Here is a 110,025-nt window from a genome sequence, read left to right on the forward strand (position 1 = left end):
CACTAACACACCAGTGAAGCAGTGATTTATCGACTGACAAACAAAAACAGCAGCATCTGAATCAATCACAGAGAAAAGAGCTCTGATTTCGGGAATAAATCAACACTAACAACCTACAACGCACTAAAGGCGTCTTTCACTGAACACAATCTGTGGATACGTGTGTGTGTGTTTATAAATTCTTAAACTTCAGCTTCAACAACTGTAAACGTGGTGGAGTTGAAGGTGAAGTTTCAAGGTGAACGTTTTATTGAGCATCACTGTGAGAGTGTTTGTTATATAAACCATGAGTCATGAGTGAAGAAAAGATCCTCTTTTTTTTTGGCAATGCGTTCACCCACACGTCATCATCCACTAATGACTCATCAATAATAATAAAAAAAAAAGTTTAAAGTTCGCTGTCGTCATTCAGCTCCTCCCACAAACTCTGCTGTTAATGCAATAAACACTGTAATGTGTTTTGTATGTCGTTGTAGTATGGCACACATATTACAGGTGGTAATAGGTGGGCAAAAAATGACATCTCCATATTTTTGGGTATTTTGAAAAAAGAAAACGTTTAGTTCAGTTTAGTTTATTTTGTACAGCGCCCCAGGCATGACATGGGAAATATCAATTTGTGGCCACAAATTGATATTTCACGGTAACAAATTAATATTTCGTGCACACGCTTTACCTATTTTGTGGTAACAAGTTAATATTTCACGGTAACAAATTAATATTTCGTGCACACGCTTTACCTATTTTGTGGTAACAAGTTAATATTTCGTGGTAACAAATAAATATTTCATGGTAACACATTTCGTGCACACGTTTTACTTGTGGGAACAAATACATTTTAGTATCGGCTCAGCTCAGAGGACATTTTTCAGAGACGAGAAGGACGATCGCTGCCTCAGCGGGAGAACAATGTCTTTTATAGGCGAGAACAGTTGGTGTGTGAAACCATGACAGACGTGATAATGCTGTGTGTGTGTGTGTGTTACCTCTTTAGGACCTTTTTCTGACCTTGTCAGGACCAGAGGTCCTCATGGAGACCAAAACCTGGGCCTAATGAGGCAGAACCTCATTTCTGAGAAAACTGGTTAATTTTAGGGCTAAGATTTGAATTGTGGTTATGGTTAAGGTTAGTCATTAACTGGTTATGGTCAAAGTTAGTGATTCCTGTTTAGTCTGTTCAGATGAATGGAAATCAATGGAGAGAGTTGTCAAGCAAACCTATCTTTGTGAGGACATTTTGGCTGGTCCACACAACTTGAACAGGCCTTTTGGGGATTAAGACCTGGTTTTGTGTGTGTGTGTGTGTGTGTGTGTGTGTACCTTGGAACACAGTGTACTGATCTGTTGTGCCCATGTTGAGAAAATCACTGAAGACACATCTGCTTTACAAGACCCATGACAGCAATCAGCCAGAGAAGAAGCCGCAGTCTCTGTGCGTGTGTGTGTGCATGTGTGTGTGTGTGTGTGTGTGTGTGTGTGTGCGCTAACCCCCACTCCTACGTCTGTAATAAGTGTCCTCTCTCATTTTCATTGGCTGGAAACATGACTTAACTCAGACTGTCATCTCAATCTCATGAAGATTTAAAACATGTACGATCTTTTTTTCCAGGAAACAAATCACCATAAAAACTCAGTACTGAAGTGATGTCATTTTTATGCAGTTTTATTGTGGGATTACCACTGGTTCAAACCAGTTAAAGGTGTGATTTATTTTATTTATTTAAAAAAAAAAGGTGTGGTTAGTGAGGCACTGACACTTCTTACTCTCACGGTCAGCAACAACACAAGGGAAAAAATGGATCAAAACCACTTCATATCAAAATGTTTGAACCTTCATCTGACCGTTTAATCGATTTTTCCAACAGGAAACTGAAGTTTGTAAACCACTCACTCTCCCACACCAAAGTCTATAGAGAAAATCAGAGATTTTAGCTCACAGGGACACAGGAGCTGCTGGTCTAGTGCTGCCTCGTGTGGTCGGTTTATGTCACTGAGGTCAATCTGAACAAAGGATTTCAAACACAGAATTTTACTAAATGACACATTTAGACTCAGTGATGGAGGCAGCAGTGGATCAACAACTCCTGTGTGCTGTGATGTTAAAATCACTGATTTTCTCTATGGACTTTGGTGTAGGAGAGTTTTATGGTTTACGAAATTCAGTTTCCTGTTGGGAAAAAGTCTGTCTCACAGTGCGATAAAGATGTGAACGCGTTCTAAACTGTTTTCCATGCTTTACGTAAGTCCTTAACGCGTTCATGTGACTCCTGTCCTTCTTTACTGCCTCTGGCCCTGGCTCTCAATTGAGCAACCTGGTAAAATATAAATAAAATAAAGTTAAAAAATGAGGTAAAATAAATAAAATAAAAGTAAAATTAATAAAATAAAGGTAAAATAAACCTCTGTGGACTAACATTAACACGTTAGTGCAGCAAATTATTTCACATAAGTGTCTTGTTGTTGTTGTTTTTTACAGTGTAATCGTCTTGTTAGTTTGTTTCTGGAAACATATGAGTTCATTTCCAGACGAATAATTAATAATTGACAATAAATAAATACCAGTGTGTGTGTGTGTGTGTGTGTGTGTGTGACACCAAAGGATTTTAACACCTCCCACTTGAGTGTGTGCAGCAGCAGAGCTGTTACCTAGTTACAGACGAGGGAGGAGGAGAGACAGAGAGAGAGAGAGAGAGCTGCTGCTGACCGTCAGTGCATCAGCATCAGTCAGAGAGAGAGAGGGGGAGAGTGAGAGAGAGAGAGAGAGAGAGAGCAGACATAGAGGAGAAACTGAGTTGAAGATGATGAAGATAAAGAAAATGAGGACTCATCCTTAACAGGAAAACACGTCCACATGATCTGAACGAGCTGAGGAAAAGTCTCCGCATCACCAGGTAAGTTTGTGTGTGTGTGTGTGTGTGTGTGTGGTGATGGTGATGATTATGTGTGTGTGTGTGTGTGTGAGACGATGATGATAATGTGTGTGTGTGTGTGTGATGATGAAGATGATGATGGTGTGTGTGTGACGATGATGATAATGTGTGTGTGTGTGTGTAACGATGTTGATGATTTACTTTAATGTAAAGCTCTTTGTTGCTGTTAATATTATTATTATTATTATTATTATTGTTATTATTATTATTATTGTTGTTGTTATTATTATTGCTTGTTTTTAATGTTGTGTTTTTGTGAAATAAACTTTTTGGAATCTCCAGCTCACATAAATGAGACAATGACAGAGAGCTGATTATCAACAACACGCATGCTCACACATGAGTATAATAAAATATATATATGTACGTGAATGAATGAATGAATGAATGAACAAACATGTAAGGGGTGCAAATAAAGAGAGAAAATGAAAGATATTTAATTTAAAGAGAAATAAATAACATGAATGAATAAATAAATAAATGAATGAATGAATAGATAAAAAGTTGACCACATAATCCTGTGACGTTTTTTCTCTGTTGTCATAGTAACACATGTTATAACATCGGTGACATTGGGAGGAAAAAGAAAAGAAGAACAAAACAAACCATTTTTTGTGATTTCATTTGTGCATTTCACTTTATTTTGTTCCATTGATGCTACAAATAATAATTCTGTCTGTTTTGTGGTTCGGTGTCATTTTGAATTTTGCTGTTGAAGTATTTCAGTGATTTTTGCTCATTTTGCTTTTATTATGTTTTTATATAAAGCTTATTTTTATGTTCTTTGTTTTAATTCTTTGCACTTTGGGAAACACCAATCAACATTTGTTGTAAAACATGTTGAGTGTTGTTAGGGATGCTATTGCTAACAGTTGCTAGCCCGAGATACACTAACGTTCATGTTTTTTTCCCTGACTTATCAACTGGAACATGAAGATGTCACAATCTGCCCTGCCCTAACAGCCAGACACAAGTGCTGAGAGAACTGTGGAGAAGAAGAAGAAGAAGAAGAAGAAGAAGAAGAAGAAGAAAGCAAGAACTCTGAGGAAAAAAATGGGAACTTTGAAGCAAAAATCCAAACATTTAAACTTTGAAGTAAAAAAAAAAAACAGAACTTTGAAGGAAAAAACCCCAGAAACTTTGAAGGAAAACCAAGAATTTTTAAGAAAAACCAAAGAACTTTGAAGAAAAAACCATGAACTTTGAGCTGTGGAGAGCAGTATTGCCCTTCTCAGATTACAGTCTCTACTGTATTTGTGTGATGTGGTGAAAATCTCTTTTCATCTCCAGTTTGAAATGTAGCTGGAAAAACCTTGACAAGATACAAAAAAGCAAACAAACATCAAAGATGAAATGTAGACGCAGGATTGGTTGCTAGGCAGCGTGAGAATTCTCTGTGTTTATTAAATCACAGTTACTTACTGAGTCAAGGACGGAATAAAAAAACCTCCTTCTCTGAACTCTCATAAAAGCAGCGGCAGCCTTCAGGATGTCCAACCTCCCGCTGAGTCTAGAGGAGAGGAGTCAGGCGGGGGAAGTTAAGGGGCGTCGCCGTTAAATATTCATGGCTTCACACACTGAGCCACGTTTTATTCAAGGCATCTTAATTCAGTGTGGAAAAATATGGAACTGTTCATTCTTCAAGGTTCAAGAAGAAGTGGTGGAAACCAAGAACTTTGAAGGAACCAAGACCTTTGAAGGAAAACCAAAGAACTTTGAAGGAAAACCAAGAACCTTTATGGAAAACCAGGAACTTTGAAGGAAAACCAAAAACCTTGAAGGAAAAGACAAGAACATTGAAGGGAAACCAAGAACCTTGATGGAAAACCAAAAACCTTTAAGGAAAACCAGGAACTTTGAAGGAAAACCAAGAACTTTGAATGAAAACCAGGACCTTTGAAGAAAATATAAGAACTTTTAAGAAAAACTAAGAACTTTGAAGGAAAACCATATAACTTTGAAGGAAAACCAAAGAACTTTGAAGGAACCAAGACCTTTGAAGGAAAACCAAGAACCTTTAAGGAAAACCAGGAACTTTGAAGGAAAACCAAAGAACTTTGAAGGAACCAAGACCTTTGAAGGAAAACCAAGAACTTTGATGGAAAACCAAGAACCTTTAAGGAAAACCAGGAACTTTGAAGGAAAACCAAGACCTTTGAAGGAAAACCAAGACCGTTGAAGGAAAACCAAGAACTTTGAAGGAATAGACAAGAACCTTGAAGGGAAACCAAGAACCTTGATGGAAAACCAATAACCTTTAAAGGGGACATAGTATTATGCAAAATCAACTTTTTAACCATTTCAATACTTATATTTGGGACTCTGGAGGCCCTACCAGTCGCCAAAGTGTGGAAAAAGAATACTCAGTCCTTTTTTCATGGTCCCCCTTAGTGTAAGTATAGGCGATAAAACACGCGATGTTGAATTCCCTGCGCTTATGACGACAGCATGCGCATTTCACCGCGAATGTTACCGCCCACCAGTAAGTTTACCTCGAGAGCTCCACCTTAGCTCCACCTTAGCTCCTCCTTAGCTCCACCTTGTCCCTATAAAATGCCAGAGTGCAGGTGAGGGAGGAAGAGCGGTATTATGTCAACGTGGAGGGACAAGTGTGCTGTTGGTGGCTGCACAGTGGAGCACAGTGTTTTACACAAACTTCCAGCCTCAGAGGATTTTATATATGAAGCTAATGTGCCGGATAAAGTCAGCAAACTTGTGTGTTCGCACCACTTCACGTCAGACTGCGGCCAGCGGTCGCCGTATTTAGTCAGCGACCGTATTTCACCGACGTACAAACACACACATTTTTAAGAAAAGGTCAAATAGAGGTCATAACTGACCATTCTGACACGTCCTAATTAAACATATTTGTTCAGTACGTCCTCCATGACCGGAGCACAGACTCAGTCTGATACAGTCACATACAGCAGCAGTTTATGCAGCGATCAGCGGTGCTGTCCCTAAGTGTTTTTAACTGATTTACAGTTCCGCAGTGTTCGGCTTGATCCTTGTGTCGGACGTCTCTTCCTGTGACGCCACTCTCGCTGTTTTCCGCACACGCTGCCATGTTGATATTGTCAGAGAACTAGTGGAGGGAGGGGGAGAGGAATGGAGCGGAGGGAACAGGAGCTGAGCGAGTGAGCGCAGTAAAAAGGACAAATCAGAAACCCCATGGAAGAAGTGGGCGTGTGTTTGCCTGTGTCTCATTTGCATGTAAAGGGACCATGCACAGGGAACAGTGCTTGGTTTTCCTTTGAAGGAAAACCAAGTACTTTGAAGGAACCAAGAACTTTGAATGAACCAAGAACTTTGAAGGAAAACCAAGAACTTTGAAGGAACCACGAACTTTAAAGGAAAACAAGGCTGAACTTTGGAGGAAAGTTCAGTCAGACTTCAGTGAAAAAAACAGATTGACACGTGTTTCGATTCATGAGACAAGGACAGAGACACAAGGACAAACATCTCTCCTCAGTAAATGTGCTGACTTTATACTAGAATTATAAAAAAGGATCCAATTAATTAAAAAAATTATGTCATTGTGTTTCGTTTGGTGTCAAGGCTTCAATGATAAGTTTAAAAGACTCATTTCTAAAAGGTAATGAAAGATATTGAGGGGAAAAAAGAAAGAAGGAAAGAAGATTTCTGAGGCTTTTATTTTGAAAGTTGAGTCTTTTGCGGTGCATCTGTATTGGTGCAGCTATGTCGTTAATGCAGTAAAAGTGTTGATACTGTTTGTCTCTCTATAATTAAGTTAAGAGTTGAAACCATCCCCACTTAAGCATTTAGAGCTCCATGTAGCTTTTGCTGTTATAATAAATTGAATTATTTGACATCTTTTGATGACATATTTATGTATTTTTACGCATTTGTTAGGTTTACATTAAGCGACAGTCACTTGACATCACCTGTGCCTAGTGTGTTACGGTTGCAACAAAATCGGCTTAGAGACTTTCTATATCAGTCAATCAATCACTCGTCTTGTGTAATCATTGAGAACAACCTCTGGAGAGAGAGAATTACACGCAGAGTCAAATGGTAACCACACCATTTTGAATCTGCAAAACCTTTCAACAACTAAATAAACGGAATAAACTGTAATCTGGATTTATGACACATTTACATTTTAACAAATGTTACAAACTTGATTCAAACTAGAGATAAAATGTCATCATTATCAATTATCAATTATCAATAAAGTGCTTCAAAGAATCAGTGCAGTATTTAAGTGCACTGATATTTTCTTATAAATATCAGGTCATAAATGTGACGTAAATGTCATAAAAACAGCATTAAATCCTGATTCTCGTTTATCGTTGCTGTGGTTTCTCTGCGCTCTGAGTCAGACGCATTGATCTGTCTGATTCTCAGACGTGGAGACGTGTGGACCTCAGTGGGTCTGGCTTCCTCCCGCGTGACGCCGCCGTCACTGGTTCACAACCTCAATTTACAAACTGAATATTCCAAAAGGTTGTGAGAGCGCTGAGCGCTGAGCGCCGCTCGGACTGTTAATGTGAAGATTACTGAGGCTGAAGAGAAACGAGGCAAAAATTCTTCTTCATTCTTTAAGGGACTGAAGGGAATTTGAAAGCAGAGACATGATCGGAGGTAAATTGTTTTCTCCGAGGCGTCGCAGATCAACGAAACCTAAATTGATGTCACAGCTGCTCTTCAGTCGAGGAGGAGATTTATTTAAAGAGGATGAAGAAGCTGCTCTTTGTGGTTTTTTACAAGCACGGGTTCACTTAGAGATGAAGTGGTTAAATTAATAAGTTATTAACATGTCTGTATGTAATGTTTTCACACAGCGTAAATGAACCCTTTAACAACTGTTTTACCAGGTAAAAAAAGGCAGTGTTTATGTGTATGGAATTAGATTTGTGCCAATATTTTAAAACAACACTTTTTAAGAAGTAAAGAAAATATCAATTTAACCGTTCAAAAATATAAAAAGTAATTTAAAGTATTTTATTGTTTGGAAATACATTTGTTCTTTGCGCCGTGGTTTTTTGTTTGTGGGCAGGCCTTAGGAAGCTGCCTGCTGATTGGCTACTGAGTTTTGGAGTGACAGCTCAATGGACCGGAAGTAGTCACTGGCTTGAAGTCGCTGTCCGTCTGGAACTCGTTCGCCAAGTTTTCCCCGTCGACATACGAGAAAGTGAATGTGAGGCAGGATAAACTGCATCTTCTACATGAATCAATGCAAAGGAGAAAAAAGCAGTGTTTTAGAGAAGAGGACACATCTGGTCAATAACTGATATTTAATTAAGGGAGATATTGGTTTCTTGTACTTGGAGGATGTATTATTGTGGTTACACAGTCGTTCTTTATCGTGAGCCTGGAGCAGCAGACTGTGCCTCCAGCTACACTCATGTTATTTTATTGTATTATTGTCATTATTGGTTAGTTTTGTCATCGCAAAATAAGCAGGAGTTTAGTCTCTTTATGTTTCTCTTCTTCTTTCTCTTGGACTCGAAAAAAAAGAAGAAAAATCTCATCTCGTGCGTGCAGTGGTTTCCATGCCGTTTATTTGGTTTGGTTTGATTGACGACCCTGGTCTCCAGCTTCCCCCTCTTCTCTCTGGTTTCCATGGTGACGGAAGCACGACGTGAAATGTCCGTAATCGAGAGGAATAGAGGATATTGAAAAATGATGAACGTAACAATGGCCTGAAAGGAAAAACATTTGTTGTTGTTGTTATTTTGTTCCTCCAGCGTCGCTCAGTGTCTTTTAAATGAAACTGCGGGAGGCAGAAAGTCGCGATGAATTCCCCGATCATGTGACTGAGCAGCTGTCGGCGAAAGGTGACAATTACATTTCAATCATTTTGTTTGATCACCTTCACCAATAAGCTGAAGACACAGCTGTGCTTTTCTCACCGGTGGTTTTTGGAAACCATAATCATTTTTGATCAAATCCTATTAAAAAGGAGTGTATTTTTTCTTTTCCTCTCTAGGGGGCGCCACAGCAGATGACCCGCATATTTGATTTAGCAGAGATTTTTTTTACTTCCTGACACAACGCTCCCATCTATCCGGGCTTGGGATCCCAGTGGCTGTCAATTTAGAGTGGGGATTGGGTGCCTTGCTCAGGGGTAACCCAGACCTTGACGTGGCAGGGACTCCAGAGCATAAATGGAACGCGTAATTCAACTCTGAACCATATCATTTCAGTCAGACTCTTAACGTCTGGTGTTGTTCATGTAAACATGCGAACAGTTTCCCTGATAAAACACTTGGCACAGAATTCCAAGAACATTTTTCAAGGCACTAAATTGTTCTTTCTGAGAATGATGGCGTTAGTTTCCACTGACCAGGTTTGCATGGAGACATTGATCCTGCTTAGTGGGGCTAACAGCGAGCTAACTTGCAGTGCTAACTGCTGTAAATTTGGTTTGCTGTAAAGATCCGGTTTGTTTAACAGAGACTGATCGGATCGTAACGAAACTGTGTATTTAACTAAATTAAAGTGTCCAGAAGGTTCCTGAACTTTCAGTACAAGCTCCTCCTCTGAAGCATGTCCTGTCCCCAGATGCCGCGGTGGAAACAAACCTTCCCTAAGGCGAGATATTTCACTCAGGTTAATATTAACCAGAGGAGTGACTCATTCTTCAGTTTCTCCTTTATTTCAAAATAAAAGTATGAACGTGTGGGTGTGGGTTGAGTGCAGCAGCTGTTACTCTGCTCCAGTCAGTGAACGTTTCCTGAATCCACACACAGTCTCACCCCCGCACTCACACCTCCCCCCCCCCCCACCCCCGTGTCTTCTCGGTTCATGTTAAACCAAAGTGCTGCCGGGCATCAGCGCCACCCGCGTGCGAGTGTGTGTGTGTGTGTTTAGTTTGTCTCAGCTGCCGTGATTGAATGAGTCCACCGGCATTAACGGTTTCATCTCTGACTCCTCACGTCTCCTGTGTGGATCGAGTGTGTGTCGTCTCCGCAGATAAGAATGTGCGAAAAAATCTACGGCTCTAGCTCACAATCGTATTTGAGTGAATTGCTATCAACGTGTTTTTCAAATGCAGTTCACAGTTTCCCTCGTGTCCTTGGAAAATAAATGTTTTCTTTTCACTCTCCTTAGAGATGAAAAAAGAGTCAGCTTTTCAGTTAGATAACAGGTTGTTTTTTTTTCTTCCCACAGAACAGATGGGTGGGAGCTGAGACGGCAGAAGGACGAGGCAACAGGGAGAGCACATCCATGGACGACATCTCGCTTCCCAGGCTGGAGATGACGGGTGAGGTGTGGGAGAATGACAGCTTCACCAGCCCGTCGCCCGGGCTCCCACTGTTTCTGCTCATGTTCAACGGCAGCGACCTGAACGAGACACTGTGCGGCTACAACTGCTCCAACTCCACCAACTCCACCGAGCCAGACGTCCCCTCTGGCCCCAGTGTGGCCGGAGTCCTCGTCCCACTCGTTTATATCGTCGTGTGCATTGTCGGACTGGGCGGGAACACTTTAGTGATCTACATCGTGCTGTACTACTCCAAGATAGAGTCGGTCACCAACATCTACATCCTCAACTTAGCCATCGCCGACGAGCTCTTCATGCTCGGCCTGCCGTTCTTGGCCGTGCAGAACACGCTGCAGTCGTGGCCCTTCGGCACCTTCATGTGCCGCCTGGTCATGACCGTCGACTCCATCAACCAGTTCACCAGCATCTTCTGCCTGACCGTGATGAGCATTGACCGCTACCTCGCCGTCGTTCACCCCATCCTGTCCTCAAAGTGGCGGCGACCTCAAGTGGCCAAAATGGTGAATGGCACCGTGTGGGCGGTGTCGTTTCTGGTTGTTCTGCCCGTGGTCGTCTTTGCCAACGTCCAGAAGACAGGAGGCACCTGTAACATCGCCTGGCCTCAGCCGGCGAACATCTGGAGCGCGGCCTTCATCATCTACACCTCCACCGTTGGATTCTTCTGCCCCCTCCTCATCATCTGCCTCTGTTACCTGCTCATCATTTTCAAGATCCGCAGCTCGGGTAAAAAAGTCCACGCCACTTCCATCAAGCGCAGGAAGTCAGAGCGCAAAGTGACGCGCATGGTTGTGATTGTCGTTGCCATGTTTGTCGTGTGCTGGTTACCTTTCTACGCCGTCAACATCATCAACCTGCTGGTGTCCCTGCCCGCCGAGTACCACGGCCTTTACTATTTTGTTGTGGTGCTCGGTTACGCCAACAGCTGCGCCAACCCCATCATCTACGGATTCTTGTCAGACAACTTCAAGAGGGGTTTCCGGAAAGCTCTGTGCCGCTCCAACAGGAAGGTGGAGAACCACGAGCCCATGGAGTGCCAGCAGCCGCAGGACGAAGGCAGGCGTGCGCTCATGCCCCGAGAGAGCCTGAGACGGGCCATCAGGGACGAAGAGGACGAGGAGGAGGAAGACGTGTCGGAAATGACTGAGATCTACAGAATCGCAGAGAACGGAAACAACAACTTCCAGCCACAGAGCTCACGGCCGATGTTCCTGGAGAGAGAATCGACCCCAGGAGCGACCGAGCTGCTGTCCCCAGACAAGAAGGACAAATACAGGGACGCAAAAGCAAAGGACCCGGTCAACGGTGCCTCTCTGACTGTCCCGTTGCTTCCGAATGGAGCCAAAAATGGAAACATCAAAACTCTGCCAGAGGAAAACATGGGGCAGAGCACGTCACTGGAGATTAGTTATTTATAGTGTAAAATACGGACTCAACGTCTTACAACACAGGCTGGACTGACGCCAACTCACCACACAGCTGTTTGCATTGGAGCAAAAAATAAACAAGTATATAAATAATTTAAAAGGACAGTTTGTGTGGTTGACTGAGGAACTGATCAAGACACAGAGAATCCACAGGGAAACAAGGAATAGATTTTAGATGATAAAATCTACACCTGACTAAATCTGCAATATCATGAGAGCACGTGTGACTCTTTATCTCACTGTTACACAACCTCTTCCAACAGGTAACTGAAGTCTGCTTTGCTTTGTAAAACCACTCACTCTCCCACACCAAAGTCCATAGAGAAAATCAGTGATTCTAACGTCACAGCAAACAGGAGTTGTTGATCCACTGCTGCCTCCATCACTGACTTCAAATGTCATATTTTGTCACTTCAGTGTTTGAAATCTTTATTCAGAATGACCTCAGTGACACAAAGTGACCACACGAGGCAGCAGTAGACCAGCAGCCCCTGTGTCCCTGCAGCTAAAATCACAGATTTTCTCTATGGACTTTGGTGTGGGAGAGTGAGTGGTTTACCAACTCCAGTTTCCTGTTGGAAAAGTCTGTCTCACAGTGAGATAAAGACGTCAACGTTAGGCTGACATAGATTTTATTCGGAGATTTTCTGTAAAGTGGAGTGTGAGCAACAAAAAACACTATCCTTTTAAAAATAATAATAACTACACTTTACAGGACAGATTTGGTAAATGTTTTACCAACACATTGAATGTATCACAGTTTATGTACTTAATGTATAAAGTGTATAAATGCATGACTGAATATACAAATGCGTGCCTTTATTTACTTTATTTCTTATTGTTGTCGTCCATAAAAAAGCATTTCTATTCCTTTTTTTGAACCTTTAAAAGTACAAATAAAACATTCACAGTGTTTTCACTGACAAACTCTGAATAATAACAAAATAAAAACAACATAAAATATGTCTTTCTTTTTGCTGTGTTTGCTGTGTACCAACTTAAAAAATGAGGTTCATCTTTTATTTAACAAATACAAATCCTCTGCCTACAAAACTCTCTTTGTACAGCTGTAATTATTCATTTTAGATTTTAAGGAGACAGTTTTGTTTGACGTCAGGCTAATCCTAATCCTGGTGAAACATAAATAAACACCGTGTCTCGCATCTCAGTCTGTTGTTGTCGTTTTTGTCCATCAAACAAGAGAAAAAATCGTTTTCAAACTGAGTTCTGGAGGTTTAAGGTCCACCATGATGCAATGCTCCAATTTAACCAAATCAGGTTTATTGTTCCTCCAAACTTCTTCCATCGGTGTTGCAGAACTTGGACGACCTTTGTATAGAAGCTCAAAAAAGTCCTCAACCGCAGACATGTCCACTGCATGTTTGTCTCTGGCTCAGACGCTAAAGAAAACCTGGCCATGTTCTCGTCGACGTGACCGGCCTGGTGGGTTTCTGATCAGGGGTCAAAGGTTGGGTACTGGATTTGCACTTCCTCGATTGCGGATTTTAGGAACGATGTCTGCTGCTGGTTTGTTCCACCATCTGCATGGACATGGCTCCACGGCTCGTGTGAGACCGTCCTTCAACAAATCATAAATACAGGACTTGGTAAACTTCTACGTCAGGGTCCTCTTGTATCTCACATCACCATCGGGTGGCAGTACAAGGCTGGACGCAGGGAATAGGACGCTTTCCTACCAAAGAAGAAGAAGAGAACAACGCTGCAGCTTCCTCTGACACGTCTGGCAGAAGTGTAGTTTGCACATGCGGTTCCAAAATCTGGGCTGCACGATGATTTGTGCCATGTGCACGGTGCGCGTTGTGTCTGCGTGTGCTGTGCGCAGAAGTAGACCAGGGCCTTTACGCATGCTTTCAAGACTTTTAAGTCTTTTTAACTCATCTACAGTTGGACACTGTTGGCTTTGATTCTTGTGTCGGACGTTGCGCTCATGACTCTTCAGTGACGACACTTGTTGATTTACCCGAGGGAACCTCCCAAAGGGATTAATAAAGTCGTCCGTCTGTCTGTCTGTCTTTCTGACCAATCAGTGAGTGGCAGTGTGTTCTAAAAAAAACAAAAAAAAACACCAGGTATTCCATCACAGAGTAGTCGAGCCGAGTCGTGCTAGAACTGACGTTCATCAGTCATTGGTGAGTGGACACAAGGGGGAGCTAAAAACAAAAACAACGTCCATATTTGCAAATTACGAATTAAACGGTGAAAAAATTCCATCCACATTTAATATACGGTCTCTTTGTGCGATGGGTGAGGAGGCTGGAATCACATATTGCTGCTGCTGCTGCTGCTGCTGCTGCTGCTGCTGCTGCTGCTCTCGGACAGTGTGTGACCCCCTCGCCCACGCTCCTGTGACGATGCTCTGAGGAGCCCGGCAGGGTCATTAAAGGCGCATTAAAAAGGGATTTGCCTGGCTGATAATTTATTTACCAGACTCCTGAGGCGCACACACACACACACACACACACACACACACACACAGGGTGTGTGTTATGACTCATTGTGATTCTCTGCCCACACAAGGACAAGAGTGAAAACTAATAAGTGATTATTTGATGATTTGGGGGGTTTTTTGTCCTCGAGGACACGAGGACACGAGCCATAAATGTTTTTTTATAAACACTGATAATGAACTCAGGTTTATTTCCACCGTGTATTCAGGATTTATGATGAGCTGTGACGACCACCACTGAGTCTGTATTACTGTGGTTTTATTTATTTATTTAGTTTGAAAGCGGGAAACTATAGTATAATATACTACACCGTGATATAACATAATATGATATCATATATTCTTACTTTTTATATATTTCTGTGTTCTTCTTTACAGTAGATATATATATATAATATGTCTGTTAATATATTACAATACAGAATATATATGTATGATAAGATACACTATCAACATATTTGCTAACTATAATATATATTAGTTTAATTATTGTTAGAATATTTGTAAGTGATTATATTTCTGGGTTAGGTTTTTTTTACAATCGATATCAATTTATACATATATAACTGTTAATTTATACTGTATTATTATAATACTTATTGTTAATATTAAATATAATAATAATATGATTAATAGAATATTTGGTGTAGCTTTTTCTTCTTTTTTTCCCCCTGTTTTTGTGCTGGAAAAATTTGATGCCACTGTTTCGATGCTGGGGCTTTAATTTCCCAGAGGAAACCTAATCTAATCTAATTTAATCTAATTGTCATTATAACTGACATTCATCATTATCTTAAGTTTGTTATCATCTTGTTTTACAGTCGTACATGTTATTATTTATGGAGGATGATATGTGACATAATAATAGATAAATGATTGAATGACAGAGCCCTCACGAGTGCAGCAGTTCCCTCACCTCACTTTTTGCCTTTGATGTGTCTCGCTCATTTACATAGTAAATCACCAAAATGGACACCAAGATTCCAAAATGGCCAACTTCCTGTTGAGTTGAGGGCATGGTTATGGTTGACTTTTTTGTTCGTCTTGGTCTATAACATCTTATTTATCATTTATTTATTCATTCATTTATTTAAAAAAATTATTATTATGTCATTTATCGTCCTCCATAACCATTTGCATCATAAATATGAGACGAGCCGATCAGAAAGACAGTTTAAACTGACCGCAGCCACAGGGGGGCGCCACATCCAGCGTCATCCTTGTGTCAGATGTCCCAGGCGTGGACATGAGGACAGAGGGACATCCAGCATAAAAAATTCACTGTGAAGAAGACAAAAAAAAAGAAAATCATAATCATAAATATGACATAACAAGAATTTATTGTGAAACAAACACCTTTACTAAATTCTGTGAAACATCTTCATGAATGCTTTTATTTTGTGATATCATGATGGATGTTTTTTTGTTTTTTTTAATGCACCTGGTAAAGGGGGTTAAAATTTCATTCACCTTGGACAAAGTTTGTGTTCCTGCCATCTGGTGGTCACAGTGGGTAATCACAGTTAGAGAGAGATATTATTATTATATCAGACATATATATTATTTTTAAAACTGTAGTTGCTCAAAACTGAAACAAAAACAAAATCAGTTGCGTTCTGCACTCAAACTTAAAAAAGCATCAAGAAATAATACCAACATACAAAAGAAAAAGCTAGTTCCTGTGTAAGCAAATCGAGCGGTGTTGTGTTGTTATTGTCGTACCTGCGCCGGTAAAGAAGCCTGCCTCTCAATATTCTGTTTAAATGCCTTTTATTAATAATAATAATAATAATAATAATAATAATAGTTCCTTGCAATGACAGGCTTTTCAGAAAGTCTTTGTAGCTCATTCTCAGCCTAAAATAAAACTCTATCACGCTATCTCTGTCCATCGTGTAGCTTTAGCCACTCTACTAGTGATGTGTTGTTCGTGAACGATTCGTTCAATATGAACTAATCTTTTGTATGACTCGGGAGTAAGTGAGTCGTCTCAGTGAGTGATTCGTTCATTTTCATGCGGTACCTTCCTTCGCCACACAATGGCAGACAGTTGCATAAGTTCAGTCAGCAGGACAGGAAACAGAAAGGATTAGTTCAGGATTCACTCAACTGAGCGTCCGTCCTCAGGTCACGTGACAGCTACCTAGTCACCGTCGTGCTGTTAAACAACAATGGCAGAGAGGATACAGGACACAAGTCACTTTATTGTGGTGTGTATTTGCTTTCCTAGGGTTTCATAATGTTTGAATAGCTTGTGGCATTTTGTTTATTATACTTTGTCAGCTGAAGCAAACCATGTCTTTTTTACAACGCCCACAAGAAAACGCTGTCAAAATGAACAAAATGAACGAAATGACTCAAATAAGATTTGTTCAACTTACTGTCCGAGAGTAAAAGAGAGAACTTCCCATCACTACACTCTACTGCCTCTACCTTTGTCCTTAGAGGAGGTGCGCTTGATTTGCCGACTGTCCAGGAATGATGATATTATTCATTAGTATTTTGTGCGCACATTATAGCTATTTCGTGGGCACAATTTTTTGTTTTTATTTTACCATGTCATGTCCGGGGCTCTGTACTCTCGAACTCTGCTGTTACTTTTGAAAACTGTCCAGAAATGATTTCATCTAGAGTATGAAGGTGTGAATCCTCTGGATAAGAGAATCCCGACCCCCCACTGTTACTGTCTTTGTGGCATAAAACCAACTCCTCATTCCACTTCCTTCTGCAGTCCCCCTCGTTGTTTAAGGTGCTGTGCGTTTACGGGTTTGGATTAAAGTAAAGAGTGAAGCTCTCCCAGCATCTTCACGTGCACCGTTCATATTTACTGAGCTTAAACTCACACATTCTGATATAAAAGCCACAAATCGCCTACAAATTGAGAATCTTAATATCTTAATGGCTGTGTGTTATGTTCTTACATGTTTTTATTTGAATTCATTTAGAAAAACTCATCAACTTTGCCAACCCGATTATCTTCACATATGTTTTCATATTTTTTGACTAAACAATAAAAACTAAATGTATAAAATACAAGATATAAAAAGCTTCCCATTTAAATGACTGATACTAGAAAAGTATAAAAACATGTATAAAATAATGAACACATCTACAAACTAACAGGAAATTGGAGCAAACATGAATAATAAAATAAAAATTGTATCTGTGAAAATGAATGCCTAATTGGGTTTGTTATTTCACATAGATATTTAACTCAGCTTGTTGATATGACAATTAAATAACGTTTATTTTATTATCAATATAATAAAATATAGTGTGTGAACTATGAACCTAGCAAGTTCCCGCCTCCTCAGCACGAGCTGAACGAGAAATCTAACACACCAAGAGGGGCGGGACTTACGGCAGAACAGCCAATCATCAGCCGGTCACACTCAAAGCTGGTGTCACGTCTGAGGCAACCACAGGAGAGGGAGGGGGAGAGGGAGGGGGAGAGGGAGGCAGCCGCCGCAGCGAGCGCAGAACACACGCGCAGAACTGCGGAGAAACTAGAGGAAAAGTGTGGGTGTTGAACCCTCTCACCGGGAAAAGTGTGGGTGCGACGCCCGTGCATTAAAGCCCAACACAGCATGTTTCATCTTACTGCTAATCGTAGCTTTTTGTGCTTAGCTTCTGATGCTAACTTCTCGAGTTTGACTTACTGAGTGTTGTGTCTCCGCCCTGATGTCTACACACTTTTCCTGTCTGGTTTCCCCATGTGCAGGTAACTGTTTGTATTTGATATGTTTATTTTCATTATGTGGAAAACATATAATGTTACTGTAGAAGCTACATACCGATGTCAAAGACACATTATTATTTTCATATACTGTGTTTTAATACAAGAGAAATGTTGCCTTAGAAGCTGAGTTTTTATTTTATTTTATTTTATCTTTATGTGAAAGAGTGTTGTCATACTTTGTTTAGAAATAACAATTTTCACTATATATAGTTTAAGAAACGATTCAATAAAGAGCAGAACGTGTGAGAAGCTGCTGTTTGTGTCTCCGTCTGTGATGTCGACATGTGTACACATACACAATGCAGTAAGACTGTAACATAGACAACCATCACACGAGTCTGAATAAATCACATTAGTAACCAGCAAATAAAGAAATCAAACTCAGCCACACCCACTCCTAACCTTCACTCAGAGAGAGAGAGGGAGGTTTCAAAGCTGTGGCTCGTGTTAAAGTCCAGAGTCCAGTTGTGAGGTTTTTTACTGCCTGACTGATACTGGATCAAACATTGACTTCTTTTCTAGTGTGAATCTGAAGTAACATGGAGCAGATCAGCAAACATTACGGCAGGTACAAGAACTTCAACTTCCTCTGTGAGCTCACGTCTGTCGAGTACCTGGATTCTCTCCAGAGCTTTGAAGTACGAGACTCTGACATTTTCCTGGTCACTTATCCAAAGTCTGGTCAGTGGAACATTTTACTCTCCCAGTTTTTCCTCATCTTAGTTTTCTGTATTTAACAAACCAGAGCGACTCCCTCTACAGGCACGATCTGGACTCAGCAGGTCATCATCTCCATCTGCGAGCTAAGCGGCGGCCTGAATGAATATCCAAACAACTTTGAGCAGATGCCGTGGCTGGAATACACGGAGGGCCGTCCAGATTACGCTCTGAGACCCTCTCCACGACTCTTTGCCACTCACCTCACACCGATTCTCATGCCTCCAGGTCTGAAGGACAAGAAGGCAAAGGTCAGGGTTTTGTTTTTGTGGACGTTCATGTCTGTCTGAGCAATAAAAGTCTGAAAAAAGGATCAATTAAGTGACATAACCACCTGTCATGTGACACTTGTCCTGTGTTGCAACGTATTTAGACAATTTTTGTTGAATCAACCTTTAAAATTTAGAGAGAGAGAGAGACTCTTGCAGGTGGTTGCACAAGCCCCTCCCCCTATCAAACACTTGTTTCTGTCCAAAATGGTGAAGAAAGTTGTTTGAAGAACGGTCGATGTTAAAGATTCAATGTTTGGTTTGTGAGCATTTACACGTTTACATTTGTGAAAAACAGGTGTGAAATTAAAATCACCCTCATCTTGATTTTTATTAAAACATGGGAGTTAAAGGGAGGTTTGAGCAGAACAACACACGGGGTTAGACAACAAACCCTGTGTGTAAAAAGTATCTGTGTAGGTTGGAAATTGTGGGCAGGAGAAGAGTTTGTTTAGAGATTTTTGTGATTATTTTCCTGGACCTCAGCTACGGTGTGCCACTCTAACAGACACAATACACACTCATTATATCTGAAAACGTCCAAAAAAAGTAACAAACTTAAACTGCGATAGTTTAAAAACCATATCAGATATCACAATTTTGATTTAGGTGAGAAAAGGGTCTTGTGACCCGTTTAAAGTATCGACCACGTCTCTGGCCGTGGCCAAGTGGAAAGGGAACTTGGCTTGTAACCGGAAGGTTGCTGGTTCAAGTCCCCACCAGGTCGAAAGGGCTGGGGACCCCTGAGCAAGGTACCCAACCCCTATTGCTCCCTGGGTGCTACTCAGTGTGGCAGCCCACTGCTCCTAATTCTAGGATGGGTCATATGCAGAGAAATAATTTCCCTAATGTGATTAATAAAGTATATGTTCTATTCTATTACGTTAAAGTGTGACAACACTGTGAGGCTCCAAAGTGGGCTGGGCTGTGATCATTTTATCGACCATTTTGCGTACATGTGGAAATTCCTCGAATTTTTTACAATTTTTGTCACCATGATTAATCGAAACGCTTAGAAAAGTCACCATTCCCAATCAAACTGCACATTTTGATACAGGATGTGTTACAGGGGTTCCTGCGTTTGTTGTTTGTGTCGCGTGTAAAACAACGTCATGGCAGTTTGATACCCGACCCATGTTGAGGAGGAACTATAAAGTAATGGAAACATGAATAACGACGTGACTGATACCAAACTGAGAGGAGAAGTTTATACAAAAACGAGCTAAAACATCAGTCAAGTATTCCACACTTACTCAAATACTCACACGTGTGGGTACCAACAGAAGTCCTTGCATGGTTTCCATGGTAACTGTCTTCTTCTAAACTGGACTGGAAGGTGTGGCGTCACAAAGAGAACGAATACGGCCCACGAGAACCCAAAGTGTGGTTGTGTTAGCTTTCGTTCACGTTAGGGACTGTGTGGTGGACGATGGGACATGTGGACATGTCCCAGAGCCAAATCGTCATCACCTCATGTGATTCTTTCTTAACTGTTTGATTATAAAAGTCTGTTCACCAAGTCTCATTTACTTAGAATTAGCTCTGGGACGTTATTGGCTCCTTCCTAAACCTGACCCTGCATCAGATCACTCCCTGATTGCTGGTTGTCTCTTTTTCAGATAATCTATGTGATGAGGAATCCAAAGGACAACATCGTCTCCTATTATGAGTTCAGCAAAATCTTTGCCGACACGGAGGTTCCCGAGGGCTTTGAGAGTTTTTTTGAGAAGTATTTGGCGGGCAACGGTGAGACACTTCCACGCACTCTCGACCGAACACAGTTTCATTCATAGATGGGACTGTAGTAGCTCCAACGCCTTTCTTTCTATCAAGAAGAAGAAGATACATTCACCTCTTCTATTCTGGGCTTTACAAAATATAACACCAAATCATCTGAACTGCCCCCTGGTGGCTGGCTCCTGCCTGCTCAATGGCAAACGTCTTGTCTTGAGAGGTGTAAACACTGCCCTCCCCAGTCTGAAGTTCTGTAACACAGTTGAGCTCAAAACTCTCTGTAGTTCTTCAGCACAGTCCATCAAAGTTCCTCAACGCAGTTCAAAGTCCTTGTTCTTAAAAATTATCTTGTCTGTGGACCTTTAACTCCTGTTATTATACCCTCATACAGTTGGAGCATCGTCGTGGTTTGACCACATCAGGGTGTGGAACTCAGCGAGAGACGAGTACAACATCCTCTTCCTGACCTATGAGGACATGATTCTGGTGAGAATTCGGAAGTGTTTTTAAGTGTTGAGGTTTGAGGACACATCCATGATCCTCTTCATCAAATTCATTGATGTAGTGGTTTCAGCTGAGGGTGTTTCTGCATGGGGAGACCGTGGGTGTTACCCCGCCTTTTGCTCTATGTCGTCTGGGATTGGGCCAAGCTCCCTGTGACCCTCATGTGGAGGATGATTAAGTGTTAGAAAACTGATGGATGTTTGTCACAGTTGAACTTTGTTGCTCAGTTGACCTTGTGTTGCTGTTTAGGACCTGAAGGGGGCAGTAACTAAGATCTGCAGCTTCTTAGGGAGAACCCTCAGCGACAACGCCATCGATCAAGTCGTAGAAAAATCCACATTCAAGACGATGAAGAAGGACTCAAAGGCAAATTACAAGTTTATCCCAAAGGAGAGGCTCAGTGGAGACTTCATGCGCAAAGGTAACGAAACAAACTCACAAATGAAAAGCTTGTGTTGGAGAGCGTGTGAAGAGACGATCAAGTCTTGTTTGTGATTTTCACTGCAGGTCAGATCGGTGACTGGAAGAACTTCCTCACAGCTGCTCAGAGTGAGAGAGTTGATCAACTGGTTCAGGAGAAACTGGGTGATCTGTCTCTGAAGATCATCTATGAATAAAAAAAAAAAAAAATCTATGATCTTATTCCTGTGAAGATCCGAGAGTGACTAACGTGCTGATGGTTTCCAGCTAGGATGCTTCTAATGGTGCTTTTCCATTATACAGTTCTAGTACGACTCGGCTTCCAAGCGAGCTGAGCCGATACTATAATGTGACGTCAGACTGCCGCGAGTGTCGGTCACTAGAAGAGTCATGAGCGCGACGTCCGACACAAGAATCAAAGCCAACAATGTCCAACTGTAAATCAGTTAAAAAGACTTAAACATTCGTAAAACATTGACGTTAACCTCCAACATTTAGCAAAGGAAATGTCTACTATCTCAGTATTTAACAGCGGAGTCTGGTGTAGAGACAGCACTGCTGAAAGCCGACGATCTTGAGCCAAATCACGACCACGTTCAGTCGTCGGGTTGTCTCGAACCAACTGATTCTAATAATTCAGTTACACCCAAAACAACCACTTTACAAGTCACTCATTTGTGCGTTTGTGTCACATACAAAAAACCACGTCACAGCAGTTTCACGCAGCTGTGATATGACGACTCCGCCAACATTGCGTCGAGCAGTAGCGAGAACTGTCGAATGGAAAAGTGCCATCGTAGTTTCTATCGTAGCTGCTGTCAATAAACATGAAACAAGATGTTGGCCAATTTGTTTTCTTTATTGAAAGTCAAAAGGAATCGAGTCGTTTCCATCACAGGTACGATGCAGGTCACACTTCAGTTCTCTTCATCTAAAACAAGAGGAGGAAGAAAAACAACAGCATTATTTACTATGAATGAGATAAATAAGGGGCTAAACTTTATCCCACCCCTTACTGTAAGCACACTTGTCAAAGTCAATAACTGGTGAAACTGACCTTCCTCCTCCTCATCCTCTTCATCCTCTTCTTCCTCCTCGTCCTCATCAGAGCTGAAGGTCCCATCAGGCAGACTGTACACACGAATCACTTGCTGTGGACGATAAAAAAAGCAAAAAAAGAAGGTTGGAGTTTGTGACTTGTTCTCGTGGTGGTTGGATCTTGGACATAAGCAGCAGGTGCTTCTTCTCACCTTGTTGGGGTCCTTGAGGATCAGGTACTTGCCCTCGTCCAGCTTGCGGCAGATATCGATGACGCAGCGGAGGATTCCCCAGGCGTTCTCCATGCTCAGGTTGATCTGGCTGGCAAACTCGTTGGGTTTGAACTGCTGTGTGCCCAGGACGACATGGCGAGCCGAGTCTTTTGCGTGGTACCGAGACACGTACCTGCGGGGCGGGACGTGCGGGGACGAGAGTTCAAACCTCAGGAAGCTCCATTTGAATTTGTAAAGATTAGGCAAGCAAGATATTTTCGGTACGATGTCCGAAACGGCGGACATCGCCATGTGTGCGTGATGCTCACCCCAGTTTCAGGTACTCAGATCCAGCCAACATGGCACAGCAGGTCCAACGGGCCAGTTTGTAGCTGTTGTTCTTCAGCTCTGTAGCCAGGACGGCTCCTCTCTGAGAGTCCAGCTTCTGACGCCAGTCCACGCCGTTACAATGCTGAGGACGAGACAAGAGGAAAAACAAATAAACAAAAAAAAACGTTGATGTCTGGGTTTGTCTTAGATTAACATAGATTTAATACACGAAAAAAAACATTTAACCCTTCTGTTACCATGCATACTTGTCATTACCGTAACTCCTCGACCGTCTGTATCTAGAAAAATTTTAAAACTGTGGACTGGCGATCTGTCCAGGGTCCACCCTTATCTCAGCTGTCATAGGGTGAAAGGCGGGGTCACACACTTCACAGATCGCTAGTCCACAGCTTTTTAATTTTTCTGGAGACAGCTGAGATTGGCACAGCGCCCCCTGCATGGCCCTCATGTGGAGGATAAAGTGGTAGAAGATGGATGTATGGATAGATACAGGAGAGCAGATAAATTGAGATAAAATGGCGGCCTGATTATTATGATGGTCATAAGAGGGTTAATCTCACGACACAGAAGGTTGAACATGTTTATCTTCGTCAGGATTAAGCCCCTCCTCCCCTCTCTCACCCTGGAGTCCCACTCGTTCAGAGTCTTGACGTTGATGAAGGACACTTCTCCGTTAGCTCCGGTCATGACTCCGTCGTGTTCACAGCGCACGATTAGGTCGATGTCCTCCCCGAGTTTCCAGTGACGGTATCTGAGACACAAAGAGACCCGTACATCAGGGCCGAGTCATACTTTCACACATCTATGCTTCACATGGCTTTTAATGGTAAACTGGATTATTCCGGGACTGAAGCAAAAAGTGATCTGGCACAGCATTCAAGTAAATCTGGCCCTTTAAGAGAGGGTGTGGCTTGAGGGACTAATTTTTGCATCACCCTAATTTCAGTAAAACTAAAAATGTTGATCTCTAAGTTATATTATTAACCTTACTTTCATGTTATAAGTTAAACAGATGTTAAATAAAAGCAGAGCAAATTTAAATCTGTAATGGTTTTACAGCAGTTTTTGGAAGTGGCCGTTTTTGTCCATTTGGACTCAAGAGGATAGTAAATTGATGTGACGCCTAAAGAAGATTAAAAAAGCACTTAACACAGAGAAAAGCACAAAGGCATCGACAGATGAACACTTCCAAATGTCAAGTAATAATTCTCAATAGATTCCCAGAAATTCACCAGAAAAACCTTGATTCTCAGGTGAACCGTCAGAGAGTTTCGGTGCATACCTATAGGCCACAGATGCCACCTCGCTCTTGTCCGCGTCCTCCTCCACAAACGGGTTGGAGGTGGGAAACTTGTACCTCTCTTGACCCTGAAAAAAAACAAAAAACATCAGATTTGAGAAGCCTAAGGGGTGCAGTGTTTCCATCACGGTACGGTTGGGTTTCATAAAGTAAGGTAAAGCCCTGGGTCAGGCTTGTTTTTCGACTGAGGACAATACCATTTTACTCTGGTAGGTGAGTAGGGCTCAACGATTTTGAATAAATATCTTATTTGCGGTTGTGTTATGGTCATTTTTACGTCATTCTCATTTTCATTCGAAAAACACATTTAAAATGACGGCTGTGTGATATTTGTGCAGATCTGTGATAAACAAAGACGTTCTGCCTGTAAAGATCAAGACAACAATCGATGTAAAATTATATGATGACACACATTTTAACAAATGTTGTGCCCTCTTGATATGAAAATTGCAGCAGGTTGTGTTGCGATGAATTGTTCAGCCCTAGCACCAAGGGAAGGTTGGGGCAGGTTATTTTGGTACCATTCTTAATGGAAACTCAAAAGAAAGCACATGCCTTACTGAACCAAAAAAAAGCAATTTGTGATTCATTTATCATAAATGTCTATTGGAATGTCATGGGAAGTGAAAGAAATTGGCAGTAAAATAAATGGATAATGGCCCAAATCGTTTAATCCGAAAGTGAACACGCGTGTGCATGGGTCTTCTTACCATTCGCAAACACTGCTGGCTGAAGTTGTGGTTGATGTACGTGGCCTCCATCGCCAGGTTACGGGGGGAGTTGAAGGAGTTGCCCTCGTCCTGCGGCGGCTCGTTAGCCGTCTCGCTCACAGTGAGCAGATCTAAAGAAGGGCAGGCATCGCAGACATTAGCATTTCACTGGGAAAAAAAATTAATTTGTATTTTTGTGATATTTTAACTTTTGTTCCAGTGACATATACAGTGTATGGCAAACATTTACATTTGTTACAGTCATTAATACATAAAATCATGCAGTTCATGTTCATGTTATTATGCTTTAGTTCTGAGGTCTTGACCTCAATTTTCCATGGTGGCCCATACTGAAAATGGATTAATTACTGTGCTTATGATGGGGACTGATGCTGTTTTTTTTTAAATCAGGAATCAAAAAGGTGATACAGTTGAGACATTTTTGGACTAAAGGTGACGAGAGGGTAGTTTTTTTTTAAAAAAACCACAAGAGAATGTGCAAACATTTCAAAATTATTAATCCAAAACAAACAGTTTCTCAAAGGTCAATGCAAAACATGAGCAGTTCCATAAGGTTACAGGTAAGTATGTACGATTACTTTACTCCATTACTTGTAACAAACTCCGTCATTGTCATCACAGACTCAAATGTGACAAACTCTGGTTTGACCAACAGTGATTTCAGGATGTAAAAACATGCGTCGCTTCTCACTAAATCCTCACCAAAGTCAGAGTTGTCCCTCTTATCGAAGAACAGCTTGTTGCCCACTCTCTGCACGATGATGTCCCAGGAGTTCACCGAGCGCGTGCAGCACATCAGGGTGGCCAAGATAGCGTCGGTGGCAAACACGTTACCCTGAGTCTTAGCCAGCTGCAGAGAGAGAAAGGTACAAAGGAATTAAAAATAAACCAGTAAGAGAAGAGAACGTTAAAGAGCTCCGACAGAAATGTTCAAAGATTCTCTCAGACGACAATTGAAACACTGCGGTTACTTTTATAATCCAAGTCATGACTGCTCGACCTCTATGCTAAGACAATAAGACAATAAAGAAGCTTAATAACAACCATAAACTTCCTGTTCTGAGGTAGATCATTTCTGAAGGGCATCTCTTTTCTAGCACGTTACGACTAAATACATGTGCTTTACAGTTACTGGTGAATTTAGAACTCGGCAATCATCATTTTCTACGCGTGAACTAGGGTGCAGTGTCGTTTTTTTTGGGGGGGGGGGGATAAGACATGCAAGCCCACACCTTGGTTGACATCAAATTCAAGGACCAATTCCCTTAACTTCAAACATCGAATATGGAAGGGCAACTTGTAAGAGCTTGTCTTCGTCCATGATGGCATCCACTTTTATTGATTTGCAGCACGCTCTGCATCTGGACAAGTGATTGCCCTCACTATCTAGGTAAATGTCAGTCTTTGTAAATTTGTCTTTGGTGAGACGGAGATGTTGGAATTTTCATCCCAGACATCACGTCGTCATTTTCTTTTTTGTCTTAACATTACTCACTCATTGTTGTGCACGGAATCTCATGTCAACGGCGGAGAGGGACAAAGTCCACGACACCGCTCGTGATTATGACTCCACATTTGTCCTACGTAGGCCTAGTCTATGTTCATCAAGCAATGCAGGAGTCGTAAACAAACAAGGGAGACATTTACCTAAATATCAACTTTGCTTCTAGCACAAAACTCCCAACCGGTTTCTATTTAGGGCAACATTCCCAAACTTTCAATTTTCTGTGACCACCCTGTCGTCCCCACCGGGATTTAGCATATGTACTTCTCATTACCGTAACCCCTAGACCATTTGCGTTATCTAGAAATGGCAATCTGTCCAGGGTGTGACCCGGCCTTTCGTCCCAATGTCGGCTGAGATTGACACAGCACCCCCGCACATCCCTCATGTGGAGGATAAAGCAGTAGAAGATGGATGGATTCCAGAAAGCAGAGAAATTTAGATAAATTTGCACTCATATACTTGTCATTACGGACTTGCACGGGAACGACCGAATCACAGACGAGATTCACCAGCGTATCACATGTTTGTGACGTCAGCTTCTCAGTATCGTTATTCCTAAACAGTTTTGCATCTGTCGGATATCGAAAGTGAAAGATATCTTGGAAAAAAGGGGAAGCAGAACTCAGTCATTGAACATTTTTTTGGCAATTCTACAGCCATAAAATCAAAATAAATCCAGGCAGTGAATCACATTTGACCTTGCGGATGACGGGGTCATCGGTGGTGGTGACCGTGTGAAAGATCCTCTTGATGCTCTTCAGCTGCCTTTCGTTGCGGGTGGTGATTCGGTCGAAAGCTTTATCGTAATACTCCAAGGCACCGCAGCACTCACTGGGAAAAAACAACAAACCACCCTCATAAGCTTCTGCGTGCCGCCTCTGAAACTGGTTTTGAGGAGCGAAAAGGCAACGAGGAACTTACATGTCAGTGGGGTCGGCCACCTCCATGTACCTCATCTTCATCAGTCGGGGGAAGTCCATCTCCTCCTTCACCTCCCAATCACTTCTAACCTCCACTGATGAGTCTCTGGGCTTCAGCTGTGTCAGGGCAAACACGGATTTGAAATGGGGAGAATTGGAGAATTCTTTTTTAGTCTCAACTTATAACACTGCTACATGTATTTAAAAAGAATTTGACAGATTTTCACCACACACTTTTTTTCCATTATTGTAGTCTATAAAATGCTTGGCATAATTTTCGCCCATTTTAAATTTACCAAGACTTAATTTATTTCACCTCAAATTATGACAAAAAGCTGCAAATCTTCACATATAAAATAAAAAAAAAGGTTTTCCCATTATTTCATAATAATATATAACTCAATATAAATCAAATAAATATTTCTGTAAGGCTAAATAATATCTGGATATTTTGAGTCTATATTAAGTCTATATATTATAAAAAAAAAATTTAGATTTCAAATTTGTCTTGCATCCTAAGATGTCCAACCTTTTGAGATGCTTGTGACAATATACTGTAAACAAACTCTAATAAACTCTAAATAAAACATCTAAAAAAATCTGTAGATAAAAATCTACAGTTTATGATCTGAATTACATGATATTTAAAATACACTTATTACCTTTCATTTCAGATAATGCTTGGTTTATTTCTTTGGCTTTTTAATGTTAAATGAATTGACGTGCGTTAGAAACAACAGTGAGTAAAAATGTGGTCAAAGTCTGCTATAACTCAAATAATTAAGTGTTATAAAGTGACGATATATATAATATTTAGTGTATTTCACTCATGTATATAATAAATATGCCTTCAAAAACTAGATCTTGTCTCATGTCACACTTATTAGATTGGAAGAGCTCCCCACCTGAGACTTCTGGTCCCACTTTTGACGGACACCAAACTGCTTCTGGAACTTCTTCTGGAGCCGCAGACGATCGCTGAGTAGAGAAAAAAAACGACGAGGGGTTTTAAAAATCTTGAGTTCAGTCAGTCTTTTTTGTGTCGAGTCCAGAAGATTTTTTTTTTAAAAAGAGAAAAAAACAGAATCTCACCGCTCCTTCTGCTTGGCGCTCTTGGGGAGTGTCTGCATGTTGAACTGGGTCAGGTTCCTGCGGTCCTTGTCCCGACGCAGATTCCTCTGTTGAAACAATGACGGTCGTGTTTAAAGTCTGGATTTAAGGTTTCTGAAACTTTCTTGGAATTCAATTAAAGACAATTTAAGTGCAGAAAACCAGAAAATAGTAGACAATAAAGACAATTACTACTTATACAACAAACACATTTATAGATGTAGGTCTTAAAACTGCAAAACAAATTTAATTTGCTGAGGTAAAAAAGGCTGGTGTTTAGCACCTAAACGACCACTCCAGGGGAGTGTGAGGAGGTGCCACACAGATCTATTACATTTGGACAAACTAAGTTTTGCAGATACTCCATGACACTCAGAGTTTCTGTGGTGTTAACGTTTCATACCTGAGCAAACCTCATGCGGTTCCTCTGGTACGCCGTCTTCTGGGTCTTGGCGGTGTCCACAAGCTGGAAGCTGGTCTCATCCTCCTCGTGGAAGTAAGCATACTGACTGCCTCCTCCGAACTGAGAGGAATATTTATCTGAACACAAAAATACACACAAGCCACATTACAAATCAACTTTTATAAAGAAACTTTAAGCCTCTTTTCCACCGCAGGAATTTTTTGAAGAAGAACCAACTCACGTATGGGGCACTTTTCAGATTAACGCTGATTGGTGGAACACATTTTGCAGCTGTTTAAGTCAGTGCGGCTTTAAAAAAAAAACGTTTAAAAGAAGCTACCGGTCACTTCAAATATATGGAGCCAAAGAAAAGGACGTAGGACAAATGGACAATTGTGTGAGTTTTTGTATCTATCTTCCTATCCACGTGTTGTCCTGCAGCCAGTAAGCTGTGATTTACTTTGTTTGTTTTGGTTTCAAATGGCAGCTCCAGTGAATTTAGAATGTGCCTACTATTCCAAACCTTTATTTTGCTCGGATTATTTTTACTACCATTTTTTTTACTGAAGTCTTTAAATTAGATGACCAAATAAAGTGATGGACAAATTTTCATCTCACAATAATCATGACACTAAAATATGACACTGTGACCTAATCGATATACAAAAAAAAATAAATATATATATAAATATATATATGTATATATATATATATATATATATATATATATATATATATATATATATAAATATATATGGGAATATTTGTTCATCGTTGTCCTGACAGATATAAAATATACAGATGACGTGCAGCTCTCACTCACTTGTGTATCTCTTGTCTTGGTAAGTTGCTCCAGTCCAGTCAGCGACCTGACAACACAACACACCACACATAAGGACAAATGAAACGAAATGGGATAACTGGACTCTTCTGCGTGTCTGATGGGAGAGAACAAACCTTTCCTAGACGGTCTCCTTTGCTGAACGGCTGGTAAGGCATGTCCTTGAACTTCTCGGGGACTGCACACGGACCCCATCCAGACGGGTTGTCCTGGATCACGGGGGCGAGAAACTTGGCCATGTTTCTAAGATCGGAGTGAAAAGACAATCAGGGAAAAAACAAACCAGGAGAGGCACAAAAAGAATTCTCAGAAAGCAAAATAATTGAATGCGGAACAGGGTCTCAGGCAAAGATCAGCACTGATCTCTTCAGCGATGCACTTTTATAAAAAGGCACCGATCAGCTTGCGCAGTGGGCTAGTCATCACTGACCCTGAAACATCCAACAACAACAATCTGGTACAACGTCACGGAAGAGCTAGGATCCACAATTGATCAGTCACGTTCCAGTTGCAGTCGGAATTTGCAATTTCCCAGGTCATGGGGTGTTGAGCTTGGATTTCCAAAAGGGAAACTCGGCGCAACCTCACAACCCGAGATTTGTCATCATACAAACACTAGTACAGTTACCGTGAATAGCTATTTTCCAGGTGCAAAGCTTCCATAAAAAAAAACTGTCCAAATAATCAATGAGTAGGGGTGGGTCAAAAATATCGATTTGGTGATACATCGCCATCCTTCCTCATGTAATGCAAGAACAAATTGCAGTGCTCTAAAGTGAACCCTGTTATTCCCACCCAACAATAATACATTGTTAAAAAATGGCAAATGAAAAAACTTTATCATTATACAAGCAGGTTTTAGGTTGTTTTTTAATTTATCTACCACTTTATCCTCCACACGCAGGGGTTACTGGTGCAAATCCCAGCTGACATAGGGCAAAAGCTGGGGTCACACCCTGGACAGGTCACCAGTCCATCACAGAAGAGACAAAAGGCCCTTTTCCACTATGGTCCCAGCTCACCCCAACTTATCATGGCATGGCACGGTTTATTTCCACAGCACGGTTGGTTTTCCACTACAAAACAGTACCTGCTCAATGTGTCATAACTGTATGGCTGCATGAAACTGCCTTGACTTTGTTTTACACACGACACACACACGAGTGACTTGTAAAGCAGATGTTTTCATTGTAACTGAATCATTAGAATCAGTTAATTAAAAGTCAAACATAGCCTCTGTCTGACACAGTCACTGGTCTGAAATACAGTGGCAGGATTTGTGATGCCACTAGCCAATCAGCAGTGCTGTCGTCAAATACACCAGACTCCTCTGTTGATATTGAGATCGTAGACATTTTCCTGGTAATTGTCACGCATAGTATCGCCTCAGCTCGCTTGGAACCTCACCAGAGCAGGTACTAAAAACAGTATTATGCTAGTGGAAACGCAACTTAGCCGTGCCATGCGGAAACTAAATTATCCCCAAAATAAAATAACATAAACACATAGCCGTAACATATTAACGGGTAAGAGAAAGAACAAGACTTTCTCCGTGAACATTTTTTACGTGAAAAGGTACAGATTTTAGTGACATGGCCGCATTTATCGCCATTTATCCTGACAAACCTTTACGAGTAATGTAAATTAGCAAGATTATTTTAAATAAATATCAGATACGGCTGAATATTTAAAAACGAACGAATTACACTGTTGATTTTAGCGGATCAGGATAAAAGCGGTAGATAATGGATGGATGATTGTAGCATTAATCTTACATGTTTTTCAACCATAAATGTGCTAAACGAGCAGCCATTTCCTCATAATGATCGACAAGAAGAACACAATAATACAAATACACTCACAATGTTGAACCATTGTTATTAAAATACCGGATAAATGAACTTCTCTATAATCTAATGAAGCAGCTGGCAGCTAACAGTGGCTACGGCTAACGCTAGTCATGCTGCCAGGTGGCCGCCCTAGATTTGCTGTGCTAACGGAGCTAGCGTAGCTACAACCGTCACAAATTCCGCGACATTAAAACGCGAAAATACACACACGAAACAAGACCGTGGGCTTTTTTCACGCGTGTGTTTTTGTGTTCATATGCGAACTCACCGTCAACGATGTGTCACCGCACACGGCTCTTTAATTCCGCCGGTTCTCACACTGTGAAAAACCGTGACACGACGCCGGAGCTAAAGGAAGTGCACGGCTGCCGTAAAGCCCAAGAAAGAGTGTTCTTCCTGCCGCGTTACGAGAGCAGGTGTCGCAATCTTCTTTTCTCTGTCGGTGTTCTCGTGTTTTCACGACAACGTGTTATTAATTCAGTCAAGATGGAGGTTGTATTTTGGTGTCTTTGATATGAATATTTATTGAAAAGGGTTTCTGACACTGACTAACCAAAATATGTCCTATCTCTATTATTCCAAGGAATGTCTGTCTTTTATAAAATAACAATTAAAAAAAGTTTATTAATATTATTTATTAAACAATAATAAAAATGTAAAATTATATTTACATATACAAAACTGTTAATGCCACCAGGGGTGCACATGTATGAACCAAATAAATAAAGAAATGAAACAATATGACATGAAATGTAGATATGTTCAGCTTGTCAGATATTTGTCAAAAAACAGAAACAGTTTTGTCTGCCTTGACAGTCTTGAGAGTATTTGATTCACACATCTACAGAAGAGGATTAGGACCACATGAAGAAAAAAATAGGGTAAAAAAGTCAAAAAAAAATTCACATGTGGCCCTAATCCTCTTCTTCCTGTTAAAAGGGAGATTTTTTTTTCTCTCCACTGACGCCAAGTTTTTGCTCATTGGGCAGCCCATGACCAGGTGGAAAGGAAACTTGGCTTGTAACCAGAGGATTACCAGTTTGGGTCCCCACATGGTCAAAGAAGGGCTGGGGTACCTCTGAGCATGGTACCCAACTCCCATTGCTCCCCGGGTGCTGCTCCTAATTCTATAAAGCTTTCTAGTAGAGGATTGGTTAAATGCAGAGAAGTAATTCCCCCTGTGGAACTGATAAAGACTAATTTACTGTGAATTTTTGGGTTTCTCTGATCTCTATAATGTTGTAAAATGCTGTGATTTGTCGCTATACAATTAATTAAAATTAAAAATTGTCAGCTACACTGACCACAGCAGCCTGCATCATACATGTGACAGAATCAACCTTTGACTCTCAATAAAGACAGCATTTTTATTTATATTCATTCACAGCATCAACTTTAGTAGAACTTCAACAGGAAACCATCAGGACGTTAATCAGTCGTTAGTGAACTTTAGGATCTTCACAGGAATAAGAACATATACATCGTAATGTTGTCATGGTTCATTCATAGATGATCTTCAGAGACAGATCACCCAGTTTCTCCTGAACCAGCTTATCAACTCTTTCACTCTGAGCAGCGGTGAAGAAGTTCATCCAGTCGCCGATCTGACCTGCAGTGAAAACCACAAACTAGACCTGATCATCTCTTCACATGCTCTCCACAGAAGCTTTTCATTCGTTTGTCAGTTATGTTACCTTTGCGCATTAAGCTCGCACTCATCCTCTCCTTTGGCAGAAACTCGTAATTTGCCTTTGAGTCCTTCATCATCTTCTTGAATGTGGATTTTTCTACGACTTGATCGATGGCGTCGTCACTGAGGGTTCTCCCTAAGAAGCTACAGATCTTGGTTACTGCCCCCTTCAGGTACTAAAAAGCAACACATGGTCAACAGATCAAAGAACGTCAGCTTTGACAAACATGTTCCTTTAAATTATTGTACAGCATGAAGATGATTCTGGATGTGTCCTCAAAACCTCAACACATTAAAAATAAAAGATTCTCACCAAAATCATGTCCTCGTAGGTCAGGAAGAGGATATCGTACTCGTCTTTCTTTGAATGCCACTCCCTGATGTGGTCAAACCATGATGATCCTCCAACTGTTTGAGGGTATAATAATATGAGTTAAAGATCCAGTGTGCAAGAACTAGTGACATCTAATGGTTAGACTATGGTCTTCTTCTTCCGGCTTTTCCCTTTAGGGGTCGTTACGGTGGATCATCTGCCTCCATCTTGTACTCTCCCTTGTGTCCTTTTCTGTTACACCAACTGTCCTCATATCCTCAACAGCAATGAACCTTCTCTGTGGTCTTCCTCTTTCCCCCGTCTTCATCATCGTCCTATGTCCAACATAATCACTGTCCCTCCTCTGCTCGTGACCAAACCATCTCAACCTTGACTCTGTCCCTGGACTATGCACATTTCAAATCTGTCCATCCTGGCCAGTCCCAATGAACATCTCAGCATCTTCAGCTCTGACACCTTCAGCTCCACCTCCTGTCTTTTTGGCGGTCTTTGTGTACCAGGCCAAAGTAAGTACTTTCACAATCTTGTCCATTCTCTCTTCTTCAATAGCTTACCGTTGTTAGCATTGTTCGTTGGCTGCTGTGGAAACATCTCAGCTCAAGTTGCCGGCCTCCGCTACACAATGTAGGATTTCAGCCTTCAAATAATGTCTCCAAGATTACTGTAATGCTACATCAACTTATAACAGGGTGAATGTCAAATCTGTCAAAGCCTGAGCAGGTCTGCATCACCGGTATGGAACTTCTGGTCTTGGGCCTACTTTACTTTCAGTTTCTACCTCATGTTTCTTAATTGTTCCTGAAAAGTTCTATGCATAAAATGTTTTTGTTTTAATAACTGAATTTCTATAGGAGGCAGTAAGAACATCATCATCATCATCATCTGAGTGAGTGGGATTATTTTACCGTTGCCCGTCATGTACTTCTCAAAAAAGCCCTCAAAGGTCTCGGGAGTCTCCAGGTCAGCGGCAGCTTTGCTGAAGTGATAATAGGAGACGATGTTGTCCTTTGGGTTCCTCATCACGTAGATCATCTGAGACAGAAACAACCACCAATCAGGGATTGAGCTGCTGTACTGTATATGTGGGCGTGTCTCCAAAACTCCATTCAAACCATTGACTACTTTAAACCTGCAATTTATGTCTAACTCTGTAGCTGCCGTTAGGATTAACTCAGGAATACATTTGACGAGTGGGAGGGGCATTTATTCACCAATGAAATACCTAACCTTGTGTGGATATTTTACTTTTTTCAGACTTTTATTGCTCTGGCAGATGTGAACTTCCATAAAAACAAAACACTGACCTTTGCCTTCTTGTTTTTCAGGCCTGGAGGCATTATACCCGGGGTGAGGTGAGAGGCAAAGAGTCGTGGAGAGGTTCTCAGAGCGTAATCTGGACGACCCTCCGGGTATTCCAGCCACGGCATCTGCTCAAAGTTGTTTGGATATTCATTCAGGCCGCCACTTAGCTCGCAGATGGAGATGATGACCTGCTGAGCCCATATCGTGCCTGTAGAGGGAGTCGCTTTGGTTTGTTAAATGACAGAAAAATAAGATGAGGAAAAACTGTGAGAGTAAAACGTTGCACTGACCAGACTTTGGATAAGTGACCAGGAAAATGTCAGAGTCTCGTACTTCAAAGCTCTGGAGAGAATCCAGGTACTCGGCAGTGATGACACCGACGGGGAAGTTGTAGTTTTTGTACCTGCAGAGGTGATCGTTGAGCTGCTCCATGTTACTTCAGATTCACACTAGAAAAGAAGTCAATGTTTGAAAGTCAGAAAGCAAGTAGTAAAAGAAAAACTTTGGACTTTGGACTTTTTCTGCAACACTGACTGCCAGTATCTTGCTGGTTTACATCAAAGTTTCTAACACAAGAGCCAAAGTCATAACAAGTTCAGATATTTGCACAGTAGAGCTGATAAGATATCTATAGCGTGACACATTTTATTTTGAATATCGTCATATTGTGATGTCTTTTCCCGGTTTTGTATGACAGGACTGCGGTGTTGAAGAAACACTGATCGCAAGGGAATGACCAGTGAGGGGAAATGGGTTGAAAAGGGGTTCTAGAGATCCAAGGACAACAACCCAAATCAGCGGGGAGGTGCACAGCATACACACAGAAAAACAGACGAAGACTCCACCCGGGACACCAGGACTACCACTGCAGCTCTCAGCAACTCAACTGAACTGAATGAACAACAAAAAACTAGTTCCAGTTTAGAGAGGGACTGCTTACATTCCTGAGGAAGAGCGAGGCGAGAAAGGAGAAGTGGAGAGTGAGAGAGGGAGAGAGAGAGAGCGAGGAAGAGAGGGAGGGAATTAATGCTGACTCCCTTCATAGTGATTGGTGGGAAAAAAGGGGGTGACAGAGGAGGAGGAGTCTCTCCTGCCACAATCACATTTTTTATATTGAATGCATTTGTGAATTACACTAAATATCATAAATCAAATGCTTTTACACTAAATATCATAAATCAAATGCTTTAAAATATAAACATATACAAAATATACATGGAATTGTATTTGGTGATTGATACAGATATAATAATAATAATAATAATAGGCTACATTCTGGTTTTTTTATTCACATGCTACATCTACAAACAATTTAACAAGTATTAGCAAAATGTGAAAAAAGGTTTTTGTTTGTTTTTTTGGTGTACAAAACATTGCAAATTAATACTAGGCCACTTTTGTGGTTTTACTGCCCCTAATGTTGAAATATCAAAAACAAAAGTGACAGTGGTTTGGTGTAAAACAGAAAAAGTATACTATAGTACAGTATAGCAGTATCGTAGGCTTTATAGTTGGATCATTGTGTTTAAATGGTGGTTAAACAAACAGTGTTTTTCAGGTTCTCAGGTGTGTGTGTGGGGGTGTGTGTGTGTGTGTGGAATGTTGCTCTGTCACATTGTGGTCATGTGACAGTCTTTGCCCTTTGTTCACATAGTTCTGATGCATTTAGCTGAATGTGATTTGGTGATTCAGGTTCAGGTTCAGGTTCGGGTTCCAGGTTTTGCTGAATCCTCTGACGTTCTGGTCATTAAAGCTGCAGTACGCAGAATCATTCAATAACACAGACTCATTTGTTTTTATATGCAACAGATGACGAGTCTGAGTGAACTCACCAGTAGGACTTTTGTTGCTACTACATCAGCCGACTCAGCCTGCGATTTGGTGTCGCTTTGCAAACACGTCCAAGCAGGATGCCGTTTTGGATGACAGAATCTACAGAATGCAGTTGTCTTTCAGTTTGACTGTTGCTCAGCCTGGGTGAGGTCCGGTCTGGCGTTAGCCAGGCATGGCAACATTCACAGTTTTCTAGCCAGTGCTCCTAGAAAACTAAAGTAGCATCTTTCCACCAAAGGGACTTGTCTTCCTGAACTGCCTTGTGATTGGTCAAAAGCCTCCTTTGCCGGGACAGAATTAACATATTTTACATTATACCAAAAGGCTATTATGAAATTATTCCACACATCCTGTCTATTGCACCTTTGAATCTTATTTGTACCAATAATTACAGTATACCTGTTGCATCTAAATAGTTATAGATTTCAAATCACTGAATAGTATTTCTTACTACTTAACTCCACAAAGAATGTGTGCAATCTTGCCATGTTTTAGTTTTATTCATTGAAGAAAAAACATACATTTATTTATACCTATAACTAAAAGATAATACATTGACTTATTAACTAAGAAACATCCTCAAAACGTTTAAAAAATGTTTTTAAGAAGCAGTACATACAACTCTGGAGATGGTCGTTGTATTTTTCCTCTCACATTTATTATCAGAAAAAGTATTAATTACATAATTACATATCATTAAGTATGGATTTCCCACCTGGTAAAGTTTTCTGCATATTTAGTGAGGTACATTCGAATAACAGTGATAGTTTCTTTACATTTGATACGGTCCCTTATCCAAAATTATGACAAACCAGTGATTGTTTGATTTTCAGCAGTTTGAGAATGAAGTCGAAATCATGAACTTGAACTTAAATTTACATTTACATTTACATTTACATTTACATTTGTAACTTATTTCTTACATCTGTAGAGCAAGATATCAACAGGTACAATTATTTGATGTTAAAGAGTGAATTTTCATACAGAATCATTTGATGGTACTACCCTGCATGGTGAAATTTTTTATATTTCTTTGTTGTTGGTGCAGGAATCCGGATAGTAAGGCGTCTCCAGAAGAGCATCATTCTTCTCCGATGTTGGCTGGCCTTTACACAGGGAGTCGTGCATCCTCTGAAATGCTTCCATCTCTGAGCTCCAGAGTGCAGCTCTGGCCCGGATGAACTGTGAGACTTCGGTCTCGGTGCCTTTGGCCAGACTGATGCTGTCCTTACAGATGAAGAAAACGTCCATGCCAATGAAAAGAGCATTAAGTCCGATTAAACCTGCCCTGGCTGACTTTGAAAGAGCGAGAGGCCCTTTGGCTACAGCCTGACCAATATCTGGGATGTCAGAGGCCAACCTGGGCACATTACGCAAAGCCTTACCTTCCTCAGCCACTGCTTTACCAACACCTGTAATCACCTCTGTGTTTTTCAGCAACTTGACAGAAGAGGCAGCATCAACAATGCCATCAATGCCCTTACTGATACAACCGACATTACTGAGAACCCTGCCCACTCCTACAGCCAAATCAATCAAATTGTCTTCCATTTTTGAGATGGTTTCATTGGTCACATCATCGAGGCAATTCTGGAGAATCTGAACATCCTCCATGAAGTTCTGGAAGACTTCTCTGGCTTTCTTTTGTTGCGTGGCGTTTACTCCAATCTCTGTGGCGGTGGTGACAGCACTGTTGACTCCACTGGTGATTCCCAGCCCTACCCCTGTCATTGTCAGACCAAGAGACAACCCTGCTGTCACAGGAATTAACGCCAGGCCGACAATGGAGAGCACTCCTCCGATCGCCCCCACTGAGCTGCCTGTAACACTGGAGATCTTTGCCCCTTTATTCATCCTGTCAAGCTGAGCAGCCACCTCCTCCAGGTCCTGAAGTGACTGGACCATCGTGGGCTGTCGCTTGCTGAACTCACTGATGAAGGTGTCACATGATTCTCCTTGAAACAAGAACACCATCCGGAAGTGCTCGTTCATCCTGACAAAGACAAAAGAGAAAAGTAAGTAAGAAAAGTTTGGTATGCTACCAAACTGGCTGAGATCCATGATGGTACGCATCAAGTAAATGTCATCATCCACCCATGTCCACAATGATATGAAGGAATAAGTCTTGCCAAAGTAGTGCTGTGCAGTTTAACTTGTCTTGGTACTGTTTGGAACAGCAAAACCTGATCTGGCTTCCACCAAGGGTTCTGTAGGCCAGATGGTGATAATTGTATTCATTTATTCATTGTCTACCGCTTTATCCTACACACGAGGATCGTGGGGCCACTGGAGCTTATCCCAGTTGACATTGGGTAAAAGTTGGTTTTACCCTGGACAGGTCCATCGCAGGACTAACATATAGAGACAAACACCTATTCACTCATTTTAAAATGAATGGTACCATGAGTATGTGGTAAAACTCACCTGATCTCATCAAGCTGATTCACATGATCAAGCATCCTGCGTACATCTTCCTCAGACACGTCCACAGGGAGATTCACCACAGTCTCATTCATCGTCTTCAATTTGAAGTCACTCAAGAATCTGTGGAAGAGACTTACACTTACTGCCTGCAGTAGATATTGCTGCTGAGACTCGTCCTCATAATCTACATTTCCCTCAAGTTTACCTTCCAGTGCTGACTGTGAAGCTGCATATCTGGATGCTAACTACAGCCTCATTATTAATGACAGTACCTGATATAAAGTCATGTCTGTGGTCCCCATCACTGTGTCTTCTCTACTCACTTTGAGTGTGTTTTATAGTAGTGACCAACCTCTGCCATCCTCAGGATCTTTGGTAATCTGGTCAAATGTTCTCCCAACTGTTTCATCATACTGACTCACAACATCTATCCACCATCCTACCTTTTACAAAAACAGCTGCTGAAGACACAGTTGTCTGACATATATGATGCTGGTTATACATGTCATGTGAATATGAACAGCGTTGTTGTCTGCCAAAATGGCGTCACCTTGGTTGCATGATCTCATCTGCCAGAGCTCTGTTGTATTTGTTCGTGTTCTTTATAGCCGTGTTTAGTACCATATAGTAGTACCATAAAAACTTGTCCCAGCCGTTCCATTCTTGGCACACTTCCCTTCGTGTGCCAGAGTAAAATGGTACGGTATGGTATGGTGATGTTGTTGTTCTTTGTTGTTGCACCAGTACAACGTCTACACAGCCATGGGGCACATCCCACACCCCGCCTACCAAGTACTGTTGGTAGGCAGGGCTTTACCATTCCAAACTGTACTGGACCAAACCGAACCATGATGGAAACACAGCATATATGGTTCCAGTACAGTTCCTTTTAAGGGTAACACATTCATTGTCTTATGTACGGATGAACATTGTGAGTTGACAGTTAAGGATTTCTCTGCTCACCTTTTCTCTAACGTCGCGCAGATTTTCTGGGTGGTCTGAATGTATTTGTCCAACTGATATGCAAGCACTTCCACATTTTGAAGTTTGGGCATGAAGAAGACTTGTGCGTCTCTTTTGAACTCCAGGAGGACAGGGCAGAGTTGCCGTGCGGCATTGATGATGACCTCGACACATTCAAAGCTGGTGCCTTCAGGAAAGACTAACACCCGGTTCTGTGTGAAGACGTGAGGCGATGTGACCGCCAGCTTCTCCAGAGCATCCAGAAAGGGATCCAGCTTGGCCAGGCCTTCTCGAGTGTCCTCCATCACGGCAGCGAGTTCTTGCTGCAGCTCTTCACGCCGGCTGTCTGCTGTCACCTGGGTCACCTTGCTCTTCATGTACTCCCAAAAGGCTTTACCTTTTTTCTCGGACTTGGTAAAGTGGTCGATGTTAAGGTTGATGCCGTCGTCTCTCGTCTTGATGTCCGTCATCATGTTTAATTCAGTTTCCCTCCTGAGCAACCACTTGGACGACATGTCACAGAAACCTCTCACCATGTCCGTGTAGGTAATGGTGTCTGTGATGTAACGAAACAAAGTCTCCTGGAGCTCCTTCCTGTTTGAGACACGAAACATCAAGCATCCAGATTTTGATTTTGTTGGTTTGTAGACATTTTATGTGTTTTTAAAATATTTTTGTGGGTTTTTGTCATAATTTTAAGTCTTTTGCTGTCATTTTACATCATTTTATATTTTGTATTTCTCTTCTTGTAATTATTTTTGCAGTTATTGTCGCATTGTTGTCATAGGCGTACGCGTTAGATAACACTTTTCAAACCACACTCAAGCTTATGGTTATCGTCCTCGGCACTTTTAAAAACAAACTGACGTTTGTTGTACTTTTTTCTCTTTGTCTCCTTGAAGTCTTTGTACTCACGTTTTGTCTCTTTGAAGTTATTTTGATGTAATTTTAAGGGTTTTTGTGGATTTTTTTCAGCTATATTGAGTCTCTGTATTAATTTGTGTCCATCTCATCAATTTGAGTCTCTTTGTGGTGATTTCATGTCCGTCTTTTTCATTTTAGTAATTTTCCATCTCTTTGGTGTCGGTTTTTGTGTCTTTTACAAGTATTGTGCATCTCTCTGTTGTCCATTTGTCTTGTTGTAATGATTTTACATCATTAAGTCGTTGTGAAGTCACTTTATGTCAGAATGCAAACATTTTAGGTCATTTTGTCTCTTTGAAGTCAAGTTATTTTTTGTCATTTACATCTCTTTAATAATTTTGTGTCTCAAAGCAGTCGGTCAGAGTCTCTATCGTCATTTTGTGTCTTAAAGAGTAAGAGTCATAAGTAGGGATGTCACAATTACTTGATTTCACAATTAATCGCTGATGTCCGTTTAATTTATTACAAATTTATTTGTGTCATTGTAATTTAAACATGAAATAAACAAACCACAATAATCGATAAGTTTTATATCTGGCCACATACAAAGAGATAAATTATTAAAATGATTAAAATAAACTTAAACATTTGGTATAGATGACAATTGATAACTTAAATAATTTAAACATTTCCCCTGGGGGATTAATAATTGTTCCTATATAATAGTGTAGTGTATTTGCTACATTATTTTGTTATGTTGGTATCAAAAGATATAATTAAATGTAACTTTAAGAACTATAAGCAGTGTTCATGTGATTTTACACATTCATAGTGTTGTGAAATCAATTAAACGCATAATAATCGTGGTAATCGTAATATCGTGATTAATTCTATGACAATAATCGTACCAAGAAAATCTATAATCGTGACATCCCTAGTCATAAGAGTTAAGTGTGATGTCGCTTGTGACTCGAGACGCCTTAAAAGCTCTGTTTTATTCCCGAGAAAACAGAGCTTTTAGCTACGTTGTGTTTATCGTTGTGTCTGTCTAAATAAAACACAGGAACTTTAGTAGTAAAGAGTCAAGACCTACTTTCCACATGTGACTTCCTACAGTTACATGTCATTTTGGCAGACACTTTTAGTTGTTGTTATATATGCAACAGAAAAATCTGTGTGTGCGCACTCTGTGGAACAAGACACACATTGTGTTGCTTAAAGAAAATGTTTTATGTGTGGAGAAAAATCTCAGACTTTTACCTCTGAGCAGAATCTGCCTCTTCTTGCTCTTCACTGTGGACTCTTTCCTCTGATGGCTTGTTTTCTATCGACTTCATGTTGAAACAGCAGCAGCAGCAGCAAACTGGGGCAACATCAACAATAAATAGTTGTTAAATAGAGAGGCTTAGTTTCGTTTTCCCTACCACGTCACCAAGTTGAACCACGCCCATTAACCCATTCACCACTGACACATCCAACAGGAACTGAAGCAGTTGTTTATGGAAACAAACAAACAAAAAAACTACAACAACAAAATAACACACAGAGAAGTAGGTAGATAGATAGATAGATAGATAGATAGATAGATAGATAGATAGATAGACAGACAGACAGACTCTGTATATATGTATGTGTATATACATATACGCGTATATATGTACATAAATATATACATATAAACGCGTATATATATATATGCCTTCACTGGCTTTCTGCCTTCACTGGCTGCTCACATCCACTTCAAGACTCTAGTACTTGTATTCCATGCTACAAATGGATCTGGCTCAGCCTACATCCAGGACATGATCAAACCCTACACCCCAGCCCGCCTACTCGGCTCTGCATTGGCAAACCGGCTTGCTGCCCCCTCACTGAGAGGATCGCAGAGTCACTCGTCCTGGCTCCCCAATGGTGGAACGTGCTCCCCATTGACATCCGGACAGCAGAAAGCCTCCACATCTTCCACCGTCCTGCTAAAAACACATCTCTTTCTACTCTACCTCGACTAAGACGACGACGACGATGAGAAAAAAGAGAAAACAAAAAAGAAAAAAAAACCAACAACTTTGCACTTACAAAGTCCAAATGTTGAAATGCACTTATTGTAAGTCGCTTTGGATAAAAGCGTCTGCTAAATGACATGTAATTTAATGTATATGTATATAAATGTTTGTGTGTGTGTGTGTGTGTGTGTGTATATATATATATATATATATATACCTATGTACATATATATATACATATATATGTACACATTTATATATATATGTACACATTTATATAATTTTATATCGTCTTTTATTAAAAATGTCTTGAGGGCTCTATTTTTTTAAACCTTGCTGTAATAACAACGTTTGATCTGCAGAGGGAGACAAACTCCACCGAGGCAAAGTAGAGCTGACCTTTCAGCATCACACACACACACACACTGCATTAAACTGAGTGGGAGGGCCAGAGTTTGAGACCTCTGGGTCAGGGTCAGGAGCTCGGGACTCGGTAGAACTGCTGCACGAGAATGAGTGTGTATGTGTGTGTATGTGTATATGTCTATAGTAGGAAGTGAGGACAAACTTTGATTCCAACCTATATTTGTGAGGACTTTTTACCTTATAGGGACATTCTGACTGGTTCATACAACTTCAAAGGGTTTTTAGGATTAGGTTTAAGCATTTAGTTGTGACAGTTGAGGTTAAGGTAAGGGGTTATGGAACGCATGAGTGTCCTCAGTAAGAATGCTGTCTGAGAATGTGTGTGTATGTGCATGTGCATGTGCATGTGCGTGTGCGTGTGTGTGTGTGTGTGTGTGTGTGTTTGTGTGGACAAACTTTGATTCAAACCTATCTTTGTGGGGACTTCTTACCTTATGAGGACATGATCGCAACATTTTGACCTTAAATACAACTCTGGAGTTGGTCGGGTTTTTTCCTCTCACATTTATTATCAGAAAAAGTATTAATTACATAATTACATATCATTAAGTATAGATTTCTGCCTGGAAAGGTTTCTTGCTGAGGAAAAGTCCACACTGTAGAAAATTCCTAACATTATAATCGCTGTTAAGTCAACGACAAACCTGGAAAAGTGCACAATGCAAGTGACCACGCATCACTCATTGTCTACTGGGGCAAAACATATGCAGATGACCAGTGGCAGTGTTTTGTAATATCCTCGACCTTGCTGCAATAAATGCCTCAGTTCTTTATAAACAAATGTGTTGATGACACAGAGAAACTTGATTGTGTGCCTCGCAACTGAACTGCGTTCTGTCCACATGAGCACAAAAGCCTGGCACATCGAGGTGCACAAGCCCCGATGGTATTTCTAGTAATTACCATACTTCCGCTAGTTCGAGTGTTAATGATAAATTCATTAACATTTTAAGAGGTGGGGTCAAAATTGTTGCTCATAAATAGGGGACATGTCCTCTGACGCCTATGGTCCCACCTGTGGTGATGTGGGCATTTAATAATTGTAAATTATTGTCATAACGTTTATACCATGGATATTATTTTAAATTGAGGCTTGTAAGTCCCACAGCATTGTAAGTGGGCATTTGCGTGTTGTTGTTTTCTGTATGCGTTCCGGGACCTGTGTCCTCTCATTATCCCTGCGCTGTCATACGTATACTTTATGAGTTACAAGTTACGCACTGGTTGTAGGCTATACCTGTTCATATTGCTGTTGGTTATGTTTAACGTGATGATTACATGCTGCGTGAATAGAATATAGGAGAATAAATAATGCCCCCCCCATGCATTTCATATGCCCCCCTTAAGACTGAGGTCTGGCGACGGGTCTGACCCTGCATGGTGATATTTTTTTATATTTTATATTTCTTTGTTGTTGGTGCAGGAATCCGGATAGTAAGGCATCTCCAGAAGAGCTTCATTCTTCTCCGATGTTGGCTGGCCTTTACACAGGGAGTCGTGCATCCTCTGAAATGCTTCCATCTCTGAGCTCCAGAGTGCAGCTCTGGCCCGGATGAACTGTGAGACTTCGGTCTCGGTGCCTTCGGCAAGACTGATGCTGTCCTTATAGATGAAGTAAACGTCCATGCCAATGAAAAGAGCGTTGAGTCCGATTAAACCTGCCCTGGCTGACTTTGAAAGAGCGAGAGACCCTTTGGCTGCTGCCTGACCAATATCTGGGATGTCTGAGGCCAACCTGGGCAGATTACGCAAAGTCTTACCTTCCTCAGCCACTACTTTACCAACACTCGTAATCACCTTTGTGTTTGTCAGCAACTTGACAGAAGTGGCAGCATCAACAATGCCCATTGCCCTTACTGATACCGACGCCACTCCTACAGCCATATCAAACAAATTGTCTTCCATTTTGGAGAGTGTTTTATTGGTCACATCATGGAGGCAACCCTGGAGAATCTGAAAATCCTCCATGAAGTTCTGGAAGACTTTTTTGGCTTTCTTTTGTTGTGTGGCGTTTACTCCAATCTCTGTGGCGGTGGTGACAGCACTGTTGACTCCGCTGGTGACTCCCAGCCCTAACCCTGTCGCTGTCAGACCAAGAGACAACCCTGCTGTAAAAGGAATTAACGCCAGGCCGACAATGGAGAGCACTCCTCCGATCACCCCCACTGAGCTGCCTGTCACACTGGAGATCTTTGCCCCCTTATTCATCCTGTCAAGCTGAACAGCCACCTCCTCCATGTCCTGAAGTGACTGGACCATCGTGGGCTGTCGCTTGCTGAACTCACTGATGAAGGTGTCACATGATCCTCCTTGAAACAAGAACACCATCCGAAAGTGCTCGTTCATCCTGACAAAGACAAAAGAGAAAAGTATGCTACCACACTTTCATCATCCACCCATGTCCACAATGATGTGAAGGGATAAGTCTTATGGAATAACACAAGGATCATGGGGCCACTGGAGCTTATCCCAGTTGACATTGGGCAAAAGTTGGGTTTTACCCTGGACAGGTCCATCGCAGGACTAACATATTGAGACAAACAGCTATTCACTCATTTTAAAATGAATGGTACCATGAGTATGTGGTAAAACTCACCTGATCTCATCAAGCTGATTCACATGATCAAGCATCCTGCGTACATCTTCCTCGGACAAGTCCACAGGGAGATTCACCACAGTCTCATTCAACGTCTTCAATTTGAAGTCACTCAAGAATCTGTGGAAGAGACTTACACTTACTGCCTGCAGTAGATATTGCTGCTGAGCCTCGTCCTCATAATCTACATTTCCCTCAAGTTTACCTTCCAGTGCTGACCGTGAAGCTGCATATCTGGATGCTAACTACAGCCTCATTATTAACGACAGTACCTGATATAAAGTCATGTCTGTGGTCCCCATCACTGTGTCTTCTCTACTCACTTTGAGTGTGTTTTATAGTAGTGACCAACCTCTGCCATCCTCAGGATCTTTGGTGATCTGGTCAAATGTTCTCCCAACTGTTTCATCATACTGACTCACAACATCTATCCACCATCCTACCTTTTACAAAAACAGCTGCTGAAGGCACAGTTGTCTGACATATATGATGCTGGTTATACATGTCATGTGAATATGAACAGCGTTGTTGTCTGCCAAAATGGCTTCACCTTGGTTGCATGATCTCATCTGCCAGAGCTCTGTTGTATTTGTTAGTGTTCTTTATAGCCGTGTTTAGTACCATATAGTAGTACCATAAAAACTTGTCCCAGCCGTTCCATTCTTGGCACACTTCCCTTCGTGTGCCAGAGTAAAATGGTACGGTATGGTATCAGAATCAGAATCAGAATCAGAAGAGCTTTATTGCCAAGTACGATTTGCACATACAAGGAATTTGTTCTGGTGTCATTGGTGCATAACAAGCATACAAAATTTAAAAAAAGTTAAGTGAAACAGTATACGTATATATACACAGTATATAAATGTTTTTTTTTTCTTTTTTTTTAAAGATGAAAAAGAGCACTACAGAAAGAGCAGTATGGTGATGTTGTTGTTCTTTGTTGTTGCACCAGTACAATGTCTACACAGCCATGGGGCACATTCCACACCCCGCCTACCAAGTACTGTTCTCAGTCAAAACCTAAGCCTGACCCAGGGCTTTACCATTCCAAACTGTACTGGACCAAACCGAACCATGATGGAAACACAGCATATATGGTTCCAGTACAGTTCCTTTTAAGGGTAACACATTCATTGTCTTATGTACGGATGAACATTGTGAGTTGACAGTTAAGGATTTCTCTGCTCACCTTTTCTTTAATGTCTCGCAGATTTTCTGGGTGGTCTGAATGTATTTGTCCAACTGATATGCAAGCACTTCCACATTTTGAAGTTTGGGCACAAAGAAGACTTGTGCGTCTCTTTTGAACTGGAGGAGGACAGGGCAGAGTTGCCGTGCGGCATTGATGATGACCTCGACACATTCAAAGCTGGTGCCTTCAGGAAAGACTAGCGCCCGGTTCTGTGTGAAGACGTGAGGCGATGTGACCGCCAGCTTCTCCAGAGCATCCAGAAAGGGATCCAGCTTGGCCAGGCCTTCTCGAGTGTCCTCCATCACGGCAGCAAGCTCCTCCCTCTTCTTGATGTCCCTCATCATGAATAATTCAGTTTCCCTCCCGAGCAACCACTTGGAGGACATCCCACAGAAACCTCTCACCATGTCCGTGTAGGTGAGGGAAACAAAGTCTCCTGGAGCTCCTTCCTGTTTGAGACACAAAACACCAACCGTCCAGATTTTGATTTTGTTGGTTTGCAGACATTATGTCTTTTTATAATAATTTTGTCAGTCTTTTGCTGTCATTTTTTTCTCTTGTTAAAGTAATTTGTCATTGCCTCTTTGTTGTACTTTTTTGTCTCTTTGTCTCCTTGAAGTCAGCTTCAAGGAATCGTGATAATCGTAATATCGTGATTAATTCTATGACAATAATCGTACCAAGAAAATCTATAATCGTGACATCCCTAGTCATAAGAGTGTGAAGTGTGATGTCGCTTGTGACTCGAGACGCATTAAAAGCTCTGTTTTATTCCTGAGAAAACAGCTTTTAGCTACGTTGTGTTTATTGTTGTGTCTGTCTAAATAAAACACAGGAACTTTAGTCGTAAAGAGTCAAGACCTAAATTCCACCTGTGACTTCCTACAGTTACCAGTCTGTCCACAGGTGTGGTCCCCAAAAATTTTAAACATGCAGTAGTGCAACCTCTTATCAAAAAACCTGGTCTAGACCCTGCAGTTTCTGCAAATTTCAGGCCCATCTCCAAACTGCCTTTCATCTCAAAAATCCTTGAGAAGCTAGTCCATGGTCAAGTAATGGCCTTTTTAGAGGAAAATAATATCCTTGAGGTTTTCCAGTCCGGTTTTAAATCACTGCACAGCACCGAATCAGCACTTTTAAGAGTTTTTAATGATATCTTTTTAGCTACTGACTTCGGTGACTGTGTAGTTCTTGTGCTTTTAGACTTAACTGCTGCATTTGATACAGTGGATCACAAGATCCTGATCTCACGTCTGGAGGAGCAGGTGGGCATCAGGGGCACAGCTTTGGAGTGGTTCAGGTCATACTTGGCTGATCGAACTTTCTGTGTCAGCCTCGGTGACTCGACATCCTCCTCGGCTCCTCTCACCTGCGGGGTCCCACAGGGTTCAGTTCTGGGCCCCCTTCTTTTCTCTCTATATCTGCTCCCACTTGGCTCCATTCTTAGAAAGTATGGCATCTCGTTCCATTGCTATGCAGATGACAGTCAAATCTACATGCCTATTAAAAAGAATGAAGTTAACTCTTTTAAAATTTTACTTCAGTGTCTTGATGACATAAAGGCCTGGATGACTCTGAACTTTTTAAGTTTTAATGACAAAAAGACTGAAGTGATGGTGTTTGGTGGCACCACTGGGACCCCCCATGTAGATCTGGGCTGCTTGGCACCGCTTTTAAAACACACTACCACAAACCTGGGGGTTCAAACGACTCTGATCTGAAGTTTGACAACCAGATCAGGTCTGTTGTTAAATCCAGCTTTTTTCAACTGAGGCAGCTGGCCAAAATAAAGCCAATTCTCTCGAGGCAGCATTTTGAAATAGTCATTCACGTCTTTGTCACCACTCGGCTGGATTACTGCAATTCGCTTTATGTGGGCGTTAGTGCGTCCTCCGTTGCCCGTCTTCAGATGGTACAAAACGCTGCCGCACGTCTTTTAACTGGCACACGTAAATTTGAGCACATTTCCCCCATTTTAGCTTCACTCCACTGGCTGCCCATACATTTCAGGATCGATTTTAAAATGATTTTATTTGTTTTTAAATCCCTGAATGGTCTTGCCCCGCCCTACCTCTCTGAGCTTCTACATCCATACTCACCCGCTCGCTCTCTCAGGTCAGCTGATCAGCTGCTCCTGCGCATAAGACAGGCCTCGTCCTTGCCTGTTTTTAAATCCCTTCTTAAAACCCACCTTTTCTCTTTGGCCTTTGAAACTTCATGAGACGTTTGGTTTTTTATTTATTTTACATATTTTAATTTGAATAGAATTTATTGTTTTTTATTGTATGGCTGCTAATTCTTATTGTGTTTTATGATTCTAATTTATTTTAAGCTGTTTATCTCATTTTGAACCTTTATGTATTATGCCTTTTATTTATTCTGTACAGCACTTTGGTCCACTGTGGTTTGTTTAAAGTGCTTAACAAATAAAGTTGGATTGGATACAGTTACATGTCATTTTGGCAGACACTTTTAGTTGTTGTTATATATGCAACAGAAAAATCTGTGTGTGCGCACTCTGTGGAACAAGACACACATTGTGTTGCTTAAAGAAAATGTTTTATGTGTAGAGAAGAATCTCAGACTTTTACCTCTGAGCAGAATCTGCCTCTTCTTGCTCTTCACTGTGGACTCTTTTCTCTGACGGCTTGTTTTCTATCGACTTCATGTTGAAACAGCAGCAGCAGCAGCAGCAGCAGCAGCACCGGAGGTCACTGTGAAGATAGATAGACAGACAGACAACATTATCTGTATATATGTATATGTGTATATATACGTATATATGTGTATATATATATCTTTATGTATATCTTATCTTTTTTAAGTTAGAATGTCTAACTCCTCTTCTGTTTGTTATTGATTTATTTACTGCAGAAGGAAGCAAAGATGTTTCTGCAGAGCAGGAAGTCGACAGCCACTTCCTGTTTGTGTTTCAGGTTTTTTTTATATATATATGCCTTCACTGGCTTCCTGCCTTCACTGGCTGCTTGCAACCACTTCAAGACTCTAGTACTTGTGTTCCATGCTACAACCGGATCCAGCTCAGCCTACATCCTACATAATCAAACCCTACACCCCAGCCCGCCTACTCCGCTCTACATTGGCAAACCGGCTTGCTGCCCCCTCACTGAGAGGATCGCAGAGTCAATCGTCCTGGCTCCCTAATGGTGGAATGAGCTCCCCATCGAGTTTAAAAATCAAAGTCCAAAAAAACAAAAACCTGAAACACAAACAGGAAGTGGGCATCTACTTCCTGTTCTGCAGAAACATCTTTGCTTCCTTCTGCAGTAAATAAACCAATAACAAACAGACATTCTAACTTAATAAAAATGAATACCAACAATAAAATAGAGTCAAATAATGCCACTTTTAAATGTGTACTATTAAATATAAGGTCACTCTCCTCAAAATCTGTTTTAATAAATGATCTAATTTCTGACAATTGTATTGATTTATTCTGTGTAACTGAAACTTGGTTACATGAAGAAGATTACGTTAGTCTAAATGAGTCAACTCCACCCACTCATGCTAATACCCATATTCCTAGAAGCTCAGGCCGAGGAGGAGGTGTAGCAGCCATTTTTAATACTAGATTATTTATCAATCCCAAGCCCAAACCAGGATATTCATCGTTTGAAAGCCTTATTCTTAATCTATCTCATCCTAGTTGGAAATCACAGAAACCAATTATCATAGTCACAGTTTATCGTCCACCTGCACCTTATTCATAATTGTAGGGGATTTCAACATCCATGTAGATGTTGACCGTGATAGTCTTAGCTGCGCATTTAACTCGCTGTTGGAATCAATAGGTTTTATTCAACACGTTAATAAACCAACTCATCGCCTTAATCACACCCTCGACCTTGTTTTAACTTATGGTATTGATATTGATAACTTAAACATAGTTCCTCAAAACCCTCTCCTTACTGATCATTATTTACTCACATTTAATTGTACAATAATGAACTACAATAACATAAATAAGAAATACTGTCTGATCATAATATTAATACATTCAAAGAGACAGTGCAACCTTTATTTAACTCTGTGCCATATGTCAGTACATCTGAAGGTACCTTTTGTGATTTTACTCCCGCCCTCATAGATAACCTTGTTGATAGTACAGCAGCCTCACTGCGTACTACATTAGATTGTGTTGCCCCTCTGAAAAAGAAGGTGGTGAATCAGATGAGACGAGCACCATGGTTTAACTCCAATACTCGTGCTCTTAAACAGACGTTTCGTAGAGTAGAAAGAAAATGGCGTTCCAATAACCTAGAGGAATTTTATATAGCCTGGAAAGATGGTTTTGTAGCTTACAAAAAAGCCCTACACAAAGCTAGACCTGCCTATTATTCTTCTCTAATTGAAGAAAATAAGAATATCATAGATTTCTTTTCAGCACTGTAGCCAGGCTGACACAGAGCCACAGCTCCACTGAACCATCTATTCCTTTAACACTGAGCAGTGATGACTTTATCAACTTTTTTGTGAATAAAATAACATCAATTAGAGAAAAAATGGATCATCTCCTCCCTCACATTGGGACTGACTCATCTTTTAGCACAAGAGCTTTAGAAGCACCAGGTGCACAGTTAGACAGTTTCTCCCCTATAGATCTCCCTGAGTTAACATCATTAGTTTCATCATCCAAGCCATCAACCCGGCTTGGATGATGATAGGGTCAGTTAGATCCTATCCCCACCAAACTGTTTAGAGATGTGTTTCCTTTAATTAACAGCTCTATATTAACTCAAATTAATCTATCCTTATTAACTGGATATGTGCCCCAAATGTTTAAAATAGCAGTTATTAAACCCCTTCTCAAAAAAGTGACCCTTGACCCAGATATTTTAGCTAACTACCTATATCTAATCTTCCCTTTGTTTCTAAAATCTTAGAAAAGGCAGTTGCTAATCAATGATGTGAATATTTGTGCATTAATGGCCTGTTTGAAGATTTTCAGTCAGGTTTTAGATTAAACCATAGCACAGAAACAGCACTAGATAACGTTAGTAACGACCTTCTCTTGGCTTCAGATAATGGTCTAGTTTCTTTACTTGCTGTCCTCTGCTGGTTTAAATCATACTTATCTGATAGATTCCAGTTTGTTCATGTTAAAAGGGACATATTATGCAAAATCAACTTTTTAATCATTTTAATACTTATATTTGGGACTCTGGAGGCCCTACCAGTCGCCAAAGTGTGGAAAAAGAATACTCAATCATGTTTTCGTGGTCCCCCTTAGTGTAAGTATAGGCGATAAAACACACCATGTTGAATTCCCTGTGCTTATGACGGCAGCATGCGCATTTCACCGCGAATGTTACCACCCACCAGTAAGTTTACTTGGAGAGTTCCACCTTAGCTCCACCTTAGCTCCACCTTAGCTCCACCTTAGCTCCACCTTAGCTCCACCTTGTCCCTATAAAATGCGAGAGTGCAGGCGAGGGAGGAAGAGCGGTATTATGTCAACGTGGAGGGACAAGTGTGCTGTTGGTGGCTGCACAGTGGAGCACAGTGTTTTACACAAACTTCCAGCCTCAGAGGATTTTATATATGAAGCTAATGTGCCGGATAAAGTCAGCAAACGTGTGTTCGTGTGTTCACACCACTTCACATCAGACTGCGGCCAGCGGTCGCCGTATTTAGTCAGCGAACGTATTTCACCGACGTACAAACACACACATGTTTAAGAAAAGGTCAAATAGAGCTCATAACTGACCATTCTGACACGTCCTAATTAAAAATATTTGTTCAGTACGTCCTCCATGACCGGAGCACAGACTCAGTCTGATACAGTCACATACAGCAGCAGTTTATGCAGCTCAGCGGTGCTGTCCCTAAGTGTTTTTAACTGATTTACAGTTGGTCAGTGTTCGGCTTGATCCTTGTGTCGGACGTCTGTTCCTGTGACGCCACTCTCGCTGTTTTCCACGCACGCTGCCATGTTGATATTGTCAGAGAACTAGTGGAGGGAGGGGGAGAGGAATGGAGCGGAGGGAACAGGAGCTGAGCGAGTGAGCGCAGTAAAAAGGACAAATCAGAAACCCCCCGAAGAAGTGGGTGTGTGTTTGCCTGTGTCTCATTTGCATATAAAGGGACCATGCACAAAACGAAGCATTCTGAAAGGGGCGGGTTTAGCAGGGTTATTGAACTGCTATGGTGCTTCATCCTTATGGTATTTTGACCAAAGCATGTCACAGACATGTTCATTAGGACACCAGGGAACTATTCTAAACTGTACCAGCACCACACACAGTGGGCGGGCCACGAGTTTGAGACCTCTGGGTCAGGGTCAGGAGCTCGGGACTCGGTAAGACTGCTGCACAAACTTTGATTCCAACCTATCTTTGTGAGGACTTTTTACCTTATAGGGACATTTTGAGTGGTTCATACAACTTCAAAGGGCTTTTTCAGGGTTAAGGGTTGTTTTTAGGATTAGGTTTAAGCATTTAGTTGTGACTGTTGAGGTTAAGGTAAGGGGTTATGGAACGCATGAGTGTCCTCAGTAAGAATGCTGTCTGAGAATGTGTGTGTGTGTGTGCGTGTGTGTGTGTGTGTGTGTGTATGTGTGTGTGCATGTGCATGTGTGTGTTTGTGTGGACAAACTTTGATTCAAACCTATCTTTGTGGGGACTTTTTACCTTATGAGGACATGATCGCGACATTTTGACCTTACATACAACTCTTGAGATGGTCGGGTTGTTTCCTCTCACATTTATTATCAGAAAAAGTATTAATTACATAATTACATATCACTAAGTATAGATTTCTGCCTGGAAAGGTTTCTTGCTGAGGAAAAGTCCACACTGTAGAAAATTCCTAACATTATAATCGCCGTTAAGTCAACGACAAACCTGGAAAAGTGCACACTGCAAGTGACCACGCATCACTCATTGTCTACCGGGGCAAAACACATGCAGATAACCAGTGGCAGTGTTTTGTAATATCCTCGACCTTGCTGCAATAAATGCCTCAGTTCTTTATAAACAAATGTGTTGATGACACAGAGAAACTTGATCGTGTGCGTCGCAACTGAACTGTGTTCTGTCCACATGAGCACAAAAGCCCGACACGTCGTGGTGCACAAGCCCCGACAGGAGCAGCAAGAGAGAAGAGAAATGATTTCATATACATAAGTTAATTCATTAATTAATTCAACAGTTTTAAGTTTAAAGAAATAATTAATTTCTATTGAGTTATAAATGAAAACAATAAAACGGGCTTTTATCTGTAATTTCAAGAGCGGATTAAATTTTTGTTCATCAATGAACACATTTTCTCACTTGTTAGAATTCACATTTTGCTTCCTCATCACCTGTATTCTTATTACACATCGATTTATTTTCACTTTGTACTTTGATTATTGAAATGATATGCAAATGATTTACGAACGGTCAAAATGACAACTATGGTATTTCTAGTAGGTACATTACTTCCGCTAGTACGAGTGTTAATGATAAATTGATTAAAATTTTAAGAGGTGGGGTCAAAATTGTTGCTCATAAATAGGGGACATGTCCTCTGACGCCTATGGTCCCACCTGTGGTGATGTGGGCATTTAATAATTGTAAATTATTGTCATAACGTTTATACCATGGATATTATTTTAAATTGAGGCTTGTAAGTCCCACAGCATTGTAAGTGGGCATTTGCGTGTTGTTGTTTTCAGTATGCGTTCCGGGACCTGTGTCCTCTCATCATCCCTGCGCTGTCATACGTATACTTTATGATTTACAAGTTACGCACTGGTTGTAGGCTATACCTGGTCATATTGCTGTTGGTTATGTTTAATGTGATGATTACATGCTGCGTGAATAGAATATAGGATAATAAAAAATGCCCCCCCCCCCACGGGTCTGACCCTGCATGGTGATATTTTTTTATATTTTATATTTCTTTGTTTTTGGTGCAGGAATCCGGATAGTAAGGCGTCTCCAGAAGAGCTTCATTCTTCTCCGATGTTGGCTGGCCTTTACACAGGGAGTCGTGCATCCTCTGAAATGCTTCCATCTCTGAGCTCCAGAGTGCAGCTCTGGCCCGGATGAACTGTGAGACTTCGGTCTCGGTGCCTTTGGCCAGACTGATGCTGTCCTTACAGATGAAGAAAATGTCCATGCCAATGAAAAGAGCGTTGACTCCGATTAAACCTGCCCTGGCTGACTGTGATAGAGCGAGAGGCCCTTTGGCTACTGCCTGACCAATATCTGGGATGTCAGAGGCCAACCTGGGCACATTACGCAAAGCCTTACCTTCCTCAGCCACTACTTTACCAACACCCGTAATCACCTCTGTGTTTTTCAGCAACTTGACAGAAGAGGCAGCATCAACAATGCTATCAATGCCCTTAACGATACAACCGGCATTACTGAGAACCTTGCCCACTCCTAATGCCAAATCAATCGAATCTTTTTCCATTTTGGAGAGTGTTTTATTGGTCACATCATGGAGGCAACCCTGGAGAATCTGAACATCCTCCATGAAGCTCTGGAAGACTTTTTTGGCATTCTTTTGTTGTGTGGTGTTTACTCCAATCTCTGTGGCGGTGGTGACAAGACTGTTGACTCCACTGGTGATTCCCAGCCCTACCCCTGTCATTGTCAGACCAAGAGACAACCCTGCTGTCACAGGAATTAACGCCAGGCCGACAATGGAGAGCACTCCTCCGATCGCCCCCACTGAGCTGCCTGTCACACTGGAGATCTTTGCCCCTTTATTCATCCTGTCAAGCTGAGCAGCCACCTCCTCCAGGTCCTGAAGTGACTGGACCATCGTGGGCTGTCGCTTGCTGAACTCACTGATGAAGGTGTCACATGATTCTCCTTGAAACAAGAACACCATCCGGAAGTGCTCGTTCATCCTGAGAAAGACAAAAGAGAAAAGTAAGTAAGAAAAGTTTGGTATGCTACCAAACTGGCTGAGATCCATGATGGTACGCATCAAGTAAATGTCATCATCCACCCATGTCCACAATGATATGAAGGAATAAGTCTTGCCAAAGTAGTGCTGTGCAGTTTAACTTGTCTTGGTACTGTTTGGAACAGCAAAACCTGATCTGGCTTCCACCAAGGGTTCTGTAGGCCAGATGGTGATAATTGTATTCATTTATTCATTGTCTACCGCTTTATCCTACACACGAGGATCGTGGGGCCACTGGAGCTTATCCCAGTTGACATTGGGCAAAAGTTGGGTTTTACCCTGGACAGGTCCATCGCAGGACTAACATATAGAGACAAACACCTATTCACTCATTTTAAAATGAATGGTACCATGAGTATGTGGTAAAACTCACCTCATCTCATCAAGCTGATTCACATGATCAAGCATCCTGCGTACATCTTCCTCGGACACGTCCACAGGGAGATTCACCACAGTCTCATTCCTCGTCTTCAATTTGAAGTCACTCAAGAATCTGTGGAAGAGACTTACACTTACTGCCTGCAGTAGATATTGCTGCTGAGACTCGTCCTCATAATCTACATTTCCCTCAAGTTTACCTTCCAGTGCTGACTGTGAAGCTGCATATCTGGATGCTAACTACAGCCTCATTATTAACGACAGTACCTGATATAAAGTCATGTCTGTGGTCCCCATCACTGTGTCTTCTCTACTCACTTTGAGTGTGTTTTATAGTAGTGACCAACCTCTGCCATCCTCAGGATCTTTGGTGATCTGGTCAAATGTTCTCCCAACTGTTTCATCATCCTGACTCACAACATCTATCCACCATCCTACCTTTTACAAAAACAGCTGCTGAAGACACAGTTGTCTGACATATATGATGCTGGTTATACATGTCATGTGAATATGAACAGCGTTGTTGTCTGCCAAAATGGCGTCACCTTGGTTGCATGATCTCATCTGCCAGAGCTCTGTTGTATTTGTTAGTGTTCTTTATAGCCGTGTTTAGTACCATATAGTAGTACCATAAAAACTTGTCCCAGCCGTTCCATTCTTGGCACACTTCCCTTCGTGTGCCAGAGTAAAATGGTACGGTATGGTAGGGTGATGTTGTTGTTCTTTGTTGTTGCACCAGTACAACGTCTACACAGCCGTGGGGCACATCCCACACCCCACCTACCAAGTACTGTTCTCAGTCAAAACCTAAGCCTGACCCAGGGCTTTACAATTCCAAACTGTACTGTACTGGACCAAACCGAACCATGATGGAAACACAGCATATACAGTTCCAGTACAATTCCTTTTAAGGGTAACACATTCATTGTCTTATGTACGGATGAACATTATGAAAATTGACAGTTAAGGATTTCTCTGCTCACCTTTTCTCTAACGTCGCGCAGATTTTCTGGGTGGTCTGAATGTATTTGTCCAACTGATATGCAAGCACTTCCACATTTTGAAGTTTGGGCACGAAGAAGACTTGTGCATCTCTTTTGAACTCCAGGAGGACAGGGCAGAGTTGCCGTGCGGCATCGATGATGACCTTGACACATTCAAAGCTGGTGCCTTCAGGAAAGACTATCACCCGGTTCTGTGTGAAGACGTGAGGCGATGTGACCGCCAGCTTCTCCAGAGCATCCAGAAAGGGATCCAGCTTGGCCAGGCCTTCTCGAGTGTCCTCCATCACGGCAGCGAGTTCCTGCTGCAGCTTTTCACGCCAGCTGTCTGCTTTCACCTTGGTCACCTTCCTCTTGATGTTCTCCCAAAAGGCTTTACCTTTCTCGTCTCTCGTCTTGATGTCCATCATTATGTTTAATTCAGTTTCCCTCGTGAGCAACCACTTGGAGGACATGTCACAGAAACCTCTCACCATGTCCGTGTAGGTAATGGTGTCTGTGATGTAACGAAACAAAGTCTCCTGGAGCTCCTTCCTGTTTGAGACACGAAACATCAAGCATCCAGATTTTGATTTTGTTGGTTTGTAGACATTTTATCTTTTTAAAATAATTTTGTGTTTTTTTGTCATCATTTTAAGTCTTTTGCTGTCATTTTACTTCATTTTATGTTTTGTATTTCTCTTCTTGTAATTATTTTTGCAGTCATTGTCGCTTTGTTGTCATAGGCATACGCGTTAGATAACACATTTCAAACCACACTCAAGCTTATGGTTATCGTCCCCGGCACTTTTAAAAACAAACTGACGTTTGTTGTACTTTTTTCTCTTTGTCTCCTTGAAGTCTTTGTACTCATGTTTTGTCTCTTTGAAGTTATTTTGATGTAATTTTAAGTGTTTTTGTGGACTTGATTTCACAATTAATCGCAGTTTTAAACACTATGGTATATTAATCATAACATTTCCTCAATACCGTCAGAAAAGATTAGGTAGTTCAGCGCAACTCATAAAACAAAGTTACACCAACAACCGTGCGTTACCGCTTGTGTTGCTTTGTTTTTGTTCCGTATGAGTTGCAGAATAGAGCCGTGTCCTGATTGTTAATGCATAGGAGACCTCCAACAAAGCACATCAAATCAGCCATGTGGGAGTTTTTTGGCTTCAAGAGAAATTACCAAGGTGTCATCGTGGATGACGTTAACGCACAGTAACTGGGTTAAATTAGGTTACATTACATTCACTTAACGTACGTTATACGTAATGTGATGTCCGTTTAATTTATTACAAATGTATTTGTGTCATTGTAATTTAAACATGAAATAAACAAACCTAAACAAAAATAATCGATAAGTTTTATATCTGGCCACATACAAATAGATAAATTATTAAAATGATTAAAATAAACTTAAACATTTGGTATAGATGACAATTGATAACTTAAATAATTTAAACATTTCCCCTGGGGGATTAATAATTGTTTCTATATAATAGTGTAGTGTATTTGCTACATTATTTTGTTATGTTGGTATCAAAAGATATAATTAAATGTAACTTTAAGAACTATAAGCAGTGTTCATGTGATTTTACACATTCATAGTGTTGTGAAATCAATTAACGCATAATAATCGTGATAATCGTAATATCGTGATTAATTATATGACAATAATCGTAGCAAGAAAATCTATAATCGTGACATCCCTAGTCATAAGAGTTAAGTGTGATGTTGCTTGTGACTCGAGACGCCTTAAAAGCTCTGTTTTATTCCCGAGAAAACAGCTTTTAGCTACATTGTGTTTATCGTTGTGTCTGTCTAAATAAAACACAGGAACTTTAGTAGTAAAGAGTCAAGACCTACTTTCCACATGTGACTTCCTACAGTTACATGTCATTTTGGCAGACACTTTTAGTTGTTGTTATATATGCAACAGAAAAATCTGTGTGTGCGCACTTTGTGGAACAAGACACACATTGTGTTGCTTAAAGAAAATGTTTTATGTGTAGAGAAGAATCTCAGACTTTTACCTCTGAACAGAATCTGCCTCTTCTTGCTCTTCACTGTGGACTCTTTCCTCTGATGGCTTGTTTTCTATCGACTTCATGTTGAAACAGCAGCAGCAGCAGCAGCAGCAAACTGGGGCAAAATCAACAATAAATAGTTGTTAAATAGAGAGGCTTAGTTTTGTTCTCCCTACCACGTCACCAAGTTGAACCACGCCCATTAACCCATTCACCACTGACACATCCAACAGGAACTGAAGCAGTTGTTTATGGAAACAAACAAACAAAAAAACTACAACAACAAAATAACACACAGAGAAGTAGGTAGATAGATAGGTAGATAGATAGATAGATAGACAGACAGACAGAAAGACTCTGTATATATGTATGTGTATATATACGCATATATACATATACGCGTATATATGTATATAAATATATACATATACACGTATATATGTACATAAATATATACAAATAAACGCGTATATATATATATATACGTATATATGTATATACGCGTTTATATGTATATATTTATGTACATATATACGCGTATATGTATATATTTATATACATATACGAGTATATATGTATATAAATATATACATATACGCGTATATATGTACATAAATATATACATATAAACGCGTATATATATATATATATATATATATATATATATATATATATATATATATATATATATATATATATATATGCCTTCACTGGCTTTCTGCCTTCACTGGCTGCTCGCATCCACTTCAAGACTCTAGTACTTGTGTTCCATGCTACAAACGGATCTGGCTCAGCCTACATCCAGGACATGATCAAACCCTACACCCCAGCCCGCCTACTCGGCTCTGCATTGGCAAACCGGCTTGCTGCCCCCTCACTGAGAGGATCGCAGAGTCACTCGTCCTGGCTCCCCAATGGTGGAACGTGCTCCCCATTGACATCCGGACAGCAGAAAGCCTCCACATCTTCCACCGTCCTGCTAAAAACACATCTCTTTCTACTCTACCTCGACGAAGACGACGACGACGATGAGAAAAAAGAGAAAACAAAAAAGAAAAAAAAACAACAACTTTGCACTTACTTAACCTCTTGTTTGTGCCCAAATGTTGAAATTCACTTATTGTAAGTCGCTTTGGATAAAAGCGTCTGCTAAATGACATGTAATGTATATGTATATAAATGTGTGTGTGTGTGTGTGTGTGTGTGTATATATACCTATGTATATATACATAGGTATATATATACATATATGTACACATTTATATAATTTTATATCGTCTTTTATTAAAAATGTCTTGAGGGCTCTATTTTTTTAAACCTTGCTGTAATAACAACGTTTGATCTGCAGAGGGAGACAAACTCCACCGAGGCAAAGTAGAGCTGACCTTTCAGCATCACACACACACACACACACACACACACACACACTGCATTAAACTGAGTGGGAGGGCCAGAGTTTGAGACCTCTGGGTCAGGGTCAGGAGCTCGGGACTCGGTAGTACTGCTGCACGAGAATGAGTGTGTATGTGTGTGTGTGTATGTGTGTATATATATATATATATATATATATATGTATATATGTATATATATATATATATATATATATGTATATATATATATATATATATATATGTATATATATATATATATCTATAGTAGGAAGTGAGGACAAACTTTGATTCCAACCTATATTTGTGAGGACTTTTTACCTTATAGGGACATTTTGACTGGTTCATACAATTTCAAAGGGTTTTTAGGATTAGGTTTAAGCATTTAGTTGTGACAGTTGAGGTTAAGGTAAGGGGTTATGGAACGCATGAGTGTCCTCAGTAAGAATGCTATCTGAGAATGTGTGTGTGTGTGTGTGTATGTGTTTGTGTGGACAAACTTTGATTCAAACCTATCTTTGTGGGGACTTTTTACCTTATGAGGACATGATCGCGACATTTTGACCTTACATACAACTCTGGAGATGGTCGGGTTTTTTCCTCTCACATTTATTATCAGAAAAAGTATTAATTACATAATTACATATCATTAAGTATAGATTTCTGCCTGGAAAGGTTTCTTGCTGAGGAAAAGTCCACACTGTAGAAAATTCCTAACATTATAATCGCCGTTAAGTCAACGACAAACCTGGAAAAGTGCACAATGCAAGTGACCACGCATCACTCATTGTCTACTGGGGCAAAACACATGCAGATGACCAGTGGCAGTGTTTTGTAATATCCTCGACCTTGCTGCAATAAATGCCTCAGTTCTTTATAAACAAATGTGTTGATGACACAGAGAAACTTGATCGTGTGCGTCGCAACTGAACTGCGTTCTGTCCACATGAGCACAAAAGCCCGACACGTCGTGGTGCACGAGCCCCGACAGGAGCAGCAAGAGAGAAGAGAAATGATTTCATATACATAAGTTAATTCATTATTTAATTCAACAGTTTTAAGTTTAAAGAAATAATTAATTTCTATTGAGTTATAAATGAAAACAATAAAACAGGCTTTTATCTGTAATTTCAAGAGCGGATTCAATTTCTGTTCATCAATAAACACATTTTCTCACTTGTTAGAATTCACATTTTGCTTCCTCATCACCTGTATTCTTATTACACATCTATTTATTTTCACTTTGTACTTTGATTATTGAAACTATATGCAAAGAATTACAAACGGTCAAAATGACAACTATGATATTTCTAGTAGGTACATTACTTCCGCTAGTTCGAGTGTTAATGATAAATTGATTAAAATTTTTAGTGGTGGGGTCAAAATTGTTGCTCATAAATAGGGGACATGTCCTCTGACGCCTATGGTCCCACCTGTGGTGATGTGGGCATTTAATAATTGTAAATTATTGTCATAACGTTTATACCATGGATATTATTTTAAATTGAGGCTTGTAAGTCCCACAGCATTGTAAGTGGGCATTTGCGTGTTGTTGTTTTCTTTATGCGTTCCGGGGACCTGTGTCCTCTCATCATCCCTGCGCTGTCATACGTATACTTTATGATTTACAAGTTACGCACTGGTTGTAGGCTATACCTGATCATATTGCTGTTGGTTATGTTTAACGTGATGATTACATGCTGCGTGAATAGAATATAGGATAATAAAAAATGCCCCCATCCATTTCATATGCCCCCCTTAAGACTGAGGTCTGGCGACGGGTCTGACCCTGCATGATGATATTTTTTATATTTTATATTTCTTTGTTGTTGATGCAGGAATCCGGATAGTAAGGCGTCTCCAGAAGAGCTTCATTCTTCTCCGATGTTGGCTGGCCTTTACACAGGGAGTCGTGCATCCTCTTAAATGCTTCCATCTCTGAGCTCCAGAGTGCAGCTCTGGCCCGGATGAACTGTGAGACTTCGGTCTCGGTGCCTTTGGCCAGACTGATGCTGTCCTTACAGATGAAGAAAACGTCCATGCCAATGAAAAGAGCGTTGAGTCCGATTCCAACTGCCCTGGCTGACTTTGAAAGAGCGAGAGGCCCTTTGGCTGCTGCCTGACCAATATCTGGGATGTCAGAGGCCAACCTGGACACACTACGCAAAGTCTTACCTTCCTTAGCCACTTCTTTACCAACACCCGCAATCGCCTCTGCGTTTTTCAGCAACTTGACAGAAGAGGCAGCATCAACAATGCCATCAATGCCCTTAACGATACGACTGGTCTTACTCACAACCTTGCCCACTCCTACAGCCAAATTAATCAAATTGTCTTCCATTTTGAAGAGTGTTTTATTGATCACATCATCGAGGCAATTCTGGAGACTCTGAACATCCTCCATGAAGCTCTGGAAGACTTCTCTGGCTTTCTTTTGTTGTGTGGCGTTTACTCCTATCTCTGTGGCGGTGGTGACAACACTGTTGACTCCGCTGGTGACTCCCAGCCCTACCCCTGTCATTGTCAGACCAAGAGACAACCCTGCTGTAAAAGGAATTAACGCCAGGCCGACAATGGAGAGCACTCCTCCGATCGCCCCCACTGAGCTGCCTGTCACACTGGAGATCTTTGCCCCTTTATTCATCCTGTCGAGCTGAACAGCCACCTCCTCCAGGTCCTGAAGTGACTGGACCATCGTGGGCTGTCGCTTGCTGAACTCACTGATGAAGGTGTCACATGATTCTCCTTGAAACAAGAACACCATCCGGAAGTGCTCGTTCATCCTGACAAAGACAAAAGAGAAAAGTAAGTAATAAAAGTTTGGTAGGCTACCACACTTTCATCATCCACCCATGTCCACAATGATGTGAAGGGATAAGTCTTATGGAATAACACAAGGGTACGTGGGGCCACTGGAGCTTATCCCAGTTGACATTGGGCAAAAGTTGGGTTTTACCCTGGACAGGTCCATCGCAGGACTAACATATCGAGACAAACGCTATTTACTCATTTTAAAATGAATGGTACCATGAGTATGTGGTAAAACTCACCTGATCTCATCAAGCTGATTCACATGATCAAGCATCCTGCGTACATCTTCCTCGGACACGTCCACAGGGAGATTCACCACAGTCTCATTCATCGTCTTCAATTTGAAGTCACTCAAGAATCTGTGGAAGAGACTTACACTTACTGCCTGCAGTAGATATTGCTGCTGAGACTCGTCCTCATAATCTACATTTCCCTCAAGTTTACCTTCCAGTGCTGACCGTGAAGCTGCATATCTGGATGCTAACTACAGCCTCATTATTAATGACAGTACCTGATATAAAGTCATGTCTGTGGTCCCCATCACTGTGTCTTCTCTACTCACTTTGAGTGTGTTTTATAGTAGTGACCAACCTCTGCCATCCTCAGGATCTTTGGTGATCTGGTCAAATGTTCTCTCAACTGTTTCATCATACTGACTCACAACATCTATCCACCATCCTACCTTTTACAAAAACAGCTGCTGAAGGCACAGTTGTCTGACATATATGATGCTGGTTATACATGTCATGTGAATATGAACAGCGTTGTTGTCTGCCAAAATGGCGTCACCTTGGTTGCATGATCTCATCTGCCAGAGCTCTGTTGTATTTGTTAGTGTTCTTTATAGCCGTGTTTAGTACCATATAGTAGTACCATAAAAACTTGTCCCAGCCGTTCCATTCTTGGCACCCTTCCCTTTGTGTGCCAGAGTAAAATGGTACGGTATGGTATGGTGATGTTGTTGTTCTTTGTTTTTGCACCAGTACAACGTCTACACAGCCATGGGGCACATCCCACACCCCGCCTACCAAGTACTGTTCTCAGTCAAAACCTAAGCCTGACCCAGGGCTTTACCATTCCAAACTGTACTGAACCAAACCGAACCATGATGGAAACACAGCATATATGGTTCCAGTACAGTTCCTTTTAAGGGTAACACATTCATTGTCTTATGTACGGATGAACAATGTGAAAATTGACAGATAAGGATTTCTCTGCTCACCTTTTCTCTAACGTCGCGCAGATTTGCTGGGTGGTCTGAATGTATTTGTCCAACTGATATGCAAGCACTTCCACATTTTGAAGTTTGGGCATGAAGAAGACTTGTGCGTCTCTTTTGAACTCCAGGAGGACAGGGCAGAGTTGCCGTGCGTCATTGATGATGACCTCGACACATTCAAAGCTGGTGCCTTCAGGAAAGACTAATGCCCGGTTCTGTGTGAAGACGTGAGGCGATGTGACCGCCAGCTTCTCCAGAGCATCCAGAAAGGGATCCAGCTTGGCCAGGCCTTCTCGAGTGTCCTCCATCACGGCAGCGAGTTCTTGCTGCAGCTCTTCACGCCAGCTGTCTGCTGTCACCTTCCTCTTGATGTTCTCCCAAAAGGCTTTACCTTTCTCCTCCCTCGTCTTGATGTCCTTCATCGTTTTTAATTCAGTTTCCCTCCTGAGCAACCACTTGGAGGACATCCCACAGAAACCTCTCACCATGTCCGTGTAGGTGAGGGTGTCTGTGATATAACGAAACAAAGTCTCCTGGAGCTCCTTCCTGTTTGAGACACAAAACACCAACCATCCAGATTTTTTTACTTTTTGTGGAATTTTTCCAGCTATTTTGATTCTCTGTAGTAATGTGTGTCCCTCTCGTCAGTTTGATTCTCTTTGTAGTGATTTCATGTCCGTTTAAAGCCATTTTGTGTCTTTTTTATTTTAGTAATTTTCCATCTCTGTGGCGTCATTTTGTTTTCTGTATACTCATTTTGTGTCTTTTACAGGTATTATGTGCCTTTGTGGTTGCTTCCTGTTTAGATGTACTAATGTTTTGTCTCTTTGTCCTCATTTTGTGTCTCTTTTGTGGTTGTTCTAATTCTCTCTGTTGTCTTTTTTGTCTCTTTGTAAGTGATGTATGTCTGTCATTTTAATTCCATTCATACTTTCATTTTATGAGTCCCCTTGAAGTAAGCTTTGTGTTTTTGTTGTCACTTTGTTTCTTTGAAGTCTTTCTTTTATTTTGATATCATTTTAATTCTTTTTGTGGAAATCTTATGCTATTTTTCAGCTACTTTCAGTGTTGTGCGCCTGTAGAACCTGATAATGTAATAAATCCTTGATAATGTAATAACCCCGATAATGTAATAAAAATTTCAACTTGAGTCCACTAAAAATGTAAGAAAACCTGATAATGTAATAACTTCCCGATAATGTAATAAAGTGCATTTCCCAATAATGTAATACACTTTTTACCAATAATGTAATAAAGTATTACAATAATTTAACAGCAGACCACCCGTTACTTGGGTTCAAGTGGTGATACTGTGTAAGTAACGCAAGCTCGAGAGCTCTAGCACCACCAACAGGACAAAGTTGGACATGCATGTATGTACATTAACTTTTGACTTGTTCATCCGTTTTTCACAAACGATGTATCACTGGAACAGTTGGGCCAAGCCGAGTTCAACGCATCCTTAATGTTTTTTTCGGCCATATTGGATTTTCTGCCATCTTTGATTTGATCCATAACCTTTCAAAGGCTTCTCTTGTCACACATTTTGTGTAATCTTCTCAAAACATCGTTCAGATGATCTTCAGACCATGCCACACGAAGTCATTCAACATCTTGAAATTCAAAGGCACTTGGCCGTGGCAGCCAATCAAACATGATGTTGAGGTCACCAAACAGGAAGTAAGCCAATTTCTCTGCAACCCTTTAACATATTTTAACCAAACTTGGTACAAAGATTCATGACATCATCCTGGGGATACCACAAAAAATGGTGACCTTTGATCTCTGTGGGCGCTGTGTTTAAACTGTTTAAACTTAATTTCAACACACAACAATACACACACAACACACAAGTAACTTATATCCAGAAAAGCAACCTCATTTTAAAGTCCTCATTTTAGAACTTAGAACTCTATGGTTGATGTCTTCATCATGATTATTTTTAACATGGATTTGAACTTTCTTTCGGCATCCAGGCCTCCACCACTTCTTGTGGTCTCCTTAAAAAAGAAGTAATACAATATGAATGTTTTGAAAAAGTTTGAGTTATCAACATATTTACAAAATTCTGTGTATAGATATGAACTCACTTGTCTCTTCTACTTCCAGTATATATCTCTGACTTGGTATCTCCCATAACTCAGATACTTGAGCACAAGCCATGCTCTCATCCAATGACAATGCTTGGCAAATCTATGTACCAAGTTTGGTTAAAATATGTTAAAGGGTTGCAGAGAAATTGGCTTACTTCCTGTTTGGTGACCTCAACGTCATGTTTGATTGGCTGCCTGGCCAAGTGCCTTTGAATTTCAAGATGTTGAATGCATTCGTGTGGCATGGTCTGAAGATCATCTGCACGATGTTTTGAGAAGATTACACAAAATGTGTGACAAGAGAAGCCTTTGAAAGGTTATGGATCAAATCAAAGATGGCAGAAAATCCAATATGGCCGAAAAAAACATTAAGGGTGCGTTGAACTCGGCTTGGCCCAACTGTTCCAGTGATACATCGTTTGTGAAAAACGGATGAACAAGTCAAAAGTTAATGTACATACATGCATGTCCAACTTTGTCCTGTTGGTGGTGCTAGAGCTCTCGAGCTTGCGTTGCTTACTCAGTATCACCACTTGAACCCAAGTAACGGGTGGTCTGCTGTTAAATGATTACAATATTGGGGAATTATTACATTATCAGGACCTGCGAAATGAAGGCTAACCTGATAATGTAATAACCTCCTGTTAATGTAAAACTTTATTACATTATTGGTAAAAAGTGTATTACATTATTGGGAAATGCACTTTATTACATTATCGGGAAGTAATTACATTATCAGGTTTTATTACATTTTCAATGGACTCAAGTGCAAATTTTTATTACATTATCAGGGTTATTACATTATCAGGGATTTATTACCATTATCAGGTTCTACATGCGCCTTTGTGGTTGCTTTCTGTTTCATTCTGAATCGCTCTCTTGTCCCTTTGACGTTTTACTTCATTAAGTCTTTGTGAAGTCACTTTATGTCACCATGTAAACATTTTAGCAAATTTTGTGTTATGGAAATCAAGTTGTTTTTTGTCATTTACATCTCTTTAATAATTTTGCGTCTCACTGCAGTCGGTCGGAGTCTCTGTCGTTAGTTTGTGTCTTATTTGTTCAGCTCACAATGCCCTCACCTTTGTTTGATCTGATTGCTGTTTGTTAATGATAAACATAAGAATCATAAGACTTAAGTGTGACGTGGCTCGAGATGCCATAAAAGCTCTGTTTTATTCCCGAGAAAAGAGCTTTTAGCTACATTGTGTTTATCGTTGTGTCTGTCTAAATAAAACACAGGAACTTTAGCAGTAAAGAGTCAAGCCCTAATTCCCATATGTGACGTTCTACAGTTGTTATATGCAACAGAAAACGCACATTGTGTTGCTTAAAGAAAGTGTTTCTTGTGTGGAGAAAACAAAACACCAACCGTCCAGATTTTGATTTTGTTGGTTTGCAGACATTATGTCTTTTTATAATAATTTTCTCAGTCTTTTGCTGTCATTTTTTTCTCTTGTTAAAGTAATTTGTCATTGTCTCTTTGTTGTACTTTTTTGTCTCTTTGTCTCCTTGAAGTCAGCTTTGATTTTTCTTTTTCTCTGAAGTCTTTGTACTCACGTTTTGTCTTATTTTTATGTCATTTTAAGACTTTTTGTGGAATTTTTCCAGCTATTTTGATTCTCTGTAGTAATTTGTGTCCCTCTCGTCAGTTTGATTCTCTTTGTAGTGATTTCATGTCCGTTTAAAGCCATTTTGTGTCTTTTTTATTTTAGTAATTTTCCATCTCTGTGGCGTCATTTTGTTTTCTGTATACTCATTTTGTGTCTTTTACAGGTATTATGTGCCTTTGTGGTTGCTTCCTGTTTAGATGTACTAATGTTTTGTCTCTTTGTCCTCATTTTGTGTCTCTTTTGTGGTTGTTCTAATTCTCTCTGTTGTCTTTTTTGTCTCTTTGTAAGTGATGTATGTCTGTCATTTTAATTCCATTCATACTTTCATTTTATGAGTCCCCTTGAAGTAAGCTTTGTGTTTTTGTTGTCACTTTGTTTCTTTGAAGTCTTTCTATTATTTTGATATCATTTTAATTCTTTTTGTGGAAATCTTATGCTATTTTTCAGCTACTTTCAGTGTTGTGCGCCTGTAGAACCTGATAATGTAATAAATCCTTGATAATGTAATAACCCCGATAATGTAATAAAAATTTCAACTTGAGTCCACTAAAAATGTAAGAAAACCTGATAATGTAATAACTTCCCGATAATGTAATAAAGTGCATTTCCCAATAATGTAATACACTTTTTACCAATAATGTAATAAAGTATTACAATAATTTAACAGCAGACCACCCGTTACTTGGGTTCAAGTGGTGATACTGTGTAAGTAACGCAAGCTCGAGAGCTCTAGCACCACCAACAGGACAAAGTTGGACATGCATGTATGTACATTAACTTTTGACTTGTTCATCCGTTTTTCACAAACGATGTATCACTGGAACAGTTGGGCCAAGCCGAGTTCAACGCATCCTTAATGTTTTTTTCGGCCATATTGGATTTTCTGCCATCTTTGATTTGATCCATAACCTTTCAAAGGCTTCTCTTGTCACACATTTTGTGTAATCTTCTCAAAACATCGTTCAGATGATCTTCAGACCATGCCACACGAAGTCATTCAACATCTTGAAATTCAAAGGCACTTGGCCGTGGCAGCCAATCAAACATGATGTTGAGGTCACCAAACAGGAAGTAAGCCAATTTCTCTGCAACCCTTTAACATATTTTAACCAAACTTGGTACAAAGATTCATGACATCATCCTGGGGATACCACAAAAAATGGTGACCTTTGATCTCTGTGGGCGCTGTGTTTAAACTGTTTAAACTTAATTTCAACACACAACAATACACACACAACACACAAGTAACTTATATCCAGAAAAGCAACCTCATTTTAAAGTCCTCATTTTAGAACTTAGAACTCTATGGTTGATGTCTTCATCATGATTATTTTTAACATGGATTTGAACTTTCTTTCGGCATCCAGGCCTCCACCACTTCTTGTGGTCTCCTTAAAAAAGAAGTAATACAATATGAATGTTTTGAAAAAGTTTGAGTTATCAACATATTTACAAAATTCTGTGTATAGATATGAACTCACTTGTCTCTTCTACTTCCAGTATATATCTCTGACTTGGTATCTCCCATAACTCAGATACTTGAGCACAAGCCATGCTCTCATCCAATGACAATGCTTGGCAAATCTATGTACCAAGTTTGGTTAAAATATGTTAAAGGGTTGCAGAGAAATTGGCTTACTTCCTGTTTGGTGACCTCAACGTCATGTTTGATTGGCTGCCTGGCCAAGTGCCTTTGAATTTCAAGATGTTGAATGCATTCGTGTGGCATGGTCTGAAGATCATCTGCACGATGTTTTGAGAAGATTACACAAAATGTGTGACAAGAGAAGCCTTTGAAAGGTTATGGATCAAATCAAAGATGGCAGAAAATCCAATATGGCCGAAAAAAACATTAAGGGTGCGTTGAACTCGGCTTGGCCCAACTGTTCCAGTGATACATCGTTTGTGAAAAACGGATGAACAAGTCAAAAGTTAATGTACATACATGCATGTCCAACTTTGTCCTGTTGGTGGTGCTAGAGCTCTCGAGCTTGCGTTGCTTACTCAGTATCACCACTTGAACCCAAGTAACGGGTGGTCTGCTGTTAAATGATTACAATATTGGGGAATTATTACATTATCAGGACCTGCGAAATGAAGGCTAACCTGATAATGTAATAACCTCCTGTTAATGTAAAACTTTATTACATTATTGGTAAAAAGTGTATTACATTATTGGGAAATGCACTTTATTACATTATCGGGAAGTAATTACATTATCAGGTTTTATTACATTTTCAATGGACTCAAGTGCAAATTTTTATTACATTATCAGGGTTATTACATTATCAGGGATTTATTACCATTATCAGGTTCTACATGCGCCTTTGTGGTTGCTTTCTGTTTCATTCTGAATCGCTCTCTTGTCCCTTTGACGTTTTACTTCATTAAGTCTTTGTGAAGTCACTTTATGTCACCATGTAAACATTTTAGCAAATTTTGTGTTATGGAAATCAAGTTGTTTTTTGTCATTTACATCTCTTTAATAATTTTGCGTCTCACTGCAGTCGGTCGGAGTCTCTGTCGTTAGTTTGTGTCTTATTTGTTCAGCTCACAATGCCCTCACCTTTGTTTGATCTGATTGCTGTTTGTTAATGATAAACATAAGAATCATAAGACTTAAGTGTGACGTGGCTCGAGATGCCATAAAAGCTCTGTTTTATTCCCGAGAAAAGAGCTTTTAGCTACATTGTGTTTATCGTTGTGTCTGTCTAAATAAAACACAGGAACTTTAGCAGTAAAGAGTCAAGCCCTAATTCCCATATGTGACGTTCTACAGTTGTTATATGCAACAGAAAACGCACATTGTGTTGCTTAAAGAAAGTGTTTCTTGTGTGGAGAAAACAAAACACCAACCGTCCAGATTTTGATTTTGTTGGTTTGCAGACATTATGTCTTTTTATAATAATTTTCTCAGTCTTTTGCTGTCATTTTTTTCTCTTGTTAAAGTAATTTGTCATTGTCTCTTTGTTGTACTTTTTTGTCTCTTTGTCTCCTTGAAGTCAGCTTTGATTTTTCTTTTTCTCTGAAGTCTTTGTACTCACGTTTTGTCTTATTTTTATGTCATTTTAAGACTTTTTGTGGAATTTTTCCAGCTATTTTGATTCTCTGTAGTAATTTGTGTCCCTCTCGTCAGTTTGATTCTCTTTGTAGTGATTTCATGTCCGTTTAAAGCCATTTTGTGTCTTTTTTATTTTAGTAATTTTCCATCTCTGTGGCGTCATTTTGTTTTCTGTATACTCATTTTGTGTCTTTTACAGGTATTATGTGCCTTTGTGGTTGCTTCCTGTTTAGATGTACTAATGTTTTGTCTCTTTGTCCTCATTTTGTGTCTCTTTTGTGGTTGTTCTAATTCTCTCTGTTGTCTTTTTTGTCTCTTTGTAAGTGATGTATGTCTGTCATTTTAATTCCATTCATACTTTCATTTTATGAGTCCCCTTGAAGTAAGCTTTGTGTTTTTGTTGTCACTTTGTTTCTTTGAAGTCTTTCTATTATTTTGATATCATTTTAATTCTTTTTGTGGAAATCTTATGCTATTTTTCAGCTACTTTCAGTGTTGTGCGCCTGTAGAACCTGATAATGTAATAAATCCTTGATAATGTAATAACCCCGATAATGTAATAAAAATTTCAACTTGAGTCCACTAAAAATGTAAGAAAACCTGATAATGTAATAACTTCCCGATAATGTAATAAAGTGCATTTCCCAATAATGTAATACACTTTTTACCAATAATGTAATAAAGTATTACAATAATTTAACAGCAGACCACCCGTTACTTGGGTTCAAGTGGTGATACTGTGTAAGTAACGCAAGCTCGAGAGCTCTAGCACCACCAACAGGACAAAGTTGGACATGCATGTATGTACATTAACTTTTGACTTGTTCATCCGTTTTTCACAAACGATGTATCACTGGAACAGTTGGGCCAAGCCGAGTTCAACGCATCCTTAATGTTTTTTTCGGCCATATTGGATTTTCTGCCATCTTTGATTTGATCCATAACCTTTCAAAGGCTTCTCTTGTCACACATTTTGTGTAATCTTCTCAAAACATCGTTCAGATGATCTTCAGACCATGCCACACGAAGTCATTCAACATCTTGAAATTCAAAGGCACTTGGCCGTGGCAGCCAATCAAACATGATGTTGAGGTCACCAAACAGGAAGTAAGCCAATTTCTCTGCAACCCTTTAACATATTTTAACCAAACTTGGTACAAAGATTCATGACATCATCCTGGGGATACCACAAAAAATGGTGACCTTTGATCTCTGTGGGCGCTGTGTTTAAACTGTTTAAACTTAATTTCAACACACAACAATACACACACAACACACAAGTAACTTATATCCAGAAAAGCAACCTCATTTTAAAGTCCTCATTTTAGAACTTAGAACTCTATGGTTGATGTCTTCATCATGATTATTTTTAACATGGATTTGAACTTTCTTTCGGCATCCAGGCCTCCACCACTTCTTGTGGTCTCCTTAAAAAAGAAGTAATACAATATGAATGTTTTGAAAAAGTTTGAGTTATCAACATATTTACAAAATTCTGTGTATAGATATGAACTCACTTGTCTCTTCTACTTCCAGTATATATCTCTGACTTGGTATCTCCCATAACTCAGATACTTGAGCACAAGCCATGCTCTCATCCAATGACAATGCTTGGCAAATCTATGTACCAAGTTTGGTTAAAATATGTTAAAGGGTTGCAGAGAAATTGGCTTACTTCCTGTTTGGTGACCTCAACGTCATGTTTGATTGGCTGCCTGGCCAAGTGCCTTTGAATTTCAAGATGTTGAATGCATTCGTGTGGCATGGTCTGAAGATCATCTGCACGATGTTTTGAGAAGATTACACAAAATGTGTGACAAGAGAAGCCTTTGAAAGGTTATGGATCAAATCAAAGATGGCAGAAAATCCAATATGGCCGAAAAAAACATTAAGGGTGCGTTGAACTCGGCTTGGCCCAACTGTTCCAGTGATACATCGTTTGTGAAAAACGGATGAACAAGTCAAAAGTTAATGTACATACATGCATGTCCAACTTTGTCCTGTTGGTGGTGCTAGAGCTCTCGAGCTTGCGTTGCTTACTCAGTATCACCACTTGAACCCAAGTAACGGGTGGTCTGCTGTTAAATGATTACAATATTGGGGAATTATTACATTATCAGGACCTGCGAAATGAAGGCTAACCTGATAATGTAATAACCTCCTGTTAATGTAAAACTTTATTACATTATTGGTAAAAAGTGTATTACATTATTGGGAAATGCACTTTATTACATTATCGGGAAGTAATTACATTATCAGGTTTTATTACATTTTCAATGGACTCAAGTGCAAATTTTTATTACATTATCAGGGTTATTACATTATCAGGGATTTATTACCATTATCAGGTTCTACATGCGCCTTTGTGGTTGCTTTCTGTTTCATTCTGAATCGCTCTCTTGTCCCTTTGACGTTTTACTTCATTAAGTCTTTGTGAAGTCACTTTATGTCACCATGTAAACATTTTAGCAAATTTTGTGTTATGGAAATCAAGTTGTTTTTTGTCATTTACATCTCTTTAATAATTTTGCGTCTCACTGCAGTCGGTCGGAGTCTCTGTCGTTAGTTTGTGTCTTATTTGTTCAGCTCACAATGCCCTCACCTTTGTTTGATCTGATTGCTGTTTGTTAATGATAAACATAAGAATCATAAGACTTAAGTGTGACGTGGCTCGAGATGCCATAAAAGCTCTGTTTTATTCCCGAGAAAAGAGCTTTTAGCTACATTGTGTTTATCGTTGTGTCTGTCTAAATAAAACACAGGAACTTTAGCAGTAAAGAGTCAAGCCCTAATTCCCATATGTGACGTTCTACAGTTGTTATATGCAACAGAAAACGCACATTGTGTTGCTTAAAGAAAGTGTTTCTTGTGTGGAGAAAACAAAACACCAACCGTCCAGATTTTGATTTTGTTGGTTTGCAGACATTATGTCTTTTTATAATAATTTTCTCAGTCTTTTGCTGTCATTTTTTTCTCTTGTTAAAGTAATTTGTCATTGTCTCTTTGTTGTACTTTTTTGTCTCTTTGTCTCCTTGAAGTCAGCTTTGATTTTTCTTTTTCTCTGAAGTCTTTGTACTCACGTTTTGTCTTATTTTTATGTCATTTTAAGACTTTTTGTGGAATTTTTCCAGCTATTTTGATTCTCTGTAGTAATTTGTGTCCCTCTCGTCAGTTTGATTCTCTTTGTAGTGATTTCATGTCCGCCATTTTGTGTCTTTTTTATTTTAGTAATTTTCCATCTCTGTGGCGTCATTTTGTTTTCTGTATACTCATTTTGTGTCTTTTACAGGTATTATGTGCCTTTGTGGTTGCTTCCTGTTTAGATGTACTAATGTTTTGTCTCTTTGTCCTCATTTTGTGTCTCTTTTGTGGTTGTTCTAATTCTCTCTGCTGTCTTTTTTTGTCTCTTTGTCAGTGATTGTATGTCTGTAATTTTACTTTCATTCATACTTTCATTTTATGAGTCCCCTTGAAGTCAGCTTTGTGTTTTTGTTGTCACTTTGTTTCTTTGGAGTCTTTCTATTATTTTGATATCATTTTAATTCTTTTTGTGGAAATCTTATGCCATTTTTTCAGCTACTTTGAGTCTCTGTAGTAATTTTTTATCCCTCTAGTCAGTCTTTTTTTTGTAATTTTACATCTCTTTATGGTGTTGTGGTTGCTTACAGTTTCATTCTGAATCGCTCTCTTGTCCCTTTGACGTTTTACTTCATTAAGTCTTTGTGAAGTCACTCTATGTCATCATGTAAACATTTTAGGAAATGTTGTGTTATGGAAATCAAGTTATTTTTTGTCATTTACATCTCTTTAATAATTCTCACTGCAGTCGGTCGGAGTCTCTGTCGTCATTTTGTGTCTTATTTGTTCAGCTCACAATGCCCTCACCTTTGTTGGATCTGATTGCTGTTTGTTAATGATAAACAATACAATGTCAATAAAGGGTAAGACACACATTGTGCTTAAAGAAAGTGTTTCTTGTGTGGAGAAGAATCTAAGACTTTTACCTCTGAGCAGAATCTGCCTCCTCTTGCTCTTCACTGTTGGCTCTTTCCTCTGAGGGCTTGTTTTCTGCCGACTTCATGTTGAAACAACAACAACAGCAGCAGCAGCAGCAGCAGCAGCAGAAGTCACTGTTGAGAGTGAAAAGAATAAAACTGGGGCAAAAACAAAACAATAAATAGTCAGAGAGGTTTAGTTTCGTTTTCCCTACCACGTCATCAAGTTGAACCACGCCCATTATCACTTAACCCATTCCCCAATGACAACTGCATCAGGAACTGATGCAGTTGTTCATGTAAACAAACAAACAAATATAATATTCTTTTTTTACAAGGTGTCCCTGCAACGCTCACCTTAAAAATTCAACATGTGACAACAACAGACAAACAACAAAATAACACACAAGGAGAACAGAACATATAATATAAAAGCACTAATTATCAAACTAACCAGTTTATAACTTAATAAGTTAAGTTATTAAAAAAACAGCATGAATTCTGAGAAAAAGGTAAAAATTCTGAGATTTAAGAATTATGACTTTTCTTGAATTTAAAATAAATAATTTTTTCTCAGAATTCTGAGATTATAGTCAGAAAGTCGGAATCCTGAGATTAAAGTCAGAAATAAGGTAACATCATTAGTTTCATCATCCAAGCCATCAACCTGTCAGTTAGATCCTATCCCCACCAAACTGTTTAAAGATGTGTTTCCTTTAATTAACAGCTCTATATTAACTCAAATTAATAAATCCTTATTAACTGGATATGTGCCCCAAACAAACTTCCAGCCTCAGAGGATTTTATATATGAAGCTAATGTGCCGGATAAAGTCAGCAAACGTGTGTTCGTGTGTTCGCACCACTTCACATCAGACTGCGGCCAGCAGTCGCCGTATTTAGTCAGCGACCGTATTTCACGGACATACAAACACACACATGTTTAAGAAAAGGTCAAATAGAGGTCATAACTGACCATTCTGACACGTCCTAATTAAAAATATGTGTTCAGTACGTCCTCCATGACCGGAGCACAGACTCAGTCTGATACAGTCACATACAGCTGCAGTTTATGCAGCAATCAGCAGTGCTGTCCCTAAGTGTTTTTAACTGATTTACAGTTGGTCAGTGTTCGGCTTGATCCTTGTGTCGGACGTCTGTTCCTGTGACGCCACTCTCGCTGTTTTCCGCGCACGCTGCCATGTTGATATTGTCAGAGAACAAGTGGAGGGAGTGAGTGCTGTAAAGAGGACAAATCCGAAACCCCCTGAAGAATTGGGTGTGTGTTTGCCTGTGTCTCATTTGCATATAAAGGGACCATGCACAAAACCGAGCGTTCTGAAAGGGGCGGGTTTAGCAGGGTTATTGAACTGCTATGGTGCTTCATCCTTATGGTATTTTGACCAAAGCATGTCACAGACATGTTTATTAGGACACCAGGGAACTATTCTAAACTGTACCAGCACCACACACAGTTGGCGGGCCACGAGTTTGAGACCTCTGGGTCAGGGTCAGGAGCTCAGGACTCGGTAAGACTGCTGCACAAACTTTGATTCCAACCTATCTTTATTAACACATATTAACACATCCAGAGTCAAGAAACGGGCAGGTAGTGTCTCTGCAGATCAATCACATCCCGGAAATAAGCTGTTTGATCTTCTTCCCTCTGGCAGGCGTTACAGAACACTGTACACCAAAACTGCTAGACACAAGAACAGTTTTTTCCCCCAGGCCGTCACACTACTGAACACTTGACCAGTTTATTTATTTATTCACTATTTTGCACCTTATCGTTTATATACTTAAATATATATATTTAAAAATAGACCGGACCTCTGGACACCTTATTTATTCACTTTTGTTGAATGTATGTTAAGTTATGTCGATGTTTACGTTTAATGTACAGCGTGTGTTTGATGAAACCGGAGTCAAATTCCTTGTATGCGTTCACCTACTTGGCCAATAAAGCTGATTCTGATTCTGATTCTGATTTTGATTCTGATTCTGATCTTTGTGAGGACTTTTTACCTTATAGGGACATTTTGAGTGGTTCATACAACTTCAAAGGGCTTTTTCAGGGCTAAGGGTTGTTTTTAGGATTAGGTTTAAGCATTTAGTTGTGACTGTTGAGGTTAAGGTAAGGGGTTATGGAACGCATGAGTGTCCTCAGTAAGAATGCTGTCTGAGAATGTGTGTGTGTGTGTGTGTATGTGTTTGTGTGGACAAACTTTGATTCAAACCTATCTTTGTGGGGACTTTTAACCTTATGAGGACATGATGCAACATTTTGACCTTAAATACAACTCTGGAGATGGTCGGGTTGTTTCCTCTCACATTTATTATCAGAAAAAGTATTAATTACATAATTACATATCATTAAGTATAGATTTCTGCCTGGAAAGGTTTCTTGCTGAGGAAAAGTCCACACTGTAGAAAATTCCTAACATTATAATCGCCGTTAAGTCAACGACAAACCTGGAAAAGTGCACAATGCAAGTGACCACGCATCACTCATTGTCTACTGGGGCAAAACACATGCAGATGACCAGTGGCAGTGTTTTGTAATATCCTCGACCTTGCTGCAATAAATGCCTCAGTTCTTTATAAACAAATGTGTTGATGACACAGAGAAACTTGATCGTGTGCGTCGCAACTGAACTGCGTTCTGTCCACATGAGCACAAAAGCCCGACACGTCGTGGTGCACGAGCCCCGACAGGAGCAGCAAGAGAGAAGAGAAATGATTTCATATACATAAGTTAATTCATTATTTAATTCAACAGTTTTAAGTTTAAAGAAATAATTAATTTCTATTGAGTTATAAATGAAAACAATAAAACAGGCTTTTATCTGTAATTTCAAGAGCGGATTCAATTTCTGTTCATCAATAAACACATTTTCTCACTTGTTAGAATTCACATTTTGCTTCCTCATCACCTGTATTCTTATTACACATCTATTTATTTTCACTTTGTACTTTGATTATTGGGCCACACGGTGGTGTAGTGGTTAGCACTCTCGCCTTGCAGCGAGAAGACCCGGGTTCGAGCCCCGGTTGGAACAAGGGCCTTTCTGCATGGAGTTTGCATGTTCTTCCCGTGTGTGCGTGGGTTCTCTCCGGGTACTCCGGCTTCCTCCCACAGTCCAAAAACATGCAATGTGGGGATAGGTAAATTGGACACTCTAAATTGACCATAGGAGTGAGTGTGAGAGTGAATGGTTGTTTGTCTCTATCTGTGTGTGGCCCTGCGATGGACTGGCGAACTGTCCAGGGTGTACCCCGCCTATCGCCCGATGTAGCTGAGATTGGCACAGCACCCCCCGCGACCCTCTGGTGGAGGATAAAGCGGTAGATGATGACTGACTGACTGACTTTGATTATTGAAACTATATGCAAAGAATTACAAACGGTCAAAATGACAACTATGATATTTCTAGTAGGTACATTACTTCCGCTAGTTCGAGTGTTAATGATAAATTGATTAAAATTTTTAGTGGTGGGGTCAAAATTGTTGCTCATAAATAGGGGACATGTCCTCTGACGCCTATGGTCCCACCTGTGGTGATGTGGGCATTTAATAATTGTAAATTATTGTCATAACGTTTATACCATGGATATTATTTTAAATTGAGGCTTGTAAGTCCCACAGCATTGTAAGTGGGCATTTGCGTGTTGTTGTTTTCTTTATGCGTTCCGGGGACCTGTGTCCTCTCATCATCCCTGCGCTGTCATACGTATACTTTATGATTTACAAGTTACGCACTGGTTGTAGGCTATACCTGATCATATTGCTGTTGGTTATGTTTAACGTGATGATTACATGCTGCGTGAATAGAATATAGGATAATAAAAAATGCCCCCATCCATTTCATATGCCCCCCTTAAGACTGAGGTCTGGCGACGGGTCTGACCCTGCATGATGATATTTTTTATATTTTATATTTCTTTGTTGTTGATGCAGGAATCCGGATAGTAAGGCGTCTCCAGAAGAGCTTCATTCTTCTCCGATGTTGGCTGGCCTTTACACAGGGAGTCGTGCATCCTCTTAAATGCTTCCATCTCTGAGCTCCAGAGTGCAGCTCTGGCCCGGATGAACTGTGAGACTTCGGTCTCGGTGCCTTTGGCCAGACTGATGCTGTCCTTACAGATGAAGAAAACGTCCATGCCAATGAAAAGAGCGTTGAGTCCGATTCCAACTGCCCTGGCTGACTTTGAAAGAGCGAGAGGCCCTTTGGCTGCTGCCTGACCAATATCTGGGATGTCAGAGGCCAACCTGGACACACTACGCAAAGTCTTACCTTCCTTAGCCACTTCTTTACCAACACCCGCAATCGCCTCTGCGTTTTTCAGCAACTTGACAGAAGAGGCAGCATCAACAATGCCATCAATGCCCTTAACGATACGACTGGTCTTACTCACAACCTTGCCCACTCCTACAGCCAAATTAATCAAATTGTCTTCCATTTTGAAGAGTGTTTTATTGATCACATCATCGAGGCAATTCTGGAGACTCTGAACATCCTCCATGAAGCTCTGGAAGACTTCTCTGGCTTTCTTTTGTTGTGTGGCGTTTACTCCTATCTCTGTGGCGGTGGTGACAACACTGTTGACTCCGCTGGTGACTCCCAGCCCTACCCCTGTCATTGTCAGACCAAGAGACAACCCTGCTGTAAAAGGAATTAACGCCAGGCCGACAATGGAGAGCACTCCTCCGATCGCCCCCACTGAGCTGCCTGTCACACTGGAGATCTTTGCCCCTTTATTCATCCTGTCAAGCTGAACAGCCACCTCCTCCAGGTCCTGAAGTGACTGGACCATCGTGGGCTGTCGCTTGCTGAACTCACTGATGAAGGTGTCACATGATTCTCCTTGAAACAAGAACACCATCCGGAAGTGCTTGTTCATCCTGACAAAGACAAAAGAGAAAAGTAAGTAATAAAAGTTTGGTAGGCTACCACACTTTCATCATCCACCCATGTCCACAATGATGTGAAGGGATAAGTCTTATGGAATAACACAAGGGTACGTGGGGCCACTGGAGCTTATCCCAGTTGACATTGGGCAAAAGTTGGGTTTTACCCTGGACAGGTCCATCGCAGGACTAACATATCGAGACAAACGCTATTTACTCATTTTAAAATGAATGGTACCATGAGTATGTGGTAAAACTCACCTGATCTCATCAAGCTGATTCACATGATCAAGCATCCTGCGTACATCTTCCTCGGACACGTCCACAGGGAGATTCACCACAGTCTCATTCATCGTCTTCAATTTGAAGTCACTCAAGAATCTGTGGAAGAGACTTACACTTACTGCCTGCAGTAGATATTGCTGCTGAGACTCGTCCTCATAATCTACATTTCCCTCAAGTTTACCTTCCAGTGCTGACCGTGAAGCTGCATATCTGGATGCTAACTACAGCCTCATTATTAATGACAGTACCTGATATAAAGTCATGTCTGTGGTCCCCATCACTGTGTCTTCTCTACTCACTTTGAGTGTGTTTTATAGTAGTGACCAACCTCTGCCATCCTCAGGATCTTTGGTGATCTGGTCAAATGTTCTCTCAACTGTTTCATCATACTGACTCACAACATCTATCCACCATCCTACCTTTTACAAAAACAGCTGCTGAAGGCACAGTTGTCTGACATATATGATGCTGGTTATACATGTCATGTGAATATGAACAGCGTTGTTGTCTGCCAAAATGGCGTCACCTTGGTTGCATGATCTCATCTGCCAGAGCTCTGTTGTATTTGTTAGTGTTCTTTATAGCCGTGTTTAGTACCATATAGTAGTACCATAAAAACTTGTCCCAGCCGTTCCATTCTTGGCACCCTTCCCTTTGTGTGCCAGAGTAAAATGGTACGGTATGGTATGGTGATGTTGTTGTTCTTTGTTTTTGCACCAGTACAACGTCTACACAGCCATGGGGCACATCCCACACCCCGCCTACCAAGTACTGTTCTCAGTCAAAACCTAAGCCTGACCCAGGGCTTTACCATTCCAAACTGTACTGAACCAAACCGAACCATGATGGAAACACAGCATATATGGTTCCAGTACAGTTCCTTTTAAGGGTAACACATTCATTGTCTTATGTACGGATGAACAATGTGAAAATTGACAGATAAGGATTTCTCTGCTCACCTTTTCTCTAACGTCGCGCAGATTTGCTGGGTGGTCTGAATGTATTTGTCCAACTGATATGCAAGCACTTCCACATTTTGAAGTTTGGGCATGAAGAAGACTTGTGCGTCTCTTTTGAACTCCAGGAGGACAGGGCAGAGTTGCCGTGCGTCATTGATGATGACCTCGACACATTCAAAGCTGGTGCCTTCAGGAAAGACTAATGCCCGGTTCTGTGTGAAGACGTGAGGCGATGTGACCGCCAGCTTCTCCAGAGCATCCAGAAAGGGATCCAGCTTGGCCAGGCCTTCTCGAGTGTCCTCCATCACGGCAGCGAGTTCTTGCTGCAGCTCTTCACGCCAGCTGTCTGCTGTCACCTTCCTCTTGATGTTCTCCCAAAAGGCTTTACCTTTCTCCTCCCTCGTCTTGATGTCCTTCATCGTTTTTAATTCAGTTTCCCTCCTGAGCAACCACTTGGAGGACATCCCACAGAAACCTCTCACCATGTCCGTGTAGGTGAGGGTGTCTGTGATATAACGAAACAAAGTCTCCTGGAGCTCCTTCCTGTTTGAGACACAAAACACCAACCATCCAGATTTTTTTACTTTTTGTGGAATTTTTCCAGCTATTTTGATTCTCTGTAGTAATGTGTGTCCCTCTCGTCAGTTTGATTCTCTTTGTAGTGATTTCATGTCCGTTTAAAGCCATTTTGTGTCTTTTTTATTTTAGTAATTTTCCATCTCTGTGGCGTCATTTTGTTTTCTGTATACTCATTTTGTGTCTTTTACAGGTATTATGTGCCTTTGTGGTTGCTTCCTGTTTAGATGTACTAATGTTTTGTCTCTTTGTCCTCATTTTGTGTCTCTTTTGTGGTTGTTCTAATTCTCTCTGTTGTCTTTTTTGTCTCTTTGTAAGTGATGTATGTCTGTCATTTTAATTCCATTCATACTTTCATTTTATGAGTCCCCTTGAAGTAAGCTTTGTGTTTTTGTTGTCACTTTGTTTCTTTGAAGTCTTTCTATTATTTTGATATCATTTTAATTCTTTTTGTGGAAATCTTATGCTATTTTTCAGCTACTTTCAGTGTTGTGCGCCTGTAGAACCTGATAATGTAATAAATCCTTGATAATGTAATAACCCCGATAATGTAATAAAAATTTCAACTTGAGTCCACTAAAAATGTAAGAAAACCTGATAATGTAATAACTTCCCGATAATGTAATAAAGTGCATTTCCCAATAATGTAATACACTTTTTACCAATAATGTAATAAAGTATTACAATAATTTAACAGCAGACCACCCGTTACTTGGGTTCAAGTGGTGATACTGTGTAAGTAACGCAAGCTCGAGAGCTCTAGCACCACCAACAGGACAAAGTTGGACATGCATGTATGTACATTAACTTTTGACTTGTTCATCCGTTTTTCACAAACGATGTATCACTGGAACAGTTGGGCCAAGCCGAGTTCAACGCACCCTTAATGTTTTTTTCGGCCATATTGGATTTTCTGCCATCTTTGATTTGATCCATAACCTTTCAAAGGCTTCTCTTGTCACACATTTTGTGTAATCTTCTCAAAACATCATTCAGATGATCTTCAGACCATGCCACACGAAGTCATTCAACATCTTGAAATTCAAAGGCACTTGGCCGTGGCAGCCAATCAAACATGATGTTGAGGTCACCAAACAGGAAGTAAGCCAATTTCTCTGCAACCCTTTAACATATTTTAACCAAACTTGGTACAAAGATTCATGACATCATCCTGGGGATACCACAAAAAATGGTGACCTTTGATCTCTGTGGGCGCTGTGTTTAAACTGTTTAAACTTAATTTCAACACACAACAATACACACACAACACACAAGTAACTTATATCCAGAAAAGCAACCTCATTTTAAAGTCCTCATTTTAGAACTTAGAACTCTATGGTTGATGTCTTCATCATGATTATTTTTAACATGGATTTGAACTTTCTTTCGGCATCCAGGCCTCCACCACTTCTTGTGGTCTCCTTAAAAAAGAAGTAATACAATATGAATGTTTTGAAAAAGTTTGAGTTATCAACATATTTACAAAATTCTGTGTATAGATATGAACTCACTTGTCTCTTCTACTTCCAGTATATATCTCTGACTTGGTATCTCCCATAACTCAGATACTTGAGCACAAGCCATGCTCTCATCCAATGACAATGCTTGGCAAATCTATGTACCAAGTTTGGTTAAAATATGTTAAAGGGTTGCAGAGAAATTGGCTTACTTCCTGTTTGGTGACTTCAACGTCATGTTTGATTGGCTGCCTGGCCAAGTGCCTTTGAATTTCAAGATGTTGAATGCATTCGTGTGGCATGGTCTGAAGATCATCTGCACGATGTTTTGAGAAGATTACACAAAATGTGTGACAAGAGAAGCCTTTGAAAGGTTATGGATCAAATCAAAGATGGCAGAAAATCCAATATGGCCGAAAAAAACATTAAGGGTGCGTTGAACTCGGCTTGGCCCAACTGTTCCAGTGATACATCGTTTGTGAAAAACGGATGAACAAGTCAAAAGTTAATGTACATACATGCATGTCCAACTTTGTCCTGTTGGTGGTGCTAGAGCTCTCGAGCTTGCGTTGCTTACTCAGTATCACCACTTGAACCCAAGTAACGGGTGGTCTGCTGTTAAATGATTACAATATTGGGGAATTATTACATTATCAGGACCTGCGAAATGAAGGCTAACCTGATAATGTAATAACCTCCTGTTAATGTAAAACTTTATTACATTATTGGTAAAAAGTGTATTACATTATTGGGAAATGCACTTTATTACATTATCGGGAAGTAATTACATTATCAGGTTTTATTACATTTTCAATGGACTCAAGTGCAAATTTTTATTACATTATCAGGGTTATTACATTATCAGGGATTTATTACCATTATCAGGTTCTACATGCGCCTTTGTGGTTGCTTTCTGTTTCATTCTGAATCGCTCTCTTGTCCCTTTGACGTTTTACTTCATTAAGTCTTTGTGAAGTCACTTTATGTCACCATGTAAACATTTTAGCAAATTTTGTGTTATGGAAATCAAGTTGTTTTTTGTCATTTACATCTCTTTAATAATTTTGCGTCTCACTGCAGTCGGTCGGAGTCTCTGTCGTTAGTTTGTGTCTTATTTGTTCAGCTCACAATGCCCTCACCTTTGTTTGATCTGATTGCTGTTTGTTAATGATAAACATAAGAATCATAAGACTTAAGTGTGACGTGGCTCGAGATGCCATAAAAGCTCTGTTTTATTCCCGAGAAAAGAGCTTTTAGCTACATTGTGTTTATCGTTGTGTCTGTCTAAATAAAACACAGGAACTTTAGCAGTAAAGAGTCAAGCCCTAATTCCCATATGTGACGTTCTACAGTTGTTATATGCAACAGAAAACGCACATTGTGTTGCTTAAAGAAAGTGTTTCTTGTGTGGAGAAAACAAAACACCAACCGTCCAGATTTTGATTTTGTTGGTTTGCAGACATTATGTCTTTTTATAATAATTTTCTCAGTCTTTTGCTGTCATTTTTTTCTCTTGTTAAAGTAATTTGTCATTGTCTCTTTGTTGTACTTTTTTGTCTCTTTGTCTCCTTGAAGTCAGCTTTGATTTTTCTTTTTCTCTGAAGTCTTTGTACTCACGTTTTGTCTTATTTTTATGTCATTTTAAGACTTTTTGTGGAATTTTTCCAGCTATTTTGATTCTCTGTAGTAATTTGTGTCCCTCTCGTCAGTTTGATTCTCTTTGTAGTGATTTCATGTCCGTTTAAAGCCATTTTGTGTCTTTTTTATTTTAGTAATTTTCCATCTCTGTGGCGTCATTTTGTTTTCTGTATACTCATTTTGTGTCTTTTACAGGTATTATGTGCCTTTGTGGTTGCTTCCTGTTTAGATGTACTAATGTTTTGTCTCTTTGTCCTCATTTTGTGTCTCTTTTGTGGTTGTTCTAATTCTCTCTGCTGTCTTTTTTTGTCTCTTTGTCAGTGATTGTATGTCTGTAATTTTACTTTCATTCATACTTTCATTTTATGAGTCCCCTTGAAGTCAGCTTTGTGTTTTTGTTGTCACTTTGTTTCTTTGGAGTCTTTCTATTATTTTGATATCATTTTAATTCTTTTTGTGGAAATCTTATGCCATTTTTTCAGCTACTTTGAGTCTCTGTAGTAATTTTTTATCCCTCTAGTCAGTCTTTTTTTTGTAATTTTACATCTCTTTATGGTGTTGTGGTTGCTTACAGTTTCATTCTGAATCGCTCTCTTGTCCCTTTGACGTTTTACTTCATTAAGTCTTTGTGAAGTCACTCTATGTCATCATGTAAACATTTTAGGAAATGTTGTGTTATGGAAATCAAGTTATTTTTTGTCATTTACATCTCTTTAATAATTCTCACTGCAGTCGGTCGGAGTCTCTGTCGTCATTTTGTGTCTTATTTGTTCAGCTCACAATGCCCTCACCTTTGTTGGATCTGATTGCTGTTTGTTAATGATAAACAATACAATGTCAATAAAGGGTAAGACACACATTGTGCTTAAAGAAAGTGTTTCTTGTGTGGAGAAGAATCTAAGACTTTTACCTCTGAGCAGAATCTGCCTCCTCTTGCTCTTCACTGTTGGCTCTTTCCTCTGAGGGCTTGTTTTCTGCCGACTTCATGTTGAAACAACAACAACAGCAGCAGCAGCAGCAGCAGCAGCAGAAGTCACTGTTGAGAGTGAAAAGAATAAAACTGGGGCAAAAACAAAACAATAAATAGTCAGAGAGGTTTAGTTTCGTTTTCCCTACCACGTCATCAAGTTGAACCACGCCCATTATCACTTAACCCATTCCCCAATGACAACTGCATCAGGAACTGATGCAGTTGTTCATGTAAACAAACAAACAAATATAATATTCTTTTTTTACAAGGTGTCCCTGCAACGCTCACCTTAAAAATTCAACATGTGACAACAACAGACAAACAACAAAATAACACACAAGGAGAACAGAACATATAATATAAAAGCACTAATTATCAAACTAACCAGTTTATAACTTAATAAGTTAAGTTATTAAAAAAACAGCATGAATTCTGAGAAAAAGGTAAAAATTCTGAGATTTAAGAATTATGACTTTTCTTGAATTTAAAATAAATAATTTTTTCTCAGAATTCTGAGATTATAGTCAGAAAGTCGGAATCCTGAGATTAAAGTCAGAAATAAGGTAACATCATTAGTTTCATCATCCAAGCCATCAACCTGTCAGTTAGATCCTATCCCCACCAAACTGTTTAAAGATGTGTTTCCTTTAATTAACAGCTCTATATTAACTCAAATTAATAAATCCTTATTAACTGGATATGTGCCCCAAACAAACTTCCAGCCTCAGAGGATTTTATATATGAAGCTAATGTGCCGGATAAAGTCAGCAAACGTGTGTTCGTGTGTTCGCACCACTTCACATCAGACTGCGGCCAGCAGTCGCCGTATTTAGTCAGCGACCGTATTTCACGGACATACAAACACACACATGTTTAAGAAAAGGTCAAATAGAGGTCATAACTGACCATTCTGACACGTCCTAATTAAAAATATGTGTTCAGTACGTCCTCCATGACCGGAGCACAGACTCAGTCTGATACAGTCACATACAGCTGCAGTTTATGCAGCAATCAGCAGTGCTGTCCCTAAGTGTTTTTAACTGATTTACAGTTGGTCAGTGTTCGGCTTGATCCTTGTGTCGGACGTCTGTTCCTGTGACGCCACTCTCGCTGTTTTCCGCGCACGCTGCCATGTTGATATTGTCAGAGAACAAGTGGAGGGAGTGAGTGCTGTAAAGAGGACAAATCCGAAACCCCCTGAAGAATTGGGTGTGTGTTTGCCTGTGTCTCATTTGCATATAAAGGGACCATGCACAAAACCGAGCGTTCTGAAAGGGGCGGGTTTAGCAGGGTTATTGAACTGCTATGGTGCTTCATCCTTATGGTATTTTGACCAAAGCATGTCACAGACATGTTCATTAGGACACCAGGGAACTATTCTAAACTGTACCAGCACCACACACAGTTGGCGGGCCACGAGTTTGAGACCTCTGGGTCAGGGTCAGGAGCTCAGGACTCGGTAAGACTGCTGCACAAACTTTGATTCCAACCTATCTTTATTAACACATATTAACACATCCAGAGTCAAGAAACGGGCAGGTAGTGTCTCTGCAGATCAATCACATCCCGGAAATAAGCTGTTTGATCTTCTTCCCTCTGGCAGGCGTTACAGAACACTGTACACCAAAACTGCTAGACACAAGAACAGTTTTTTCCCCCAGGCCGTCACACTACTGAACACTTGACCAGTTTATTTATTTATTCACTATTTTGCACCTTATCGTTTATATACTTAAATATATATATTTAAAAATAGACCGGACCTCTGGACACCTTATTTATTCACTTTTGTTGAATGTATGTTAAGTTATGTCGATGTTTACGTTTAATGTACAGCGTGTGTTTGATGAAACCGGAGTCAAATTCCTTGTATGCGTTCACCTACTTGGCCAATAAAGCTGATTCTGATTCTGATTCTGATTCTGATTTTGATTCTGATTCTGATCTTTGTGAGGACTTTTTACCTTATAGGGACATTTTGAGTGGTTCATACAACTTCAAAGGGCTTTTTCAGGGCTAAGGGTTGTTTTTAGGATTAGGTTTAAGCATTTAGTTGTGACTGTTGAGGTTAAGGTAAGGGGTTATGGAACGCATGAGTGTCCTCAGTAAGAATGCTGTCTGAGAATGTGTGTGTGTGTGTGTGTATGTGTTTGTGTGGACAAACTTTGATTCAAACCTATCTTTGTGGGGACTTTTAACCTTATGAGGACATGATGCAACATTTTGACCTTAAATACAACTCTGGAGATGGTCGGGTTGTTTCCTCTCACATTTATTATCAGAAAAAGTATTAATTACATAATTACATATCATTAAGTATAGATTTCTGCCTGGAAAGGTTTCTTGCTGAGGAAAAGTCCACACTGTAGAAAATTCCTAACATTATAATCGCCGTTAAGTCAACGACAAACCTGGAAAAGTGCACAATGCAAGTGACCACGCATCACTCATTGTCTACTGGGGCAAAACACATGCAGATGACCAGTGGCAGTGTTTTGTAATATCCTCGACCTTGCTGCAATAAATGCCTCAGTTCTTTATAAACAAATGTGTTGATGACACAGAGAAACTTGATCGTGTGCGTCGCAACTGAACTGCGTTCTGTCCACATGAGCACAAAAGCCCGACACGTCGTGGTGCACGAGCCCCGACAGGAGCAGCAAGAGAGAAGAGAAATGATTTCATATACATAAGTTAATTCATTATTTAATTCAACAGTTTTAAGTTTAAAGAAATAATTAATTTCTATTGAGTTATAAATGAAAACAATAAAACAGGCTTTTATCTGTAATTTCAAGAGCGGATTCAATTTCTGTTCATCAATAAACACATTTTCTCACTTGTTAGAATTCACATTTTGCTTCCTCACCACCTGTATTCTTATTACACATCTATTTATTTTCACTTTGTACTTTGATTATTGAAACTATATGCAAAGAATTACAAACGGTCAAAATGACAACTATGATATTTCTAGTAGGTACATTACTTCCGCTAGTTCGAGTGTTAATGATAAATTGATTAAAATTTTTAGTGGTGGGGTCAAAATTGTTGCTCATAAATAGGGGACATGTCATGTGACATGTCCCCATGACATGAGGCTTGTAAGTCCCACAGCATTGTAAGTGGGCATTTGCGTGTTGTTGTTTTCTGTATGCGTTCCGGGACCTGTGTCCTCTCATCATCCCTGCGCTGTCATACGTATACTTTATGATTTACAAGTTACGCACTGGTTGTAGGCTATACCTGATCATATTGCTGTTGGTTATGTTTAACGTGATGATTACATGCTGCGTGAATAGAATATAGGATAATAAAAAATGCCCCCACCCCCCCATGCATTTCATATGCCCCCTTAAGACTGAGGTCTGGCGACGGGTCTGACCCTGCATGGTGATATTTTTTTATATTTTATATTTCTTTGTTGTTGGTGCAGGAATCCGGATAGTAAGGCGTCTCCAGAAGAGCTTCATTCTTCTCCGATGTTGGCTGGCCTTTACACAGGGAGTCGTGCATCCTCTGAAATGCTTCCATCTCTGAGCTCCAGAGTGCAGCTCTGGCCCGGATGAACTGTGAGACTTCGGTCTCGGTGCCTTCGGCAAGACTGATGCTGTCCTTATAGATGAAGTAAACGTCCATGCCAATGAAAAGAGCGTTGAGTCCGATTAAACCTGCCCTGGCTGACTTTGAAAGAGCGAGAGACCCTTTGGCTGCTGCCTGACCAACATCTGGGATGTCTGAGGCCAACCTGGGCAGATTACGCAAAGTCTTACCTTCCTCAGCCACTACTTTACCAACACCCGTAATCACCTTTGTGTTTTTCAGCAACTTGACAGAAGAGGCAGCATCAACAATGCCCATTGCCCTTACTGATACCGACGCCACTCCTACAGCCATATCAAACAAATTGTCTTCCATTTTGGAGAGTGTTTTATTGGTCACATCATGGAGGCAATTCTGGAGACTCTGAAAATCCTCCATGAAGCTCTGGAGGACTTCTCTGGCTTTCTTTTTTTGTGTGGCGTTTACTCCAAGCTCTGTGGCGGTGGTGACAGCACTGTTGACTCCGCTGGTGATTCCCAGCCCTAACCCTGTCGCTGTCAGACCAAGAGACAACCCTGCTGTAAAAGGAATTAACGCCAGGCCGACAATGGAGAGCACTCCTCCGATTGCCCCCACTGAGCTGCCTGTCACACTGGAGATCTTTGCCACTTTATTCATCCTGTTAAGCTGAACAGCCACCTCCTCCAGGTCCTGAAGTGACTGGACCATCGTGGGCTGTCGCTTGCTGAACTCACTGATGAAGGTGTCACATGATTCTCCTTGAAACAAGAACACCATCCGGAAGTGCTCGTTCATCCTGACAAAGACAAAAGAGTAAAGTAAGTAATAAAAGTTTGGCAGGCTACCACACTTTCATCATCCACCCATGTCCACAATGATGTGAAGGGATAAGTCTTATGGAATAACACAAGGGTCGTGGGGCCACTGGAGCTTATCCCAGTTGACATTGGGCAAAAGTTGGGTTTTACCCTGGACAGGTCCATCGCAGGACTAACATATCGAGACAAACAGCTATTCACTCATTTTAAAATGAATGGTACCATGAGTATGTGGTAAAACTCACCTGATCTCATCAAGCTGATTCACATGATCAAGCATCCTGCGTACATCTTCCTCGGACACGTCCACAGGGAGATTCACCACAGTCTCATTCATCGTCTTCAATTTGAAGTCACTCAAGAATCTGTGGAAGAGACTTACACTTACTGCCTGCAGTAGATATTGCTGCTGAGACTCGTCCTCATAATCTACATTTCCCTCAAGTTTACCTTCCAGTGCTGACTGTGAAGCTGCATATCTGGATGCTAACTACAGCCTCATTATTAATGACAGTACCTGATATAAAGTCATGTCTGTGGTCCCCATCACTGTGTCTTCTCTACTCACTTTGAGTGTGTTTTATAGTAGTGACCAACCTCTGCCATCCTCAGGATCTTTGGTGATCTGGTCAAATGTTCTCCCAACTGTTTCATCATACTGACTCACAACATCTATCCACCATCCTACCTTTTACAAAAACAGCTGCTGAAGGAACAGTTGTCTGACATATATGATGCTGGTTATACATGTCATGTGAATATGAACAGCGTTGTTGTCTGCCAAAATGGCGTCACCTTGGTTGCATGATCTCATCTGCCAGAGCTCTGTTGTATTTGTTTGTGTTCTTTATAGCCGTGTTTAGTACCATATAGTAGTACCATAAAAACTTGTCCCAGCCGTTCCATTCTTGGCACACTTCCCTTCGTGTGCCAGAGTAAAATGGTACGGTATGGTATGGTGATGTTGTTGTTCTTTGTTGTTGCACCAGTACAACGTCTACACAGCCATGGGGCACATCCCACACCCCGCCTACCAAGTACTGTTCTCAGTCAAAACCTAAGCCTGACCCAGGGCTTTACCATTCCAAACTGTACTGTACTGGACCAAACCGAACCATGATGGAAACACAGCATATATGGTTCCAGTACAGTTCCTTTTAAGGGTAACACATTCATTGTCTTATGTACGGATGAACATTGTGAGTTGACAGTTAAGGATTTCTCTGCTCACCTTTTCTCTAATGTCTCGCAGATTTTCTGGGTGGTCTGAATGTATTTGTCCAACTGATATGCAAGCACTTCCACATTTTGAAGTTTGGGCACGAAGAAGACTTGTGCGTCTCTTTTGAACTCCAGGAGGACAGGGCAGAGTTGCCGTGCGGCATTGATGATGACCTCGACACATTCAAAGCTGGTGCCTTCAGGAAAGACTAACACCCGGTTCTGTGTGAAGACGTGAGGCGATGTGACCGCCAGCTTCTCCAGAGCATCCAGAAAGGGATCCAGCTTGGCCAGGCCTTCTCGAGTGTCCTTCATCACGGCAGCAAGCTCCTCCCTCGTCTTGATGTCCGTCATCTTGTTTAATTCAGTTTCCCTCCTGAGCAACCACTTGGAGGACATCCCACAGAAACCTCTCACCATGTCCGTGTAGGGGAGGGTGTCTGTGATATAACGAAACAAAGTCTCCTGGAGCTCCTTCCTGTTTGAGACACAAAACACCAACCATCCAGATTTTGATTTTGTTGGTTTGCAGACATTTTATGTCTTTTTACAATCATTTTTTGCTGTCATTTTTTCTCTTGTTAAAGTAATTTGTCATTGTCTCTTTGTTGTACTTTTTTGTCTCTTTGTCTCCTTGAAGTCAGCTTTGATTTTTTCTTTTTCTCTGAAGTCTTTGTACTCACGTTTTGTCTTATTTTTATGTCATTTTAAGACTTTTTGTGGAATTTTTCCAGCTATTTTGATTCTCTATAGTAATTTGTGTCCCTCTCGTCAGTTTGATTCTCTTTGTAGTGATTTCATGTCCGTTTAAAGCCATTTTGTGTCTTTTTTATTTTAGTAATTTTCCATCTCTGTGGCGTCATTTTGTTCTCTGTATACTCATTTTGTGTCTTTTACAGGTATTATGTGCCTTTGTGGTTGCTTCCTGTTTAGATGTACTAATGTTTTGTCTCTTTGTCCTCATTTTGTGTCTCTTTTGTGGTTGTTCTTATTCTCTCTGTTGTCTTTTTTGTCTCTTTGAAAGTGATTGTATGTCTGTACTTGAAAGAGCGAGAGACCCTTTGGCTGCTGCCTGACCAATATCTGGGATGTCTGAGGCCAACCTGGGCAGATTACGCAAAGTCTTACCTTCCTCAGCCACTACTTTACCAACACCCGTAATCACCTTTGTGTTTTTCAGCAACTTGACAGAAGAGGCAGCATCAACAATGCCCATTGCCCTTACTGATACCGGGCAATGGGATATCATTCATACTTTCATTTTATGAGTCCCCTTGAAATCAGCTTTGTGTTTTTGTTGTCACTTTGTTTCTTTGAAGTCTTTCTATTATTTTGATATAATTTTAATTCTTTTTGTGGAAATCTTATGCTATTTTTTCAGCTACTTTCAGTGTTGTGCGCCTGTAGAACCTGATAATGTAATAAATCCTTGATAATGTAATAAAAATTTGCACTTGAGTCCATTGAAAAAGTAATAAAACCTGATAATGTAATAACTTCCCGATAATGTAATAAAGTGCATTTCCCAATAATGTAATACACTTTTTACCAATAATGTAATGAGGTATTACATTAACAGGAGGTTATTACATTATCAGGTTAGCCTTCTTTTCGCAGGTCCTGATAATGTAATAATTCCCCAATATTGTAATCATTTAACAGCAGACCACCCGTTACTTGGGTTCAAGTGGTGATACTGTGTAAGCAACGCAAGCTTGAGAGCTCTAGCACCACCAACAGGACAAAGTTGGACATGCATGTATGTACATTAACTTTCGACTTGTTCATCCGTTTTTCACAAACGATGTATCACTGGAACCCTTGGGCCAAGCCGAGTTCAAAGCACCCTTAATGTTTTTTTCGGCCATATTGGATTTTCTGCCATCTTTGATTTGATCCATAACCTTTCAAAGGCTTCTCTTGTCACACATTTTGTGTAATCTTCTCAAAACATCGTTCAGATGATCTTCAGACCATGCCACACGAATGCATTCAACATCTTGAAATTCAAAGGCACTTGGCCGTGGCAGCCAATCAAACATGACGTTGAGGTCACCAAACAGGAAGTAAGCCAATTTCTCTGCAAACCTTTAACATATTTTAACCAAACTTGGTACAAAGATTCATGACATCATCCTGGGGATACCACAAAAAATGGTGACCTTTGATCTCTGGGGGCGCTGTGTTTAAACTGTTTAAACTTAATTTCAACACACAACAATACACACACAACACACAAGTAACTTATAAAGCAACCTCATTTTAAAGTCATCATTTTAGAACTTAGAACTCTATGGTTGATGTCTTCATCATGACTATTTTTAACATGGATTTGAACTTTCTTTCGGCATCCAGGCCTCCACCACTTCTTGTGGTCTCCTTGAAAAAGAAGTAATACAATATGAATGTTTGGAAAAGTTTGAGATATCAACATATTTACAAAATTCTGTATATAGATATGAACTCACTTGTCTCTTCTACTTCCAGTATATATCTCTGACTTGGTATCTCCCATAACTCAGATACTTGAGCACAAGCCATGCTCTCATCCAATGACAATGCTTGGCGATCTATGTACCAAGTTTGGTTAAAATATGTTAAAGGGTTGCAGAGAAATTGGCTTACTTCCTGTTTGGTGACCTCAACGTCATGTTTGATTGGCTGCCACGGCCAAGTGCCTTTGATTAAGATTACACAAAATGTGTGACAAGAGAAGCCTTTGAAAGGTTATGGATCAAATCAAAGATGGCAGAAAATCCAATATGGCCGAAAAAAACATTAAGTTTGCGTTGAACTCGGCTTGGCCCAACTGTTCCAGTGATACATCGTTTGTGAAAAATGGATGAACAAGTCAAAAGTTAATGTAAATACATGCATGTCCAACTTTGTCCTGTTTGTGGTGCTAGAGCTCTCAAGCTTGCGTTGCTTACTCAGTATCACCACTTGAACCCAAGTAACGGGTGGTCTGCTGTTAAATGATTGTAATACTTTATTACATTATTGGTAAAAAGTGTATTACATTATTGGGAAATGCACTTTATTACATTATCGGGAAGTAATTACATTATCAGGTTTCATTACATTTTCAATGGACTCAAGTGCAAATTTTTATTACATTATCGGGGTTATTACATTATCAGGGATTTATTACATTATCAGGTTCTACATGCGCCTTTGTGGTTGCTTTCTGTTTCATTCTGAATCGCGCTCTTGTCCCTTTGACGTTTTATGTCATTAAGTCTTTGTGAAGTCACTTTATGTCACCATGTAAACATTTTAGCAAATTTTGTGTTTTGGAAATCAAGTTGTTTTTTGTCATTTACATCTCTTTAATAATTTTGCGTCTCACTGCAGTCGGTCGGAGTCTCTGTCGTCTTGTTCCACAGAACAAGACACACATTGTGTTGCTTAAAGAAAGTGTTTCTTGTGTGAAGAAGAGTCTCAGACTTTTACCTCTGAGCAGAATCTGCCTCCTCTTGCTCTTCACTGTGGGCTCTTTTCTCTGAGGGCTTGTTTTCTGCCGACTTCATGTTGAAACAACAACAACAGCAGCAGCAGCAGCAGAAGTCACTGTTGAGAGTGAAAAGAATAAAACTGGGGCAAAAACAAAACAATAAATAGTCAGAGAGGTTTAGTTTCGTTTTTCCTACCACATCATCAAGTTGAACCACGCCCATTAACACTTCCTGATGCAGTTGTTCATGTAAACAAACAAACGAATATAATATTATTTTTTTACAAGGTGTCCCTGCAACGCTCACCTTAAAAATTCAACATGTGACAACAACAAACAAACAACAAAATAACACACAAGGAGAACAGAACATATAATATAAAAGCACTAATTATCTAACTAACCAGTTAATAACTTAATAAGTTAAGTTATTAAAAAAACAGCATGAATTCTGAGAAAAAGGTAAAAATTCTGAGATTTAAGAAATCTCTTGAATTTAAAATAAAAAAAATTCTCAGAAATCTGAGATTATAGTCAGAAAGTCGGAATTCTGAGATTAAAGTCAGAAAGTCGGAATTCTGAGATTAAAGTCAGAAAGTCGGAATTCTATACAATAGAAATATAACAAAAGTTATATAGCTAACATGTAGAATGTAAAAGAAGAGCCAGAGTAAATACGTATATATATATATATATAGATATACACATACAGTATGTCTATACCTTTAAACATAGGGAAAATAAATAAACTGAATTGAGGTCAGGTAGAAATAAAGGCAGGTTTGAAGAGGATTGCATTTAAAAATATTTATTAATATTCTCTGTATATATACATATGTATATATGTATATATATACATATATACACACATATATACATACGTATATTCCGAAAAAGATCAGCATTATATATTGTCTTTTATTAAAAAAAGATTCTTGAGGGGCTCAATTTATTTTTGAAACCTTGCTGTTATAACTACGTTTGAACTGCAGAGGGCGACAAACTCCACCGGGGCAAAGTAGAGCTGACCTTTCAGCACTACGCACACACACACACACACAGCATTAAACTGAGTGGAGGCCACGAGTTTGAGACCTCTGGGTCAGGGTCAGGACCTTGGGACTCAGTAAGACTACTGCACAAGAATGAGTGTGTGTGTGTGTGTGTGTGTGTGTGTGTGTGTGTGTGTGTGTGTGTGTGTGTGTGTGTCTGTAGTAGAATGTGAGGACACACTTTGATTCAATGCTGTCTTTGTGAGGACTTTTACCTTATGGGGACATGTTGACTGGTTTACTTCAAAGGGCTTTTTTAGGGTTAAGGGTTGTTTTTAGGATTAGGTCAGGTTGAGCTTAAGTGTTAGTTTTAAGCATTTATTTGTGACAGCTGAGGTTAAGGTAAGGGGTTAGGGAACGCATGATGTCCATGAGTGTCCTCGGTAAGAATGTGTGTATGTGTACATGTCAATAGTAGGCTGTGAGGAAAACTTTGATTCAAATCTATCTTTATGAGGACCTTTTGACTTGTGAGGACATTTTGACTCGTGAGGACGTTCTGTCCGGTTCTCACAACTTCAAAGGGCTTTTTTAGGGTTAAGGGTTGGTTTTAGTTGTGACGGTTAAGGTAAGGGGTTAGGTAATGCATGATGTCTCTTAGTGTCCTCACTTAGTATGCTATGTAAGAATATGTGTGTGTATATATATGTGTGTGTATATATGTGTGTGTGCTTGTTCTTGTATTTGTCACCTCTTTGGGACCCTTTTTTCTGTCATAAACACTGACCTTGTCAAGACAGAACCTCATTTCTGAGGAGCTGGTTAAGTTTAGGACTACATGATATTGGTTAGGTTCAGTCATTAACTGGTTATGGTTAAGGTTAGTGATACAATCAATTGATCACTGCGAGTGTCTGTGTGTGTGCGCGTGTGTGTGTGCGTGCGTGCGTGTGTGTGTGTGTCCTGGTTGTGTAATCTCTCTTTTTTTTCCCCTCGCGTCTTCTTCTCCGCAAAGCGGCGGAAACCTGCGCAGCCGAGAGCGCACGGAGAGAAAGAAGAAAGGAGCAGAAGAGAGGAAGAAGAAGAAGAAGAAGGAGGAGGAGAAGAAGAAGAAGAAGAAGACGAAGAAGAAGAAGGAGGAGGAGGAGGAAGAAGAGGAAGAGGAGAAGAGGAGGAGGGGAAAACGGGAGGACACGCAGGATTGCAGCGTTCATCACATTTTATTTTTCCTCCTTCCTCTTTCATGGCGCAAGGGCTAAACCACCGGGACCGTCCTGGGTGTGAAAGTGCCACGGTGATTTTGGATATTCAAGCATCATTATCCTCCTCCTCCATCATCATCATCATCAGCAGCAGCAGCAGCAGCAGCATCCTCCTCAGCTGCGGCTGCACCCACACCGACTCGTCGTCCTCCTGCTGCCGGCTCCATGTCGTGTGATGGTCGGCTCGCCTCGCTGGACTCTCACCGCTCTCTCCGGATCGTCGACGACCGCAGAACCACATTTTCGGCGGAAACCCACGCAGAGCGATAGAGCCACATATGGAATCTGGGGACCAGAATTTTAGGAAAAAGGAAAATCTGAGCAGTTGATTACATTTTTTTTATTATTATTATTATTTAATTATTTTTTTAATACTATTTCTTTATCTCTCTGTGTGTATGTGTGTATGTGTGTGTGTGTCAGCTGGTTGATAATCTTTAGCTGCAGCCTTGATATTTTCTTCCCTCTCGTTGATGCTAAATTTCCCCTCCTTTATTAGTGGACTTATTATAAAACAGCTTTAATTTCCTAAATGGATGTGTCCATTTGTTTATGTCAACACTAAAATGAGAGCTTCCCCTGCTGTCCTTTCTTCCCCTGCCCACTCTACCATCTTTTTATGCTAATAAACCCATTATATAATAATACTAACAATAATAATAATAATAATAGTATTAACTATGCTTTGCTCTATACAGTAACTCCAGTTTCTATCGTATTATCGCCTCTTGACTAAAGTCACTGTAACAGACATACTGTGAGCCTGGCGCCTCCTCTCAGAACCTCTTAGCTCCATTACATCTCTGCCTGTAACCTTCACAAGTCAAGAAACAGGTTGTTGTTGTTTTTTTATGATTATTTATTCCACTTTCACCACCACAGTCTGCAGGACCTCACGTTGATCCTCCGCAGCTCAGATTGTGGCTGTAGTTTGGGCCACGTCTGCAGCTGAGGTGCTGCCAAACCCTGACTTTTCTATCTTTATTTATAACAGTAAGAAGAAACAGAGAGGAGACAGAGAGACCTCAGCCTCTAACTCTCTCCCTCCCTCTAAAAAAACACTCCTTGGGTTTTTATTTCTCCTGTTGTGGTCCTCACCCAAACGCAACCATAAGGTTCCTACCGCATCCTCCTTCTCCTCCTCCTTCTTCCCTCTCCTTCCACTCGAGTCTGTCCCGATTTTTCAGTCTGGTGTGGTTCCGCAAATTTTCAAATATTTACTTCCTGTACATCAAGAGGAAAGGGGGTCCCCCTTTCATGGAATGCGGAAACATGGGTCTGTTCGACCGTGGAATGCAGATGCTGCTGACCACGGTGGGAGCCTTTGCGGCCTTCAGCCTCATGACCATCGCGGTCGGCACGGACTACTGGCTGTACTCGCGCGGCGTCTGCAAGTCCAAATCCATGAGTGAGAACGAGACCAGCAAGAAGAACGAGGAGGTGATGACCCACTCGGGCCTGTGGAGGACGTGCTGCTTGGAAGGTAAGCGCCAAATCTCTTTATCTGCTTCTCTGGTGTCATTAGTGGACTTTTGTCCACGATTGTCCCTTATTCCCCAGAAGTTTGAAGATGTTTCTTTCATGTGTCTTCATGAAATCGTAGCCTGAGAACGACAGAACATCGGTGTCTAAGGCCTAAATGTCTCCAGGTCTGACTGGAGTTGAGCAACTTCCAGAAATACATGGTTTCTGTTTTGGTTCTTGTCCCTAAAGCCCCAAACATACTCTAAATCTGAACTGTATTGTACAATTTTGTGCTGTCCCACATTAAAGATGCCCAATGTTTGACAATTTAAAGGGTAATTTCCTTGACGGTGGCTCCCAAATTGTGATTCTATGCAGTGCCGTGATGGAGGTTCAACAACAGAGATTGTCAAGGTCTTGAGACCAAAGAAAGCTTTAAGAAACTTTTATGACAATGTCAGAAATGTATTTGTGTGCTGCTACAATATTCACATTCGACTAGCCAATGAAAATGTTACATAAAATGAACGGTCAGGATGTTACCCATAATCTGAACTCCAAGATTTGGTCAGTGCCTTGTTTAGGTTTTTTCAAACAGAAATTAAGAGGCCTCACCTCCAATCAGGCTCTTGTTGGACGATACCAGCTCTCAATCACACTGGTGCCACTCTTTTCAACAACTCTAAACGTTTGAATGAAGAACAGTTGAAACTCATGTATGAGACAATTAAACTGCCCCCTGGCGGCTATTCAATATAGTGTTACTTCCAGGTTGGCCTCATCTGGATCGCCAGAAGATTATGTCCACTTTTTATAGACATTCTATGGAAATGACCAATGATTGATCAATTTGACACAGTGAAATAAAGTTGAGTCAATGAATTGATGTTATGTGAGATACAATGTGACTCCGGGACCTTTTGCCTCTTTTTCGAATTTTTCTCCACACACATAAACCAAATCATCGCCAGAGTGCGATTCATCATCTTCTGCCGCTTACCGCTGGCACCTGCTAATAACTTGCATTGGAGTGAATGAAGTAGCTACAACCTTTGACACTTTTGACGCAACAATAAGAGATCCAGACCTTTGTAACGGCAGTCTAAACACATCGCGTTAACGCTCGATGTTGTTGTGGACCTGATGCTTGGTGCTAGAGGAGGCTATGGGAGGTTAGCATAGCAGTGTTTGTCATGGCAGACTACATAGCAAGAGTTACTAATGTTGCTAAAGTAATCATGATGTGATTGTTGGGTGTATTAACAGTCGAGCAAAACAACCTTGTCCGAGACCTCAGTTTGGGGGAGTGAGCTAAATGTACAAACTTGGTTTTATTGACTGGCACCTATTTATTATTTGCATAAAGCGGTGCACAATATTATCGGTTCGATATTGGTCAATTTTGGCTTTGGCTTATCGGATATCTCCAAGATTCCCCCGATATGACTAATGACTAAAACACTTGTCAGAAAAGATTGCGATCTCTTTATTTTTCTTTTGCACAATGAAGAATCTATTCATCCATCTTCTACCACTTTATCCTCCACATGAGGGTCACCGGTGCCAATCCCAGCTGACATACGGCAAATGCGGGGTCACACCTTGGACAGGTCACCAGTCCATCACAGGGACACATTGAGACAAACAATCATTTACTCTCAAAGCGTGTCCAATTTGCCCTAATATGAAGACAATATGTCAAATATTATGCTCAATCCACTCACAGAGGAAACAAAATTACCACTGCAGTTGGGAACAGGGTAACTCATACTGTATACATCAGTATTTGTATCAGGCCCAAGCAATCTTGGTATATTGGCTTATCCGATATCGGCAAAAAAACAATCAAAGATTGTGCATCCCTATCAGCTTTGAGCGTTTAATGTTTCTCGTGTGAACGTCGGTTCTAACACTGAGCGTGAAGCAGATTTCTGTTTCTGTTGCTCCTCCCACACTTCTTCTGTTCTGGACAGTTTCCTCCAGTTGTACATATTTAGTTAGACTCTAAATAATGAAATAATAACATAATCACAAGCTGCAGTTAGGGTGGGACCTGGATCTTATATCAGCCTGATATACTGACAAATCAATACTCTGGTCTAACCCTAATTAAAGGCAACCGTGGAGGATCTGCTTCTTTTAAAGAGGCTGTGTCTTTGGGCCAGGAGGTTGGATTTTCATCATGAAAAGTCATGGCAGCAGCAGCAGCGACGCAGTCATACCTGCGTGACCTGCCTAATGATGGCCGGGCTGCTTGTCATGTAACCTTTGACCTGTCTGGGCTCAGTGCACTCTGAGATGTCAAATGGCCGTGATGCAGAGGAAGGGATGCGGAGTGTTTCCTGTCACGCCCCGGCGGAAGCAGCGATGTTGCTGAGATTGAGGCTCTGTAACCTTGCGAGGGCACAGAGCGTTACAAATCTGTTCATCTCAGCCTGAATGGCCACAGTGTCCGTCTGTCTGACTTCATCCTCCTGTGATGAGCTGCCGTGCTCAGTCACTGCACCGTCTGCTCCAAGATTTAGAACCGGTTTCAGGTTTACAAGTTAAAGTTAAGAGCAGGTGGCAAGGGCAGGCGTCAATCACTTGTACAGTAAAATGATTGAATTGACTTCATGTGTAGCGATGAACCTCCTGAATCTGCTGCTGCTAACCTTGTCCTTATGAAGATTTAGTGAGTTTCAGGGACTTTCCACACGAAAATGTATTTTATCAGCATTGTATCCACAAGTAAAATGGAATTTTACTGATATGCTATTGTTTTTTTTGTTTTTTTTAAAAATGGGTCCCACATGCCATATACACATGCTCAGTATCTTCTTCTCTGGTTTTTGTGTAAGTCTGTAGCAGTGCCACATACAGGCCTTGCCTGTATGTACTACAGTGTTTAGAGTTGTTTCTTTGTGTGGATGAAGATGCCGTGTTTACAGAAAACCTTTTGGACAGAGCCTGAGCGTGTCCAATTAAGCCAATCGATGGGGAGCAATGGCGGTTGGGTAATCTTACTCAGGGTTCCCCAGTCCTTGACCTGTCGGGATTCGAACTGGCAACCCTCCAGTTACAAGCCCCATTCTCTTTCTACAAGATTGATTGTTAGCTAGAATGGCCCTTTGTTTCCTACAGTGCATGACAGACTCTTACATTTTGCACCGCCATGAAGGACAGACCAAACAAGCTTCTGTTGTTTCTTATGCTGTGTGCCCATCATGGTACAGTACAGTTTGGAATGGTAAAGTCCTGGATCAGGCTGTGCTTCGACTGAGAACAGTACCTTGACTTGGTGTGGGCTGTGCCCAATGGCCACGTAGCGTGACGTTGTACGTACTGCTGCCGTCGTACGATGATGGTCAGGTCTAGCTCCACCCTGATCGCACCGTACCATTGTACCCCAAGGGAAGGGTGCCAAAGAATGGAATGGTTGGGGCTGATTATTTTGACAGAAACTCAAAAAATAAAACACACAAACTGAACCGTTCCAATGGTTGGAAACATGACTTTACTAATGCTTGGAATCAAAGGTTGAGACAACAAGTTTCCAGTCAGTGGACGTTCCCTGAATGCTGACACTGCGATGATTCCATTAACAAACATAGGATTAATCACAGTTGGAGTGATTGTGGCAGTCAGCGGCCTTCACTCCTGCCACGCTGTCATTTAACTGGCAGATGAGATGAGATCAAAACAGTCGACTCTCGGCTCGGCGTGCGTCATCTTTGTAATCGGCACAATGAGCCTCTTCCTTTGAACATGTCGTCAGAGTGGCAGGAACTAAAAACCCAGATTTTTTCATTTGAGATTCATGAGCGAAAACAGGGCCTCTACCTTTCGCTGCCGGGGTCAGTTCCATTTAAATTCTAATTCAAGCGACTTCCTGTGCAGGAAATTGTTTTTTAAAAAGCATGTACTTTTAATTATAGGCAGTTTGCACATTTTAAAAAAATCAGGGGGAAATTGAGAAATAGGAAAATACAGAGAAGTTGCAGCTGGGGAACGGCAAGCGATAAGCAGCCTTGTTTCAGCACAGAGCGTCAGGAGGAGTGATATCAAGTTTAACATTTCAAATGTTAATTAGGTCTCAATTTGCAGCTCAGCTCAATTAATTCAAAGTGCCAGGATGACTAGTATTCATCTTTCCCTGCAGCACTGCCTAAATGAAGTCTTCCCGTTGATCAGGCTGCAAACTCTGCAGCAGAGAAGAGCACAGAGTGAGTGTTTGGCAGCCGAGGCCCACACGTCACGCTCTCAGTGAGGACACAGGTGGGTTTGTGTTTGTGAAAGCAGCCACAGTGGCTGCTCCAACACCTCCACCTCTGCTCGTCAGAGAAGTGCAGTCATCCCACTCCCGGAAAAGGAAAGGGTTGTCCAAATCTAAAATATTAAAAATACAGTGTACTCAGCATCAATGAAGCTGATGGTTATATAACATAAAAAAAACAGTCATGTTTCCTTGTTTAGACTCTGTGATGCTGTGACCAACACACACCACAATTATTTAGTACAGTGTTTCCTTCATGGTACAGTCCAGTTCCAGTTTGGAACGATAAAGCCCTCGATTAAGCTTCCATTTTGCCTGAGGACAGTACCTTTGCTTGGTAGGCGGGGCGTGTGCAAGTGGGGGTATTGAAGAAACATCGATTGTAAGGGAGTGACGCTTTTTTCTGTTGCCCAATCAGCTGACTGTCATTGGTCTAGCTCCACCCATACTATTCCTTTACTCTGGTACCCCAAGGGAAGGGTACCAAAGATTTGACTGGTCGGTGCTGGTTATTTTGGTTCTGTTCCTAATGTTAAAGCTGTTTGGTACCAAACAGAACTCGGTGTGGCCGGGGTTCAGGTTTTGTTTGTGGCAGATGGCAACCACACTTGTCGTAAAACAGTAGCCGCACTTTCGCAAATGCGTGGAAAAAATCAGGTTTCTGATACATGTCGAGTAACGACACACTGCGGAAAACTGTCATAAACGTTAGCTTTGCTAAAGCAGTCAAACGTACTGTGTATGTGAAGCAGCATGAATGTTAGCTTTACTAAATGTTAGCTTTGCTAAAGCAGTCAAACGCACTGTGTATGTGAAGCAGTGTGAATGTTAGCTTTACTAAATGTTAGCTTTGCTAAAGCAGTCAAACGCACTGTGTATGTGAAGCAGTGTGAATGTTAGCTTTACTAAACATTAGCTTTGTATTTGTGTTTTGAGGAGAAGCTGCACAGAGAGTACAGGAGTTGACAGAAGCAGTAGAAACATTAGCTTTGCTAAATGTTAGCAGTTAAGCAGTACAACATGCTGCCTAATGTCTACTGACTGATATATTTTCTTTTTTAAGATGAGACAGTTGACAGAAACAGTAGAAATTTTAGCTTTGCTAAATGTTAGCTGTGCTAAGCGGTACGATGTGCTGCCTCATTCCGACTGTATTTGTGGTTTCTTCAGAAGCTGCACAGAGAACGCTAAGAAGTAGAAATATTAGCTTTGCTAAATGTTAGCAGTAAAACATACTGCCTCACACATACTGACTGATGTATTTTGGGTTTTAAGGTGAGACTCCTATGCTACAACGCTACAGTTGACAGAAACAGTAGAAACAGTAGCTTTGCTAATTGTCTGCCTCACACATAGCGGCTGGTTCCTCTGTGTTTTGCAGAGAAGCTGCACAGAGAATGTTAAGCAGTAGAAAAAATATGTAAGCTTTATTGCTAAATGTTCGCGTTTAACACTTGTGTTACTGATGTCATTAGTTTTTGTGGTGTTGGTTGGACAAAGCGAGACATCTGAGGACATTGTTTTGGGCCACACAGAATGTTTCACAATTTTTTTGTTAATTCAGGAAAATATTGTGTTGTTCTTTTCTTGATTTTCTGGGATTTTCACTCACAACCATCTCTAAGGTTTTCAAAGAATGGTCTGATAAGATATCCGGAGAGTGCCAGTACTCCAACAACAGCACACAGTAAACACACACACACACACACACACACATGCTGCTGATGAATTGGCCCCCGGAGGCCGCCGCTCTGCCGGGCTCTCTTAGCTAGGTGAACCGCGCTTTGTTTGCTGCTAACCCGAGGCATCCATCTTCATTACAGCGCCGCCCTCAGGCTCTGCTGTACTTACAGGAAGAGAGACTCGGAGCGAAGGAGGAGGAGGAGGAGTGTAAGAGAAAAGAGATGCAGGGAGGCCGACGCGATGCTTTGTATTTTATTACCTGTCATGTGTGGCATGTGTGTATGGTGTGTGTGTGTGCAGCGTCGGTAACTTATTATTAGTTTTTATTATTATGAAAGTTACAGGTTTCAATCATAGCTATTTTTACATGTGGAACATTTCTTCATTTCTGAAAAGATTCATTCTGATCGGAAGCTGCATGTGTCTGCTCGTCCCCTCACTGTCCTCTAATGGTGCTTTTTCCATTATACAGTTCTAGCACGACTCAGTGATAGCACCTGGTACCTGGTGTTTTTTTTTAGTTCCTGCTTTGACAAGATTCCAAGCGAGTTGAGTCGATACTAAAATGTGACGTCGACAGACTGCCGGTCACTGATTGGTCCGAGAGTGTCGAGCGCGACGTCCGACACAAGAATCAAAGCCAACAATGTCCAACTGTAGCTCAAAGTTAAAAAGACTTAAAAATCCATGAAAACATGCATTGACCTCCAACATTTAGCAAAGCAAATGTCTAAAATGTCAATATTTAATAGAGGAGTCTGGTGCATTTAGCGACAGCACTGCTGAAAGCTGGCGATCGTGAGCCCAATCACGACCCCGTTCAGTGGTATTTCAGTTCAGTGACTGTGTCAGACGGAGTCTGAAATACTGAACCATTCTGTGAACAAATCCAGATTCAGTTACACCCAAAACAACTGCTTCACAAGTCACTAGTTTGTGTCACGTAGAAAACCACGTCACGGCAGTGACACACAGTCGTGCTATGATGACTCCGCCCACATTGAGGAGGAGCTATGAAGTCATGGGAAAAACGAGTAGAACTAGAACTGTCCATTATTCTCTCTTGGAATGAAAAAATACAGCAGTAACAAAACGGAAATACGTAATGTTTCACGTGGATCAGGTTTTCAGATTGACATGTGTACGTGAAATATTTCTATTCCGATTACCTGTAAACATAGATGTGGGAAACACTGGACTGGATTACCGTAGAGTTCGACACAAGATGAGCGGATCACAGATGGGAAAGCGTATCCGTGAGCCACTTGTTGTCACAAACAGAAACGCCGTGGACCTCGCCCCTTTATCTGATAACATCCAGTGTAAAGTGACTGAGCTCTATTGCAGTGCACTGTCACTCTGCCCTGCAGCAGGCGATGGATGGGATTCATTTAGGCCTCCGCTGAGACTGCAGACAGTCAATGTCCAACGCAGCTGCTTTATTGCTCTCCACTTTGCCCTCTCTATCGCCTGCAAAGGCCAAATTACAGGGCAGACATTACTGGATTAGGCCGAGGCCGGCGACAGTTTAGCGGCGCAGGACTGTGGCCTTAGGTTGTGTTACAGTGGAGGTCGCCATTTGTTATGTTTCTTCTCTGTTACAGCGAACATGTTGTGGAGGCTGGGTATCAGTATTGATTGTGTCAGTGCAGCCTCAGGTCTGGTATGAAGCTTTGATGCTAGTGTTGTAACGGTAAAAACACATTAAACCAAGTGAACATTGAGTTTTTAAGCCTGTCAGACTTTTAACTAATTACTCAAAGAAATTTATTTCATCCCACGTACATACCTCTACATTTTGTGCGTTCCTGTTTAGGCACAGCGTGTCCTGACTCATGTTAAGTCACATAGAAGATCAAGTGTAAGAGCAAACTGGTGCACACTTCAAACAGTGAGTTACGAGATATTAGAGGTGAAATCATCCGTTTTCCGATGCATCGCGATTCTTTTGTTGAATGAAAATGCCATAATGGGAAAAATAAATTAAGAAAAACTTTGCTTTTTTAACTCTGTGTAGGATTGAATCAACTGATTGTTGAAAGCCCAACATCAATCCACTTTCACCAATCAAATCACACAGCTTAAATGCGGGCATCACCTTGCACGCTTTACCAAAGATGGTTGATTGAGAGCTACCGCTAAAGTGTAAAACCCGGCCGGCATAATCTGGATTAAAAGGTGAAGTGTGAAAACATTTTTGGCATCTGTGAAGTGGGGGGGGGGGGGGGGGGTTCTCATAATACTGAGTAATACTAATACTGTTCACAAACTCTGTTGCTAATTTCATCGCAAAAGAATTCAGATTTGTGTTTCTCTCCTTGGTTTCCAGTGAAATGTCAACAGAAGTAAATACATTTGAGATCTTTAAATACTACAATTAATGCAATTAAATAAGTCGCAATCATTGCCTTCACAATCATAATCAAATCATGAGGTAATATTCCCACCACTACGAATTACTTTCCTGATTAACTTTAAAGAAAGAAAGAAAGAAAGAAAGAGAAAGAAAGAAAGAAAGAAAGAAAGAAAGAAAGAGAAAGAAAGAAAGAGAAAGAAAGAAAGAAAGAAAGAAAGAAAAAGAAAGAAAGAGAAAGAAAGAAAGAAAGAGAAAGAAAGAAAGAAAGAAAGAAAGAATGGATGGATAAACAGAAAACTGTGATATATTTATGTTAGCAAGTTTAAATGTGTGTCGCTAGCTAGCAAAGAAGACCAGAATATATTTATGTAAGCTAGTTTATTTTTGTGCTGCAGACAGACAGACAGACAGAAAGACAGATAGATAGATAGACAGATAGACAGACAGATAGACAGACAGACAGACAGACAGACAGACAGACGGACAGACAGATAGATAGATAGATAGATAGATAGATAGAAGCAGACTGCAGTGTTCAGAGGTCAAAGGTGTCCAGCCTCGTGTCTGCTCTCAGTTGCTCTCAAACAAACAAAAACAAAAGTTTCTCTCGCTCGTGAACGTTGAAAGTTTCCACGTTAAAGTGTCAGGAACACCCACCAGACTTTGGCTGAGATTGTTCTCTGATTACTCAGAATTGATCCTCTTACAGAAGAAAGTGTAATTACCCGCAGGCCACCATCTCTGATTCCATCGCTGCACCGCTCCTCTCCGTTCCACCTCACCGACCGCGTCCTTAAGCTGTGCAAACGTCCCAGAGAGACCCTGGAGTAAATGATAATTAACTGCAGATACAATCCATTTATTTTAAGGAGGTGCGATCTTCTCCTCTCTTTGTTTTTCTCTCTCTTTTTTTTTTCTTTGCAGTAGCACAGAGAGAAGAAAGTTACGGCAATCTGCCGCCTGATTAATTGGTGGTGTCTGCGACGCAGTTCATTTGCAATCCATTACGGCGTATTTGCTTTGTGTCAGAACGCAGCGCAAACACACTGCATCATCTCTGAGGTGAGGGAGGGAGGGAGGGAGGGGGGAGGAGAGGGGAGGAGGACACTGCCAAACCACAACTGCCTGCTGATATGCTAACGCTAATGCTAATGAAAATAATAATGCCTGTAAAGTGGATTTCTACTTTTATTTTTTACTTTACCCCTTAGAACACAGAGCATTGAGGCTGCTTTTTTGTTATATGTAGAGGCTATAAGTATGTGCAATATAGAGTGAATGCGGTCCTTTTTTTTTCAGCACAACCTATAGGCAAAAAAGATACTAACACAAATGAGCAAAAAGGATGGAATTTCTGAAATTTGGAAATACGTCTAGTCCACATGCTGATGTGTCCTTGGGCAAGACACCACACCCATGAAAGTGTAAGTGAATGACAAAACTGTAGTGTAAAGCAGCTTTGTGCGGTCATCAAGACGAGGAAAGTGCTGTAGACCATTTACCTTTTAAGTGTTCGAAAGTAGGATGAAGGGACTGAGACGTCGCGTAACAGCCGTCCCGATAAACAGTTGAAGTCAAACATGAGGAGGGAAGTTCTCACCTGTTAGTACCTGCTGACAGATCTGTGACGGCCTCAGACAGAGTCCAGGGCCTGAGCCGGGACGGGGGCCGGGGCGGGGGCAGAGGTTCAGGCTGGAGGTTCCTGTCGCTGGCCGTGGGTCGGGTGCTGGAGGTCGTGTGAGGATGACAGATGATGGAGGAGTGAGCTGAGAGCACATGAAGGTTATCTGTCCAGATGGCCCAGGATGGCATGTGTGTGTGTGTGTGTGTGCATCATACCACAGGAAGTGAAGACATGAAAGCTGGTCCTCAGGTTGTGTGACACTTTAAAAGTACAGTTGGGGTTAGGCGTATGGTTGTGATGTTAAGGTTACAGTGTCCTTACTAAGAAGCCTGCACAAGAATCTGCGTGTGTGTGCTTTTAAATGCATATATGACGTCTTCAGATATCAGATGTCTTTGGCATTTGACGTCCAACGTGATTGATTTGTTTTCTGTGCAACAGAGAGTCAGACAAAGCTGTAATTTCAGACAGACACTGTCTGAAATTACACTATTGATTATGTTTTATGATTTCAGCATCTTTGTAAGACGGCATCTCTGCCTCATCTGAGATTTAGTCCGAGTCTGGATAACCATAGGTCTACACGGTATGTCGTACACATAGTACGACATACCGTGTAGACCTATGGTTATCAAACGGTGGCACGTGTACCACCATAGGTACACAAGCTTTCTTCGATGGTACTTTGAGGAAA

The 110,025-nt window shown here is 40.7% G+C and overlaps 11 protein-coding genes across 11 annotated transcripts in view; 3 read left to right on the top strand and 8 right to left on the bottom strand.

The window, feature by feature from the left end:
- The first annotated feature begins 2,716 nt into the window (after window positions 1-2,716).
- sstr3 (somatostatin receptor 3) lies at window positions 2,717-12,769 on the top strand. The gene is made up of 2 exons (XM_058652570.1): window positions 2,717-2,891; window positions 10,068-12,769. The coding sequence occupies exon 2, from the start codon at window positions 10,125-10,127 to the stop codon at window positions 11,595-11,597; it is 1,473 nt and encodes a 490-aa protein (XP_058508553.1). The 5' UTR covers window positions 2,717-2,891; window positions 10,068-10,124; the 3' UTR covers window positions 11,598-12,769.
- A 4,750-nt stretch (window positions 12,770-17,519) lies between these two features.
- LOC131475424 (amine sulfotransferase-like) lies at window positions 17,520-22,294 on the top strand. Its single transcript, XM_058653539.1, has 7 exons — window positions 17,520-17,794; window positions 18,335-18,493; window positions 18,575-18,780; window positions 20,418-20,544; window positions 20,924-21,018; window positions 21,286-21,457; window positions 21,544-22,294. Exons 2-7 carry the CDS (start codon window positions 18,352-18,354, stop codon window positions 21,651-21,653), a joined length of 852 nt encoding a protein of 283 aa, XP_058509522.1. The 5' UTR covers window positions 17,520-17,794; window positions 18,335-18,351; the 3' UTR covers window positions 21,654-22,294.
- eif3d (eukaryotic translation initiation factor 3, subunit D) lies at window positions 22,295-32,138 on the bottom strand. The gene is made up of 16 exons (XM_058653537.1): window positions 31,988-32,138; window positions 29,986-30,112; window positions 29,852-29,897; window positions 29,029-29,165; window positions 28,608-28,693; window positions 28,421-28,493; window positions 27,517-27,632; window positions 27,294-27,426; window positions 25,791-25,938; window positions 25,068-25,198; window positions 24,340-24,425; window positions 23,679-23,808; window positions 23,036-23,178; window positions 22,707-22,899; window positions 22,514-22,607; window positions 22,295-22,387 (listed from the first exon to the last, which is right to left on the bottom strand). Exons 2-16 carry the CDS (start codon window positions 30,106-30,108, stop codon window positions 22,374-22,376), a joined length of 1,653 nt encoding a protein of 550 aa, XP_058509520.1. The 5' UTR covers window positions 30,109-30,112; window positions 31,988-32,138; the 3' UTR covers window positions 22,295-22,373.
- Window positions 32,139-33,072: 934 nt separating this feature from the next.
- sult3st1 (sulfotransferase family 3, cytosolic sulfotransferase 1) lies at window positions 33,073-36,081 on the bottom strand. Its single transcript, XM_058652678.1, has 7 exons — window positions 35,986-36,081; window positions 35,336-35,494; window positions 35,048-35,253; window positions 34,649-34,775; window positions 33,723-33,817; window positions 33,414-33,585; window positions 33,073-33,328 (listed from the first exon to the last, which is right to left on the bottom strand). The coding sequence occupies exons 2-7, from the start codon at window positions 35,475-35,477 to the stop codon at window positions 33,219-33,221; spliced, it is 852 nt and encodes a 283-aa protein (XP_058508661.1). The 5' UTR covers window positions 35,478-35,494; window positions 35,986-36,081; the 3' UTR covers window positions 33,073-33,218.
- A 1,431-nt stretch (window positions 36,082-37,512) lies between these two features.
- LOC131474934 (uncharacterized) lies at window positions 37,513-42,531 on the bottom strand. Its single transcript, XM_058652667.1, has 4 exons — window positions 42,390-42,531; window positions 40,266-40,859; window positions 39,303-39,422; window positions 37,513-38,871 (listed from the first exon to the last, which is right to left on the bottom strand). The coding sequence occupies exons 1-4, from the start codon at window positions 42,464-42,466 to the stop codon at window positions 37,902-37,904; spliced, it is 1,761 nt and encodes a 586-aa protein (XP_058508650.1). The 5' UTR covers window positions 42,467-42,531; the 3' UTR covers window positions 37,513-37,901.
- A 1,529-nt stretch (window positions 42,532-44,060) lies between these two features.
- LOC131475229 (uncharacterized) lies at window positions 44,061-48,787 on the bottom strand. Its single transcript, XM_058653200.1, has 4 exons — window positions 48,716-48,787; window positions 47,344-47,795; window positions 46,155-46,274; window positions 44,061-45,905 (listed from the first exon to the last, which is right to left on the bottom strand). Exons 1-4 carry the CDS (start codon window positions 48,785-48,787, stop codon window positions 44,957-44,959), a joined length of 1,593 nt encoding a protein of 530 aa, XP_058509183.1. The 3' UTR covers window positions 44,061-44,956.
- A 6,425-nt stretch (window positions 48,788-55,212) lies between these two features.
- Window positions 55,213-65,189, bottom strand: LOC131474935 (uncharacterized). The gene is made up of 5 exons (XM_058652668.1): window positions 65,084-65,189; window positions 59,669-59,777; window positions 57,633-58,184; window positions 56,645-56,764; window positions 55,213-56,212 (listed from the first exon to the last, which is right to left on the bottom strand). The coding sequence occupies exons 2-5, from the start codon at window positions 59,743-59,745 to the stop codon at window positions 55,243-55,245; spliced, it is 1,719 nt and encodes a 572-aa protein (XP_058508651.1). The 5' UTR covers window positions 59,746-59,777; window positions 65,084-65,189; the 3' UTR covers window positions 55,213-55,242.
- Window positions 62,822-64,289, bottom strand: LOC131474945 (apolipoprotein L2-like). Its single transcript, XM_058652679.1, has 2 exons — window positions 64,101-64,289; window positions 62,822-63,833 (listed from the first exon to the last, which is right to left on the bottom strand). Exons 1-2 carry the CDS (start codon window positions 64,190-64,192, stop codon window positions 62,864-62,866), a joined length of 1,062 nt encoding a protein of 353 aa, XP_058508662.1. The 5' UTR covers window positions 64,193-64,289; the 3' UTR covers window positions 62,822-62,863.
- A 14,546-nt stretch (window positions 65,190-79,735) lies between the features above and the next one.
- On the bottom strand, window positions 79,736-86,816 carry LOC131474933 (uncharacterized). The gene is made up of 4 exons (XM_058652666.1): window positions 86,579-86,816; window positions 81,998-82,540; window positions 81,015-81,134; window positions 79,736-80,747 (listed from the first exon to the last, which is right to left on the bottom strand). Exons 1-4 carry the CDS (start codon window positions 86,809-86,811, stop codon window positions 79,778-79,780), a joined length of 1,866 nt encoding a protein of 621 aa, XP_058508649.1. The 5' UTR covers window positions 86,812-86,816; the 3' UTR covers window positions 79,736-79,777.
- A 3,179-nt stretch (window positions 86,817-89,995) lies between these two features.
- Window positions 89,996-95,875, bottom strand: LOC131474937 (uncharacterized). Its single transcript, XM_058652670.1, has 4 exons — window positions 95,695-95,875; window positions 92,252-92,719; window positions 91,266-91,385; window positions 89,996-90,998 (listed from the first exon to the last, which is right to left on the bottom strand). The coding sequence occupies exons 1-4, from the start codon at window positions 95,769-95,771 to the stop codon at window positions 90,050-90,052; spliced, it is 1,614 nt and encodes a 537-aa protein (XP_058508653.1). The 5' UTR covers window positions 95,772-95,875; the 3' UTR covers window positions 89,996-90,049.
- A 2,352-nt stretch (window positions 95,876-98,227) lies between these two features.
- Window positions 98,228-110,025, top strand: part of cacng2a (calcium channel, voltage-dependent, gamma subunit 2a) — a 40,653-nt gene continuing 28,855 nt past the window's right edge. The window contains exon 1 of the mRNA XM_058652677.1: window positions 98,228-99,432. Within this exon, the coding sequence (XP_058508660.1) occupies window positions 99,207-99,432 (226 nt within the window). The 5' untranslated portion in view covers window positions 98,228-99,206. The remainder of the gene's footprint in view (window positions 99,433-110,025) is intronic.

Source organism: Solea solea, chromosome 16 (assembly GCF_958295425.1).
Source record: "Solea solea chromosome 16, fSolSol10.1, whole genome shotgun sequence".
Classification (NCBI taxonomy): domain Eukaryota; kingdom Metazoa; phylum Chordata; class Actinopteri; order Pleuronectiformes; family Soleidae; genus Solea; species Solea solea.

Excerpts from the sequence above, each read along its gene's own strand:
- sstr3 (XM_058652570.1), top strand. The coding sequence starts at position 10,125 with ATGGACGACATCTCGCTTCCCAGGCTGGAGATGACGGGTGAGGTGTGG.
- LOC131475424 (XM_058653539.1), top strand. The coding sequence starts at position 18,352 with ATGGAGCAGATCAGCAAACATTACGGCAGGTACAAGAACTTCAACTTC. Across the intron at positions 20,545-20,923 it reads GAAGTATTTGGCGGGCAACG|TTGGAGCATCGTCGTGGTTT; the intron begins GTGAGACACTTC and ends ACCCTCATACAG. Across the intron at positions 21,019-21,285 it reads CCTATGAGGACATGATTCTG|GACCTGAAGGGGGCAGTAAC; the intron begins GTGAGAATTCGG and ends GTTGCTGTTTAG.
- eif3d (XM_058653537.1), bottom strand. The coding sequence starts at position 30,108 with ATGGCCAAGTTTCTCGCCCCCGTGATCCAGGACAACCCGTCTGGATGG. Across the intron at positions 29,166-29,851 it reads CCAAGACAAGAGATACACAA|ATAAATATTCCTCTCAGTTC; the intron begins GTGAGTGAGAGC and ends TTTTGTGTTCAG. Across the intron at positions 24,426-25,067 it reads GCCAGCAGTGTTTGCGAATG|GGTCAAGAGAGGTACAAGTT; the intron begins GTAAGAAGACCC and ends GTTTTTTTTCAG.
- sult3st1 (XM_058652678.1), bottom strand. The coding sequence starts at position 35,477 with ATGGAGCAGCTCAACGATCACCTCTGCAGGTACAAAAACTACAACTTC. Across the intron at positions 33,818-34,648 it reads GAAGTACATGACGGGCAACG|TTGGAGGATCATCATGGTTT; the intron begins GTAAAATAATCC and ends ACCCTCAAACAG. Across the intron at positions 33,329-33,413 it reads TGCGAGCTTAATGCGCAAAG|GTCAGATCGGCGACTGGATG; the intron begins GTAACATAACTG and ends TTTTCACTGCAG.
- LOC131474934 (XM_058652667.1), bottom strand. The coding sequence starts at position 42,466 with ATGAAGTCGATAGAAAACAAGCCATCAGAGGAAAGAGTCCACAGTGAA. Across the intron at positions 40,860-42,389 it reads GAGGCAGATTCTGCTCAGAG|GAAGGAGCTCCAGGAGACTT; the intron begins GTAAAAGTCTGA and ends TGTCTCAAACAG. Across the intron at positions 39,423-40,265 it reads TGCGCGACGTTAGAGAAAAG|ATTCTTGAGTGACTTCAAAT; the intron begins GTGAGCAGAGAA and ends TCTCTTCCACAG.
- LOC131475229 (XM_058653200.1), bottom strand. The coding sequence starts at position 48,787 with ATGGAGCCAAGTGGGAGCAGATATAGAGAGAAAAGAAGGGGGCCCAGA. Across the intron at positions 47,796-48,715 it reads AACCCTGTGGGACCCCGCAG|GAAGGAGCTCCAGGAGACTT; the intron begins GTGAGAGGAGCC and ends TGTCTCAAACAG. Across the intron at positions 45,906-46,154 it reads AATCAGCTTGATGAGATCAG|GATGAACGAGCACTTTCGGA; the intron begins GTGAGTTTTACC and ends TGTCTTTGTCAG.
- LOC131474935 (XM_058652668.1), bottom strand. The coding sequence starts at position 59,745 with ATGAAGTCGATAGAAAACAAGCCATCAGAGGAAAGAGTCCACAGTGAA. Across the intron at positions 56,765-57,632 it reads TGCGCGACGTTAGAGAAAAG|ATTCTTGAGTGACTTCAAAT; the intron begins GTGAGCAGAGAA and ends TCTCTTCCACAG. Across the intron at positions 56,213-56,644 it reads AATCAGCTTGATGAGATGAG|GATGAACGAGCACTTCCGGA; the intron begins GTGAGTTTTACC and ends TGTCTTTCTCAG.
- LOC131474945 (XM_058652679.1), bottom strand. The coding sequence starts at position 64,192 with ATGAATGAGACTGTGGTGAATCTCCCTGTGGACGTGTCCGAGGAAGAT. Across the intron at positions 63,834-64,100 it reads AATCAGCTTGATGAGATCAG|GATGAACGAGCACTTCCGGA; the intron begins GTGAGTTTTACC and ends TGTCTTTGTCAG.
- LOC131474933 (XM_058652666.1), bottom strand. The coding sequence starts at position 86,811 with ATGGGCGTGGTTCAACTTGATGACGTGGTAGGGAAAACGAAACTAAAC. Across the intron at positions 81,135-81,997 it reads TGCGCGACGTTAGAGAAAAG|ATTCTTGAGTGACTTCAAAT; the intron begins GTGAGCAGAGAA and ends TCTCTTCCACAG. Across the intron at positions 80,748-81,014 it reads AATCAGCTTGATGAGATCAG|GATGAACAAGCACTTCCGGA; the intron begins GTGAGTTTTACC and ends TGTCTTTGTCAG.
- LOC131474937 (XM_058652670.1), bottom strand. The coding sequence starts at position 95,771 with ATGAAGTCGGCAGAAAACAAGCCCTCAGAGAAAAGAGCCCACAGTGAA. Across the intron at positions 92,720-95,694 it reads GAGGCAGATTCTGCTCAGAG|GAAGGAGCTCCAGGAGACTT; the intron begins GTAAAAGTCTGA and ends TGTCTCAAACAG. Across the intron at positions 90,999-91,265 it reads AATCAGCTTGATGAGATCAG|GATGAACGAGCACTTCCGGA; the intron begins GTGAGTTTTACC and ends TGTCTTTGTCAG.